This window comes from Andrographis paniculata, unplaced genomic scaffold (assembly GCF_009805555.1).
Source record: "Andrographis paniculata isolate CXL003 unplaced genomic scaffold, ASM980555v1 Contig79END, whole genome shotgun sequence".
NCBI classification, from domain to species: Eukaryota; Viridiplantae; Streptophyta; class Magnoliopsida; order Lamiales; family Acanthaceae; genus Andrographis; species Andrographis paniculata.
In genome coordinates this window covers 4,597,999-4,742,177 of record NW_026137616.1, presented here as the reverse complement: position 1 = coordinate 4,742,177, position 144,179 = coordinate 4,597,999, and the positions used below count along the sequence as shown (strand labels likewise).

Genomic DNA, 144,179 nt, shown 5'->3' with positions numbered 1-144,179 from the left:
ACCATTATAAAATATTCACAAAATTTTGTTGCAGCTTCTGTTACTATATAAAGTCATGGACATGTCATGGTATTATTCTATAACTTATTGTCACAGAAATATCACAATTTAAAAGAAGTCACCAGCAAAATTCCACGGAAATGGTTCCGTATATTTTTCCGTGACTTTTTGGTAAAAAATCACCAATTTGTATTAAAACCGTGACTTTTTTTACCGCAACTATAGCCTAATTTTCTGGTAGTGCATTCTCCTTCACTCCAAGTCGCAAACGCCCTCGTGCGACGCCACTTGAGTGCACCGACGTTGTTTCTTGCACACTCGGCATGCCTCCGGGCGTCACTCCGTTGACCCTTTTGCAGCACCACTTTTTGTGCTCACCAAGCGCCAACGAAGTTTTCCATAGCCGACCCACAATTTGCCCGCTCCGCCGGTCGTCTCTGCACACAATCCGGGACACCCATGTTGCAGCTTTTGCATTTTTCGCCCAATGATCGTCCTTAACGTGGTTCCTTCCTCACGAACAAAGCTCGCCCACCTTGGCGCACCGGCATGGTCGAGCATAATCCCTCCCTTGAGGAGCATCCCTCTTTGGAATGTCCAGCCTCGCTCGGACATGCTCTTTTTGTCGTGGCATTAGCATGCTCTCCCTCATAGAACTGCTCATCCATCCGCTTTGTTCGTCACCAACGTCAAGGTCCACTCTGATACTAGTTGTTGTGAAAATTCCAAAAAATCAAGAAGAGACAAACAAGAATACAATAACACAAAAATTTGTTTACCCAATTCAATCAAAATGATCATGTCTGGGACGCTGCCAAGCCAGGAATTTTACTACATAATAGAATACGCAGACTACAAGTTAAAGTGAGAATGCATGATATTTATAGTCTCTGCCTATGCCAATAATATCCAAATCATATCTCTAAATCTAGAATGTAATATTCAAATCATATCTAAATCATATGCCTAAATTTTATGATATAATCAAGCTTACGTATCCTAACAATTCTTGCATTGGATTTTACAAATTTCCTATTTGACTCACTCCAATTTTTGGGGTCTAAATGAGCAGCTAAGCTCCATGGTTTTTCTCAGATTCGAGCTATGACTTTGTAAAATATAACATCTGTTTCACAAAGTTGCATCCATACATCCCAAATGCTCCATAAGGAGATACCAGTTACATTATAAAAAGGATTCTGAACAAAGCCTTTTGCCTGCATCCAAAGTACATATATTCAAAATATAGGGGTGAACTTGTGACCGTGAGATCATGGGTTCCAACCCCGACGCCTCCAAGTCCACCTGCCACTCATGGTTCGCCTAGTATAACTTGCCTTCTCGGACATAGTTTGTAGTGTATTAGGTTCGGCCGGGAGTTTACCGAATGCACACTTCCGAGTAGCGGCTGCGGGTTCCTATGTTATCAAAAAATAAAAAAATATATAGGGGTGAACTTGTGACCGTGAGGCCATGGATTCGAACCCCCGATGCTTCCAAGTCACCTGCCACACATAGTTCGTCTAGTGTGATTTGCCTTGTCGGACCTAGTTTGCAAGATACTAGGTTCGACTGGAGTTTATCCAATGCACCTTCGGGTAGCACTTTGGGATAGCTACAGTGGATTCTCACCTCATAAAAAAGAAAAAAAATAATAGTAATAATGTTATCAAAATATCTAATAATTATAAATGAAAAGAGGTACGGATGGCTACTTGGTAATACTTTTTTACCCCTCGACGTTTTTAAAATTCTGTTCCTATCCCACTTTCTTCCCAAAACCCTAGCCTCATTCATTGTGCGTCCTCCAGAAGCCGTCGCTGCCTCCATCTACACAACTCTTCGTCCCCTGTTCTTCGATTTCAGGAGTATCTGCTGTCTCTACGTGTAAGTGCTGTATTTTGCTTAAATATGCACAAGCTTATATATTGATCCATAGATTAGATACATACTTTGTTGCCGGTGAAATGGCTGTTGTTAAAATGTCGATGTATTCTCTCCACATCTATATGTTGAACTATCAGACCATATGCATGTTGTTGTTGTTGTTATGGCCAAGGATAATATTGGAAAAATTGATCACAATATGAAAAAGAAAAAAAAAAAAAAAAAAAAAATTGAACGGAGACAAACCATATTGCCACGGTGTGAGAATCTCTCTTTTTTACGGAAAGAATCTTTAGAAAATACTTCTTACATTTGGTGTGTTCTAACTATTTTTAGTTATGAAAGATAATCTTTTTATTCAAAGCATTAATTTTTTTTTTTTAATTTTTGCAAAGATATATTTTTTTTGAACTTAGAGGAATTCTTCTTTAGATTAAAAAAAAAAAAAAATTGTTTGAATATTAATTTGACTTTGGCCTTTTATTTGTTGAAAGTTAAAAATACATATAATTATGAATTACCAAGAATTCTCATAAAATATACATCAAATTTATTTATAATATAAGTACACCGCACCGCGTAGCACGCTTTCTGAGTTCGAGTATTTATATATATATATATATAAATTGAGAAAATTACTTAGTAGCTCGTATAACTTTTCGCTTTTCTAATGTTCATATAACTGCGCATAAAACTAAAACATAAATTATGGACCTTCCAAGTTTTACCTTTCATATATGAATGTTTGAGTATCACAATGAATAAAATAAAAATCTTATAACAACAACAACTAATATTATTTGCTTGAAAAAACAATTTTGGCCTGAAGATTATGAGTGAAAGTATAAATCATGGGTCTTCAGAAAAGTCTTTAGACTAAGGTGTAAAAAGAGATTGAAATTATTGTGTTGTTACAACCTGATGAACATCTAAGGTAGTATAAGGTAACTTTTCTTTTTGTATTCATTATCCATGAAAATTCATTGTTAAGATTTTAATACTTGTGTTGAGAAAAGTAAAAAATGAAACGTTTCTATATTGGGATATAAGATACGACGAGAAATTATTTAATGACTTCTCGAGCCGTCAAATATTGATTGAAAATGTTTTAAGAATATTTAATGTCCTCGTTTACTCTGCCCCAATGTGAGACTTAGTTTTCCCTAGGCCAAACGCTTGAAGAAGATTTGAATTTCTATTATATGTTCTCCCCCTATTCATGTTCTTTAATCCCTTAGATGCCATAACCTTCATTCTATCCTCTAAAGTAATAAACTCGGAAATGCTTAAAAAGGGTTGCGATGGATTGTTAGGCACTTGGAATTCCTGGGAATCATCTCCTGCATTGGTTTTCTAATTTTCATTCTTCCAGTAGGGTCATCTCTCCACAGTACTGCAGTGTAAGTATTCAATTTGTGGTTAAAATGTCCTCTGAAATCTGAATGAATAATGCGACATTAACATCTACTCCTCGAATCACGATAGGACAAACACCCGTAGGATGTTCCAAACATGCACAGATTCCATAGGCGTTTCTTGTGAATTTCGTACAGCCAATTGTCTAAAAAATGAAGTTAGTGCACTTATATGTTGTTGTATGGCACTTAGGTCACTTGCTTATTTAACAAGCACGACCTTTTTTTGCAATAAACTGTTGTGATTTCATAGCCATGTCGTTGAACAATCTCCACGTCTCTCCAAGAGTACTTTTGTTCGTCAATGTGTCTCCACTTGCAACATCTATGATTGATCTCCTTTCAATACAAGTCAAACCTTAATAAAAATATTGAAGCAATAGTTGCTCACGACTTTGATGTTGAGGACATCTCAAAATTAGAACATGAAATCGGTCCAAATATATGAATAAAGATTTTGATGTGTGTTGTTTGATTCCACATAATTATTTCATAGAGGAAATACTTTTCCAAATTCATTTTCTTCGTGAAGGTCCATGTAGTAACACTCTTAGACCATCTCCAATTCATAACTCCATTTTTGCAGGGTCTACAATACATTTCTCCATTTTTGAGTAACCCATCTCCAACTATACCCTCTATTTTTGCAGGGTCTCTTCTCCAACCATACCCTCCATTTTTGCAGGGTTAAAAAATATTCTATTTATATTTTATTTTACATAATTTTTAAAATTACAAATAAAATTTAATATTTTATTATTTTTATACATTTAAGTTATAATAATATTTTTAATTAATATTTTAAATATTATACCGAAAAATTATATTTATTAATATTGTACGCATAATTTTATATTGTATTCTTAAGTTTATTTTTTATTTAATGTTATGATATTTTTTATAATTAATGTTATTTTTTATTTATAAATATTATAATATTTTAAATTTAATATATATAATTTATAATTATTTTACCATAATCAATTAATTATAAATTTTAATAAATATTAAATAAATAAATAATTTACTATAAATATTAATTACAAAATTATAATAAAAAATAATAAAATTAAAAGTAACAAAAATAAAATATATAAAATATAAGCTTAAAACAAAATAAAAAAAAAGAATAAAATAAATAAAATATAAAAATATAAACAAAATAAAAAAATTAATACAATTTTTTATTTTGTTGATGATATTTAAAAAATTAAAAATTAAATAAATATAAAAAAATAGATAACTATATAAATAAATAGATAATATTAAAAAAAGTAAATAATTATATAAATAAATAGATAATTATATTAAAATAAAAAAGAAAATTGCACCCTGCTGTAATCAGCAGGTGAATTCTGCAAAAATACAGGGTGGGTTGGAACAGGTTTTTTCTCCCCCACCTTACAAAAATAGAGGAAAATCTCTTCAGTTGGAGATGGTCTTAGGAGGCAGATTAAATATTGAATCTTTGATAGCTCTCTTAAGCAGAAAGTAAAAAATGTGAATCTTGATTTGATCGTTGGTTCTTACCTGTGTAGACAAAATAAAATTCTTGAAGATGCTTGCGTGGTTTTTCACCTGACAGAAACAAATGGATTAGTCCTTATTATAATTTAAAAGTAGTGCTATCATCTACTATCCTGAATGTAATGCATTAACGTTGCTGAGTTAGGTTAGGACCTGCTAAATTTCTTAGGGCTGTTTGGTTGATGAATTTTTTTTTTTTGGAATTGAGATTTCAACGGTAGGATTTATATGTGATGAAATTTATTTTATTTAGGATTTGAATTCTATCTTATGTTTGATTGTTAAAATAATGTGGGATTTATATTTCATATGAGTTGAATGATTTGGATTTTTCATATTTTAAATGACATAATTGTCCTTCTATGAATTTTATTTATTTTGATAAATTAAAACTCTAATTCATTATTAATATAAATTGAAAAGATAGGATGACAATAGATTCGCGTAAACTCGAGACCCGACCGGACCCAACCTATTTATTTGAAGTTGAGTTCAATTATTTGAGTATTAGGTCTGGATCCGGGTCATGTTCGGGATAATATAATAATAATATCTCAACTATACATATGAAAAAATAATTTCGAACAATATAATTATATTAAAAATATTTTTTTGATATTAACTTATTCATTATTTTATTATAATATTTTCTAATAAAATATATAAATTTTAATATATGTTTGTGCAATTTTAAATTAAAATTTAAGAATGGTAAAAAAAATGGATTTATCGGATCCAATTTTTCGGTAGGATATGCTATAATCGGATCCAATTTGAGTATCGGATCTAACAATATATATTGGGAACGAATATTAGTTCCGATTGAACCCTACTCATTGTCATTTTTATAATTTATAATAAATAATAATTTTAAACAATTAATTTATTTTAAAAAATATTGTATCGTAAAAAATTAATATAAATTTAATTAAATACATAATTCAAATAATAATTAATTTTAAAATAATTTAATTTTATAAATATAATATTATTTTTTTATAAAAGGATATAAAAGTAAAAGTAAATATTTGAAGAATGTGATTTAAAAGTAACAGAGTACCTAGTTAACAAAATAAAAAATAAAAATCATTTATTTGTAGAATGTTGGACCATTTTTTAAATCACACCATTTTAAATTTCATTCTCTATTTTTTAACCAAACATGAATTTTATGCTATTTTAAAATCCAAATCTCATGAAATTCCATTAAATCTTTGAACCAAAGAGAGTAATTTATCCATGGTTTCTTCTACCTTGATCTTTTCATCACAAAAGTTGCTACACGTATGGGCTAATTCGCACTCTGATTCACATTTGACAATTTTGATCCAACTTCTTCCAAGCTACGCTCCCTAGTTTCGTTTTTGAATCAATGGACAACCTTCTCAATTACAAAATTATACATTATTAGCCCATTATTAGAACAAAAACGTAGCAAGAGTAGAATAGTCTCCTCACCAATTTTAAAATGTTTGATCTTTGGATGGTTAATATACAAATACATAAAAGGGGACTCAATAAAAATAAAATAAAGATAAAAAACAAATAAAAAGACAAAATCCTATCAAGAATGTTTAAATTCACAAATAAAAGGCATCTAGAATTGCGATAAAAGATCAACTTGGATAGTGAAATTTGATAATCTATAAACATTAAATTTTGTCTGTTTGAAAATAATTTCTATGATCATATATGATGATTTGTGACTAGATTTGTACTTAACTATGCCAAAATACTCGTGTGAATATGAGATAACCCCTTTTTGTATTTTCTGGATTAGGCGGTTGAGAATTACTTCATCAGCTGACAATCTATAAATGCCAACCTTTTAGAAGCTCTACTACCGTCCATGAATAGTGGTTGATTTGAATCATTTGGAAGTCTACGCAATTCTCTATCTAAAAAGCTAAAAAAACAAAAAAAAAAACAAAAAGACCATGTCATCAAGCTCAGACATGCAGTGAGTAGCTTGCACACAAGAACAATTCACATGCATGGGGCGGTTCGCGCACAGGAATTGACAAACACAATGGTGATGTGCGAACATATGCTTATATTGTCAAGATGTTAGACAATGAGCCTAGGTTAGCAGCCCTCCAGGATGACAAGCTGTCTGAATACAGTCTCGATATTTAGGCGATTTTACTGTCCAAAAATTCAATCAGAACTCTGCATGAAAAAAGAAAAAAAAAAAAGAAAAAAACTGTATTTGGGCCTCCAAAAATAGACCCGAAATTTTTTCGGGCCGTGCCCTAGCCCATAACCGTCCCTGGCCCAACTTGATTCATTAATATTAATTTTTTTTAAATAAATATATTTATATGTATATTAACTAATGAAATAATAATAGAATTAAGCTATAACTTGATTGTAAAATTATATTCTCATTAATATTTGTTAAGTTCTGAAGCATAACTCATGGTAAGCATTGTCAGTTCATCTTGTGCTGAAACAAAGATGCATTATTGACAAAGCTAGTTGAACAAACAATAAAACATACATGTATCAATTACTATGGTTCACCAGTCGAATCAGTTATGTCCTTCCCGGGACAGGGAGAAGGTTGAATGTAGGTGTTACGGTGCATGACATCCACGTCTTCAAATCCTCTGCGCCAAAATCCTCTATTCCCCTGTTCCCTCCACTAAAAAGCTGACATGTGTTACAAAGTGGCATAGAGAAAAATATATAAATATTAATTATGATTCAATATTTTATATAAGAATAATAATATATTTAGGTTGAGAACGGTGCAGAATAAATAGTAGTAATTTCAAATTAAAATTTTCATAAATAAACTCATAAAAAAAACAAATTTCATTTTTCTAAAATTATATATATGTAGTTTTTTGTTCTACTATTTTATAAATTTTATAAAAATATTATTCCACAAAATATCACATTCAATTATTAATTATTAGTTTAATAAAAAATAAATATAAATATAAATATTAATAAAATAAATATTAAAAGTAGTATAATTTAAAACATTATAGTATAAAAAGTTAGTTTTAAATATATAATAATATTTATTTTTTATTTTAATTTTGAATGTAATATTTTATAAAAAATTATAAAATAATGTAATAAAAAATTAAATAAATTAATATTTAAATCATAATTAATATTTACATATTATATATATATTATTTTATTTTTGCAACTTTAAAACTCTAACGATAGAATATTTAAATCATAATTAATATTTACATATTTCTCTCTCTTCCACAAAGGATTTGAAGCTTATGGCCCGTGACTCTATCCTATGTTGACAATTCATTTATCATTTGCATTGGGATGGAAAATATTTTATAGAGACCATGCTCTTGAGGACGGATGTTGCTTGGTATTTAACGAGGCACATCTCTATTCAAATATATGATCCAAGTGGTTGTGAAAGAACTTGTTTCACCTATCCAGTGCAACATGTTGGGGTTGAGGGGATTTCTGTTCATATAGATGAAACTTTCTTGTTTAACAGGCATGAGTTCAGCCTTCACTCGGATTACAGGTCTAGAGGCATCCATTCTCTCTTTGGAGATACCTCCCATCGGCTTGCTAAATCCTAAAACATTGAGATCAATTATTAAATTAAAGAAATATTGAAAACCATATGACATGCAATTTACATTGATATTTCTTAGTGTAGTCAAAATTAATAAAGAAAATAGTAAAGTATCCAGACTCTGTGTCAACTCTGTTCAGTCATAAATGCAAGAATTTAGAAAATAGTAAAATAGAGAAAGCAAACACTATACCAGCAGGCCGGCTTACAGGGTTCTCTTGTTTTAGAGGCACAAGTTCTGTCTCCGTTGGAATTGCCACGTGTCACAGGTCAACTTCATTCTATTGAAGTTACCGTGTGGCCCCTTAGCAACTCACTCCGTCAGCTACTAAGCAAGCTTCCCGGCTCCGCCAAGCAGCACAAATGTCAAAAGCTTTTAGAGAAAAACAACTAGAGAGAAAGTGTAGAGAAAAACTTATAAACACTTGATTGCCAATGCTTGCGTGAATACAAATGAGAGGGGTGGAGACCCTTTTATAGGCCAAGGACTCTACAAGCCTATTATAGAATGTACAACTATCACAACGATATATACGACGATTATATATCACCTTCCATAATGGTTCTTGAATATGCTAGAGAATATTCCCCTTCCAATATGGTCAGAATATGCCAGGGAATATTCTCAATTATCATAATATGTACAACGATTCTATAACACCTTCCAAAATGGTTTCTGAATATGCTAGAGAATATTATGCTTCCAAAATGTCAGAATATGCAATATTCCCAATCTAGAACCTTCTGCCACGTTTAAGTGAATTTCTTTACACAACCAAAAGTTCTAAGTACGAAAAAACCACGGTACCACCCGGGGCGGAAGCATGTTGGGGCAAGGGTAGGCTCAGCCCCCTTGCTCCACCCTGATTTTTTTTTTTTTACTTATTTAGAAAAAAGAAAGAAGAACAGATACATATATTTAATATTAAAATTTTGAAGGAACAAAATATATACTAAAAATCTAGAGTTGAATTTTGTTTGTATTAAAAAAATATATTATTGATTAATTATAAAAATACAAAATAAATATTTACAATTATAAGATATGCTTATTTGTAAAATTTTGTACATGGTTTTATTATGATAATTTTTTTCTTCCAAAAAATATCAAACAAAATACCTATTTTGTTATTATATATACTATACTAAAATTTAATTTTACATTAAAAATATCACACAAATGCATATTAATATAGTATCAAACTATTATTTCAGTTCAAAATTACTCTCCCTACTGTTGTTGCTCCCTAGTTTGTAATATTTGAATTTAGAGTTTACATCTTTAGTGATATCTAAACGATATTTAAGGTTTTTTGATATAGCTAACGGAACATGCATGCATATAAATCATATTTTGAATTTATGATATACCTAAGCACTATCAACATTATTTTGTCGGACAATAAGTAGATATATGCTATTTTATATGTATAATTAAATAAAATGTAGTATTTCATACATTCGAAAAATCAGCCCACTTTTTAATTCAATTCTAGTTCCGCCTCTGGGTACCACGACCACCTCAAAGCCCGAATATGACAATATTGCCCCACCTAAGCCTTGACGTCCTAGCTTGGTACACCTCGATGTGGGACTTAAATTGGAAGCTTCATCAGCACCATCATAGAGGAGTGAGTAGGGTTAGGGATCAAAGATGAATTTGTGTAAGTGACCGAATTTGTGAGGAAGAGAAGGACCCTCCTCAATCCAAACTTGGGCGGAGGAGGGTTATGGAGGAGGCCGTGCAGTTTCTGATCATGTTGGAAATTGAAATCCCAAATGTTGGCGGGAAAGCTTCCTAAATCGAAATCTTGGCTGCAATTGCTGTGCAACTATGGTGTCTGTGAATCTGAATCAAACCAACTGGAAATCGGAATCGGAATTGGAATTAGCATGATCGATTGGATGAATCTGCCCCCATTCCAATTTCCAGTCGTCATATCATATCATAATCAAAGCTGCTGCGTTGAAGTAATGAGCATAAAATCAAACTCTGATGAAATTCAGCGATCAATTGAGACGTTTGTTTTCCAAATGATATTAGACTATATATTTAATTTATTCAAATAAATTTTATGGCATTTTATAGTTATTATTTTATATATATAATCAAGCAGTAATGATTTTTTGCAATAATTTCTTTTTTCAATTATGTATTTATTATATAAAAATAGTTATATTATAAACTAGCATATTCCTGTGCGTTGCATGATTTATTTAAGTTTTAAAAAATTATATAATTTAAATAATTTTTGAAAAAAATTAATTTTGTTCTCAATATAATTAAAGTTTATCAATTTTGATCCCAATATAAAAAACATCAATTTTAGTGATGACTTCATTACTCTTATTTATTTCCTCTATTTTTTCTATTGCTATAGAAGTTTATTTAATTTTGAATTCTCTCTTAGTTTTTTAAATCAAATGACAATATTTGACCATGGACATGTTTTAGAACTACACACTACCGTTTTGACACTTCAATTTTCACATAAATTCTCCCGGATGTCCTTGTTTTGTGTCTCTCTTTCTTATGTTACAACACTAGCTGATACTACCAATTCCGATTTCAGCAAAAGTGAAAAACCTATTTTACTAGCTATGTTGTTTTATCGTGGTTATTGTGTGTCTAATATAATATTAGACTTTAAAGTAGGCCTAAAGGTTCTGTATGTTGTCGTGTAATTTTATATCCTTCATATTCTTAGTTAGTCTACAATGTTCTAAATGTAGAAAAAAATGATGTCCGCTCTATAGTGCAACCACACTGGCCATACTCTATAGTCTTAATAAAGCTAATTGCATAGCTCCCTATTGCAAAGTTTCTACGATTGAGGATGACTTCACCTCTACATTTTGCTTCTTGGTTATACTCATGTATTGATTATTAATTACGAGATAATTAAAGTCAACAGTACCGGTTAAATAAATGAATAAAAATAGCATAAATAGAGAGAAAATTGGGGCCATAAATTGTGTAGGTATTTCCTGTAGTCAGGAGATATGGCCTGTGAGGATTTATGTGGGCAGATATGGCCCGTGACTCAATCCTAAGTTGACAATGCATTATCATTCGCATTGGGATGTGAAATATTTAATAGGGACCACGCTCTTGAGGGGATGTTCCTTGGTATTTAACTATGTAGGAGAGAGGCACATCTCTGTCCAAATATGTGATCCAAATTGCTGTGAAAGAACTTGCTTCACCTATCCAGTGCGACAGCTGAACAATCATAACTGCAATCATGTTCGGGTTGAGGAGATTTCTGAAATGGGATCGGCTTCTGATAGAGAACAAGAAGTGAATGGGCAAGGTCTGCAAGAAGACAACGAGCTGGGTCTGCAAAGAGGAGAACTCCATCGTTTGCTGGTGTAACGCCGACACCAACGAACTTAATTTAGGAGCTGAATAATCATGAAACCTTAATTGCTCTCTTATTTACCCTTAGAGAGATTTAGGGGCTTAAATAAGTTTAAGGAATCAATAAGCATTGATGAAGAGATAATTAGGGCAGTAGATTATGAATAACGTTGATGAAAGAGGATTAGAAAGGGAAGATATTGTTGGTTATTTTGTTGCTATTGGATTTATTCAAAGATAAGGAATATTGTATTGAGCTATCTTTGGGGAAAATTATGGTACATATTGTTTGAAAATTATTATGTTCAAATGAGGAATTATTTAATTCCTGCATACAACCTTATAAATTCAAATTTAAATTTGAATTGATAACTTTAAATTGAATCTTTTCAATTTGAAATTAAAATTGCATATTTTCATGAAAAGATTGTGTCTTTCGAATTTAAAATTCAAATTCAAATCTTTTCGAAAACGACACTTCTAAATATATTAATATATTATTTTGTTCATAGAATTGAGAGAAAAAACAAAGAGAGAAGAAAGAATGAGGGAGAGACAGACAGTGACACAGAATAAATACTCTCAGGTCTCTCATTTCTCCAGGATTCTGAAAATTATATTATTCATACGCAAATAATCTTCCAATTGTTTACTTGGGCGAAAATTTCGAGTGTTGCTTTGTTTTATCCTCGTACGAATTTCGTGTAACCTGGGGCGTTAATAGGGTCGAAATATCGTATAAGGAAAGCGAATCTATGCGATTCAAAGTATATCCAAGATCATGTATACCCGCCGGAATTCAATTTCTTTTTATTTTCTTTCAATCCAAATTATTTCTCCAATAATCTTATAAGATATTTTCGGACGGTTATGGATGTGATACTTTGGCGGATATGAAAATGAAATTTGGAAAGAAGTCCAAATTTGAGGATATTGGAATTTATTATTTTAACAGTCAATTTGTTAGAATTGATTTTGAGAATAAATTCCTCTGCACTCAAGATTTTTATTTTATAGAATAAAAATTTACATGTCGAAAAAAAGTGCAGACAATCTTTTATTTGGTTGGGGCAGGACAGTCGGCAATGAATTTCCGGCTTGTCTGCAGTGCAATTTATAAACGATCTTCCAATGATTGAAAATTTGGTGCAGCCCCTGGCGGGGCTGATTGGAAGCAATAAAATAGCGGCATAGACATATCTATTCCAGAAATTCATGTATGAAATTGGGAGACAACGTTGTATTTGATTGCGATGATTTGTGAAATAACACCATGGAAGGGAATATGATTGAAAGATTTCTTTCCTCCAAGTTTTTGTATGAAGGATATGGGAGAGGTGGATATAATTCTTAAATTAAAATTTACATGAGAATTATTGATCAATATTGGCAAAAGGATGTAATAATCCTTTGAGTATGGAATTAATATTCCAATGGTTCAATATTATACATATATAGATGTATGTATGAATATTATAAATGAAACCTATATTGGTTTTACCATATTGGCATGTAGTTAATTTGACTAAATTAATTGATGTGTTTGAAAAACACATGGTATGACAATTTTGGTGTCATTAAAATTAATTTTGTATAAATTAATTTGTGTAGGGTTGGTTCGCAATTCTTTTACGAGAATTGGACATTAGTGATTATTTGATATTCACTTGGGCACACTTTAAGAATCGTCAAATATATTTTGGTTGCACTTAAATGTGGAGTGCGTCAAATGCTTTGACCACCACAAAGTTGGGATTAATATTTGATGGCTCATGAGGATGGCAAATCATAGTTAGGCGTGAGGTTTTCGTTTATTATTTATAAAATGTTAGCGCTGTTTGAATTATCATGAAGCCGAAGCTTTGTATGTTGAATTGTATAGAGTGGAATCACTCAGATCCATTGGCCAAGATACTGACATACAATATGTAATCGGGATAGTTAAAGTCCATTAAATTGTCTTAGCATGAGACACCCAATTCCCTCCTAGTGATGCTGGGAGCTGAATTCAATATGGAAAGCTCACGTTTAGAGGACTGGAACACACGTGGTTTATTCATCCCAAAGAGTGTGTACAGACTTGCAAGAAAGTTAGGTTGAGGTTTAGCCTCTTAATAATTTCTTTGAAAAATCGTCGTGCAGGGGCGAGATTAAAGGAATTACCTATACGAACATGAAGTTTTGCCGCTTCAAGAAATGCTACGGACTTGGCTTTTGATATGTTCGCGAATTGTTTGGTACACATGGCTTGTAAAGTATCAATTGTAAATTGTTAGGAAAATGAAGCTTTTGTATATATTATCTTCATGTATTCAGTATGAGTTGATAGGTTCAATCCTTGGGATACCTAAATTCTCGAATGCTTGGAATGTGTAATGTACTAAGATGAAAATTCAAATGTTATGATATTTTCATTTATGCATTAGCTTGTTGTGTATGTTGAAAAGTTTGAGAATAAATCATGGATGACGACAAAATAGGGGAGGATTGTTGGTTATTTTGTTGTTATTGGATTTATTCGAAGATAAGGAATACCGTATTGAGCTATCGTCGGGAAGGGTCGCGTGGGGTGCGCGCTCGAGGATGCCTATACGATATCGAACAAAGTGTGAAATAATATGATGAAGGAGAAAATTATGGTACATATTGTTTGAAAATTATTATTTTCAAATGAGGAATTATTTAATTCCTCCATAAAACCTTATAAATTCAAATTTAAATTTGAATTGATAACTTTAATGAATAAATTGAATCTTTTCAATTTGAAATTAAAGTTGCATATTTTCATGAAAAGATTGTGTCTTTTGAATTTAAAATTCAAGTTCAAATCTTTTGGGAAAAGACACTTCAAATGTATTAATATATTATTGTCTTCACAGAATTGAGAGAGAAAACAAAGGTAGAAGAAAGAACGAGGGAGAGACAGACAGTGACAGAAAGTCATATAATATATACTATCAGGTCTCTCCTTTCTCCAGGATTCTGGAAATTATATTATTCATATGCAGATAATCTTCCAACCGTTTACTTGCTCCAATTTTTCACCTAAAATTCGAGTGTTGCTTTATTTTATTCTCGTACAAATTTTGTGTAACCCGGGGCGTTAGTAGGGTCGAAATATTGTATAAGGAAAGCCAATCTACGCGACTCAAAGTATATCTAAGATCGTGTATACCCTGCGAAATTTGATTTCTTTTCATTTTCATTCAATCCGGAATAAAATTCAAACAAATATGATATCAATATATATATATATTAAGATAGAGGAGAAATGGGGGATTGAGATAAGATTTGAGCCATAGGTTGGAATAAAGCATTAACTTTCAGATTCCTTAAAAATTAATCTACCAATTTGGTCCGACCTGCCGGATCCCATACAGTAGTCGCCATCACCGTGACCCGATCCAAAATCGATCAACAAATGGAGAAATTAGAGCTTGATCAGGCTGATCTAAGATATTGAAAGCTACGAATGTGAAATTGGATTACATTACTGCGACACTGGATAAATTGGCGCATTCAATGTTAGCGGCTCATCCACCACCATCGAAATCTCCAGAGAAGACTATGGAAGAAGGGGAAAATTCGAATAGACCTCTTGTGGTGGATCAACCAGATCACCATCAAGTTACGCCGACCCTAGCATTGCCAGGTTTTGAAGGGACTGCTCCGATAGGTTGGTTAGCCCGAGCCAACCAACAGTTTGAAATTCATCAAACCCGACCTGACTTGGAGGAGCCGTCGGATTTTGTAGCTATGGAGGGCGCTGCCTTGTATTGGTTCTCTTGGATGCGTTGTTGAAAGCCTAAAATTACATGGGAGGAATTGTCATAAGCTCTTACGGGTCGCTTTGACACGAGGTTTAAAGGGAGTCCTTACGAGCGGCTTGCTGATGTAAAACAAATAGGGAGTATCGAAGAGTATGTCACGCTTTTTGTCCAACTAGGGAATCAAGTTCTTGGACTCAGCAATGCCCACTACTTGGGAAATTTCATGGAAGGATTGCGAGACACCATTCATAGTTCCCAGCGACTTCTGTGCCCTATTGATTTGGAGACTGCCATGGAACTAGCACGGGATATCGAAGAAAATTTAATTGTGCAAGCCGGGGGGTGAGTTGAACGTGGTGGAAATAACATATTGGGCCGCCCCAACACCTACTGCAGTCTAGGTGGGACTGCAAGAGTTTCTATGCGAGGAGTTACTAGAAGTCAGAGTTATGTAGGAAGCAGTGCTCATGCTCGACCATTCGATCGTTCAGGAGCGCCTCGATCTACGGGAACAGGACAATCCGTGAATCAAGCTCGATTCGCTCGCCTCTTCCACAAGAATTTTCTGATCTCAGAGCTAAAGGTTTATTCTTTCGTTGCAAAAAACCTTATACGCCGGGCCATGATTATCCACTCAAACAACTGTGAGTGATGATGATAGAAGAGGACGAAGTGCTCCATGTTAATTTATTGGAATCCACAGCCCCACCCAAGGATGCAAAACATCAGGAAGAACAGAGTGAAGAAGTAACCTTGCCATTTTATTCCATGACAGGATTCCCGAGTCCGCGCACTATGCGGCTTCAAGGAACTGCTATGGGTCATACAGTAACGGTTCTAATCGATAGTGGGGCAAGCCACAACTTTATTTTAGCAGCCTTGATGTCAACCCTTGGCTTAATTCCGGAAGCAACATGCAGGTTTGGGGTTCAATTGGGTGTTGGGAGGCATCAAGAATCAGAGGGACTGTGTAGAGGTCTATTAATTTCGCTGGAGGCATGCGAGGTAAAAACTGACTTTTTATGTCTTTCCCTTGGGTGGTGTCGACATCATCTTAGAAGTAGCATGGCTAGCCACGTTAGGCGAGGTTTAAACGAATTGGGAGGCGATGACTATGTCGTTCAAGTGGAAAGATAATCAGGTGATCCTGCAGGGAGACCTGGCATTGAGTAGGGCGCCGGTTGGCCTACGTACATTAATTATATCGCACCCAGGATGGGGAATTTTGGGCAATGATGTTGGAGGAGGAATGCCCCCGGCTACAAAGATCAGTGGATGGGGAAGTCCAGCAGGTGCTACGAAAATTCGATGAGCTATTTGGAGAGCCTGAGGGCCTACCGTCTCGGCGCCATACAGACCATCGCATCAAATTGACATCCGGAACAAGCCCTGTGCCGGTCTGCCCTTACCGGTACGGTCATGCGCATAAGGATGGAATCGAAAGACTAGTGGTAGATATGCTACTAGCTGAAATTATTCGGCCAAGTTCAAGCCCATTCTCTAGCCCCGTGCTGCTAGTGAAAAAAGAAAGATCAAAGTTGGTGATTTTGCGTGGATTATAGAGAATTGAATATGGTTACAATTCCAATAGATATCCGATTCCAATCATTCAAGAGATGCTCAGTGAACTTGCGGGGGCTGAAATTTTCTCCAAAATTGACTTGCGACCTGGTTATCATCAAATCTAGGTAGTGGAAGAAGATGTAGCCAAGACAGCCTTTCGAACCCATAGTGGTCATTACGAGTTCTTAGTCATGCCCTTCGGGCTTACAAACGCCCCGACAACTTTTCAATCTACTATGAATGACTTTTGGCCCCTCCTATGCAGGTTGGTTCTTGTGTTCTTTAATGATATTCTAATCTATAGCCGAAACTTAACAGAACATCAGGGGTATCTGGAACAAGTCCTAAGGGCATTGCAACAAAATCATTTCAAGGCTAACAAAAAGAAGTGTTCCTTTGGCTGCCTTTGAGGTCGAATATCTGGGTCATGTCATATCAGCAGCGTGAAGATGGATCCAGCAAAAGTTAATGTAGTGGTGGAGTGGCCTCGGCCGAGGTCTATGCGGGTGGTGCGTGGGTTCTTGGGCTTGTCAGTCTATTACCGGCGATTCATCAAGAATTACAGTATAATTGCAAAACCACTCACCAATTTTCTAAAGAAGGAAGCAGCCACGGTATTTGAATGGACGAATGAGGCGGAGGCTGCCTTTCCTTCCCTCAAGAGGGCCCTCACAGAAGTGCCGGTACTTGGCATGCCAAATTGGCGGAGCCACTTTGTTATTGAATGTGATGCATCAGGCACCGGAGTGGGTGAAATCTTAATGCAAGAAGATCGTCCTATTGCTTATTACAGTAAATCCTTGGCTTATCAAACCCTTACCAAGTCTTCTTACGAGCGTGAATTGATGGGATTGCTTCTTGCAGTACAATGTTGGAGACCTTATCTGATGGGCCGTCGCTTTACAGTCCGCAACGATAACAACAGCCTTAAACATGTTCTGTCACAGAAGATTGTAACCCCTTCACAGCAGATTTGGGTAGCAAAGTTGATGGGGTATGACTTCACAATTGAATATAAGCCTGGACGCACCAATTTGGCTGCTGATGCCTTATCGAGACGTGGGAGCGATGGTATGTTGGCGGCTATTGACACGACGCCACTTACACTATACTACTAACGCCAATTCACATATAAGTAAACGATAAACATGCTATAATCCCTCTTAATTACTTACATATATAACAACCTTTTAACCTACTATAAATTTTTTTCTCAGCAAAACATAACATAACTCAACGGTAGCTTGTTAACATTCACCAAAAGGATCTCAAACCATATAAAAAACTACACAATCGACATGCTATTTATAACAACACCATAAAACTTCTAAAATAGACATAATATAGAACAACGGAAGCAAAACAAGCCACAGTCCTGCCCACAGGTCGTCATCTATTTACACAGTAACTCAAAATGCTTCTAAGAGCGCCACAGCTACTCCAGTCTGACCATTAAGTCATATATCATCAGAATTACCTACAATGCATAAACTGAGTGAGATTTATAAATCTCCGTAAGTATTATGCATGATATGAAGTTTATCTAAAAATTCTTAATATGCAGAATGTGCTCTCGTTAGCAATCACCAATTTATTTATGAAATACTCTCCAAGGCCCCTAGACGCACTGCTATACACCGGAAAGAGCTCAATATCCATATATTCAAATCAAACGGTGGCCTACACCAAGTAGCCTACACCGGGTTTCCTCGCAAGGTTTCCCCGGGTCGCTTCTTCCCACGTTGCCTCTTCCGAATGCATTGTATGTAAAGTCACAATAGACGGTGGTCTACACCAGGTTTCCCCAGGTCGCTTCTTCCCAGGTCGCCTCTTCCGCCATCGGTGTATAATCAGCGGTCTAACATAGTAAAACCATTTTATTTCATTTCAATGCATGATATGTATGCTTAATGAAAATGCAATGCAATATATTTGACAATATACAGATATTATTGAACTCATTGGTTCAAACCACATCAATTTTGAAGCTCACAGACTCCTTCAACATCAAATATAGAGTTCACAGGCTCAACCATATCACATACAGAGCTCACAGGCTGGAACCAATTTATATACGGAGCTCGTAGGCTCAAACCACATAATCACATAATATTAATCACATATTACAGTTTTCTGATATTCACATATTATCAATCAAACATAAATAACTCACAAAATAATATATTTATGCATTGTAGTTGTAAATGAATTTCTACTTAGCTGAAATTCGCCAAAAACGTCAATAACTCTAACTCTTACAACCCTTTTCACAATTCCCGTATCGTATCTAACAACAATTAATTACAAATATTACCTCAATTTACTAAATAATTATTTCTACTCAAAACTTCCTCTACTTAGTAAAAATAACAATAATTGTTAAATACAAAAATATACTTGAACTAGGCTTATAACGAATTCGGCGTAAAAAGTTTTTTTTTTCTTCTTCACGTTGCCTTTCTCCCTTGGTCCTTCTACAATTGATAGATATGGATAAGGTGGGGGTGGGGATTATTACCCCGCCCCACCTCTTTAAAATATGTTTTTTTTTTTTTAATTTTATTTAATTTACTTTTATTATTATTATTATTTATTTATTTAATTATTCAATTTATTTTACCTTTTATTTACTTAGTACAATTTATTTTCAAGAATTCTATATTTAACTTACACCACTAATATCCAAATAATTTACCCAATCTATTTGTATCTTACTAGAATCTCAGATAAATTATGATAATATTTTCTTATTAATAAACAGGTAAAGCATATATCAAATTATAAACAATTTAATATTCAATAGTAAAATAAATAACCTAACATCAACAATGACATATAAATAATATAAAGTGCACTCAAGGTATGAATCATACTCAACTAATTATAAATTAACACATAATTTAAATACAACATATAATTAAACAATTAATACTCAAGTAAACTAATGTATGCAACTCATGAAGTATATTTAAACTACCACAAATTAACATATAAGTAATTTACGAGCACCTAAACTATGAAATATATATTGGCCAATGAGTACTGAGAAAATCGGGTATCACATCCTCCCTTCCTTATAAAAATTTCGTCCTCGAAATTTAACTTAACTGAAGAGTTCTGGGTACTTAGATCTCATTTCATCCTCTCTTTCCCAAGTAGCTTCTTCTACTGACTGATTTCTCCATAGTACTTTGACTAATGAAATCTCTTTATTTCTAAGTTGTTTCACTTCTCTCATGAGAATTTCTACTGGAACTTCTTCATAACTCATATCTGATTTTAGCCCTGTAGGTTCACTTTTCAAAACATGTGATGGATCTGCTATGTACTTCCTTAATGCTGATACATGAAACACATTGTGTATTTGAGACATAGATGTAGGCAATTCAAGTCTGTAGGCCACTTCACCAATCCATTCAATAATGGAGAATGGACCCACGTATCTTAGACTAAACTTTCCTTTCTTTTTGAACCGCATTACCCCTTTCATTGGAGAAACTTTTAGAAATACTTGATCACCCAATTCAAACTCTAGCTTTCTTCTTCTTTTATCAGCATAACTCTTTTGTCGGCTTTGAGCAGCTTTCATTCTTTCCCGAATTTGCACTACAATTTCACTCATTTCTCAAATCAAATTGGAACCAAAAGTTTTCGTTCCCCAACTTCATCCCAATGTACTGGAGATCGAAACTTTCTAACATACAGTGCTTCATATGGTGCCATTGCGATAGTAGACTGATAACTGTTTTGTAAGAAAACTCAATCAAAGGCAAGAATTTAATCCATTGACCTTGGAAATCTAATACACAAGCTCTGAGCATATCTTCTAGAATTTGTATCGTTCTCTCTGACTGTCCATCTGTTTGTGGATGGTACGCAGTGTTGAAAGATAACTGAGTCTCTAATGCTTTATGCAAACTCCTCCAGAAATTAGATAAAAATCTGGAGTCTCTGTCTGAAATGATAGTGCGGGGTACACCGTGAAGTCTAACAATTTCTTGTATATATATTTGAGCATAACGGTCCATAGAATATGTAGTGCAGATCGGTAGAAAATGAGCTGATTTAGTCAATCTATCAACAATTACCCAGACAACATCATAACCCTTGACTGTCTTGAGAAACCCTGTAACAAAATCCATTGTAATACTCTCTCACTTCCACTCTGGAACAAACAAGGGTTGTAAAGTTCCTGCTAGTCTCTGATGTTCTGATTTGATCTACTGACAAGTCAAACATTGTTCTACATATCGAGCAATGTCCCTTTTCATACCTGGCCACCAATAATGCAATTTCAAGTCCCTATACATTTTAGTGGCTCTTGGATGTACAGAATAAGGTGTCAAATGTGCTTAAGCCATCACATCTTCACGAATTTTATCAGTATTTGGGACATATAACCGGTTCTTGTATCGGAGTACATCATTCTATGTCAACTGGAAATCAGAGGGTTCACCTAAAGTGATATCCTTCTTCACCTTAGCAGAATACTCGTCATGTTGTTGCCCTGTGTGAATTCGATCTAGCAATGTCGGTCTGAGTGTTAAAGCTGCAAGTTTTGCTGTTACAAGTCCAGGTTCAATAAGTTCGATGTTCATCCTCTGTAGGTAAAGGAGTTTAGGTTTCTGAATTAAAGTCATAGCTGCCATTCTTTTTATTGATTTTCGACTCAATGCGTCTGCCACAACATTAGCTTTACTAGGATGATAGTTGATCACACAGTCATAGTCTTTCACAAGTTCTAACCATCTTCGTTGTCTCATATTCAATTCTTTCTGAGTGAAGAAATATTTTCAGACTCTTGTGATCGGTATAGATCTAGCAAAGTTCACCGTACAAGTGATGTCTCCAGATTTTGAGTGCAAACACCACGGCTGCTAATTCCAGATTATGTGTAGGGTAGTTCTTTTCGTACTCTTTCAACTGTCGAGAGGCATAAGCGATCACTTTATCGTTCTGCATCAATACACACCCGAGACCATTCTTCGAAGCATCATTGTAAACTTTAAAACCTCCAGTCCCGGTTGGGATTGCTAAGATAGGAGCTGATGTCAATCGTCTATTCAATTCTTGAAATCTTTGTTCACATGATTCTCTCCATTTATACACCACATTCTTCCTGGTCAATTGTGTCAAAGGAGAAGCAATTTTAGAGAAGCCTTCCACAAATCTACGGTAATATCCTGCCAATCCGAGAAAACTACGCACTTCCGATGGATTTGTAGGTTGTGGCCAGTTATTAATGGCTTCAACTTTGCTTGGATCAACTGAAATTCCTGCTCCCGATATCACATGTCCCAAGAATACAACTCGATCTAGCCAGAATGCACATTTCTTGAACTCTGCATACAACTGTTTCTCTTTCAGAACTTCTAACACATTCCTCAGATGCATCGCATGCTCTTCTTCAGTCTTGGAATAAATCAAAATATCGTCAATAAATACAATAACAAACTTGTCTAGAAAGTCTTTCAACACCCGATTCATCAGATCCATAAACGCTACTGGGGCTTTTTTCAGTCCAAATGGCATTACTAGAAATTCATAGTGCCTGTATCTCATACTGAATGTTGTTTTGGGAATGTCTTCTGCCTTTATCTTCATTTGATGATACCTAGATCGCAGATCAATCTTCGAAAAGATAGTCGCACCTTGTAGCTGATCGAACAAATCATCGATTTGGGGTAAAGGATATTTATTCCTGATCGTGATTTTATTCAATTCTCGGTAATCGATACACATCCTCAACGTTCCGTCTTTCTTTCAAACAAACAAGACTGGTGCTCCCCAAGGTGAGAAACTAGAACGAATGAAACCTTTATCTAGTAGTTCTTGCAGTTGTACTTTCAGTTCTTTCAATTCATTCAGCGCCATTCGATATAGTGATTTAGAAATATAACACTCCAGGTTGTAGCTCAATCACAAATTCAATTTCGCGATCTGGTGGTAGCCTTGGAAGATCATCTGGAAATACTTCAGGATATTCTCGCACTACTGGCACATCATCAACAGTATGACACTTTTTTCCCTCGACACCCATCACACTTATCAAATAGCCTTCATAAGCACTTTCCAGTAATCTTTGTGCCTTAACAGCTGATATTATAGGAAATTTGAAACACTTCTTCATCCTGATAAAAGAAAATGGTTCTTCACCGTCACACTGATATACAATACTCTTTTTCTGACAGTCGATTGTAGCACCATATTTCGATAACCAATCCATACCCAATATCACATCATAATCATTCATGTCCAGCATGATCAAATCAGCATATAATTCTCTACCTTCTATAGGAATTACACATCCTCGCAGGATCTGATTCGTTTGTTTTGTATCACTGGAAGGAATCATCACATCGAATTTAGCCTCGGTTAAGTTAGGTGTTCTACCCAGTTTTCTCACATACTCAGTGGATGCAAAAGAATGTGTAGCCCCAAAATCAAATAACACATAAGTCAAAGTACCGAAGATAGAAAGCTTACCGGTGACAACTGGATTTTTTTTTTGCATCTTTCATTGTCATCGTAAAAACTCGTGCTGGTACTCTCCCTTGGTCCTTTTGTGCTCTCGGACACATACTAGTCATATGTCCCCTTTGTCCGCAAGAAGAACAAGTTTTTGGTTTGTTACGACAAATCCCAAAATGTGGTTTACCACACTTTCGACACAGAGGTCGTGGTAGTGGTGGCGGTGGTAGTGGTACTCCTCTTTGCTCCACTTTGGGACGTTTATCTAGTCCTCCTTGTTCAGTTCTCTGTCCTTGTTGGGGTTGGAATGGTAGTGATGATTGAGGTTGCCATGCCCTTTTTCTATTATTTCCGCCCCATTGTGGTGCTTGCTGCTACTGAAACTGACGTCTCATCTCTTGTGCATGTTTTATTCGTATCTCAGCTTGTTCAGAAGTTTGTGCCCTCTCTGCAACTTGTGCATAAGTCATTCCTTGAGTTCCCACCATACTCACATCTATATAAAGCTCAGGCCTTAAGCCTTCAAGGAATCTCTCAACTTTTAATGCTTTAGTACTGACCATGTGTTCCGCAAACCTAGATAACTGCTCAAATTTACAAAGGTAGTCTGTAATAGTCATGGTTCCCTGTTTCAACTGTATGAATTCATTCATCTTCATGATTTTGACTGGAGCAGTGAAGTATTTATTTCTGACATTCTCCTTGAACCTCTCCCAAGTCATTACAGCTGCATCTTCGATACTTTTGACTGTGTCCCACCAGTGTCCCGCACTACCACGTAACATGAATGAAACACACAAAAGCTTCTATGTATCTGGAATTCTGCTATATTGGAACATATTGTTTAAAGTTCTCAACCAATCTTCAGCAGCCAAAGGATCGGTAGCATCTTCAAAGATTGGTGGATTCAGTTTACGGAATCGCTCGCACCTCAACTCAACAGGCTCTGTTCGCGGTTGTTGTTGATTCACATCAGTATGTTGGTTGTCCGCATTTCTTTGTTCAATAAGTTGTTGAATCTGTTGCGCCTGGCATTCAACTAAGTCTGTCAGCCGAGCTATAACAGCATCCCGATCAATACCAGCAATTGGTGTTGTCTGCTTAGGCATTCTTTCCATACCACTACTTTCACCATGTTCTCTCACCATATCTATTCAACAATACCACTCATCCTTCACTACATGACCAATATAATTCATAGTACATATAATGTAGGAACAGGGAATAACTTGACTCTAGACTACTAAACATGTACCCGATTCATTTCACATTCGTATTATTCACAATATACTATATATAAGATAAATAAAATTGCTTCTATCGAAACTTTAAACACATACCTAAACTCACAAGTACCATGACTACCACACATGTACTGTACCTCAATACACATGCACGATCACACATGCTCACGAGCACACACTGCTGCAGTCAGCGGCTCAATGGCGGCGATCAAACAATAGCATTTTAGTAACAGTAGCATTATGTAGAAGTACGGTAGTAGGAATCATTTTACCACATATCATCTCCATTAATTTTGAAACACAGAAGAGCACATAATATGGAAACCAATCGCCATTCATTATAAAATCATTTAATAACCAACAATTCATTATCAAGTAATGTCTAAATTCAATATAATTCATGATACACAAATATAAACAAAATTTAAATAAACACTTACTGGGTGTAGCCGGGCTCTCTCTCAGGATCTGAGCTCGTGTACATAGATAGTCTACAGGAAGCTAATCATGCTCTGATACCACTCTGACACGACCCCACTTACACTATACTACTTACGCCAATTCACATATAAGTAAACGATAAACATGCTATAATCACTCTTAATTACTTACATATATAACAACCTGTTAACCTGCTATAAATTTTTTTCTCAGCAAAACATAACATAACTCAACAGTAGTCTGTTAACATTCACCAAAAGGATCTCAAACTATATAAAAAACTACACAATCGACATGCTATTTATAACAACACCATACAACTTCTAAAATAGACATAATATAGAACAACATAAGCAAAACAAGCCACGGTCCTGCCCACAGGTCGTCATCTATGTACACGGTAACTCAAAATGCCTGTAAAAGCGCCACGGCTACTCTAGTTTGACCATCAAGTTATATATCATCAGGATTACCTACAATGCATAAACTGAGTGATATTTATAAATCTCTGTAAGTAGAAATTATGGATGATGTGAAGTTGATCTCAAAATTCTCAATATTCAGAATGTGCTCTCGTTTGAAATCACCAATTTATTTATGAAATACTCTCAAGGGCCCCTACACACACTGCTACACACCGGAAAGAACTCAATATCCACATATTCAAATCAAACGGTGGCCTACATCAAGTAGCCTACACCAGGTCGCAAGGTTTCCCCAGGTCGCTTCTTCCCAGGTCACCTCTTCCGAATGCATTGTATGTAAAGTCACAATAGACGGTGGCCTACACTAGGTAGCCTACACCAGGTTTCCCCAGGTCGCTTCTTCCTAGGTCGCCTCTCCCGCCCTCGGTGTATAATCAGCAGTCTAACATAGTAAAACAATCTTACTTCATTTCAATGCATGATATGTATGCTTAATGAAAATGCAATGCAACATATTTCACAATATACAGATATTATTGAACTCACTGTTTCAAACCACATCAATTTTGGAGCTCACAGACTCCTTCAACATCAAATATAGAGTTCACAGGTTCAACTATATCATATATAGAGCTCACAGGTTGGAACCAATTTATATACGGAGCTTGTAGGCTCAAACCACATAATCACAGAATATTAATCACATATTACAGTTTTCTGATATTCACATATTATCAATCAAACATAAATAACTCACAAAATAATATATTTATGCATTGTAGTTGCAAATGAATTTCTACTTACCTGATATTCGCCAAAAACGTCAATAACTCTAACTCTTACAGCCCTTTTCACGATTCCAGTATCGTATCTAACAACAATTAATTACAAATTTTATCTCAATTTACTAAATAATTGTTTATACTAAAAAATTCCTCTACTTAGTAAAAATAGCAATAATTCGTAAACACGAAAAAATACTTGAACTAGGCTTTTAACGAATTCGGCGTAATTTTTTTATTTTTTTTTATTTTCGCGTTGCCTTTCTTCCTTGGTCCTTCTGCAATTGATAGATATGGATAAGGTGGGGGGTGGGGATTATTACCCCGCCCCACCGCCTTAAAATATGTTTTTTTTTTTTTTTAAATTTTATTTAATTTTATTATTATATATTATTTATTTATTTATTTATTTAATTTTATTATTATATATTATTATTTAATTATTTATTTAATTATTCAATTTATTTTACTTTTTATTTTCTTACTACAATTCATTTTCAAGTGATCTATATTTAACTTACACCACTAATATCCAAATAATTTACCGAATCTATTTGTATCCTACTAGAATCTCAGATAAATTATAATAATATTTTCTTATTATTAAACATGTAAAGCATATACCAAATTATAAACAATTTAATATTCAATAGTGAAATAAATAACCTAACATCACCAGTGACATATAAATAATATAAAGTGCACTCAAGGTATGAATTATACTCAACTAATTATAAATTAACACATAAATAATATAAACAGAACATATAATTAAACAATTCATACTCAAGTAAACTAATGTATGCAACTCATGAAGTACATTTAAACTACCACAAATTAACATATAAGTAATTTACCAGTACCTAAAATATGAAATATATATTGGCCAATGAGTAATGAGAAACTCGGGTATGACAGCTATTAGCGGACCAGTGTGGGCTGAAATACATGATGATTTGGAAGAGCAGAGCGGCGACAAATACATTCAGAACATTGTAAAAGAGTTACAGGATGACCCAAACAACCGTAAGGGATTTGAACTACGGGAAGGACGGCTATTTTTTAAAGGCATGTTAGTATTGGCATCTAATTCAGGGTGGATTACAAAGCTATTGCATGAGTTTCACGACACACCAGGCGGCCACTCGGGAGCCCTTCGAACCTATCTCCGTCTAGCCTACAATGTGTATTGGAAAGGGATGTTCCGACGAGTGCGAGAATATGTGGCTAAATGCTTTGTCTGCCAAAAATCGAAATATGAAGCCATGTCACCTGCGGGGCTGTTGCAGCCCCTATCCATTCCCAACCTAGCGTGGGAAGACGTTGCGATGGATTTTATTACTTGTTTGCCCAAGTCGATAGATAGGTTATCAAAATATGGGCATTTTGTGGCGCTGAAACCACCGATTACTGCACGCGTAGTGGCTGAAGCATTTGTTCGCGACATTGTCCGACTTCATGGTAATGATCGGGATCCAATATTTGTTAGTTCCTTTTGGAGAGAATTGTTCAAGCTGTCCGGAACTCAGCTGAAATATAGCTCCGCTTATCATCCTGAAACTAATGGGCAAACGGAGGTGCTGAACAGGGTGTTAGAGACATACATGCATTGTTTCAACTAAAAAAGTGGCTGCATTGGGTGCCTTGGGCAGAGTACTGGTATAACACTTCTTATCAGACAACGGCTAGAATGTCACCTTTTGAGGTAGTGTATGGACGCCCTCTACCTTCCATACAACGAACATTACCAGTGGAATGCCAGGTGGTAGCAGTGTCAGAAACTTTGCAAAGTCACGATGAATTAGCCGGTTGAAGGGGAATCTGAGAGAGGCGCAAGCACAAGTGGTAAAATATGCTAATCATTCTCGATGCGATGTGAGTTTGAGATAGAGGATCGGGTGTTCCTTAAAGTACGCCCATATAAGCAAACTTCCTTAGCACTAAAGTAAAATTCATCAACATTATTTTGAAAATGATATGAATAACACTAAAGTTGAAATGTTGATTATATATAACTATTTAATGAAGACATTTATCATTATTCTTTAATATGTACCGCAATATTAAAATTAAAAATATATATAATTAATTACAATACCAAGAAAAATTGGTCATAGAGATTGTCACAATCTATTAATTTTTTTTAATTAAAAATAGACAATAGATGTGTTTGTAATATAAAGTATACATTACTTACGAGTAAATTTATTTTTTTTAATTAAATTTAGACTACAAGACACTTCAAATATGCGTATTCTAAAATTATTTTACTGATGACAAAGTTAATTTATATGTATTTCTATTTGCATCAAAATTGCTTTATATATTTAATTTAATTTCAATAAACTTTATTAAAAAATTATAGTTTTTTACATAAATTAATTTGATAAACATAAAATAATTATACATAATTTATAAATTGAACTATTATAATAATATCATAATTTAAATTTAATTTATATTAAATTATATGTATCTAAACATTGATAAGCTTTATATTATGAAAATATTTTTAAGAGTATTAAATATATTTATAAAATTGAATAAAGCTGTTAAAAATGATTTCTTTTGAATAAAATATATCACATAATTCTTGTTTAATAAACAAAAATAATAAATAATAAAGAGATTACTATATCTTTTACGTGTTGCATAATATTCACTGCCTAGAATACTTGTTCTTTCAAAATTAATTACAACTAAAAATTATAGCATGAGTTTTCAATGTTTATTTTTATATGGTGTTTTCAATATAATATGGTGTTTACAATATTCACTGTGTTATCGGAAAACCGAAAACTCCGCATAGCACTCCATACAAAATTTCTCCGTATGATCAAGTTTTGCACAGTGTAACAGAAGTACTTCTGAAGACGTTGGTACTAGATCTATTCTCAGATAGAGTTCGGGTCCTGAGTTCGTCTGGTCCTGAGTTCGTCTGGATTTTCACAACTCTGGAAAGTGGCCTTCTTACATCTAAGTTCACATGAACATGCAAGGCTAACTCTATTCCCGTTCTTGGCAAAACATTCACAAATCAGCCGATTTTATTACCCACCAACTTTGCCATACCAATTGTCATAAAGGTCCAAGATTCGGATAGTGAAAGGACATTCGACAATTTCAATACCTGAGGGGTTTGTGTCCAGCGGCACTTTAACTAGGCCTTTCTCCTTCCGAATTTAATGTCCTCTACTTCCGACCTCTCTTCAAAAAGTGGCCAAACTTGGAAAGGGAAGAGAAGCGTCCATCTCCTATCAAAGTCGGGATCCCTCTGGAATGCAATTTGGAAGCTCGACACCAGGACTCGCCTGAAAATTTTCCTTTGGAAAATCGGAAATGGCATCCTACCAACAGCAAGTCTCTGTGCCAAAAGGAAAATCTGTCCTAGTCCAGAATGTTTGATTTGCCGCTTCTTTGTGGAAGATGAGGTGCAACTCTTTCCTCCTTGGTGAAGCCATTCAAATTATTGTTTTCCTTTTCTTTCCTCTCACTTGCGAGTAATTTTCCTTTCTTTTGTATCAGATCAATATATCCCCAAAACCAACTTCTATTAGCTCAAAAATAAATGAAGAAATATCCTCGCAACCATCCATAGTTCAGTGCAGTAATCTATTCCTAATCTCCAGTTAGATCTGTTGCATCTTCATCTATCTCATCTCATACCTACAACCAAAACATATAAAAAAAAATTAAAAACAACTGCCAAATCGGAACCAACAAGGCTCAGTATAATAATATGTGCAAAATGAAAGAAGAAAGAAATGCGATTTAAATCTTTAAAACAAATAGAAATACAATTTCTCGTAAACCTTATCAACTTTCTTGTCAAATTCAACCTGGTTTATGCTATCATACACGAGTTTAAGGAGATGTTGAAATATTTTACATATTGAGTTGAGGTTTAAATTTGGTATTATCCTACATTTTTTGGGTTGTTTTGTGTTGTTTAGGTTGTTTAGATTTGAGTTATCGAATCTGTTTTATAATATTTCTACTCAATGATTAGTATAATGCAATGAATTATTTTTAGTCCAAAATTCCTCCATTTTAAGTACTATGCTATATTGTGTTCTTATCCCAGGAGATGTTTGTATTTCTTTAGTCTCAGTGCTTGTTGTTATTACTTTTTTACTACAGTATTTTATATTGCTAGCTACTATTGATCTATGAATGTTTAATATAGATTTTATTAGAAAAACAAAAGTACATGTGCCAAAATCAAACAAATAATTTTTTTTACCGTAATGTGAAATTAATTTTTAATTGAAAATAGTCAAATATATATCATTAGCTCCATATATAATATAAATATATACAATATTTCAATATATACAATTTTTTATTAGAATATTATATTATAACACTTTTTCCACGTATATATACCATCTCCTCTACTGTAGGAATTCACTACATCAATTGTTTTTCATAGAGTTATCTATAAATACAAATTTTTTTCTACTCTTCAAACATTTTTCCAATCTCTGGCCGATGCAACCATGACCTGCATACATGTTCTACTGGTCAACCATGACTCCGAGCACCTTACTCATTCGATTAATAAGATGCTTCAAGCATGTCATAATAGAAGTAACGCCCTGTCGATATTGAAATTATATAGATTTTCACTGATAAACACTTTTGTATTTTGCTCCGGCTTGTTTAGCTCCGGGGAGTTTGAATTTGTATGTTTTCATGTTGTGATTTTATGTTTTAAGTTGATCCATCGTGTAAATTTCGTGCGTGCGCGCCCGCGTGTAGTATAGAGATGGATATGAAGATCAAATCATGAGTTTTCTTCAGCGTAGTCTTGCTCCAAAGCTTGATTTCCCGATGCAGTGCAAATAAAACACCGCTTTACAACATTTACAAATTGAGGGTTTATTTTAGTTGACTTGGCCAAATTCTTGAATTTAGGTTTTGTACAGCATGTAAAAATTTTATTGCAGAATGTCACAAGCTTTTCATTCAAATTCTCCACAAAAGTTCAGTTTTTCTATAAACCATAGTAATAACAATAGATTTGCTTTTCTTGAAATGTCTTTTGAATATTATTTATTTTAAATAATGAAATAAAATGTATACAAAATTAATTAGTCAATTGTATTTACTAGGGAAGATCAGAATGCATGGATGAGAATGAAATTATATTCTAAATTATTTAATATTAAACTTCTCTCACTTATCCAAGTAGTTATATTTTCATTTCTTTTTAATGAAGTTTTTTTTTTTAATTAATTAATCTTCATTATTTGCTAAAGATCATAGTGATGTCTTAATTCTTACTAGTGACTCTCGTTGAATTGCCGTCTGCGGCCATGACCATGCTGCAGAACGGGAAGACCAAATACGACATGGACATTGCTAACATGAACTCCCCAAACCTCCACGTATTCAAGCTACTACAACTTAGCGGTTTCCATGTCCATAGCTATCTTATGTCCAACTACCTGTGCGTGAAGAAGCCTCCGGGCATGGAGTTGCGGGTGGCAAAGCATGGCCGAGCGGCCGCACCGGAGGTGATTGAAGAAGGAAACCCTAATGAGGGAGTGGTGGTGGTTGTGTCGGAGCAGTGCTGGAGAGCTCCGACAATGAGGCTTGCTGCAGCTGGTGGCAAGGATTCCGCTGATAACCGCCGCCTCTCTGGCGGTACTCATTTCAGGAATAAGATGTGCACAGATTGGACGTTGCACGGCAGCTTCTGGACGCCGTCGAACAGCTTAGCGAAGGACGTAAGAACATCATTGCCTTCGTATTCATATGTATACATATATATATATATGTATATTATATATATATTTGTTATTAAATGCATGTTCTCCATTGATAATCTGTAGACTGCTTCCCCGAAGACATCCTGGACTAATGAACATTCCAGCGCTGACGAGGATGGAAGTAGCCAGCCAGCCAGCCATCTTCAGGTTTAATTAATTAACATTTTTTAATTTATCAAATATTCAAATTAATTCCACTGGTATTACAAAACAAACTATTGCTGCCACGCCTCGTTCCTCCGCCGTTCAATTATCAGTCTGCGTTGCCTAGTCCCACCGTCATGCAGTCTGCCTTGCCTAACCCAGCCGTTGTGCGATGCTCGCTGCCGTCGTGCAATTTGGTGAGCCTCGTCCCACCGTGATGGGATTCTACTTCCCAACCTCCCAAACTGAGTTCCGCCGGAGGAGGTACCGATCAGGCCCCATCTCCGCCCCAATCCCGCAGCCCCCCGCCCCCGCCTGTTGAGCAAAATCCCCGACCTGCAGAGTATGATTTCCTCAAAAACTTTCCCAGTGAACATCGCCATGTCGTTCAGAACCCTAGCTGTGCCCTCAAATTGACCTCAAACCCTTCTTCCGTTTCAGGTACCATACACACATATATATAATTATATATATCTATTCAATAAAGTATCCGAAAATTTAATTGCAATTGCAGAGCTATGGAGAGCCAAGCAAGAGCCCATGGAGTTCCGAAATGGTATCGTCCACTTACTCTTCCAGCTCCGGACCCCAAAACCACAACTAATATGCATGAATGCATCGAACCTTCCTATATATATGCATTAGTTTGAATGAACTTATACATATCTTTTGGATTGACATTGGACTGATTATTAACAATGTTTTCACTCAAATTTTGTTTGAGTTGATGGCTTTTCGGATCAGCTACCGGGTGCTGTTGTTGGTGTTGTGTTTGTGGTAGTATCAAACAGGATGGATCCGAAACCAAAACGGGCTCTTTTGCAGGACTTTCAAATGAGAAGATGACAACCTAATTTGCTACAGACGTGATCTAAGACCCAATATAATTAAATATTTTAGGCCTCAAAACACGATCCAATAAAATTGTTTTCTTTGGGTATGATAACCAACGGGTAACATTCGATTTAAAACCTAATATAATTAGATTTTCTCTCTCATACTCTTGTTCTGACACTTAATTTTCTGATCCACAAGATATAAAATATAACTTTAAATAATTATCAAATTATAGGTTTTAGTTTACTCGAGTAGGCCGAAGCTTTGAATTTAGGCCCTGCGTACCACATGGAAACTTTGTTGCGGTATTTCCCATGCCTTTCTTTCAAATCCATCATGGACATTACAACTTTTCTATAAACGATAGAAAAACTAATTTTACAATTCTCGAAACATCTTTTGAATATTTGGTTTTTTAAAATAAAAACCTTAAAAATTAATGAGTGAATTTCATTGATGATGGATGAGGAAGGATACCGATGAAATTATATTTTGAAGTATTTAATATTATATTCACACAAATAATTCTCCATTTATGGTTCCAAATAATTAAACTTTAATTTGTATCTCCCTTTCATTTATCTTGCACTATATTTTTGTCTCCTTGTAATGACATTTTCTTACAATTAGTTAACGTTCAGGATTTGTTAATCATATCCATCATGCCTTGATTCTTACTAGTGACTTTCGTTGAATTAGCATCTGCAGAAATAATCGTCCTGTATGGGAAAGCCAAATATGACAAGGTGTAATACTTCCGGAATTGGGTCGGTGCTAGGCCAATTTCTATGGATGAGTCGGTGTCAGGTCATCCGAGATTGAATAGTAATTAAAATGGATTGAATATACTAGTCATGTCAACAATATGCACATTCCTTTTCGAGAACCCTACTTAAAGAACTTTAGAGTTAAGCGTGTTTGCCCTATAGTAAAATGAGGATGAGTGATCCCCTAGGAATCTCCTATGGTGTGCGTGAGTGAGGAGAGAAGTGTGACACACCCGATCTTGCATGGCTTGTGGGCTGGGGTGTCACAGTTTCTATCAGAGCTGACCTACGACAGCCCACCGTCGTTGACCGAACTATTGCCATGTGATACCTCCGGAGTTGGGCCTTCCCTTGGCCAACTCCTGTATGTGGATGAGCCAGTATTAGACCATCCAAAGTTGATTAGTAATTAAATGGATTGAATAGACTACTCATGTCAACAATGTGCACATTCCTTTTCGAAAGCCCTATTGAAAGAACTCTAGAGTTAAGCGTGCTTGCCCTAGAGTAATTTGAGAACGGACAACCCCGTGGGAAATCTCCCAAGGTGCACGTGAGTGAGGATAGAAGCGCGCCGGAAGGACTCGTGTTGACCTGTGGGGCCAATCTACGATCCCGACAAGCACGGCTTCGTATGGCAGGGTGCATAGTTGGTATCAGAGCCGACCTGCGACAGCCCACAGTCGTTGACCTGACTGTTGAGGGGCCTAGCAATTGACGATCATGAGTGAGGATAGAAGCATGCTGGAATGACTCGTGTTGACCTATTGGGCCAGTCTACGATCCCGACATGCTCGCCTTCATATGACTTGCGGGTCGGGGTGTCCCAGTTGGTATCAGAGCCGACCTGGGACAACCCACAGTCATTGACCTAACTATTCAGGGGCCTAGCAATTGACGATCGTGAGTGAGGACAAAAGCGCGCTGGAAGGACTCGCGTTGAGTTATGGCGCAAGTCTACAATCCTAACATGCTCGGCTTCGCGTGCCTTGCGGGTCGGGGTGTCACAGTTGGTATGAGAGCCGACCTGCGACAACCCACAGTCGTTGACCTGACTATTGAGGGGCCTAGCAGTTGACGATCCTTAGAGTGCAACATGAATGTTGCATTCTAAAGTAGCGGAGGATGTGATACCATTGGAGTTGAGCCGTTGCTTGGCTAACTCCCGTGTGTGGATAAACTGATATCAGGCCATCCAAAGTTGATTAGCAATTAAAGAGATTGAATAAACTACTCATGTCAACAATGTGCAAATTTTAATTCACATTAATAAAATAAATAAATAAATTAGGTTGTGTTCATTTTATGGATAATTTACGTCAATTTAGGATGTCTTCAAATTAATATAGTTAATCCAGCCATACTTCTTTATGCCTTCAAATAAATCCAACAATATCCAACAAATGAGAAATAATACACAACAAAACCAACAAATGAGAAGTAGCATGCCTCAATTCCAACAAATGGAAAACAATAAAACTCAGGACTCAAATTTAATTACAACATAACCCAATGGCCAGAAAAGCAAAATAGATCAATTTCAGCAATTCATAACCCATATAAACAAACACACATTTGATCAAATACAACAATAATCACTCAGATCTTTTGAGAAAAAAATGCACAGAAACCCTACTTTTAAGCACATAGCTGATATTAAAATCCAGGTGGTTGGGAGGGGACCGATTTACAATTGAATAGATCCATAGAGCTCCTATTTGAAATGGACGGTATCCGTTCTCCGGATAAAAATAAAACGATAACCCACAAAATATGAGTTTATGTTGGTTTCTGGCGATGGTAGACCTTAAAAAACCGACGCCGTTGCACCACAACATTCATTCCATCCTCCAAGAAGCTTTCTTGTTTAACAGGAACGAGTTCGGCCTCTGTTACAGGTCTGGAGACATCCATTCTCTCCTCGGAGATACCTCTCATCGGTTTGCTAAATCTTAAACCATTGAGATAGAAATATTAAACTAAAGAAACGTTGAAAACCATATGACATGAAATTTATATTGATTTTTCTCGAATGTAGTCAAAACCAATAAAGATAAAATGACGGAGAGAAAATAGTAATAAACACATCCAAACAGTGTGTCAACTCCGTTCAGTCATAAATGCAATAATTTAGAATATTATAAAAAAGTGAATATAAAGAAAATAGTAAAATAAAGAAAGCAATCACTTATACCAGGCGGCGGGCTTATACGGTCTTTTGACGGGTAGCTAGCACTAGCATATGAAGCGGGATGCATTCCCCCTTCCAAGCAACTTTCTTGTTTCACTGGCACAAATGGGATTACGAGTCTGGAGGCATCCATTCTTTCCATGGAGATACCTCCCATTGGCTTGGTAAATCCTAAACTATTAAAATGGAAAGTTAAACTAAAGAAATATTGAAAACTATATCACGTGTAATTTACATTGATTTTTCTTGAATGTAGTCAAAACTAATAAAAATAGCAAGAAGGAAAGCAAGTAGTAATAAAAATATCTAGATAATAAGTCAACTCCCTTCCGTTACAAATGCAAGAATTTAGAATGTTTTAAAATATCATATGTAAAGAAAATAATGAAATAAAGAAAACAAATATTGTACCAGGCGGTGGGCTTATACGGTCCTTTGATGGAACGCTGGCACTAGCGGATGGGGTTGCATTAATTCCCTCTTGTAGGCAACTTTCTCATTTAACGGACACAAACTCTACCTTTGTTGGGATTACAAGTCCGGAGGCATCCATTCTCTCTTTCGAGATACCTCCCACCAGCTTGCTAAATCCTAAACAATATTTAAAATCATACAACGTGTAATTTATATAATTTTTTCTCGAATGTAGTTAATACCAATAAGATAATAAGACGGATAGAAAATAGGAATAAAGATACCTAGACAATGTATCAACTCTGTTCAATTACAAATGCAAGAATTTAGAATGTTTCAAAAGATTGGATGTAATAAATAGTGAATAAAGAAAGCAAATACAACACCAAGCAGGGGGCTAATAGGGTCCTTTGATGAGTGGCTAGCATATGCATGCGGGGTTGCATCCATTTCCTCTTCCAAATAATTTTCTTGTTTTAGATGGACAAGTTCTACCGTCGTTAGGATTACTTGTCCGGAGACATCAAGTCTCTCCTTGGCAATACCTCCCATCGGCTTGCCAAACCCTAAACTATTGGGATGGAATATTAAACTAAAGAAATATTGAAAGCCATATGATATGCAATTTATATTATTTCTCTCAAATGTAGTTAAAACTAATAACATAGCAAATAGTAGTAAAAATATCTAGAAAGTGTGTCAACTCCGTTCATTTACAAATGCAAGAATTTAAAATTCTATCAAAGATCAAATATACAGGAAACAAATAAAGCAAAAAGTATACCAGGTGGTGCCATCATTGGGATAGTAGGCATCCGTTTCCTTCCTATGATTAAAGGGCTCTTTCTTTCTCTTTTCCTTTTCCATATCCTTTCTAGTTTACTGTATCTAACAAATTATAACATTAATATAAAATTGGCTTTGATTGATGCCATGGCATAAAATAAACTCCATATGCAACTTCATAAGGTATAATTTGCAAAACTATAATTGTTAAGGAAAATAATATACATGCAAATAGCTATAATATTCATGTTTCAAGACCAAACTCTTAATAGATTGTTTGCACATTCATATTTTAGAGACCAACCAATACTACTCATGAGAACACACGAAAATAAACACTAGCCTATTCACTAAAGCAACTAAACAAATGTAATAAATAGGACAATATTTACGAAAATAAAATACCATTAAATCTATTGTCAATGTTAGGAAACCAGAGGAAATAAGTAGGAAGGTAGAAGTTATCTCACCATTATGGATATCGGAAATAGAGACTCTTTTTCTTTGAGGCATCCCCATGGCTGCAGTTTGAGGAGCTGATCCAATTTCAGAAACCTCCTCAACCCCAACATTATAGCAATTGTGATTGTTCAGCTATCGGACAAGAAGTTCTTTCACAGCCACTTGGATCACATATTTGGACAGAGATTGCCTCTCTCCTACATAGTTAAATATCAAGGAACACCCCGCTTCAAGACACTACTAGAATATGACCTATTTATAGCAGGTTTGTCATACGTAACAATAGCTCCGAAACAGCTAATGATTTTTGTAACGAAATATGTCGTGACAAAAGATTTTTTACTTGTGATCAATGTTTTATTTTTTTGTTACGATAATTTATTCGTAACAAATACAAAAATATTACAATATGGTGTTCTATATGTGTTTGGTGCGTTTGTCATTCGAAAAAAAAGTTCAAAGAAAATATTTTTAATAAAAATATAAAAAATTAATATAAAAATATTCTTCCTATTAAAAAAATATCCCAAATTAGAAATAAAAAAAATATATCAAAAAATATATTAAAATGTAAAAATAGACTCTAAATTTATGTATGTATATATATTTAAAACAAAATCAAATTTGTAAAGCATTAAATAATCACCATTTCATCTTTTATTCCAATATTATAATTATAAAAAAAATTTATATTAAAATTAAACTGAAAAAGCGTTACAGGCTTTTCACACATATATATATATTATATTATATTATATTATATAGATTATAGCCCTCTCCCTCAGTCAGCCTCTAGTTCCAACACTTCGTCGATTTCGGGTTCATCTCTGCCCGCTCCGATCTTCCCTGCGACCCACCATGAATCTCCGTCTCTGAGCCGCCCGATGCCAAGGGAACTCTGGCAGACAGAAGAAGAACAGCAACATCATGCGCTGGCTAAAGAAAAGTGAAGGTATTTTAACAATTTATAGCTATGTTAAATTGATTTAGGTTACTTGAAATGCGTATTTTCTACCGTACTCCGAGTCAAATTGGAACTTCTTGTCATCGGTTTTGGGTGATTGCAGTGTAGTGAGGATTACAAACTCGATTTTCATTGGTGGAATTGCACTCTATTCTGTTCGTCTTTCTATTCTCTCATCTGTTACGGTTTGGATCCCCGACTTGTTTTGTGTGATAGTTTAATATTTTTTGCATTTATTTGTGTTTTTTCATTGTGCAATGGAACGTCGTTTTTATGAAGCAATGATTCTAGGTTGAGCAAAAATGCAATAATAGATTTTAGGTTGAGAAATTTTTCAGATTTAGATATGTATATTTTTTTATAAGTAGGTAGACTTAAATCAATTGCCTTGTTCTATAGATTGATCCCATACTAAGAGAGCCGGCCTTGGTTTGGCATAGCATGCACCATCATTTTGATATTGTGAATTTAAAGTGCAATCATATGCTAAAGTAAAGTTCATTTACGAGATTAATTAGTTTTATCACACTAAATTCTTTTTTGTTACAATGTGCATACATATATATATGACTATAAAAGAAATTATAGTATCTTTGATTTCACAAGTTGTCTCTATATATATTAATCCTCTAAAATTTTCATGCACGTGTTTCAAAATGGCTCCAAGAATTTCCAAGAAACTATGTTTCCACCTCTCCCTCGTGATTTACTTGAAGTGCTATCACTGTGTCTTCTTGATATAGCTGAAGCTTTTTTTAAAGTTCCTATCCATTATAGTAAATTTAAAATGATGTTGTAGTATTCTTTATCTGACTGGTGTGTTGATATAATCAAAATCAATACCTACGGTATTGCCCTTGGGAATTCAGAGGCTTGACTTACATGGCAAATCTTTTTTTATTAAGTTGATGGTATAATTAAGATTGTGGCACTCAGGGAGTCAGTAACGGATTCTTGGAGAACTTGCTCAACTCATTTATTGTTAGCTGGTTACGAAAGTTATTTGCTGCCAACATGACCCATATTTTCAAAATGACATTCATGATATTTCTATTTTTGTTTGTTTATGCTTATCTATTGAATTAATTCATTTTCCACTGGCAATATCTATTTGCTTATATAACCTCTAAAGTACACCTACTTTCTATGCTTATTAATTGTTTGTAATGCAAGCAATGGCGCAACCAATATTATGGTATTTTAATGGTTCTTATATAACCTCTAAAGTACACCTACTTTCTATGTTTATTAATTTCTTGTAATGCAAGCAATGGTGCAACCAATATTATGGTATTTTAATGATTCACACATAATGATTTTTTTGTCTATAGATTTTTGGCACGTCCAGTGGGACAACTCTACCTTTCATCTCTCTTTCCGTTGAATTCTCAACGACCAATGGCTTTCTACAGGATCAAGACTTTCAACGTTGTGTCGAAAGTTGATGCTCTAGCCGCCGCCAAAGGAGTCGCTGCTACTACATTAAGAACCTCAAGTGCTTCAACGAATGCTGGAGTGATGACACGAAGTATGGATAAAAGAGTACTGTTATTTTCCGAGGACACACATCCAAAAATCACAGAGCAAAACCCACTCTATGAGGATGACGAAAGCTTCAAGAGTACCTCGCACCGGTCACCCCTCAAGAAGTTGCAACTCGTTCAACTGCATCAAGTTATGCCCCGGTGATGACCACGAACGCTTCAAATATAGAAGACCAACTCGTTGCACTGGCCAAAGTCGTTGAAGGGATATCTCAACATATGCTACAACAAGACAATGTCATCGCAAAGCTCCTTGCAAAACTAGACAAGCCAAAACCAACCAGCCATAATGCTCCAGAGGCCCAAGACGAAGCAGAAGCATCCACGGATCAACGTCATGGTAAAGAAAAAATGGTGGGACCAATGCCATTTCAAACATCATCCGACTCCTTCATCCATCTATCCCAACTTGACGAGTATATTAAAGGAGCTCTCAAAAGGGAGTTTGAAGGAAGTTCAAAGCCAAAAAATATTTATGCCAAGCCTTATACTTCAAGGATCGACACCCTCAAGATGCCGTTGGGATATCAACCGCCGAAGTTCCAACAATTTGATGGCAAAGGCAAACCAAAGCAGCATGTGGCACACTTCATGGAAACATGCAACAACGGTGGGACATATGGCGATCTCTTGGTGAATCAGTTCGTACGGTCATTAAAAGGCAACGGCTTCGACTGGTACATCAAGTTGGAGGTTGGTTCCATCGACAGTTGGGAGCAGTTGGAGTACGAGTTCTTGAACCGGTTCTACAGCACGAAAAGAACCGTCAGTATGACAGAACTCACCAATACTCGTCAATGGAAAGATGAACCAACAATCGACTACATAAACCGCTGGAGAAGTCTTAGCTTGAACTGCAAAAACCGGTTGTCCGAGGCCTCCGGTATAGAGATGTGCGTCCAAGGAATGCAATGGGGGTTGAAATGTATCCTGCAAGGGATCCGAACCCGCACTTTCGAAGAACTTGCTACCCGCGCTAATGACTTGGAGTTAAGTATAGCTTCAAGTGGGATGTACGGACCACCAGTTCAAGAATCTTCAAAAGCAAAAAGATACGAAAGATATGATGCCGCAAAGAAGGGGAACAACGCCCCTATAAAGTCTTTCGGAAAAGAAGCCTTGGCCATAAAAGCGAACGACCAAAGCACCAGTGAAGATCCAAAGTAGAGAAAAGGAAGTTGTAAGGAAAAGACAGTCAACTCAGATAGACAGACCTCCAAGGCCCACCCTTAAAGAGTTGCAATCCAAAACTTATCCTTTCTTGGATTCTGACGTCTCGGGCATCTTTGACGATCTACTCATAGAAAACCTCATTGAACTTCGAAATTCAAAAAGACCGGAGGAAGCTGGAAAGGTTGATGACCCAAAATACTGCAAATACCATCGTGTCGTAGGACATCCCATCCATAACTACTTCATCTTTAAAGACAAAGTCATGGAGTTGGTTCATTAAGGAAAACTCACCCTTGAAGACGATTCTGCTGCTGTTAATGTCACTTCAATCATGTTCGGGTCTCTCGAAGTTGAGATAAAAGACGAAGAATCATATTGCCTCACTACCGAGAAAGAAGGTGAGGCGACCAGAGACAAATCAAGTGAAGAATGTGCCACGATAACTTTCACTGATGAAGATTTGATGTTAGGATCCAAACCCCATAATCGTCCATTACTGGTCGTGGGTTATATCCATGAGTAAAGGATTAGCTGGATATTCTTAGACGGAGGAGCCGCAGTCAACGTCCTTCCTCTATACACATTGCAAAAATTGGGAATACCAGTAGATCAATTGTTCGAGAGTCGTATGACAATACATAGATACAATCAAGAGGGGCAAAGAGCACTTGGCACCATAAGATTGAGACTGTTAATCGATGAAATGAAACTAACCCTTTGTTCTACATCATAGATGCAAAGAATCTTTCAATGTTCTTTTGGGAAGACCATGGATACATGAGAATGGTGTAGTTCCACCAACGTGGCACCAATGCTTCAAATACACTCAAAATGGAGTGACAAAGAAAGTTCTCGGAGACACAAAGCCATATACAGAAGCCGAGTCACACTTTACGGATGCCAAATATTTCTCTACAGAAGCAAAAGAATCCAAAGTACATGAAGATGTCAAATCACCACAACCAAACTTGGGGGCAAAGTCAAGAGATAAAAAAAAACACCCACCTCAAGTTCTGCAGACTCATTAATTGAACCTCTGAAAGATTTAACTCTTCCAAAGACCCCACTAAACCCAATCTTCCCCTCACAGACAAAGAACGGAAAAGAAGAAAAAATAGAGGCTATGTGGTTGCAAAAGGACAAAAGCTTTGGCCCAAAAGCCTACAAACTTCTCATAAAAGCTGGATATAATCCAAATGATGAGTCACTGCTGGGAAAGTTACCACCACAGACAACCCAAGGTTCGAGGGCTGGTCTTGGATACATGCTACAAACTCCCGTACGCATCGCTATCAAAAGGGCCACAAACCATGATATCACCGAGAGCGAGAGCTTGTCTTTCAATTCACCTGAAAAGGGTAAGAATACAAGAGTATCGGTCTTCAAGAGGCTAAAACTTTCTGTCTTCACAAGGTTAGGACCAAAGATCAATAAACAGAATAACAAGACAAATTCCACAACAGCGAAATATGTGGAGATGGATGAAGAAATCAAAAGCCATTTTCCATCCCGCATGACGCACCAAACAAAAATGACGATACATTACGGTAAAGTTTTAAAGGCTAAATGGCAAACCATTGTCTTCACCAAACCCAAAGAAGATAATGAAGAAAGTGTTGCATCATCCTACTACATCACTGAAGGGGGTTAAGAGACAATGATTGAAGAAGATGCAGGAAATGCACCCGCCACGCTTGAAGAAGGGGTCAAAGCTGCAGTGGATGAGTTAGAAGAAATCAACTTGGGAATTGAAGATCACCCAAGACCCATCTATGTCAACAAAGAGCTGGGTGAGGATGATATGAATGCCTACACACGACTTCTTAACGAGTTCCAAGATGTCTTCGCTTGGTCATATAAAGAAATGCCTGGTTTAGACCCAAAAGTTGTGGTCCATCATCTAGGTGTGAGGAAGGGAGCTCGCTCTATGAAGCAAGCGCATCGAAGATTCCGTCATGAACTTATCCCTCAAATTGAAAATGAAGTCAATAAACTCATTGAAGTGGGATTCATCCGTGAAGTCAAATACCCCCAATGGATTTCTAACATTGTGCCTATAAAGAAGAAGAACGGACAAATCCAGTTTTGTGTGGATTTCCGGGACCTAAATGAAGCATGCCCAGAAGATGATTTCCTTTACCCATAACTGAATTGATGATTGATGCAATGACAGGACATGAAGCGCTTTCTTTCATGGCCCCTGAAGACGATGAGTTAACCGCCTTTCGTACACCGAAAGGTATCTACTGTTACAAAGTTATGCCTTTCGGATTGAAAAATGCGGGGGCAACCTACCAAAGAGCAATGCAAAAGATCTTTGATGACATGCTACACAAAAATGTAGAACACTATGTCGATAACTTGGTTGTCAAGACCAAGAGAAAAGAGAATCACCTGTAGGGCTTAAGAAAGGTTTTTGAAAGGTTGAGGCGCTACCAACTAAAAATGAATCCTCTCAAGTGCGCTTTTAGAGTAACCTTCGGCAAATTCCTCGGATTCATTGTCCATAGTCGTGGAATTGAGATTGAACAGGCAAAGATAGACGCAATCACAAAAATTCCTGAGCCTCGCAACATCCACGAGCTAAAAATCTTACAAGGAAAATTAGCATATATAAGAAGATTCATCTCTAACCTCGCTGGACGATGTCAACCTTTCAGCCGAATCATGAAGAAATGAGTGCCTTTCCATTGGGATGAAGCATGCAAGAAGGCATTCCAAAGTATCAAAGACTACTTGACGAAACCACCAGTGTTGACAACGCCAATTCCTGGACATCCGTTGACACTTTACATTGCTGCACAAGAACGTTCAGTCGGAGCCTTGTTAGCACAGGAAGCCAATAAAGGGAAAGAAAATGCCCTCTACTACCTCACTAGAATGATGACACCAAATGAACTAAATTATTCACCGGTGAAAAAGATATGCTTGGCGCTCATCTTTGCCATAAAAAAGTTGAAGCATTACTTCCAAGCGCACACTATCCGGCTGGTGTCCAAAGCAAATCCCTTAAAATATGTCATGTCAAAACCTGTCCTTTCTGATCGACTCGCAAGATGGTACCTGCAGTTGCAACAATTTGAAATCATTTATGTACCACAGAAAGCTGTAAAATGACAAATATTGGTTGACTTCCTTGCTGATCATCCCATCCCCACTGAGTGGGAGTTGTCTGACGACTTCCCTGACGAAGATGCATTTTTTGTCAAAATCACCCCACCGTAGAAAATGTATTTTGACTGCTCATCACACAAAAATGGAGTTGGAGCCGTAGTAATTTTTGTCACATCACAAGGAGAAGTCCTTCCATACTCTTTTGCCTTAAAAGAAAAGTGTTCAAATAATGTGGTTGAGTATCAAGCACTCATCCTCGGCCTAAAAATGGCGCTAGACATCAAGCAACGCCAATTTCAAGTATACGGGGACTCCAAGCTGGTTGTAAATAAAATCATTGGAGAGTTTGAAGTGAAGAAACCAGAACTGATGCCTTACTTAAAGTATGCTAAGACACTCATTGAGTTGCTCGGGGATGTCTCTATTGAATATGTCCCGAGGAAAAGGAACGGGCAAGCTGACGCTCTGGCTAAACTGGCATCGACTCTATCCATCCCGGATCAACAAGTGTATATTCCGATACGCAAAGTTTGAGTTGATTCCTGCAAGTATGAAGAAGAAGAATGTTTTGATAAAAAAGTAAATCACCTCATCGAGGTGTTTGAAATTGAAGAAGAAGAAAAAGAATGGCGGCAACCAATATTAGATTTCTTAAAATATGACAAGCTCCCGAGTGACCCGCGCAGAAGAACAGATATCCGAAGAAGAGCTGCACGCTATGCCTACTTCAACGACATACTCTATCATTGGTCGTTCGACAACATGTTCCTTCGATGCCTTGGCAATCATCAAGCCAAACAAGCTATGGAGGAAACTCATGCCGGAATCTATGGAGCTCATCAAGTTGGCCCAAAGTTACACTTCCGAATAAAAAGGATGGGGTATTATTGCCCAACCATGTTTAAAGACTGTATAGAGTTTGCACGGAGATGCCAACCGTATCAATTTCATGCTAACTTTATCAATCAACCACCGGAACCATTGCACCCAACTATTGCTTCATGGTCATTCGATACCTGGGGCATAGACGTCGTAGGACCACTCACAAAGTCGTCCGTTGGACATCTCTATATTTTGGCCGCAACAGACTACTTCTCCAAATGGGCAGAAGCAGTTCCTTTGAAAGAAGTCAAAAAGGAGACGGTAGTTGACTTCATACGAGTCAGCATCATTTACCGTTATGGGGTTCCTCGGTGTATCATCACTGATAATGGAAGATCTTTCTCCAATACTTACATCGACGAAATTTGCGAAAAGTTTGGTTTCGAAAAAAGAAGTCCTCGATGTATTATGCACCGGAAAATGAACTCGCAGAGGCATTCAACAAAACACTTTGTAACTTGCTGAAAAAGGTTGTCTCCAAATCAAAAAGAGATTGGCATGAACGCATTGGTGAAGCTTTGTGGGCCTATCGTAATACATTCCGCACTCCAACACAAGCGACACCATACTCACTTGTATGTGGGGTCGAAGCTGTCTTTCCATTGGAAAGACAAATTCCTTCACTAAGGATTGCTCTTCAGGAAGAATTGACGACCAAAGAAAATGTCATATTAAGACTCGAAGAGCCAGAGGCTCTCGACAAGAAAATACTACAAGCTCAACAAGACTGGAGTGTTATCAAGCACGATTGTCTCGAGCTTACAATAAAAAAGTCAAATCACGATCCTTTCAAATCGGGGACTTGGTTCTTGCTGTGAGAAGGCCCATTGTGATCAACTTTCGTTCGGGAAATAAATTTTTATCCAAGTGGGATGGACCCTATGTCGTCACTCAGGTCTACACAAATGGTGCATACAAGTTGACATCTCAAGACGGACTCCGGATAGGGCCAATCAACGGGAGGTTCCTCAAAAGATATTATGCGTGAGACCTTCAAATCAAATCAAAACTCCTTAGCATGAGAATAAACTGCAAAATAATAATAAAAGAAAATTCAAGTTGCTTTGAACTACGTTATGACTTGATCCCTTTACCGGGTACGTAGGCAGCTTGAGATATACCTTCAAGTTCAGTCAAATAAATAAAATAATAATAATAATAATAAAGGATTTGGGTAAAAAAAAAAGGAATGCCCGAGAAGAAAAATAAAAAATAATAAAAAAAAGAAGATAGAATTTAAATTTATTGATTGGCAATCAAAATGAAGAATACAAATTGATCTTAAACATTAAGATTATACAACTCTTCTTTGCTAATATCCAACAACTCTTCTAAGCTTTTTCAGTATTCTTCGTCTTGCGTGGGGACATTCTCTACGGCGGTGAGTTCATCCTTGACTTCAGCAATTTGAATGATGATATTCTCATTAACTCCTTGACGTCGCTTAATAAGGGAAACATTCTCTCTTTTTTGCTCTTGTAAAAAGTGAAGCTTCACGTCAATATTCTCCACACACCCCTCTAACTCCTTGATAGCTTTTCACTCCTCAATATGCCTCGTCTCAAGGTGCGACAAGCGATCTTTGATCTCGGAAATCTGTTGGTCACTGGCCACCAAGGATACGGCATCAATCGAGTCAGAACATGCCTCGTCAAAAGATGCAGCGTTATCAAAAAGGGCCTTGACTCGGTCTTCAATATAAGAAATGTCAGAGTACTTAAATTTTTTCATTGATTGGAGCACTACATCAACCTCGTCCTTAATCGAGGAAAGCAAACGAGCTGGTGTCCTCAAAAGCTTGCCCCGAAGATCCGACCATACTTTTCCTATATATTCACGCTAGATCGCCTTCACAAAATCCGCGCCACAAAATTCTGAAACCGCGGGCACAACGGACTGAACAACCACGGGCTTGGTTGGAGCATCTTTTACTTGCTCATTGCAAACACCTCTGTTTTCTCCAATCACCTCAACAGTGGAATCTCGGCTCGCCATCTTTTCATCCATACTCGGGATTCTTTGCTCCAACTGAAAAGGGGATAAAAAAACAAATCGTGTCAAAAAAAAAGAAAAAAAAAAAGAAAAAGAAGTTACCTCTCTCGCGAAATCGCTCGAAGAATGGTGTCGGCTCGAACGAGGACTTGACGGGTTGATGATATGGGGATCTCTACGAGCTCGCTTCCAATGAACATCATGCTCACTACTACTTCGTTCAGAGACAGAAGGTATCGCCCGCTTTGAAGAACCGACATTGGGAGTACTTGAATTTTCATTGTTCTTCTTAGGAACACCCAGAATAAGTAGTGGAATCTTTCAAGCTTTATCCAATGGCTTGGTCTGATCGGTGGCCTTTTGTATCGGCGGGATATACTCATCCAAGAAAGACCTGCAAACTTGAGTCCACCACTTCTTGTAGACGTTGGAAGAAAATCCCTTCCGAATCGCAGAATGCGTGGAAGAATAACTTCGGCTGAAGATTTCAAGTAAGTGCTTTGGTGCCAATGTTGATAGCCTTCCTCAAAAGCGTAGCAACGGACGTCTTTCAAAAGAACTCCGGGAATCTCTTGGAAAAAACCGAATTGACGGCAAAAATGGTGGGGACTATACGGCTCCAAGAAGCATCGAAATCCATCCCGCAAAGTCAGAAAACAAGTGCGAATGGAGATGAAGTATTCTTGCTCGTAGTCTTCGCGCTTCCCGTCATCAACGAACCGTATGTTGAAGTCTTTCGTGATCATGGTGCAAGTCCAACGAAAGTAGTCACTGCGCAAGATTTTCCAGCATGAAACATCTGCTCTATACGCACGAGCACTGACAACCCCGGAGTGCTTCACCATCCCCCGACCACGGATTCCCTTCCATACGCCATAGTGGGTCTGAAAATAGTCAGCGATCCATCCGGTCAAAAAGTGGAGAGGAATTGTCGACCGAACTTTCCCAGGACAGGATGAATCCGTGATCTGGTTCAGCCCTCTATAAATACTAGTCAAGACTGGAATGGCCAAGTTTACTGAAAATCCTGACGCTAGGACACTTGTCATCTTGAAAGTTGAAGGACGTATCAAACCAACATCGTCGAGCGGAAGCACAAAGATGCAAAGCCAACAAGAAAGGAACGCTGCGAGAAAAGTCTCCTCGAGGTGCTCCCGTCCAACTTTGAGTTTGGCAAAAGATGACTCTTGCATCTTCGACCATGGCTCGTGGGAACCAATCTCTCCGGAAGGATTGTAAGTCGCATCAGGCCGAGAAGACCGAGTAGACTCCTTGCCGCGACGGATTTGAGGACGCTCATATTTGACAGTCTTCTTGCACCAAAAGGAAATCCAATCGGTTGCACTAACGCCACGTCGACCTTTGTCACGACTGCGGAGAAGGTGGTAGGCCTGCAACAGTACCGGCATGAACGGGGAACCAGCTTCCTATCCTCTTTATTGCCATATAGCTCATTTGCGCTTGGTACCACCTCGTTGTAAAAGAAGCCAAGTATGGGGAGGCCCGCAAAGGACGCCAAGTCACGGAGAGAGATCGACAATTCACCAGCGGCAGTCAAAAGGGTGTTGGTTCTGGGACACCACACCTTGCAAACGGCCTTGAGGATCTCCGAAGAATAGTCGTAGGAGAACAAGGAAGCATAGACCATATCGTAAATGCGTCATCTCTTTAGTGGAATCTCGCATTGATCCAACACATCCTCTGCCCATTTCCAATAGCCGGCCACGTACGAAAAGTTGCCATCAAATTAAGGAAGACCATTCCAAACGCACGCTCCCTCCGTGATATGCCGCCCCAAGGTTGGAAGTGGAAGAACATCGTTTGGCATGTGTTGATGAAGTGAGGATTGCAAGGTATGCTTTCCGTCAGCGACATTTCGAGACCACGTCTTTGGGGAAATTTGGGACCTCCAAGCGAGGGCGAGCAGCTCCGCGTCCTACGAGTGGTGGATGCACCAATAGATGAGTCGTTTTGTCCAATGGTTGACCTTCAAACTCGCAAATCACCAACTCGGCGTTTCCAGAGGGGGAGGAGACATCCTTGAAGTAAGCCATCTCGCCTAAAAAAACAAAAAAAAAACAAGCAAAGATCAAAAGATGAAAAAAAACAGAAAAAAAAAAGAGAACAACACAAGAGAAAGAAGCCTACGCTAGAATGAGAAAAATCAAAGTTGTGAGAAGTTGAGAATGACAAGTTCTCTCATGGTGAGGGGTTTATATAGTGTCTAAAAATTGAGACGTGGAAAGACATATATAAGGGAAGGAAGAAGATAAGGAAATAAAGAGAAAAGGAAATAAAAAAAAAAAAAAAAGGAAGGAAGATAAAAATAAAAATAAAGAACAAGGAAAGAATATATATATATATATATATGATATTTGTGTATATATTAAAAATAAAAAATGGCAAAAACACCAATTTTAAAATTAAAAAAAAAAATAAGAAAGAATTTGCAGAAAAAACGATTGCAAAAAAAAAAAAAATTGGAAAAAAAAAACGCCATTTTTGCAAAAAAAAAAATGAAAAAAAAATTGGCAAAAACAAAAGCCATTAAAAAAAATGCCTTGAAAAAAAAAACGAAAAAGAAATTTTTTTTTTTTTATGTTTCGAGACTCGTTCACCATGAAACGCTTTGCGTCGGCTTAAACAAGTCTCGATGGGGCATTTTGTAGGCATTAAAAATTAAATGTCTAAATTAAATTAAATATCATGTATTTTAGAAAAAAATAAAATTCCAATGATATAAATATATGGCATTTAATTATGCACATATATTAATTTTTGTACAATAAATATCAACCATTAATGCAAAAATCTGCTTAAAATGAAAGATATCGTACAAATATTATGTGCATAAATAGAGTCAAAATAAATTTGACAACAAAATAAATTAATCTTGTCAATAAAGGAAGTATATAAATTAGTATCTTTCAAACAAGACAATGATATAAAGATCTTGTCAATAAGGAAAGTATATAAATTAATATCTTCCAAAAAAGACAATGATATAAAGATTTTGGCGAGAAAGGAATGGGCACAATCAAATCCGTCAAGAATGGAAGACGGCATCTGATGGAAAATGAAAGATTATAAAATCTTTCTATTGGTCAATCAGGACGCGCCAGGTGGCACCATCCGAAAAGGAAGCCAATGCCACCCTCTCCTATAAATAGGAGCCTTGGCCAATTCATTACAGACCGAAGTTACATCGAGGATTCAAGTAAAGAGGTAAGTTTCTAGACTCTCTCTGTATTGTTCTTCGTGTCCTTCGAAGCGTTCTTCGTCGAAAGTCACTAATTTGGACAAATGATCCAATATTGGTTGACGAATCGATGAAGTTAATGTTTTTCGTCGTATGTCCAAGCCGGAGAAAGGATCAAAGCTCCCAAAGCCATCGAGGAATCCATCAAAGCCAAGAAAGAGCCTCCGAAGTCGCTCCCCAAGCTTCAAGATGTTCATCGCGTTCTTCATCAAAGGCGCAAACTCGGCCCTCTTCGATCCAAAATTCAAAGGGACACGCCGCCAAAAGCGTTATGGAGCACCAAATTTACCCCTTAAAAGACCAAATTCCGTCAGATCATCCAAATGAGGCATCAATCCAAAATCGACGATCAAAATCGCCAACACGGATACCAAAGCCCTCCAAAAGCCGGCAAAGCGAAATCGAAGACCAAAATCCTTTCGGATCAAAGAAGCCACCCAAATTCAAGTTGGAAAAATGGATCGACTCGGAAGATAATCAAAGGATCCGAATAGAGAATAGGACCCGCATATATTTAAATTAAATGTAATTTGTACGATTTTGTGTTTATTAAAAATATAACACAATTTTTTTGTCTACAATATGTATAATATTTTTGTGTGCCGAGTAAAAACAAAAATAATTATGATAAAATAGAACAATGTTTTGTTTTTCAATGTGTTGTAAGGGCAGTTATATATAATACAAATTTTAAGTGGTCGGTAAAAACAATTGTGATTATACATGTTATATTTTTATTGTGTGCTAAATAAAATTTGTGGGCATACGCCGTTTAACATTTTATTGTTTGAGTGTGTTTGTAAGCAATTTCACATTATACTACTTTTAAGCAAAAAAAGTATGATTGGTAAAAAGAATTGAATGATAGTATATACACATTTTATTTTTCTATTTTTTCAATAAAAACATAAATAGTCTGTGGGTGGGTGATTAGCATTTGATTATTTAGTAGCACATGATACATATGTAAGTGAAAAAGTGTAGTCGGTGACAAATGACTAGGATGCTAGTTTACTCGCTTTATTGTTCAGTGTGTAGGATACAAAATTAAACATTAGGATAATAATACGTAGGCAACGTAATTTAACAGTATATTATTGTTGGATCCTGTGATTCGGAATTCCAAAATAGCTCGTCGATTTCGTTGGTGTGGTTTCCGGAAGTACTCCAAAGAGCCAATCCGTTGTCGGGCAATGCTGATTTCAGAGATTGATCGAACTAAACTACGATTAACTACGGAAAGCGAGTAAATAAATTGCAGAAAGCATCTAAACGGAATTAAATTGCATAAACGAAAATAAAACAGGAAAAAAAAAATGAAATAGACGAATTGTTCTGTTATGCGTGTGTGTTGTGTTTTTTTTTCCTAATTGTAGTTCTAGGCTAGAATAACCACTTCTCCCACTAACAGGGGTGGTTACAATTATTTCCACTTCTTTCTACTTCTCTTAACTATCAAATAACCTCCTTTCATCAGTTCCCAGCGGCTTCCATTGCTCCTGGACCGGGTTCCATTCGTCTTGAGCATCTTCCCTCGTTCCTGGACCAAGTTCCATTCGCTTTTGATCTCTTCCATTGCCTTCAGATCAGACCTGCAGCCTACTCTGATTCGTTTCCATCATACTCCCAACCGGTCTATGGGAATATGTTCCCAACAGCCTTGAGTTACATGGAACCCTCACTCCTCATGGTCTTCCATTAACGTCATGGGGTTGCCGATTCAGAGTTGATGGAGCTTGTCGTCCGAAGGTCTATGGAAGTCATATCTTCTTGTTCCATGGAAGCTGCGCAGTTTGATGAAAGTCCTTATTTTCGACATTTAAGTCCTTTTGGACTTGGGATCCAACAATTATATAGCGTGCTTGTAAGCCATTTCATGTAACAAAGTCCAGAAGTATAAAATTGTGGTTTGTATAAACAACTATGATAATAATATGTTTATATGTTGGCAGTTTAGGATTTAATTTTCCAATGTGCCTGTACACAGTTTCATATATTATAATTTGTAGGTGAAAAACTATGATGATATTTTATATGAATTTAGGGTTTGTTTGGTTGCAGTTTGAAATTGATTGAAATAAATGTTTTATGTGTTGGATATTATGATAGTAGTTTAACATTTTATCTTCCGGTTCTAAGCGATTTCACATAATAAAATATGGTGGATTAATTTAGTATTTCAAATATAATTTTAAAGTGTTATGTGTGCTCAATAAAAGAATATATATACAATATAAATTTTTAAAATTTAATAGTATAATATATCATTGTTAAATAATTTTAAAATTAAAAAATTTCTATCATTAAGATTTGTCTTTTTAAAAGGAAAAAATTGTAATATTCACCCGACAAAAATTTTCAATATAATTTTTTGATTAATATTATTAAAAAATATAATCAATATATTCTGTATACTCAATAATTCAATATGAAATATTATCTTTTATATAAAAAATATCTTAAATTAAAACCGCTTAACAAACAAATTCTAATATATAAAGAGAAATAAAAAATAAAGTAAAAATAATATGTAAACGAAAATGTATGCAAATAAATTCAATAATTCAATAGATTTGCAATATAAACAAACAGTAAGAAAAAGTATCTAATTAGCTACAGTATATTTAACTACAATTTTTATTTAGTTAAAACGGGTTATTTAGCAACAAAAATTAATTTCATCGCAGAAATAAATTATGTACTACAAAATTAATTTTGTAGCTAAAATTTTTTTAGTAGAAAATTCCATCTTCGTAGTAAAAAAGTTTTAGCTACAAAATTATTTTTTATAGCTAAAAATCATTTGGCTAAAAACGTCATAATATTTTGTTATTAAAATTCTTTTGTTATGAATTTTAATTTTATAGCGAAAGAGCTTTAACTACGAAATCATATCTTCGTAGCTATATTTCTAAACTTATTTTTTTTTTTACAAAAATCATATTTGTTGCCAAAGATCTTTAGTAATGTAGTATAGATGACAAATTGCAAAAAAAATTTGCTATAAATTATTACCTTTTGCTACAAATTTTTTTTTTAGCTAAATTTCAACCTTTTTTTTAGTGAATTATTTAATGTTGTGTTAATATGTTTTATAATAAAATAAATAATTTTTTATACTTTCAATTAAATTAGTATGTGATCCTTGCAACATATTGAAAAATTGTTTTTTACCAAGTTATTCCAATTTAGCTCAGCTGTACCACTTGTTAGTCCAACAATTATGAAACTTATGCTAAATCAAAGCTAATGTTTCCAAATTTTTATTTCAAAGACCAAGAATTTGAATAATCATTTGAATCATACCCCAAATATCACTTCAACTCACACATTCTTTCATAATTCAGTAAACAAAGCGATTTTATTGTAAAAATTACTAAATATCTTTTTTACACTCAAATAAAGCAAATTTGACCTCCAATTAAAGTTAAACGATATTTCGAACATCTCAAATTAAACAACAAGAAGAAAACAAGCTCTAAGGAGAGCAAAAAAATTTTCGAACACACTACACAGTTCTTCGCCAAAATATAGAGCTTATAACTTTAAAATATTATATAAATTCCATTTTTACACTCAAACGAAGCAGGTCTCTAATTGAAGTTCACACATATATTCACATCTAAAAATATATCTACATATTTAAACATTTCAAATTAAACAAAAAGACGAATACACGTTCCAAGGTGGATAGAAAATTGTCTTTACACAGTATACAATTTTTTGGCCAAAATATAAAGCGGTCGAGCTCCCCAGCGATCTGTTATTTGAACAGCACCTCAATCATATCATTGAACTTCCATTGCATCCGCATCAGCATCAGCATCTGCTTCAGATGGAAGTGTAACTCAGCTAGATTCTTCGACATCAGCATCCTTCCTCTTCAGATTCCTCCTTGGCCTTCTGCGCTTCATACTGCTGCAGACAACATACCCCCTCGTGAATACATAGTTTGATATAGAGTAAATGTTTGACAAAAACAAACCGAAATATTGATGACAAGTGATGAAGATTTCTTTCGAATTCAGTAATTCATCGATAAAAGAATAATCTTGAAAATGCAGCCACTTGGTGTATTTTGAACCAGTAAGGAGTAACACGGGAAATATATCTTTATTGAAATTAAAGGCTGTGTTTGTCTCTATTTACTGTTAGATTCATTTTCACCTAAAGAGCCACAATATCCAACAACTATTTTTCTATCAAAACATAACATACCAATCAATTTAACATTGAAAACTTATTTCTCACTTGCATATCCAGCACCCCCAAAGCTTTCAAAGCACAAACTCACCCTAATTTTATTTTTTTCATATTGAAGAAGAATAGAAGCTTGATGGAGATGGGACATAGCTTGCATAAGCAATGTGCTTTTCGACGACTTCTTTCCCTTCATCATCAATGCTAAACCATTTCTCGTCCAAGGTAAGGGAATCCCCATTTCCAATATCTGTTGGGAGTAATAGTTGTCAAAAATAAGCTTTAGGTATAAGCATTAGGTGATAAAAATTACAAAACATAGATTACACGACTTACTTTGATGCAGTACTTCCGAATACTCCTAACATTTCAATTTCCAGTACACATGGCCACCAGAGCCAACCAGTATTGGCTTTGTTCTTACAGCATCTGAATTTTTAGTTTCTACAAAATTTTAGTGTAAAATAAATGTTTTAAATAACATAAAGTTACAACGAACAAAAAGTAGGAATGTGATTAAATGGCAATGTGCAAACAAAAATAGTATGAACATACAAAGGGACTATAATATACTTACTCTTTGAAAGCATGCCCTTTCACTTGAGGACCTCAGCCCGAGCCTGCTCCATCTCACATTTGGTACCAGAAACAACGGCTTCATGCTCCGAAATGGAAAGCGGGGCACCCTCTTTGACAGAAATTGCTTGGGCAATATCATCTTTCATTTTCTGCTTCAACTGCTTCTCCTACATAAAGTTCAAGTATCCGAGAATGAAAAATCTGAGAAGCAGAAGTCAAGGTTAGAAAATTATTTACCAATATTTATTACCTTATCCATTCCCGCATTAATTTTTTGTTTAGCTTCCTTGACCTTGCTGGAAAGTTTTGCATTATCTTCTTCCATCAAACTCCTCATTTTTCTATCAAGTGAAAAAAAAAAAAAAATGTAGATTGTAGACATGTGAACTTAAAAATTTATCACAATGAAAAATGAAATATAAGGGAAACAATACTTACTCGGTTGCAAGGGCTTCATCGCAGAGAATGTTTATAAGCCTAAGCTTTTCCGAAGCAGTGAAAGTATCATAATTATCTGTGGTCTCCAGAGAATCAACTCTCTGTGCTTTAAGAACACTTTGGGATGGAGACAAGCATTTCTTGAGCACATTAAACCATGAGTTCTCCCTATCTGATGTGCTGAGCTCCACAGACCTATTCAAGAATAAAAAAGCAACCAATTGTCAAGTCATTGAGGTAAATGAAATACAGGAAAATTTTGTGGAGCGGCAACACATACTCTTCCCCTTGATGCTCCAGTAAATGGGAGAGGAGGTTAACATGAAACAGGACATTAGAAGAAATATTTCCTTTGCGTCCAGTTCTGACATTATAAATATCTTGAAGAATAAGTTTTGCTTGCTTCTCTTTAATATCCAACACCTGTCCACCCGAAACCAAAAGAAACAATGAGAAAAGAAAAGCAAATACAAATATAGTATCAATAGGCAAACATGATTAACTTTCTATTAACCAATGTGATTAACCATCACTATCATATTAGCTCAATAAAATGAAAGATAAATGTTGGTTATCATGTAAATATCATAAATGTTATTGATATGTTTTAGGTGACCAAAGGACAAGGCAATAATATACACATGGTGTCAGAACTAAGTAAAATGAACATTATTAACACATAAATAGCACATAAGGATACTTGCCTCGCCAATAGAAGCACAAAATTCCATCAACTGAATGGCATTCCCAGCATCTTCTGTGGGTAAGTCAACTCCACCCACACTGCTCACCGTTTCTCCCTCTGGCAGGGGAAGACCACATGAACCATTCCCTTCAGGATCATGTTTTGTACCACAATCTGGCTTTCTTTTCTGACGAGTATAAGGATCAATTGACTTCTTCTCGCCAGAGGTAGAACCCTCTCCTCGGACAAACGGGCCTACAAATCTCAAAGGGAGAGCATATTATCAATCTGGCAACCAAAAATCAGATTCCGAAGCTACCTTTTCAGTAGCTCTCTCTTGGGGCGTCATTTTAACTAGCATTTCAGCGACTGAGGAAAATCCCCTAGCTTTTGCTTTCTTTGCGGCAACACCAGTGGGATTATCATTTCTTTTTCTCCTCTCAATGCATAATTACGCCATCAGAAAAATGCTGCAAATTAGTCATTCAAAAATAATTCAGAAGACTCACATGCAAAAGCTGCAGTTGCAAATGCCCCTGCATTTGGGGCAAGTCCACTGCTCCAAACTCACTACTTCTTCAGCCCTCTCGCCGTATCTAACTTGGAAAAAATCATCAAAATAACTTTAGATTATACAAATATACAATAAAGTGTTGAATTTAAAATTATCATAATGAAAAGGTGATTCAAATAAACCTGTTCAGAGACACTTGTGACAATACATAATCGGGCATCGTTTGGTAATCCTCTGAAACTTGCATGCTACCACAAGATCCAGGGTCTTCTGCCAACACTTCCAAACGTCAAGCATAAAAATTCGAGAAAATGAAAACAATTTAGAGAACTTGTTTCACAGAAGATAAGTCATAAAAGCTTCACCAAGCATATTAAAGCCACAGGAAAAGAAGCAAGAAATTAATAACCGACTAAATGTGGTGACTTGCCACACTAGATAATTTATTTTTCCACACTAGTTGTCTCAATCTATGAATGATCTGCGCATAATCTTCTCCTCTCACTCACAATATGCTTTCTTGTATGCCAGGATTTAAAGCTATCACAACAGGTAAACTATTCAAGATTCAGTAAATGTACTCCTACATTCCGTAAACTACTCCACTTCTAATTTAATGCATAACGACAAATAAGAGCCCAACCGATAACCTCCATGTTCACTATTTGCCTGAATCTTTCAAGACAGGCTTACAACATGCTTCAAGATCAACGAAAGGTAATGTAAATCTTTAAACTGTCCAAATCAAGAAAATCAGGTTACTTCACCATTTGATCTCTATATTTAATTTCACATTAATTGCATTACGATCCAAATTAACAAGTAGAAAATGTTATTTACCTACAAGCTCCTTGCAGCACATCAATCTCACAATCAATCAAGCTTACTTGCATCAGTGCATGCACCACAATTACCACACAAATTAGAACACATCAAAAGTCCACAAATCAAACAAACAAATTCAGCCCCAATTTTACCCTAAACCCTCACTCCAACTAAACAGCAACTGAATGCAAATGAATGAATAATACCTGATGGCAAGTCTTCCGATTGACGGGATCATAAATCCAACTCTCCACCTTCCTAACCCCGGGTGCAGTGTTGCGCTTCCTAGGTGGTGGAACAACACTGCCCTGTCCGCCGTCATTGAGGTCGCCATTTTTTCCGACTGAGAGACACTTGGAGGAGTGAGAGGATGATGGTCGATCCAAACATGATATTGTTGGTCTGTATATGTTATATATATATATATATATATAAGAAAATAAAAGATAATGTTGTTACATGTATAAATTTAACGTAATACAAACATATATTATTCGTGTAATATCCTTTATGCAATTTAACATATTATTTCAAAATTTGAAATTACTATTTTGGTGTAATTGGCAAATACAATGTTTTTTGTTCTCTGTATAGATTAAAAATAGAAATATATTATTTTAAATTTCAAATTATTATTTTGGTGTAAGTGGTAAGCACATTTGGATACAATTTAAATTTATTTTTTTGATGTAATTGGTAAATACAACTTGATAAGCATTTTATTTTCTCTATATCGAGTAAAAATTGAAATAATTAGTGGATAGTAATAAAATTTATTACTATGTATAAATAGTATATGTTAGTTATTTTGTTGTTATTGGATTTATTCAAAGATAAAGAATGCGCGTAGGGTTGCGCTCGAGAATGCCTATACGATTTTGAACAAAAAAATTAATAGAGAACACACAAGCAACCGATGTGGTTGGCAAAACAGCCGAGTTGGATCCGGGTCGGGCTCCTTGTTCCGATTCTGTTACAAGAAACACAATAGAAAGGCCAAAAAAGGGAAAGAAGAAGATGATGAGAGTGAGGATCCAAGAGAGGAAGGAGGAGAGGAAGATGGGAAATTGGGAACTAGGTTTAAGGTTACTGGGTTTGGGGTTAGGGTTATTGACATTTTGGCTTGGACTTAAAAATGAGGTTAAATTTGGGGTATTTTCTTTACTACACGATCCATAATTGATCTATTTTATATCTCTTGTGTTTTTTATTAAAATTTTATCAAATATATAATATTTATCAATTTTTAAAAAGACAAATCAAATTAAAATTATTTATTTTTTATATATAACATAACATCAATATTTATTTATATTATATTAGACAATTATTAAAATTTCAAACACAAATTCAAATCCTCAAACAAACACACCCTTAATATATACTATATAATTTAAGTATAATATAAAACATAAAAACATATACTTCGTCCAACTCTAAAAATCTTATTTTTTTTTAAAAAACATAAGTACATTTGTAAAAAAAATAAAATTATAGAAATATAAATATATTAGTTGAATCACGGGAATATAGACACATCAAACAACAAACAAACTTGACTGAGCTCTCTCTATTTGTGTTCAATCCCCCCTTTTTACTCTACTTTTGTCAAATTGTCATGCATTTTATTGCTTATTTATACACTTTGTTCATATATATATATATATACTTCAAGTTTAATTTGATTAATGTGTCATTTTTTGGTCGGATTAACACGATTGAAATCATTTTTCTCATCAAATGCGTTCAGTATGAAATATCTATCCTAAAGACTTTTTAAATTACCTAAAAGTCTCTTACCCCATTCTTTCGGCCAAACCTCATCATAGGTTGTCCGAAGAGAAAATTTGAATTCCAAATACTAATATAAAAAAAAATAAAAATAAAATCAACATGTAAAAAAAAGTAAATAAATACTTTCTTTCGAAATGGATGAATTATAAAATTCTATTTGAATATATATATATATTGATATTTGACCGGTATATTCTAATGATTCATTGATGAATCTATAACAATCTAGATCGATCCATGACCACGATTTGTCATGGCAAACCGGCTTGGGCGGGTAAGGGCAGCAGTAAAAAATAAAAATAAAAATAAATACTTATTATAAAAAGTCAAAATGTTATTACAGAAAATAAAAAGTCAAAGTCTCTAAAACAATACTCTATTTATATATTTTTTTACATAATTTTTCATACTACGTACCAAATATTATTTCATCTAAGTACTTTGTGAACAGACTCCATATGTATGTAAGGTGGTTCAACATTTTAATTTCTAATATGCTAAGTAATTTTACGAAATACATGTGGATCGTAAAAACAATTGCAGTGACAATTTATATCCATGTTATTTTTGGATCAAATAAAAACAATTAATATAACGACTTGTGGACGGGCAATTTAACGTTTTATTTTTTAGTGTGCTTGTAAATAGTTATTCAACTGACAATCTATGCGAGTTCTATATTTTTATATATTGGATAAAAAAAAATAATTAGGATAACAATCCTTGTGTGAACTAATTAATATTTTACTTTTTGATGTGGTTGAATAAAACAAATACAACGGTCTCACATAATATAATTTATTAACGATTTTACTCTTTTTATTTATATATTTATTTTGTGTGTATTGTGCCTTTTATAATTTCATTCAAACTTTTCTATGTGATAGATTAGTAAAAATAGTTGGAATAATAGTTAATACATATTTTATTTTCCAATAAATATATATATATATTTTTTAGATCAGCCTTTTATGAATGGCTGGTGGTTTGGCGGATGTTCATCAGACATGCAAACAAAAAGAACAATCTTGAGAATGCAACCACTAGGGTGTCTTTGATTAGAGGATTTTTTAAAATTTTCACTATTCAATAATTTTTTTTTCCAAAAACAAAAACATCAATCAATACTTACTTTTTATTTTTTATATTATACTAAAAATCATTTAAGATTCAAACTATTCAAATTCAAATACATATTTTTCATTTTTTATATCACATCATACAAACTATTCAAATTCAAAATTTTTACTATTCAAATCTAACTCAAATTCAAACCTCCAAACAGCCACATCAATGTATTTTGAGAGTAACAAGGGAAATATATGTGTATCAAAAGGTTGTGTTTTTGTCTCAATTCTAGTTATTATTATCATACTGTTAAAAATTTTTCACAACTGAAAAGCCACAACATCAACAACTCTTTCTTAATAAAACATAACATCCAAACTGTTTCACATTCAAAATATTAAGCGACTTACTTTGATGCAGCACTTCAGAATCTCGCAAACAGTTTGATTTACAGTACACATGGCCACCAGATCCGACCACTAATGGCTCTGTTCTTACAGCAGCTGAATTCTTAGTTTCTACAAAACATCATCCAAATTCCAAAACCTATTTCATATAATAAAAGGAATATAACTGATTCCATTTCTGCTACTGGGGTGCCGGGAAGGAATGCGGAGTGTTGATCTCAGAGAAGCCATGCCAATCAACGGAGAACACGAGGGTTGCTGACGGAAGGTCAATGAAGGATGCGCGGCGCCGCCGGATACTTCGTATGGCTAGGCTTTCAGGGTCTCGGTATGTGTGATTTATAAATGAGTTTACCCTTTTGGACATATAAATACCCTGATAATGGTGAAAAAAGCAAAAGGGGTAAATCCTTATTTCAAAGTTTAAAATCGCGCTTTAAGAAGGCATGCGTTTTTGAAGGACTATGCCACGTCATTAACAAGAGAAATAACTTTTAGCGCACGTGGCAGTCCATGTGAAAAATAGGAAATCATGCATGCAATTCGAAGAAGCTACCTTTCTTTGCAGCAAATTTGCTTGCAGGGCGTCGTTCTAAGTAGCATTTCAGATACAGAGGAAATCTTCTAGCTTTTGCTTCATTGGTGAGAATACCAGCGGGTTAGGGTTAGTGACATTTTGGTTTGGACTTAAAAAAAGAGGTTAGATTTGGGCTGAAACTCGGTTGGATTTTAAGTTTTCTATTTTTTTTATTTTATTTATAAAATGTGTTATGATACATTATTTTAATATCAAATTGAATTTTCACATCTATTTTTGAATAATAAAATTTTATAATTGAAATAATTGTATTATGTAATTAATATATTTTTTACTGTGTGTGTTTTTATAGAAAATTTTATCAAATTTATAATATTTATCTATTTTTATATTATAGTATTAATTTTATATTTAAAACATCGTATCAATATCTATTTATATTAACATTAACATCATGCATCTGTTCAAATTTAAAATTTTATTATTTTAAATTTTAAACACAAATTCAAATCCTCAACCAAGTACAACATAAAAACATATATTTAATTTAATATTTTTAGAAACAAAAATTTAGTTGAATAATAAAAAGGAATAAAAAGTTGGAAGGAAATTGATCACAGAAGTACAGACACATCAAACAACACACAAACTTGATTGAGGTCTCTCTATTTTTGTTCAATCCTCTTTTACTCTATTTTTGTCAAATTGTCATTTATTTTATTGCTTATTTTCAATATTATTTTTAAATTGCGATTCTTAAAAAATAATAATAAACATATATAAAATATTTTATACAAAAATCAGAAAGTAAAAGAAAAAAATTTAATATTAATAATAAAAAATCAAAAAGTCATTACAAAAAATCAAAAAGTCAAACATTCAACTTAAAATAATATTATATTTATATATTTTTTTACATAGTTTCTCGTACCGCATATAAAAAATTATTTCATATGTAAATGATGTGTGAACGGACTCAATATGTATGTAAGGTGGTTCAAGATTTTATTTTCTAATGTACTAAGTAGTTTTACAAAATACATGTGATTGGTAAAATAATTGCATTGACAATTTATATCCATTTTATTTTTTATGTATTGGATCAAATAAAAAATAATTAGGATAGCAACTTGTAGATGGACAATTTAACATTTTATTTTTTAGTGTGCTTGTAAATGGTTTCTCAACTGACAAACTATACGAGTTTTATATTTTTATGTGTTGGATAAACAAAATAATTTGTATAACAATCCGTGCGTGGGGCTGTTTAATAGTCGAATAAAACAAATACAACGGTCTCATATAGTACATTTTATTAAGGATTTTACTCTTTTTATTTATTTATTTATTCTTTGTATGTATTGTGCCTTCTATAATTTCATTCAAAATTTTCTATGTGATAGATTAGTAAAAAATAGTTGGAACAATAGTTTATACACATTTTATTTTCCAATAAAAAAATATATATTTTTTTAGAATCAGCCTCCGATAAATGACCCGTTTTGTCTAATCTCATTGCTCCAATTAAAGCAACCAAAATAAACAAATTAAACTCAATTAAATATAAAAAAAAAAGTTAAAATCATCTGAGGATGAAAAAATTCAACCAAAACAAACAAACAAATTAAAATCAATTACATATAAAAAAATTAAAATAATTTGAAGATAGAAAAACTCAAAATAAATCAACCTCAAAAGCCACGTACCATAGAATCAGAATCAGAATTAATCAAAGAAACCCTAATCACAAAATAAACCATAATCAAAGCCTGAATATATATCTTTTCCTACTTCGTAAGCACCCACAAAAGTAGAAACTTGCAAAACGCTTAGATGATACAAATGAGAGGGACTCTACCGTGTTGTGCAATATTTTAGAAAGATTCTTTTATAGGGAGGGAGGTTCTTTTATAGACGAATCTAGAATGTTCCGATTCGTTATTCTACTATCTTCCAAAAAGATTCTAAAATATTCCTAGATACTTTAGTTAAGTTTGAATGAACGTTTATCGCTATTGTTCATATTTTTTAGAGGGTTAAAGAGATAGTTCTACAATATATATAATTTTTATTTATTTATTTATATTGTAAATTTATTCTAAACTATTTATTATTATTATTATTATCTAATATCTTTAACTACTATCCTATGATTTACTATATTTATATTATTAAATACATTTCTTTATGTATTTTTTAATTACTCTATTAATTGTATTTTATATGTTTTATTTTATTAATATTAATTATATATATTACTTTAATAATTTTATAATTATTGTATTTTAATTGTGCTTGATTTTTAATTTAAATATAAAACCACGCCACAACCCACAGTTCTAATAAAAATATATTCTTTTCCTTGTTTTATTTCTTTTCTTCAATTGCATTTATTGATTTTAAATTCTTTTTGCTATATTTTAGTTTGCTTAAAACTTAGTACATAGTTTGTTTTCTATCATATATCCGATCCAGTCAAGAGCAGCAATTCAATTTATTTGCTTTCCTTCCATGCACAATCTCATTGCCTTCTTTGTTTTTTTACTTGAATATCGTTACCAAATTCATGCATATTTTCTTTTATCGAATCCAATTCAGTCTTATTCGTACATCTATTTTCTTTTTCATTCACAATCCAGTAAATTAATTTTTACGTATTTACATCTATTGCGAGACTAACCAGGATACTTTCTTGAGTAGGCCGAGAACCCAAATTCTTGTCGATTTCGACCGACCTAAATTTTTTGGGCCGTCATCGACCAAATTTCAGCACAACAATAGTATATTAATGTGATATTTAAAATTGATTTGTGTTTAAAATAAAAAATATACAAACTTTTATTTAATATAAAATACTTTTATTTTGAATCATAAAAGGGAAAATATATATATATATATTGTGAATATAATATAATATTACAATACTTTTATAGTATATGTGTTTGTTTAAGGGTTTTGGACTCTGGGTTTGGGATTTAAATTGATTTTTTTTTTAATTTAAATAGTTATATGATGAATATAAATAACATGTAAAATTACTTTTTAGTGTAATATAAAAAATAAAAAAATAAATCAAGAATTTGATATTTTGGGGCAAAAATTTTATGAATAGTGAAAGTTTGGCAAAATATTTCAAGAGAACAAAATCTAAAAATATACTATTTTCTCTCACTAAACATCACTACAAAATACTATTTAAACAAAAATTCAAATCAATTTCAACCCATAATAAAACAAACCCAACGAACATAATGAAAACATGCTAAAGAATGGACTCCCCTTGGTTATTTTACATTAACGTCAATTCCAACTCTTGGATTATTATTTTTAAGAATATGTCGCAACTTTTTTTTAAAAAAAACAAAACATATGATACAAGAATAATAAATCATTGTGGACCATATATATAACAAGATAGGAAAATGATTGTGCAACATAGTAATTATCAATAAATCAATGTCACTTCACTGAAAGTACAAAAAAATGTTTGTCGTTGTTGATCCAGATGCACCATCACATTTTGGGAGAAGAAAATAAAATGTATATATACAAATATATGTTTGGATGCAGAAAGGAACATGATCTTAAATTTTAAAAATAATAATAGATAGAATAATTAAAATATGGGAAAAAAAAGACCAAAAAAATTAGAAGGTTTAATGTTAAATTAAAAAAAAAAACACTTGTCACCATTTAATTGATATGGCGGGAGGGGCTAAATTGCACTGAGGCTAAGGATTTCCATCCCACATTCTATAGACTCATTTTTTTCTTCTAAAACTTTACATAAAAGAAAATTATTATACTATGATATCAATTCTAATGTAAAAAAATTATATAATGCAAATGAGAGTTTGAAGGAGCTTAAAGTTACATTGGAATATAAGATAGAGTTTTTTGAAATACTCAATCATTAACATTGCTGCATATACATTGCTTTAGAACCTGTGCTGCATTGGCCTCGCCACCACCGCCATGCTTTACGAAACATCTCATGGCAAACACACATTGTTATGAGATTGTAACTGCTCCGATAACCATGGACAAAACCAAGAAGAGGCTTGGAAGGGCACTTGACCCCCAAGCCTAAAAACAATATAAATTTTAATATAAAAGGTAAAATTTTTAAGTTTAATATATGAATTTTGCCCCCTCCCCCCTTCCCGTTTTCTCTTTTATTTTATTTTTTATTTTATTATTTTAAATTTATAACAATCTATAATATTTTTAATTATAAATATATTATATAAGAATACATGTTTTGTTCATCTAAATAATATTTCTTTTGGTTCAATTTTAAAGGTATATAATATAAATTATATTTTCTCATAAAAATTAAATTTTTTATCTAAAATATTAACCTTGTACCATCTTCTTTTCAATCAGTTTTTTTTTTTTTTTTTTTTTTCTCCACTATGTTGTCAAAGGATATCAACGATGTTAAGATGACATCAAATCGATGGAAGTGAACCAAGTTCTTACAAATTTTTTTTTTATAGTTCAAATAAGGAACGGCGGTAGAAAATGCACTAACGAGAAAACTTTGCCTCCGGAGTTTTGAACCTAGTTTCGTCAGTGCCGGTAACTCTACAAGATTCCTTAGATATTGGGGCAGTTGGGCCATATCCTCTGGTAGCGACAGACATAGGGAATGTCGAATACTGGCTGCCTCTAGCTGCCATCCTCACTTGGTTTGTTACCAGCAATCTCGACTACATGCAATTGAACAAGAGAAATCATTACCACTTGCCTTCTATCCCATGTTAGAGTCGAACACAGAACCTCAGAGTATGATAAGAATCCAAGTCGTGACTTTTTAGCAATTGACTTCTATCCTATGCGCGGCCCGATTTTGGATTAGTTTAGCAATTGCGTGCCAATCGAACTTTTGTATCCATAATTGTGCACTTGTTTGATAAAGTGGTGAATAGGTTGACAAGCTTATTCTAAGAATCGCATGATCAAATAATTTCATCTTTTCGTAGTTGATTGAATATTTGAATTGGGTTTTCTCATGCTATTTTCAATTGGATAAATTAATTTATGGTCGTACATAGATTATTTTTTTGATTAGGGATGCGGTCAATCGGTCTACCATTGCCGCGAACATAGTAAGGAAAAATTGAGTGTTATGATCGTATCAAATGCCTATAACCAATTTATCAATTCAATAACAAGGCTATTAAAACCCGAAAATTCAATCTTCAATCCAGTTTCTTATTCACTCATTCGGCTAGAAATCTAATATCTTTGGAAGCTAATTTTTATATCTCGTCACTTATTTTAATTACCTTGGTTGAATTTTCTAATTTAGCCACTCAATACGAAAGTGTGACAAAAATAAGAATTAAACTTCACAGTCCATGTGGATCGACCTCGGCAGCGCTTGCTACATGGCGATTGTGGTGTTAGAGATTTTTTATTGGAAGCACCGAGGCTACCACAACCTCAACTAGTGGAAAAGACTAATTATTTTGTATGATCAATGAGGTAAAGAAATTAAATATATATATATACACACAAACATGCCAAAAAATGAGGTTGTCAAATGGGTGGCTATGAGCACCAGCATGAATTTCAAAGTTTCCAACTACGTTCATCCAATTCTTCAGGTAGATGCCCCGAGAGCCGCAAAGAGATGTGCTAGTGTTGACTCCAAATCTTAAGGCGTTCTTAATTTTATTGTACCAGTTTAGGAGTAGAAAAAACATTAACAACATATGCTAATTTTAGTCACAGAAATAGTCGGATCCAAATAGATATTTTCCAATGCTGCCTTGTTCGAATGAAGGAAAATTATATAAAATAAAAGGATAATAATAAAATATATGGGGATAATCAAGAAATATTCACTCAAAAAAAAAATATATCAATTTACTTACACATTATATATATATATAAACAATTCAAACTACTACCATAAATATATTTATTACCCTCATTAACTTCTAATTCAAAATTCAAATTCAATTTAATAATATTTAATTAACCAATTCAATTATCATGTAATTAAAGTTCAATTTAATTTTCTATCAAATGCCTCCCTTAAATTGAATTTGCTCTTGACTCCCAAAGCAACAACATTTCTTGAGAAAACGGGTCCACCAAACGGTTTTGTGAAGATATCAGCCAACTGCTCTTCACTTGGGCAATATGTAATGGCAATGTCACCTTCATTAACAAGATCCCTTAAGAAGTGAAAGCGAAGAAGGATGTGTTTTGATCTTCCATGAAAGACCGGATCTTTGGAAACAGAGATAGTCGATTTATTGTCACAGAACAATGTCGTAGGAGCATGCTCCTTGAAGCTCAAACTCTCAAGGATTCCTCTAAGCCACACAATTTGACTCCCAGCCAAAGATGCCGCTATGTACTCTGATTCGATGGTGGAAAGTGCCACAATTGGTTGTTTTTTCGAACTCCATGAAATAACTCCACCTCCAAGATTAAACACATAGCCAAATGTACTTCGAGAATCATCACAGCTTCCTCCCAAGTCACTATCCGTATAGCCAACAAGTTTGATGGGAACGTTAGCTTCATAATATATGCCATAATCCAATGTCCCTTTCACGTACCTTAAAATTCTTTTGGCAGCCTCCCAATGATTCGAGAATGGCTTCTCCATGAATCTGCTAACCAAGCTCACAGCGAACATGATGTCAGGCCGAGTGGCTGTAAGGTACATCAAGTTTCCGATTAGGCTGCGAAACATTGTTGTGTCAACCATCTTCCCTTCTCCATTTTTGCTCGAATTCAAACCTGTTATGCAAGGGGTTGTTACTGGATTGGCATGCTCCATATTGAATTTTTTTAGAACCTCAATTGCATATTTTTCTTGAGAAATGAAAATTCTATATTTTGATTGTTCAACCTTGATCCCAAGAAAATGATGCAATTCTCCCAAATCACTCATCTCAAATTCCTTCATTATTGCCGCTTTAAAATTCTCAAGCGTCTTCAAATCATTTCCAGTGAAGATAAGATCGTCAACATAAAGGCTCACAATCATAACACCGCCATTGCAACATTTTTTGACATAGAGAGTATGCTCGAGTGGGCATCTCTCAAAGCCAAACTTCAAAAAAGATTCATTAATCCTTCCGTACCATGCTCGAGGCGACTGCTTCAACCCATAAAGAGCTTTTATGAGTTTATAAACTTTGTGTTCCTCGTCTTTTCGAACAAATCCAGGAGGTTACTCCAAGTAAATTTCTTCTTGAATAAATCCATTCAAGAATGCGGATTTCACATCCATTTGGAATAATTTCCAACCATTTTGAGCTGCAAGTGAAAGAATCAATCGAATCGTATCAAGCCTAGAAACGGGAGCAAATACTTCATTAAAGTCTTCTCCTTCTTTTTGCTTGTAGCCCTTCGCAACCAATCTTGCCTTATATTTGTTGACTGATCCATCAAGATTTGTTTTTGTCTTAAACACCCATTTTACACCAATTGGAGATTTATGTGGAGGCAAATTTGTAAGCTCCCAAGTGCCATTCTTCTCGATGGAATTAATCTCCTCTTTCATGGCTTGCACCCATTTCTTCTCCTACGCTGCTTCTTCATACGAGATTGGATCTACCCCTGCAAAGAAAGCAAAGTACACTTGGTTTGGCCCATCAATCTCTTCACTTTCATCGTAAAGTTCTCTGCAGAATTTTCAGCAGGTTCTTCTTCACCAATGTTTTGCTGCATTTGTTGAGTATCAACATCTTCAAAATTAAGAACCTGCCAATGTGAGAATTATGATGATAAATCTGAAAAATCATAGGAAGAATTCTCATCAAATCGTACATCCCTGCTGATCACAATTTTCTTTGATTTTGGGTTATACAACTTGTAAGCTTTTGTTCTCACACTATACCCAATGAATATGCATTTTTCAGATTTATCATCAAGCTTACTCCTCAAAGAATTTAGGATGTGTGCATAGGCAACGCTACCAAATGTTTTCAAGTGGCTAACATTCGCTTTCTTCCCATACCACACCTCATTCGGAGTATAATTCTCCAAACTCTTTGTCTGCGATCGATTGATCAAATAGACAGCACATGAGACTGCCTCTCCCCAAATTCAGCTGGCATATTTTTCCTTTTCAGCATGCATCCATGATGGTTCTAATTTTTTCGTTCGGCAATGCCATTTTATTGTGGTGAATATCGGGCTATCAATTCATGTCGAATCCCATGGTTCCGACAGAATTCCTCAAACATTTTGGACATGTATTCCCCTCCACGATCACTTCGCAGGATTTTTATGTGAGAACTACTAAATTTCTCAACCTGAGCTTTAAATTCTTTGAAACAAGGAAGTGCATCAGATTTTTCTTTCACCAAATAAACCCAAACTTTCCTTGTGAAGTCATCAATAAACAACAAGAAATATGGGTTACCTCCAAGCGATGGAACTTTAATTGGCCCGCATAAATCTGTGTGAACCAGTTCCAAAGGCATTTTTGATTTCCAATCAAATTTTGATGGGAAAGACTCTCGATGTTGCTTTCCCAATTGACACTCTTCACAAACTTCTTGTACTCCTCCGATTTTGGGCAGTCCATATACAATCGATTTATTCGACAACTCCTGCAACCTCCAAAAATTAAGGTGCCCAAACCTGTCATGCCACAGCTTGGAGATTTGCTCATTAACAGCAAGATTTCCAGCATTATTTAAGATATCAAGCTTCAAAGCAAACAAATTGTTTGCTCCCAAACCAATATTTGCTATGATTTGATTTTTCTTCTCCATAGTGCAAAAGTTGTCAACAAAATGAATATCAATCCCCTTTTTCATTAAGTGGCCAACACTTAACAAATTGCTTTGTAATCCAGGAACATAAAATACCTCAGACATTTTCTCAAGTCTCCCATTTTTCGCCTTGAATGAGATTTCTCCAACGCCTTCGATCTTATATGCCTTGGCATCTCCAATAGTAACCTGCCCATGATTAGCTTCGACAAGAGTGGAAAACAGATTTTTATTTCCAGTCATGTGTTTGCTTGCCCCGCTGTCCAAATACCAAATATCCCCAATATTTCCATTTGAAGCAATCAACAATGTTTCTGTATTTTCGACTCCTTTCTCATTCACAAAACCATTTTCACGCCTCTTTTCTGGATATTTTTCCCAACAATCAGAAATTTTATGTCCAGGTTTGTGACAATAATAGCACTCTACATAAGGTTTTGTACTTTTATAGTTACCACGCCCTCTTCTTCGTTGGGTGAAAGATCGTAATTTCTCATCTTCACGCCGCTCTTTATTTTCTGTAGGTGGTTGGCCACCCCTTCCTCGTCCTCAGCTTTGATTTCGTGCTCGCCCGTGTCCACGAAAAAAACCACGCCCTCCCGTAAATTGGGACTTCAAAGCGTGATCTTGAGAAATGGAACTTTGAGAATTCCTTTGAAGTATTCTTACTTCATGGGCCTCTATCTTCCTTGCAAATTTTCTAACGCCATCGACGAGAGATCTTGCGACTCCTCTATTGCTACCACAACATGGTCGAATTTACTTGGTAGGCTACGCAAGATTTTCTCGACTATCCGTTGGGTTTCAACAACTTCTCCATTTGATGCCATTTGATTCACAAGAGAATTCGCTCTCGTAAAATAATCTCCAATTTTTTCGTTATCTTTCATATCCATTTTTTCAAATTCAGCCCTTAATGATTGCAAGCGAGCTTTTTTTACTTGATCTTGCCCAGAGTATGTTGTTTGTAGGATGTTCCATGCTTCTTGTGCACTTCCAGCCTTGGATAGTCTTTCATAGACTGGAATCTCAATCGCTTGATATATTTTAAAGAGAGCTTTTCTGTCTTGTTGCCTTCTGTTCCTCAGAGAATTTCTTTCGGTAGCAGTGAATCGGGATTCGTCCTCTGGAGCACCTACACCAACTTCCACAACACTCCATAAGTCTTAGATTCAAGACATAATTTTATGAGATTGCTCCAGTAATCAAACTTTTCGCCATTGAATCGAGGAACGAGAGAAACTAGATTGTTGGACATAGCCTAAGCTCTGATACCAATTTGAAGGCAAATTATATAAAATAAAAGGAGAATAATAAAATATATGTAGATAATCAAGGAATATTCACTCAAAAAAATATATATATATATCAATTTACTTACACATCATATATATATATATATAAACAATTTAAACTACTACCATAAATATATTTATTACCCTCGTTAACTTCTAATTCAAAATTCAAATTCAATTTAATAATATTTAATTAACCAATTCAATTATAATGTAATTAAAATTCAATTTAATTTTCCATCGTCGAAGTTGTCCAAATATAATAAACAGCTGCTGAAAAGCCGATTGGTCATGAAATGGTTGCTCCGGAATTAGGATTTTTTGTTTCATCTGATGGATTGGGGCTTTTTTTTTATTTAAAAAAAAAATTTTGTTGTTAGTTACCATTGTTCTTTCTTTGAGAGTGTCAAGAAGATTAGTTGTCGATAAGAAGCCGTTGGTGCAGGGTGTATTTGGAGTCAGTTGGCTTAGAAAGTTAGACATATAGATCGTTGCCTATCACAAATTCCTTTCATTAGGTGGCCCACAAAATTTTGGGCTTCTTTAGGAGCTTATTTTATTTTAAATATATTTATTTATAAGATTAAATTTCTAAATATATGTATAATATTAATATATATATTAAAATTTATTTGGTTGCATCTAAATTTGAATTTTTATTTAAATATATTTTAGTACGATATTTTTATAAAATAAATAGTATATTTTTATTGATAACAATATTTGACAAATTAAAAAAAATAATAATAATGAAATAAATAATTTAAAATATTAATTTTATATAAAAAAAGTTAATAAGAATTCGTTGTTTATTCTTATTTGGAGCCCATCAAAATTTAGGAAGGACCCTGTTTTCCATAAAAAGTTAGATATATATACTTGAAGTTATATTTTAACTAGTTGGTTTTGAAGATTTCCATGAACTTTGTAGCTACATACTTATTATATAGAATATTTTTAAGTATTATTAGTGTTGCTTATTTGTTTTATTACAATTATCTCTACTTTGTTGCCAACATAATTTTCTTGTGGGTGACACGTAAAATATTTAAAAAGCAAGGCTTATTTGTGCCTTTGATTCTTATTATTGTGAAATTATATTATGATACAATTTTTTGCTTTTCAAATATTACATATGGGTGTTTTTACTATTTCAATTTTTTTTTCACCTGAAAAGATATCAAATCAAAAATCTATTTTTATTTATTATACGACACCAAAATTAAATTTTATATTCAAAATATCACATCAATATATATTTATATCGCATCAAACAACTATTTCAATTCAAAATTTTATTATTCAAAACCAAAATCCCACGTGGTGTATATATATTTCAATATAAAATCTCATAAATAATATATATATATGACATGGTGTGTATGAATATAATATATTAATTTAAAATTTTTAAAAATAACAATTTATTTATTTATTTATAAAAAAAATTTATTGTAGCAAAGTCCACAAAAAATTTAAAATATAAATAAATAAAATATGTATGTGCATATATATACAATCCGCTACTGTAAAAATCGGTGAGCAAAAGGAAAAAAATGAGTGTGTATCCTAAAAAACACCATTTAAAAAGTTTGTAGAAAATTTTTAAAATAAATTAAAAATATCATCAAATAAATAAAAATATATAGAACCCTTATAGAAAAATCCGCTTAATAATATAAAAGTCTTCCATTTTCTCGGATTAGGCTTATTCTATACTTTCTTCTACCAAGGGATTAGGGTTTTTTAAGAGGTTCAGATTCTAGTGACTTTTAGTTTTTTCATTTCCAGCTTATCTGATTGTTGTTTATTTGTTTTGGCCTCTTCAGTTGGAGAAATGAGAAAGGCAATACGAGATCTTGGCACCACAATCCAGAACAAAAGAAAGCGAGAAGATCTGGCTGTTGGGAGGTACCGGAAGAAGAACAAAATGCAAATCAAAATCAGATTCGATGTAATCCTTAAGTGTGGTCACATCTAAGCAACGTGTTCAAACTATTACAGCTCAATCAATTCTCCTTTGTGCCAAAGTACGATGAATGATAACCACCAATAAACAAAGGTAATAATAAGAGGAGACACCAAAACCTTTAACGTGGAGGAGGCAAACCCAACAATTCTCCCCTTTCCGACTATGTGGAGGAGGCAACCAACCCTGCAGCCATCCTGCAGAACTCGAATTTGTCTCTTGGAAGACTTTTAGTGCACATATCTGCACCATTTTCATCCGTGTGGATTTTATCAACTTCAATCAACTTAGAATCCAAAACCTCTCGAATCCAATGATACCTTGTATCAATATGTTTCGATCTCCCATGAAATGTTGGATTCTTGCTAAGATGGATTGCACTTTGATTGTCGCAATACAAAAAATACTTTTGTTGAGCGAAACCAATTTCACTTACAAAAGTCTTCAACCATAATAACTTCTTGCAAGCTTCGGTAGCAGCAATAAACTCCACCTCGGTGGAAGAGAGTGCAACACATTTATGCAATCAGGACTGCCATGAAATAGCTCCCCCTGTATTATTATCAAGTATCTAGAAGTAGACTTCCTATTATCAATATCTCCAGCCATATCAGAATCTGTATAACCAACAAGCTCCGGCTTATCAGTACCAAAGCACAACCTCATACTCGAAGTTCCCAAAATATATTTCAGAATCCACTTCACTGCACTCCAATGCTCTTTGCCACGATTCGACATGAATCGACTGACAAAACCAATTGCGTGAACTATGTCCGGCCGAGTACACACCATGGCATACATCAAACTTCCAACTACTGAGGCATAAGGAACCCACTGCATATCTTTCTTTTCTTTCTCAGTAGGACACTGTTTCACACTCAATTTAAACGAAGCAACAAACGGGTTAGAAGTAGCTTTGGCCTTGTCCGTGTTGAACCGCTGCAATACTTTTTCGATATATTTTTCTTGGGATAACCATAATTTTTTATCTTCCCTATTCCGAGAAATATACATCCCAAGAATACTTCTAGCTGGCCCCAAATCCTTCATCGCAAAATGATATATGCGATATTAGACAAATATTTTGCTATATTTTAGACGATTTTTGGATGCGAATTTTGTATATATGCTCCTAATGATGTGTTTTTGAACTTTCTACTAGACGTTGAGGAGTTGGCAAATTTTGGGCATATTGGAGAGAAAAGCAGAACGCAGGAAGTCCTTAAGCGTGATCACGAAGCAGAAAAAAATGAAAATTGCAAAAAGGTCCTTCGGGGTTAATTAGAAATTTTACTATTGTTTGGTTTAAAATGCAAAGGGGATCTTAAGTGGACTTGAAGAGACACGATTTTCAATTTAAGAGGAGAAGAGAGGGGACTACCACGTTACTTACCACGATCTCACTTACAACCCATTTTCTGAAGGAGAAGAGAAGGAAGGAAGAACACTACGGAACGGGACCTTTCGAGAGCAACGGAGAAGAACTTCCGGGCACCTTTTTCTTCAATTTCTAGAATTGGTTTGTTGTCGATTTCTTTAAACTTGAAGGCATGATGAACTCTTTGATTTATTTTGTGTTTTTAATTGCTATGGATTGCAAGTAATTTCATTTCTAGTGTAGGTATGAATTGATTTTCGGGATTGAAATTGTGAGACTTGGTTTCGATTAAATTGGTGTTCATCGATGTTGGGTATTTTTAATTCTTCTAATTGATGAGTTTAGAAATGTTGAATTGATTATTGCGCACGTATCAATTTAGGATTTCATAGCTATATTGGGGATTGGCATACGTAATTGTGTAATTTTCCGATTGGCGTAGCAACCTAGAGAAGAACACTCTAGGGAAGAATTAAAATCAATTTTAAACAAATCCTCGTAGGAGCTTGTTAAATTGAATTGGGCCTTTCTAGTTTTTACTGCTGTCGAGTTAGAAAACTACGGTCGTACCTAGGATTCTTTCCCGATTAGAGAAATAACTAACGGTCGTACCTTAGCTATTGAAAAAGTAAGGAAAGGTTGGTTGTGAACGCGTGTAGATCAACTATAACCAATTTATCCAATTAGTCGATGAATTTGAATTTTAGTCGATGATCAAATTTCATATCCCGAATGAAAAATTCAAGCCTATGCTAGTGTTTAATTATATTTGGTAAACCGCTAATCTTGCATTTTATTTTATTTAGTTGAGCAAATTTATTTTCTCCTTAAATTAGTGTGATAAATCAAAAACCCCCCATTAGATATATATATTAGTATAATTCTATTCAACCGAGTGTTTGAATTATTACTGTTCCCTGTTGAGACGACCCTATTCACCAGCATTACTTCATTTTGTATTCTCTGTGGTGTAGGAATTGATACTTTATTTTGCAGCTTTGACGAGGCTAGCACAAAATGCTTGCTCAACTCCTTCCTCAAACTTTTTATTTTCGAGGCTGAAGAACCTACTATGAGCATATCATCTACATAAAGAAGTAAGATGCTAACATCAGTACCTAAGAACCACTGCACGAAAACACAAGGGTCGGCATCAGTCTTCTTGTACCCTTGTTGAATCATAACATATTTGAATTTCTTGTACCACTGCCTCGGAGCCTGTTTAAGCTCATACAAGCTCTTTTTCAATCGACATATATGTTTCTTTTTCCCTTTCACCACAAAACCTCTAGGCTGCTCCATATAAATTTCTTCTTCGAGTTCACCGCGAAGAAACGCTGTCTTGACATCCATTTGCTCCACTTCTAAGTCAAGACAAGCAGCCAAACCCAAGATTACACGAATAGAAGTCATCTTGACAACCAGTGAAAAAATCTCCTCAAAATCAACACCATGTTTTTTACTAAAGCCCTTCACAACAAGTTTGGCTTTGTATCGAGGAGGGGATTAGTGTTCTTCATGCTTCACCTTGTAGATCCACCTATTTTTCAAGGCATTTCATCTTTCATAGCAATAATCCACTTTTCTTTTTTAGGACTCTGAACGGCTTCTTCATAATCCTCAGGCTCTCCATTCTCGGTCAAGAGCACGTACTCCGTAGATGAATACCTAGTGGAGGGTTGTCTATCTCAGGTAGACCTTCTCAGTGAAGATTCTGGCATATCCCTCGAATTCTCAGAGTAATCCGGACCAACATCAACACCATCAACAACATCATCGCCGATAGACTGATTTTCATCACCACCCAATTTTGGTGTAAGAACTTGATCCAAATAAATCAAGTCTTTATTTTGAACATTTGGCTATTGGTTCGTCTCAATGTCCTCAATCGTTTGATCCTCCATGAATACAACATCACGGCTTCTGACAAGCTTTTTCTTAATAGGATCGTTACCTATAGCCAAATTCATCATCACCATAACCAATAAAAATGCACTATCGAGTCTTAGCATCTAACTTGGAGCGCTCATCCTTAGGCACATGAATAAAACACTTACATCCGAAAACTTTGAGGTGATCATAATATACTTTTTTTCCGTACCAAACTCTGTTAGGTACATCTGTCTGCAATGCCACTGTAGGAGTTAGATTAATAATGCGAACAACTGCATATAAAGCCTCACCCAAGAAATCTTGAGGCAATTTAGCATTTGAAAGCACGCATCTGACTCTCTCAATCAACGTTCTATTCATTCTTTGTGCCAAGCCATTTAGTTGTGGAGTTTTAATAGGTGTCTTCTGATGCCGAATACCATGCTTTCGACAATAAGCATCAAACGGTCCACGATATTCACCTCTATTATCGGTCCTGATGCACTTCAATTTCTTACATGTTTCTCTCTCAACAGAAACATAAAACTCAACAAAAGCATCAAGAACCTGATCCTTCGATTTCAACACTCGAACCCATAATTTTCTTGAGTGATAATCAATGAAGGTAAAAAAATAAATTGCACCTTCAAAAGACTTTACCTTCAAAGGACCGCACACATCCGAATGGATCAATTCAAAAGTATCTCTTTTTTCCTCATAGGACGGTAATGAACAAAAGAAACCCGTCTTTGCTTTCCCACAAGGCAATGTGAACACTTATCATGCTGAGCACGTCTAACACCAGGGAGTAGATTCTTTCTCGCCAAAGTATCGAGTCCTTTCTCACTAATGTGACTCAATCTCCTATGCTATAAGCTCAAAGAACTCCCATTCTGAAATGCATTAACACCATTCACAAAGATAATAGCATTAAACCAATATAAACTGGACTTTTTCTTACCCTGAGCAATTACCATAGAACCTTTGGTAATATTCCATTTTCCATCACCGAAATGGCAGGAATATCCATCATCATCCAACCTACGAGTGGAGACTAGATTCAATCAAACATTGGGAGCATGCCTCACATCCTTCAGCACTAGTGTGTATACACTACTGGTATCTAAACACACTGTTCCTGTGCCTACTACTTTCGCCAAGCCATTATTTCCTATCTTCAAGACTCCAAAGTCTCCCGAAGTATATGATGTGAAGAAATCTCTATTGGCAGTCACATGGAATGCAGCTCCACTATCCACAACCCAACTAGTCTCATTTTGGTGATGAATTCCCTCTTCCTCATACACAAAGACGAGATCCTCTAGCATTTTCGTATTCACACGATCATTGCTCCTATCATCATCTTTATGCTCGTACTTGTTGTCCTTGCCTTTCTGCTCTTTTTTCAACTTGAAACAATATCTTTTGATATGTCCCTGTTTGCCACAATAATGACACTCAAGGTCTTTGTATTTTGTCTTTGACTTACTTCTTCCTCGACTCTTTTCTCGATTCCCATGATCTCGGCCTATATTCCAACTTCTCCCCTTATTATTCGTAACTAGGATCTCCGGATGAGAAGATGAAATGCCAAGAGTCTTCATCGTCACCTCTTCATTCAAAATGACACTTTTGATAAATTCCAAAGTGACTATCCCATCGGGCGCAGAATTAGGCAAAGAGACTCTGAAACCTTCCCATGAATCTGGAAGAGTATTAAGTAGCCACAAACCAAGTACCTTATTATCAAACTTCACTCCCATGCCTGATAGCTGATTGAAACATCCTTGAAACTCATTTATGTGATCGGAAATGGATTTTCTCTCATGATAACTCAATCGCATAGCCTGTTTGAGTAGAAACAACTTATTGTTGCCAGTCTTCGAAGCATATAAGCTTTCCAGCTTGTCCCACAATGTTTTTTCATTGGTCCCATTCACAATTTGATTCAAAACATTGTCCTCTACCTATTGCCTTATGAAACCACATACTTGTTAATGCTCCAATTCCCAATTTGCATCACTAGTTTCAACATCAGACTTTGTTGCATAAAACACTGGCCCGTGTAACTTCTTCACATATAGAAGATCAGTTATCATCCATTTCCAAACATGATAGTTTGTTCCATCTAAGAAAAATCATTCTTCCCAAGTTCACATCCATCCTTCAATAATAAATAGCACTCCCAAACAACATTGCTCTGATACCACTTTATGTTGGGAGAATACCGGAAGAAGAACAAAATGCAAACCAAAATCAGATTTGATGTACTCCTTAAGCATGGTCACGCCTAAGCAGGGTGTTCAAACTGTTCCACCAAAACCTTTCCCTTCAATCAATTCTCCTTTGTGCCAAAGAACGATGAATTATAACCGCCAATAAACAACAGAAATAATAAGAGAAGATACCAAAACTTTTAATGTGGAAAACTCCTTCAAAGTGAAGGATAAAAACCACGAGGCCTATCACCCGACGCAAGGTAAAATATACTATATCAAAAGGTTCATACAATCAAAGATAACCACAACCAAAAGGGCTATCAAACTCCACACCCAATTACAAGAATCGAACCCCAATCACAAGAGATCTGCCAACTACTAACAACCCATTCCAATTCCCAACCAATAAGATTTAAAATCAAATCCAAACAAATAGTGAGAAATCAAAGATACCAACAAAGAACATCTGAAGATGACGAGACCGTTGATCGGAACCGAGTTGAAGAAATACTCTTTTGCTTGCCGATTCTCTAGTGTGCATGAAAAAGATTGTCTCTCTCAAACCCTGCACACAAATGACCCTTCTCCCAACTATGACGGCTAGGGCAACAATTGGCAAGAGTGGGCTCTTAACTCTTTTGCGCTAGCTTGAATTGTTGGGCCTTCTACACATAGAAGGAACCCAAACCCTGCTGAGGATTGGGAATCGATTGATGGACGATTGATGCAATGGTGGAGAGATAGGTGTTGTTTTTTGGGATGATGAATCAAATACTACTCTGAGGTAGGCTTTTTAAAATTGATTATGGATTTAAAAAGCAAGTACCCTTATTGTGAAGAAAAACTATGATGTATCTATCATTCATACAGTAGTCAATGGATCCCGTGCTTATCAAACTCCACCATTACCAAAGAGACCTTTGTCAATTGTAGGGATAAGTCGGACCCGAGACTTGAGGTAGGAGCAAGTGTGGATGCATGGTAGGAAGATGTTGGTGAGCATTTATATTGATCTTTGGATTCATTGACACATGCAAGTTAAAGGTAATTTGGTATTAATGACATATTTAAATGGTTTCTAACTTCAAAGATTTTCTCACAAGAAAAATGTTATATGTATTCTCCGTGCAAATGAGACATCCTAAATTTTTTATTTACTTTTGTGTGTGTTGATCAAGCACAATGGTACAATATCAAGGTTGGATTTGTTTATTTTTTTAACATCTTATGTAGCTAATGAGACTTATTCATAGTCTTTATTTTGCCTCCATAGTTTGTTGAGGTGGTTGATCCTCATTTAAGAGAAAACAATGAATCACCCACCACAACATCTCAGGAGGATACTGAAAAGAAATCATATGCATCAAATCTTAGTTCCCAAACGAAGAAAGGACCCACCAAAATGTATCTTTCTTCGGGCATGGCAAGAGTACCTGCTACAAACACTAAGATTGAGAGTGCAATTTTCCTAGATAATAAAATCATAAGATCGACACACAGATTAAATCCCCTACCATCTTTCTTCTTCACATGCTCTCATCTAGTCTCTTGCTGCTGCACAATTGCCTTTGCTTCGCGATTATGGTTTTCTGTCTTGATCAATGCACTAGATTCGAGTACTTTGACGCTCAGGAAGAAGAGTAAGGGGATTCAACTGGGGATTGTGTATACACTAGTAAGGGTGGCTAGCATATTTCTTCATTAATTAGAGTGAACATATGTTGGCTTTAGGGATGAATCAACATATATATACATAGTTCAGTAAATTGTTTCTTGATATGAATCATATCTTGTACTACTTTGTTATTTAATTAGTTTATTATGTTTATAGTATGTATTTAAATTTTATGTATATAGGGTTTACTTTGCAAGCGGTAATTTTGTGTGGATATAAGAAGGCTGTAGCAAAATGTCTTAGTTATGTTTGACTGTGTGATTTTATCTGTCTATAATTTTTATCAGCGTAAAATTTATTATTTGTGTTTTGATTTAAGTAGTAATTCGAGTGATATTTTGTAAAAATAAATAATATATTTTTTTATTGCAAAGTGCACACTAAATTTGAAAGTTTTCATTTGAAAATAAAAAAAAACAAGTAGAAATAAAGTATATTAATTATAAAAAATTAAAGTAATATAAAAATATTTATAGAAATAAAAATATATACAACAAACTAATAAAGTAATTAATAACATATAAAGAAATGTCTTTCTTAATATATGTATATAAAAAAAAAATAAAGAAGAATATAAAATAAATTTGTAATATAAATAAGAAATATAACATTGGAGAACCATCGGTCTAATATTATAAAATTTCTTGAAATGACAAGGCTAAAAACCTAGTAGAGTATTTTTATTTTTAAATTTGCTTTGTTTTTAAGAGACACCAAAAAATGACTTTGACAAAATATGTTAGTTATGTTTGTATATGTCATTTGATCCCACTATAGTACTATTTATGTGATTACGATAGAACTATCGAAATTGAATTTTTTTTTTTTTTTTGAGTTATGATTTAAATAATATTTGGTGTGATGTTTTATAAGAGTAAATAAGATAAATTATTATTATTATTATTATGAGCATGAGTGTTGAATCGTAAAATTTTGATTTAATATAAAAATAGAAACAAAAATGTATTAATTATAAAAAAAATAAAGTAATATATATAAAATGAATATAAAAATATTTATAAAAATAAATTATGTAAAATAAACTTCATAAATTAATTAATAAAATACATAAAAAAAATGTATTTATAAGTATATAATATATTTATTCAATTATAAAAGATTAACTCATTCACATAATATAAAAAAATTGTAGAAAAATCTAAAATAAAATTAAAATATAAATAAATAATATATACATGGTGAACAAAAGGAAAACAAGTGTGTGGTGGCGGCCCACCAAAAAATTCTATTTAAAATGTTTTAAAAAACTCTAGAATAAAATAAAAATATAATTAAATATATAAAAATATATTGAATCCCTTCACGAAGGATCCAACTGAATATTATATAAATATTCTAGTGTGGTACTAAGGTTATTGTATTATTTCATTGGGGGCGACACTATTGTTCATGTTCAGATTAGGGTTTATAATGTGATAAGTATTTTTTTCTGATTCGTGTGAAGTTAATAGCTATTTTTTATTCTGATTGTTTTTTTTTTTTTGTTTTTTTAGTTGATTTGCTATTTTTGTTTATTTGTTTTGGTTGCTTCAATGGAAGATACTAGAGATAAGATGAGAAAGAAAAAATGAGATCTTTTCACCACAATCCGGAACATAAGACAAGTGAGAAGATCTGGCTAAGGTTTGGGAATCGATTGTTGGACAATGGATGCAATGGTGGTGAGATAGGTGCTGGTTTTGCATATGATGAATCAAATACTAATCTGAGGTAGATTTTGTAAAAGTGATTAAGGATTTAACCCATTATCTTTACTGTGAAGAAAAACTATGATGCATCTATCAATCGTGCAGTACTCAATGGATCCTGTGCTTATCAAACTCCACCATCAACAAGAAAACCTATGCCAACTATAGGGATTCTGCGAATAAACTTCAGCTCTACTTCCCCGGTACATTAATCGAACACATACAATAATTTGGGCTTTTCAGATCCGCTAATTTTTATCAACTGATTCATGAATCTAACTTCTCCACAGGTGAGAAAAAGTCTATGTTGGTAGAAAGGAAAGACATCAAGATTTTCCAAGATTGGATAGACAACAGCTGTGTGAGCATCGGACCAGTGCCTCACATTCTAGCCTTCCCGACCTCGGCGATGAGCCCTGAGCAGCTTCTGGAGCTCCCAACACACCCCAAACTCAGTCACAGCTTCTCGATAATGCTTTAGATGAGGTACCTTTGATGCCCTTATATATCTCAAAAAGCCCGTTTTTTCATCTATTACTCGATCATGATCATATGTATTTTTTAATCAGGTTTGCAATGGAGCAACATATGTGAGCATTGATGTGCTTGAGAACAGTACTAATAGCCACAAAATGGTGGCAGTTCAAGGTGTGTGTATATATGAATATGTGTTTAAATTTTGTCATTGCATAGTAGCTTGATGTGATGATTGTGAGAGGGGGTATAGTGTATTTTTCTTGGAGAGTTTCTGGATTGCATACTATAGAGTTTGAAAAAAAAAATTTGCTTGATGAACTGAGAATATTTTTTGGTTGAACATTTTTTGCGAGTAGAACCTTAGAGTAGTCTTGATGATGTTGTTCCTTAATATGTTTGATCTAGCTGTGTAACAATAAACAACTTAAGTTTCTTCGTAGAACTTGTCGCTCTAATTCGATTTTATTTTGCGCATATACGTAGATAATGGTTGCAGAGTGACTCCCGATAGGATGCGCCAATGCATGTCTCTGGGCTATTCGGCAAAGAGCAAGATGGCAAACACAATCGGGCAATGTAGGGTCTGTGATTTATTTATTGCCGTAAATTGTGCTTTTCCATATGTTTTATTTTAGGATATTGTTAGTAATTTATTTTATGTGTTTGAACCAGATGGTAATGGGGTTTTCCGATGCAGAGCACATCAATTATGCAAGAGGGCATATATATTGTTCTTCGGATTAATCGACACATGCAAGTTAAGGGTAATTTGCTATTAATTACATATTTGATTATTTCTAAATTCAAATATATTCTCATGAGAAAAATGATTCATGAGCTCTTTGTGCAAATTAGACATCCTCATTTTTTTATTTACTTCCGTGTGTGTTGATCAAGCACAGTGGCACAAGCTGAATTGGATTTGTTTATCCTTTTAACATCTTATGTGGCTGATGAACTTATTCATAGTCTTCATTTTGCTTCCAGAGTTTGCTAAGGTGGTTGATCCTCCCCAATCTGACTTTAATATGCAACTCCTCAAGTGAAGAATACTGAGAAGAAAGAAAATAACCCCATTTAAGTGAAAACCATGGTGCAACAACAGAAGAAGAATCAGCCACCCAACATCTCAGGAGGATACCCAAAAGAAATCGTATGCATCAATTCTTAGTCACCAAAATGTATGTTTCTACCGGCAAGCAAGAGAGGCACTAATCTTTAAGAGTACCTGCGACAAGGACTGAGATTGAGAGTGCAGTTTTGCTAGCTAATAAAATCATAAGATGAGCGGGTAAATTATATAACACCCCTTGTGTTTTCGTAAAAATACACAAACACCCTGTGTGTTTTATTTACTGTGTGAAACCCCTTGTGTTAAATATAAAATTTACACGAAACACCCTCCTTGTCCAACATATTCTTCATTCATCTTAGTTATATTTGAGTGTGTGAGTTTATTGGTCTATAATACTATTCAGGTGATTATGATAAAATTATTAAACTTGAGTTTTGTATGTCAATATCTTTTTGGGAGAGAGTAAGTATATTTCGTGGTGGTCAAAGCAGCACTAAAGACAGTAAAGAGGGTGTCTCAGAAGATGCCAAATCTGGACTCCCCCAAATTAAATGCAACTCTTGTAGGAAGGTACATATAGCTGAGGCAATATTTCACCAACTGGGATCGGTGTTGAAGGTACATATTTTTTTTTTATTGGACAGTTTCCACATATATATATATATATATATATACACAAACATGCCAAAAAGTGAGGCTGTCAAGTGGGTTTGGGTAATTTTATCTTGAGAACAGTAAGACATTAGCCACCACGCACGACGCCAGGTCCGTCCGCCCACTCGGCAGCTTCCGGATGTACGGCTGCTGCACATCCGCGGCATCCTTGCTGCTGCTGCTCGCCATTACTACTGTCTGGACTGTGGATCGAACCAAATTGAATCGGAGGTGGAGAAAGAGGATTTTGCTAAGCTAGGATTTCGGTGATATACTACAATTGGGATTCAAATCAATGCAGTACAGCACGTACCACTTTCGATTCCAGTTCCCTTCGGAATTAGAGATAAGAAAAATCATTAAGAGGGAGGGAGACATAATGGGTGGGGTTGGGTTTGTTTCAAACAGTGGGTTTGGGTTTGTTTCGAACGGCGGCAACAGGGCGAACAATGGCATCGAACAGAAGCTGGGGAGAAGAAGGCAACGTCGGATCTGGCGTTGGATCTGGGAGAAGTGAATTCTCAATTGGGTGTAATTGTTTTACTCCTCTTCCAATTTTTTCTAAGGAATTCCCAATAGGGTGTAATTGTTTTACCCCTCTTCCAAATTTTACAACTGGAGGCAAAACAGTCTACTTAAATAAAATATTAACACCATCAGTGCAATTTCATAAGGGGTGAGTACGCAATATTTTTAAAATTGCAAGTAGGTAAAACAAAATTTTATAACCACGAGAAATTTTTAGGCGGATTACGAAAATCACATGGAAATTTTATACTATTTTGCCTTTTTTTTATTACAATTATTTCTACTTTGTTGCCAACATCATTTTGATGCAGGTGACATGTGCTTTGATTCCTATTATGGTGACATTATTTTTGGAGGGGTATTCGTAATTTATGTCCCTATATTTGACCGTCCTTTCAATTTATATCCGTGTAAGATTAATTTCTTAAAAAATGTTCCTTTTTTTAGCACAAAAAATCCACTCTAAACACTAATTAATTAGACAAAAATTAAGGATAATTAAGAATGTCGTTGACGGAGTAAAAATCGGTGAATTGATGAGACGGAAAAGTGTTAGTGTAAGAGATTGAGCTGCAAGTATTTCTAGCATTTTTTTTTTTTTATGTGTTTGAAAATATGTTTCCTTTCAAAGAGAACCGGAAAAACAACTTTTCATTTTAAAAAACCTTTTATTTAAAATTCCTATTTTCTATTTTTGTCTTTTCATCTCTATAGCTTTATTGTATACTTTTCTGCACAGAGTTTAGAGTAAACTATTTCTTGTAGGGTACATAGTACTACTTTGCAACGTTTAATTTTATGTTGATATAGGAAGGAAGGCTGTGGAAAAATATGTTATTTATATTTGACTGTGTGATTTAATCCTTGTATGGCACTATTAATGTGACTATGATAGAATTTTTTAAATTGAATTTTTTTATTTGAATTTTGATTTAAATAGTATTTGGTTTGATATTCTATGAGAGTAAACAATATGTCTTTTTATTGTTGAATAGCAAATTTTTTATTTAAAAAAAGAAGCAAAACAAAATATATTTATTATAAAAAATAAAGTAACATATAAAAATTAAATATAATTTTTTTTATATAAATACAATATACAAAATAAACTTAATAGGGTAACTAAAAAAATTCATAAAGAAATGTATTTTATAAATAAATATATAGTAAGTATATTAAATTGTAAAAGATTAACCTTTATATAAAAAAATTATAGAAAAACCTAAAATAAATTTAAAATATAAATAAATAATATTTATCTATATATATATATAAATACAACCCTGCTGGAACAATCCACTTAATAATATCAAAATGGTGAGCACAAAGGAAAAAAATGTGAGTGCGCCATACCGAAAAACTCTATTTAAAAAATTGTAGAAAAATTAAAATAATTTAAAATATAATTAAATAAGAAGATATATATATACAACCCTTCTAGAACCATCCATTAGTAGTATAAAAATCCTACATTTTCAGATTAGGGTTATTGTATACTTTCTCACTCGGCGGCTGGGCTATCGTTCTTGTTCAAATTAGGGTTTATTATGTGATAAAGACTTTTTCTAAGGTTCAGATTCGAATGCATTTAAATATTGTGTTGATTTTGAGTTTCCTCATTTTTAGTTGATTTGCTTGTTTGTTTTAGTTGGACTATGGATGCAATGGTGGCGAAATAGGTGTTTATTTGTTTGATTGTTTGTTTTGGCTTTTTCAGTCTCAGCGATGAGAAGATAAGGAAGCGTCATGAGATCAGGATATTGAGAGGATTCGGGCTATCAAATTTCTTCATTCATCTGAGTGGAAAGACAAATCGATGTTGGTTTTTGGGAACAAACATCTTTCTTGTTCGGACTTGTGTTGTTTGTCCCATAGAAGCATACAAATTAGATCAAAGTAAAATTTAATTGGTTGATGGTGACTGATTTATGGGTCCACTCATCCGATTAAGAAAAAAAAAAAAAGCATAACATGCCAGGAGAGACGGGTGGACTTTTGCAAGTGTTTTTGTATGGATATGTATATGAAGAAAGGTTTTGGTTAAATGCCTTATGTATGTTTTGGTGTGTGGTTTGATCTGCCAATACTATTCAATCCTATGATTCTTATAAATTATTGACCCTCTTTAGAGCAGCAATAGAGTGTTCCTGTCTTTAAAATGGATACCTTAGATTTCTTAAATCGTAATATATGTTGAGTGGATGTGTGTACATTATAATTAGCTGTTTGAATTTGGATAACAAATTCTTTTTCCAGAACTTCATTATGCATACGATTCCATTATAAATGATTGGCTACATTATATAGATTAGATAGTTTCCTCATTTTGTCGTCTCATGCTCTTAATTAAATTCTTTTCCCCTCGTGGGGATTAATATTGTTGATTATTTCCTTCAATGGCGTGCATTGAATGACGCATGTTGTCGTCATTCAATACCATGCTCTAGCTGACATCAACATTGAGTAGTTGTTTACATATATTATCTCTAGGATGTTGGTGAGTTAAACTACAGTTTAACTTAGTAATTGATAAATGCAAATCAACAGATATAGCAATAGTTCAACAGTCGGAAAGAAGCATTTCACTTAGATATGATGAAAAAAACATATCCAGAAAATTGTACTGCTTTCATACAAAGTAGCATGGCAACTGCAGCTAGAAATACAAGTACCCGATAAAAAATGATAGCTTCGACAGTGGTGGAAACTTCATTGGTGGTCAAAACAGCACCAAAGACAATCAACAAGGAAGGGATCTGGGAAGACGCAATATCTGGCCTCGCCCAAAATTAAATGTCTCTCTCATAGGAAGGTACATATAGTTGAGGCAACATTCCAACAATTTGGTTTTGTATTGATGGGTTGGGACTGCGGAACTTTTATTTAAACAAAATTGTTGGATATCTTTTTTTTTTTTTTTTGATTCGACAAATCAAAGGGTATATTAATACTGAAAAAATAAATAACAAATACACCAGGCATACCCGGGATGATCACAATAATGTTTTTATGAACTAACTATATCAGATCATTACTGTATAGGGTAAATGGATCTCCAACGCAAGGTGAAATTTCTTTTTTATTTCTTGGAACAGCAAAGTTCAGCACATACTTAGCCTCTGCTTCATATAATGGGAAACAAGGTAAATAAATTGTTCATAAGATTCTCTAATACTCTTAACTTGTTCTCTGGAGTAACCAAAATGTTCTGTTTCTTCAGTGGTGTGGAATCTGAAGAAACAAAAACCAGAGCAGTGAATCATTCCTCCGTCTTCGGTCGCCGCATCCAGTTCCGCCTTCCCCACAACGCGACGAGGGCTGCTTCCTGTCCTTTCCTTCGCGTGCCTTGGTGAAGCTAGTTGTTTCTCTTTCGCTTTTTATTCTCGGCCATCTGCTCTGCTCCGCGTATCCGGCATCAGCCTCTTAAGGATTCAACTGCATGATTTATTTGGGGTTTTTGTTATTTATTTGTCAGATATGCTTTGATTTTAGTTTGGGGACGTCAATGTTTGTGTTATTTGTCTGGGTTTTTATTCTATGCTCGAATGGGTTTTGATTAACTCCTTTTGGAGACTTTAATTAATATACAGTATAAGACATTAGTCAATATTTTCTTTGTGAAGATGCTATTTTTTTTTTCTTATTTTGACGGATATTGACTGGCCTAACGATTTGTAAGGTTATAGTTACACACTGCTTCAGATACCAAGAGGCCATGAACGAGTAATGAAATCCATTCATGTAGCTATAGAGATAGGATATAATCCCTTCAAAGTATGACTCAACTCTCCACTTTTTTTGCCTTAGATTTTAAGCTATATATGTATATATATTTTCAGTTAGTTTTGAATATATACTCCATAAGAAAGAGGTCTTGTTTTATATGTTGTTTGTGTCAGATAAATTGTGTTGTGATGCAAGGATTCAATGATGATGAAACATGTGATTTTGTTGATCTGACTCGGGAGAAGCCAATTAATGTACGGTTTATGAGTGCATGCCATTCGATGGAAATGTCTGGAATGTGAAGAAACTCATGCCTTAATTATGCTGAAATGTTGGATATTATGGTAAGGTAGAACTCGGCAGTCCCATAGATTCATATCTTCTGTGTATCATATTAACACTTGAAAGCCTAAATATTTGGAACAGGCTAAAAACTTTACAGGACTTGAAAGAATTCAGGACCACCCTACTGAGACAGCTAAGAATTTCAGAGTAGATGGACATCAGAGTACTGTTTCATTCATCACAGCAATGACTAAGAATTTTTGCGCTGGCTATAATAGACTAGGCTTCTGGCTGATGGAAACTTTAAAGTTTGTCTCTTTGGCCCCTTCGAGGAGAAGCTTCTAATTCTTTTTTTTTTTTTTTTTTATTTCTTGATCTATATTTTCCAATTTTTTGTGGGATGAACTCTTAATGTATAGATAGATAGACATTATGAAACTATATGACACCTTTTCAGGTTGTGCGATCCTCTGCATAATGGTGTTGATGATAATAAACTCAAGGAGATCATTCAAGCCGCTGTATGTGTACACTGAAATAGAAGCCTGAGTGCTTGAAAATCATAGTTGATATTTTGTTGATAATCATCTGTTGCAACGTCAGGTCAAAAGGAAGAAAGAAGCTCATGCTGGGATGTTTGACATGGCAAAGACGCCAAACTGGCCGATGATTCTGTTGGCGGCTAGCAAGAGACCAGGTCCCATCACTCATTGTATATCAATATACTGCAGGTCCTTTGAGATTCCACCCCTACTACATTTTCACCATATCGATTTGGTATTGATTTGAGTGTGATGTCCTAATATCTCAATTATCTAATTCATTTATGTTCACGCCTGTCAATTTTTTGCGCCGTTGCCGGAGACTGGTTTGATCATTGTTACTTTTGTTGATCTATTTAATATTTTATTATTATCCTAGTCTCTTTATATTTTATTCTGCTTTATGCCTCGATCTTCTCGTACATGAAATTTGATATACGATTCAAAGATCGAAAATTTAGAAAGGAAGTTAAGGAAAGAAGCTAAAAAGAAACTAGAATCCAACAGGAGCTCCAACGCACAGTCAAGTAGTTTCTACTCTTCTGAGGAGGACAACGATACTATCATGGCTAGAGAAGAACTTCGGACACTCAGGGAGTGGCAGCTCCGAATTTCATTTGACAACCTCTCTGCATTACCTTTCGTGCCATTGATGATACTATTATATTTGAACTAAAATCTGGATTGATTCACTTACCGCCGTCTTTTCATGGTCTTGCACTTGAGGAGCCTCATAAGCATCTACGTGAATTTGATGTTTCTGCTCGAGTATGAAACCAGCAGGAGTCACTGAGGAACAAATCAAGTTGAGAGTGTTCTTTTTTTTTTCCTTAAAGATGCAGCGCAAGACTGGTTGTACTATCTCTCTCCAGGAAGCATAACTTTGTGGGCTAACATGCAAAGAAATTTTTTGGAGAAGTACTTCCTGGCGTCTCGAGCTGCAACATTCAAGAAGGAAATCTGTGGGATTAAGCAACAACCAGGCGAGACATTACATGAGTACTGGAGCGATTCAACCGCCTGTGCGCAAGGTGTCCTCAACATCAGATAAAAGAGCAACTTTTTATCCAATACTTCTACAAAGGCCTTAATTGGACGGATCGAAGCAACATTGATGCTGCGAGTCAAGGTGGATTAGCTGAAAAAACTCCTAGGGATGCTTGGGATCTGATCTTTCGAATGGCAACAAATACACAACAGTTTGGTACTCGAGATAGTGGAGTAGCTGATAGCTCTACCTCCGATCCTGTTCGACAATAGTTGTCTGAGCTAAGTACGATTGACACACAACAGTTTGGTACTCGAGATAGTGGAGTAGCTGATAGCTCTACCTCTGATCCTGTTCGACAGCAGTTTTCTGAGCTAAGTACGTTTGTGCACCATTTGGTGGTTGGTCAGACTCAGCAAGTAAGAGCATGTGGCATCTGCACGAGTATAGAAGACCCGACTGATTCCTGCCCTAAGCTTCAAGAAGGCAGCCCTGCAAAACTGAATGTAGCCGCCTTTGCGCAAGCGCCCTACAGGCAGTACAACCCGTTATTCCATACATATAGTCCTGGGTGGAAAGATCATCCCAATTTGCGGTATGAGAATCAGCTGGAAGGATTCCAAGCACATGCGCTAGTGCAACAGATATATCGCCCACCACCCCACGACACCAACCTGCTGCATCATCAGGTATATCTTTAGAGGATATGGTTAAGGCCATGGTTGCTAACACTTTGCAATTTCAACAGGATATGAAGGCTAACATACAAAATCTGGATGCGAAAGTGGAGCAACTAGCCACTGAGGTACGTCAGTTGAATGAGCGAGTACAAGGAAAATGGCCATCCCAAGTTGAAAAGAATCCAAAGAATGTGAGCGCGATGACTCTTCAAACTGGTATGGTAGTGGAGAGTCCACAACGAGTGGTTCCAAAGGACAAAGATGAAGAAACCATTGAGAAGGAGATTGAACAAGAAGACATAAAAGCTAACGAGGTACATTCTGAACCCTTTTTTAATACAAAGTCTAACGAAGCACTTTTTCCTTCCAGGTTGGTGAAACCAAAGAAACCAAGTAAGGATAAAGAATTTTTGGAGGTTTTCAGAAAGGTGGAGCTTAGCATACCATTGTTAGATGCAGTTCGCCAAATCCCAAAATATGCAAATTTTTTGAAGGATTTGTGCACTAACAAGAGAAGGATGAAGGGAGACGAGTGTATTATCACCAATGAAAACATTTTTGCGGTCTTACAAAGAAAACTTCTGCTGAAGTGTGATGATCGTGGTATTCTTTCAATTTCTTGCAAGATAGGAAATTTAGAAAGAAGAAGAGCTATGCAAGATTTAAGGGCTGCGATAAATGTGATGCCTAAATCACTCTATAACTCCTTGAACCTAGCACCTCTAAAGAAAATAGGAATTGTGATTCAGTTGGCTAGTAGGACTAATACATACCCTGAAGGACTTATAGAAGATGTTCTAGTTCAAGTCAATGAATTAATTTTCCTGTCGACTTCTATGTGTTGGATATGAAAGATGAGAATTCACCTAATCCTTCACCCATCCTCTTAGGAAGACTTTTTATGTGTACAACTAATGTTAAAATTAATGTGAAGCAAAGAACTTTCACGATGGAGTTTGATGGAGAAACTATTAAATTTAACATTTTTTATGCCATGAAATATCCTACAGAGACTCACTCGTTGTTTTCTATAGATATTATTAAGACTAACGTACAAGATAGTCTTGAGATGAGAGCCTCCGATGCGTTGGAAGTGGTGATAGTGAATCATGTAGGTTTTCATGAGGCTTCTGACCTCATGATAGATGCTAAATTGCAGAGGATGATGCATGCTTTAGGAGCCGTTCTCCTGACTCCACAAAGGTATGAGCTCACTCCATTATTTTTACCTAAAATTGATCAGTGTTTGTTACTATCTATTGTGCAGGCACCAAAGTTGAAATTGTAATAATTTCCGGATCACTTGAAGTATGCCTACTTGGGAGAGAAAGAGACTTTTCCGGTGATCATATCATCAAATCTTACATCCGACCAAGAGCTCAGCTTGATCCATGTTCTGAAGAATCACAAGGAGGCTTTTAGGGTGGATGATTGCAGACATCAAAGGTATAAGTTCATTGTTTTGTACTCACAAGATTACTCTTGATGAAGGAGCAATACTAGTCCGACAAGCACAAAGGAAGCTCAATCCAATAATGACTGAAGTGGTTAAGAAGAAAGTCATAAAGCTTTGGGACTGGCATAATCTATCCAATTTCTGATAGCCAGTGGGGAGTCCTATCCAAGTGGTACCGAAGAAGGCAGGGATAACCATGAAGGAAAATCAAGATGGTGAGATGGTTCCAGTTTGCAACCAAATAAGATGGCGGCAATGTGTTGATTATCATAGGCTTAATGTTGTAGCCAAAAAAGATTATTTTTCTCTTCCTTTTATTGACCAGATGACCGAAAGGTTAGCTGGCCGTGCTTACTATTATTTTTTAGATGGATTTTAAGGATACTTCCAAATAGCAGTAGCACCAGAGGATCAAGAGAAAACGACATTCACATGCCCCTTTGGTATTTTTGCATATAAGAGAATGTCGTTCGGATTATACAATGCCCTTACAAATTTCCAGAGATGTGTGTTGAGTATTTTCTTTGAGTATATTGAGAAAATCATTGAGTTATTTATGGATGACTTTAGTGTTTATGGTGATAGTTTTGAAAATTGTCTTGATAACCTGGCTTTGATCTTAAAAAGATGTTGTGAGGTTAATTTGGTGTTAAACTTGGAGAAGTGTCAAATTATGGTTAATCAAGGTGTGGTTTTAGGTCCCGTTGTTTCTTCTAGGAGCATAGGCGTAAATAAAGCAAAGGTTGATCTTATTTCTACTCTTCATTACCCCACTTTTGTTCGAGAAGTGCGCTCATTTTTGGGTCATGCAGGTTTTTACAGGAGGTTCATAAAGGATTTCTCAAAGATTGCATCACCATTGTTCAAGTTGCTTCAGGAAAGAGTTTTATTTGAATTCAGTGAGTCTTGTAAGAAAGCCTTTGATCAGTTGAAAAGGTGTTTGATCACCCCGCCAGTCGTGCAACCTCCAAATTGGAATTTCCTGTTTGAAGTGATGTGCGACGCAAGCGATATGGCAGTGGGAGCTATTTTGGGTCAACGATTTGGAAAGACACCTTATGTTGTTTACTATGCATCAAAGGCTTTGAATTGAGCTCAGTTGAATTATACTATGATTAAGAAAGAATTTCTTGCTGTAGTATTTGCTTTAAAAAAGTTTTGGTCTTATCTCTTAGGTTCTAAAGTTATTGTCTTTTCTGATCATGCAACATTACGGTACTTGATGACCAAGAAGGAAGCTAAATCGAGATTGATACGATGGCTTCTACTCATTCAGGAGTTCGATCTGGAAATCCGAGACAAAAAAGAATATGAGAACTTGGTAGCAGACCACTTAAGTTGACTCCCAATCACCGTGGAAAACGACTTGCCATTGAAGGAGATCTCTCCTAATGAATTACTTTCTTTAAGTGTTTCTATTCCTTGGTATGCTGATTTAGTGAACTATCTTTTTACTAATCGATTCCCTGTAGGCTGACCTAAAGCGAATAAGGACAAGTTGAAGAGTGATGCAAAATACTACATGCGTGATGATCTCTATCTTTGGATACGATGTGCATATCAAGTCATAAGACGATGTGTTAAGGAAGGTGAGTTCCACTCGATCTTTACATTCTACCTTACACTCGCATGTGGAGGATGTTTTGGAGCTCAAAAGAACTGCAAGAAAGGTGTTGGATGGTAGATTCTACTGGCCTACGTTGTTTAAAGAAGTCCATTCATTTTGTAAGTCATGTGATAAATGCCAGCATGTGGGTAATGTATCGTCTCAAGCAGAAATGCCCCAGGTACCGATTATTTTTGTCGAGATATTTGATGTGTGGGCTATTGATTTTATAGGTCCCTTTTCATTTTTTCATGAATTTTTATATATTATACTTGTTGTTGTTATGTCTCGAAGTGGGTGGAAGCAAAAGCCGCCCGGACTAATAACTCAAAAATGGTTGCAGATTTCATGAAGAGTAACATTTTTGCTCGTTTTGGAATGCCGAGAGCCACTGTGAGTGACAGAGGCACCCAGTTTTGCAATAAGATGATAGCGGAATTGTTTAAGAAGTATGGGTATTACACAAAGTGCCTACATTCTACCATCCATAAACGAAATGTCAAGCTGAGGCGTTCAATAGGGAGATCAAATCAATTTTGGAAAAGACTATTCGACCTGATAGGAAGGATTGAAGTCTAAGACTACCAGATGCATTATGGGCCTACTGTACTGCCTACAAGACACTCATTGGTATGTCTCCATACAGGTTAGTTTTTAGTAAGACCTGTCATTTACCTGTTGCATTCGAGCATCGAGCATTTTGGGTTGTCAAGCATGCAATATGAATTTTGATGAGGCCGGAGTCCATAGAAAGCTGCAGTTGCAAGAATTTGAAGAAATTCGGAATGAAGAATATGAAAGCTCGATGATATACAAGAAAAAGACAAAGGCTTTTCATGATCGTCATATCTCCAGGAAAAGTTTTGAAGTTGGTCAGAAAGTTCTTGTCTTTCATTCGAAGCTTAAACTCTTTCTAGGTAATTTGTGTTTTCGTTGTATTGGTCTATTCGTTGTTTTTAATGTTTTTCCCTTTGGTGCAGTGGAAATCCAAAATTTGAAATTAGATAAAAAATTCACGGTCAATGACCATCGCTTGAAGCTGTATTGGGATGGATTTCAACCCGAGGTGGTTGCGTGGATTGTCCTTAACAATCAATGTGCCAATTGAAAGTTTCATGCAAATAATGTATAGCCAAAGATGTTAAAAGAAAGATTTTTTTTTTTTTTTTTTTTTTTTTTGGAGGAACCCAAATTTCCTGCTTTGTTATTATTATTATTATTTTAGTATTAGTTATTTATTTTTATTATTTTTATTTTATTTCGCTTGTTTTTGGTGTCCAATAATTTTATTTTTCTTGATTTAAGAAGATATTGATTTGAGCATGTCCGGAGTAATTTTGGATGTAATTAATAAAAAAATTCCATAAATTAGCCTTAACTTAAGCATGGGCATGCTAAATTTCAGAAATTACCATTAAATTAGGCATGCCCATGCTTGTTTTTAGGCCTAGAAGGGTCAGTTTGAATTTTCAATGACTTTTGAGGTGAAAAGCAATTTATTTGTTTTAAACCCTAATAAATTTAAATAATTTCTTGTCCACTTTTCTTACCCCGTGCAGCCTTCCACCCCTCTCACTCTGGATTCATCTCAACCGGATTGCGCTGTTCGGCTTCGGGCTGAGGCAGGCAATTCGCAGGCAGCGCAGCCGGCGGTTCGATCTGGCGGACAGCGGCACAGAGGAGGACGGGGCGGCGGCTGTGCAGGCGGCGACCAGTCAGTCAGATCAGGGCGGCGGCCGGTCAGTCGGATCAGGGCGGCCACGGCTGGTGGCTGTGCAGAGAATTGCGGCGCGGTTCGGATCGAATTTCTGTTCTCTCCATTCTTGATAGGTTATATTCTTGATTAAGAACTAATTTCTTGAATTTTCTTTCTTCAGGATGACTAAGAACAAGGGGAAATCTCTGGCTCCGACTTCGAAGAAACCTTCACACACTCCCACTCATCGAATTCCGGTAGCGAGTGCACCAGCAAAAGGTGATATTTCATCTCGTACTGGAAAAGGTAAAATTGGTGTCTTGGTGCCGGATAATCATTGCGGAGGTAATCTTAGCTTTACTAATTCTTGTGATAAGGATCGATACTCCCGTGCTTCCAGTTGTCTAACCTCCGGAAAAGAACTATTCAACCCGGTTGTCATCTATTCAAGTGCAAATACAATTACGGATATCCTACTTGAATTGACTTTACATTATCAGACCAATTTAAATATTGGTACCAAAATATCCAATCAATCTAACAATCACAAACATTATTTGCAGAATTAGACAAATATTGATAATTTAAAAGAACTTATAAAGAAAGTCAATGAATCTCAAAAACATAAGAACCAACACATTATCATCCCCAAATCAGAAAAGTATCTACTCCATAATCAAATAACAAAGAACAATATAGAAATATAAAGTCATAGTGAGAGAGGAAATCTTCTCTGTCGATTTGCTCCTGCGCGATCTATGATTTTGTCAGTCTCCTGCTCTTTTCCATATCTGCTCTGGCCGTTCTCCTCTTGAGTCTACGTGTGATCCTCCATTTCTATTTGATTTTTGCCCTAATTATTTTGTAGTTGGCTTTTGGGCTTTTAAATAAATTTCTCATTTCATGAGGGTATAGTTAGTCATGACTAACTAGGTGTTGCAAATCTGAATTTTTCTTTACTTTTTTTTGCCAATTACGCCAAATTTGATATTTTCCTCTGCACACAACAAATAAACAATACACATATAAATTAGGTAGAATTCAATCAAAATCAATCAAATATCGCATATCATATGAATATAAGATGCATGCGATTTCTAACTATCAGCTCCCGTGGGGTCACTCATGGGATGTCCAAACTTAATTTGATTCCCCCTTATTTAAATCAATCAAATCCAATCTCTCTATGCCCTGCTTCAGTTCAGATTCATCATCACTCGAATTTTGACTTCTTACCTCAGACAATTCATTGCGGAAGTTCACATTAACGGACTCCATTCCAATGTTCTGCATGGAGAGAGCAACTAGACATGCTTCTTGATTCACCTTAGGTCTCCACACTAGTCTCACCACAATTATGTTGTTAAGTTGTTTTGATGGCCAAAATACTTTTCTGCCCAGCCATAAATCGTGTCTGATTCAATCATAGACCAACTCTTGGTGTCCAGATTATTTGCAATACCTGCAGTTTGATAGTTGTTTGCCCGACCACTGGATTTCCAGAGAGTTCCGAAATAGTAGTCAGTTTGCCATCTTCCTTTCTACCAGCTGATTCAGAGAGCAATCCACTATTGACAAATGCTGTTTGAGAAGTTCCAGCCCCATGCGTGTAACCAATGCCATTATGATCACCATATGGCTTCCCACTATTCAATACTTCATCAAGTTTTTGTTTTCCTTTCATCAATCGTCTATTCTCACTCAAAAGCTTCTTGTTCTCCATCTCCAACCTTTTGATTTTCTTTAGCTGTTCACTTGAGATTTGAGACAACTTTTCATGTCCCGCTGTAAATTTATCATTCATTGTGGTAAGCTTTTCGTTGACTTCAGTAGTATTTTGTTCTTTTTTTCCAAAAGACCAATGCATGCTCTAAGTTTCTCATTTTAACTAGCATTTCAGCGACTGAGGAAAATCCCCTAGCTTTTGCTTTCTTTGCGGAAACACCAGTGGGATTATCATTTCTTTTTCTCCTATGAATGCATAATTACGCCATCAGAAAAATGCTGCAAATTAGTCATTTGAAAATAATTCAGAAGACTCACATGCAAAAGCTGCAGTTGCAAATGCCCCTGCATTTGGGGCAAGTCCACTACTCCAAACTCGCTACTTCTTTAGCCCTCTCGCCGTATCTAACTTGGAAAAAATAATGAAAATAACTTTAGATTATACAAATATACAATAAAGTGTTGAATTTAAAATTATCATAATGAAAAGATGATCCAAATAACCTGTTCCAGTGACACTTGTGACAATACATAATCAAGCATCGTTTGGTAATCCTCTGAAACTTGCATGCTACCACAAGATCTAGGGTCTTTTGCCAACACTTCCAAACGTCAAGCATAAAAATTCGAGAAAATGAAAACAATTTAGAGAACTTATTTCATAGAAGATAAGTCATAAAAGCTTCACCAAGCATATTAAAGCCACATGAAAAGAAGCAAAAAATTAATAACCGACTAAATGCCATGAGTTGCCACACTAGATAATTTATTTTTCCACACTAGTTGTCTCAATCTATAAATGATCTGCGCATAATCTTCTCCACTCACAATATGCTTTCTTGTATGCAAGGATTTAAAGCTATCACAACAGGTAAACTATTCAATATTCAGTAAATGTACTCCTACATTCAGTAAACTACTCAACTTTTAATTTAATGCATAACGACAAATAAGAGCCCAACCGATAACCTCCATGTTCGCTATTTGCCTGAATCTTTCAAGTCAGGCTTACAACATGCTTCAAGATCAACAAAAGGTAATGTAAATCTTTAAACTGTCCAAACCAAGAAAATCAGGTTACTTCACCATTTGATCTCTATATTTAATTTCACATTAATTGCATTACGATCCAAATTAACAAATAGAAAATGTTATTTACCTCCAAGCTCCCTGCAACACATAAATATCACAATCAATCAAGCTTACTTGCATCAGTGCATGCACCACAATTACCACACAAATTAGAACACATCAAAAGTCCACAAATCAAACAAACAAATTCAGCCCCAATTTTACCCTAAACCCTCACTCTAACTAAACAACAACTGAATGCAAATGAATGAATAATACCTGATGGCAAGTCTTCCCATTGACGGGATCATAAATCCAACTCCCCACCTTCCTAATCCCGGGTGCAGTGTTGCCCTTCCTAGGTGGTGGAACAACATTGCCCTGTCCGCCGTCATTGAGGTCGCCATTTTTTCCGACTGAGAGACACTTGGAGGAGTTTGATATGAGAGGATGATGGTCGATCCAAACATCATGTTGTTGGTCTGTATATGTTCTCTCTATATATATAAGAAAATAAAAAATAATGTTGTTACATGTATAAATTTAACGTAATACAAACATATATAATTCGTGTTGTTGGGATTCTCGATCTTCCTGAACGTTGGGTGATCTGCACAGATTCTCAACCAAAATAATTAGTGCGGATAAAACTTGATGATTAAGAATGTAAAACAGAAATATGTATTAAGAATTGAAAAGAAAATAGATCAATCGGTAAAGTAGGCTCAGATCGCAGCCACTCCTTCACCAACTCCAAGTCGTCCTACGAGGTAACCCACAAAGGTATCGATTGCGGTGGTTCCTAACACGAAGTAACTCAATTCTATAGGGCATATATTAATCACATAGAAATAATACATGCTATCAATGAAGAGCACACACGGTTCTAATCCAATGTATCAAAATTTAACATATTTAAACATGATTGAAGCTTGGAAACAGGCAGACATTTGGTTGCCATATCAGCAGGGTTAAATTGAGAAGGTATTTTTTCTAGCTTAACTGACCTTTTTGCAACTATGTCCCTTATAGAATGAAACCTAACATCTATGTGTTTGGTTCTATCATGAAAAAATAGGATTCTTGCATAATTGGATTCCAGACTGACTATCAGAATAGACTATCACATTGTCACGCAATATTTCAATTTCAGAAAGCAAACCTTTTAGCCACAGCGCTTCCTTTAGAGCATCAGTTATTGCAACATATTCTGATTCAGTAGTAGATACAACAATAATATGTTGGAGTTGTGATTTCCAACTTATGCATGAGCCACACAAAGTAAACACATAGGATGTTGTAGATTTTCTATTGTCTCTATCGTTCGTATAATTAGAGTCCACATAACCTTTCAATTTTACTCCTTCAACACATTTTCCAAATTTTAGCCCTAGGTTACTAGAACCACACAAATATCTAAATAACCACTTGACTGCATTTCAATGTTAAGTTCCAGGATTACACATGAAACGACTCAAACAACTTACAGAATATGCAATATCAGGTCTAGTGCAAATCATTAAGTACATCACAGAGCCTATAGCATTCGAATATGGCACATCTTTCATGTAATTCATATCAGATTCAGACTTAGGACATTGATTTTTACTTAGCACAAAGTGAGAAGCTAGAGGCACATTAGTTGACTTTGCATTAGACATACAGAATCGTTTCAGGACTTTCTCAGTATACGCAGATTGATTTAACATAAGTGTAAAAGCAGCCCTGTCTCTAATAATGTTCATACCAGGAATATTCTTTGCATCACCCAGATATTTCATGTCAAACTTATTGCTCAAACAATCATTAACATGCTTGATAGTATTCACACAAGGACTAATCAATAACATGTTATCTACATAAATAAGTAAGAAAACAGGAACATTATTTGATCTCATAAAATACAAGCAATGGTCAAAATTACTTCTTGTGAATTTTAAAGATCTCATGCACTCATCGAATTTAATGTTCCACTGTCTAGGTGATTGTTTCAAACCATACAAAGATTTCTTCAGTAGACACACATGATCAAGCTTAGTTTCATCTACAAAACCATCGGGTTGTTTCATGTAAATTTTCTCACTTAGATCACCATGTAAGAAAGCAGTTTTAACATCAATTTGTTTTAGTTCCCAATTAAAGTGAGCAACTAAGGCAAGCATAATCCTAACAATAGTATATTTAACCACATGTGAGAAAATTTCAGTATAATCATTCCCTTCTTTTTGAGTGAATCCTTTTGCTACCAACCTAGCTTTAAATCTAACATTATCATTTTCATTTTTTACTTTGAAAATCCATTTGCAGTCAACAATAGAACAATTAGTTGGCCTAGGAACAAGAATCCACGTATTGTTAACATGCAAGGAATTCATTTCATCATGCATTGCATTTAACCATTTTTCAGCATGTTTAGATTTAAAAGCTTCTTTATAGGACTTAGGTTCATTTCCATTTAATCTCTCGAACACACTAAAAGCATAAGAAGTCAAGTCGTATTCATCAAATTTAGATGGTTGCTTAGCGGTTCTCTTAGTCCTATCTCTCGTAAGTTGGTAGTTTTCTATGTTCTCATATTCTTATTCAAAATTTTCAGCATTTGGAAAGTCATTTTCAAGCAATTTATTATGAGAATCAGATTTGTCATGCAACTTTTCAGAAATTTCCAATTTATTTGACTCTACCTCATTAGAAGTCAAATCTATTTCAGTATTTGGCACATTCAGACAGGGCATCTCATTTTCATAAAAGGTGACGTCTCTACTAATTAGTACTTTGAAACCTGGTTCATCTTTTAACCATAGCCTATATCCTTTTACTCCTAAAGGATAACCTAAGAAAACGCATTTCACAGCTCTAGGTTCAAGTTTATCACCTTTATATAAAGCATATGTTGTACACCCAAATACTTTCAAATTGGAAAGATCAAGTTTCTTACCCGTCCATACAGATTCAGGACACTTACCCCTAAGTGGCACAGAGAGAGACCTATTAATCAAATATGCAGCCGTAGTAACAACTTCCCCCAAAAAACTCTTTGGAAGGCCCGAGGAGTTTAACATGCTCCTCACCCTTTCAATAAGAGTTCGATTCATTCGTTCTGCCACCCCATTTTGCTGAGGTGTATAGGGAACTGTCTTATGTCTACTTATACCTGATTTAACATATAATGAATCAAGCAACTTATTGCAAAACTCAAGACCATTATCTGTTCTCAAATATTTAATGCGCTTACTTGTTTGATTTTCTATTAACTTTTTCCATGCTTGAAAAATTTCAAAAATATCTGATTTTTGTTCTAATAGAAAAATCCAAACATTTAGTGAAAATTCATCAATTACCGACAGAAAATAACGACTCCCACCTTGAGTAGGAACAGGAGCTGGACCCCATACATCAGTATGCAAATATTCAAGTACATCGTTACATTTAGGCACTTTAGGATCATGGGACAAATCAAATTTTAGCCTATGTTGCTTACCAAAAACGCACGAGTCACAAAAAGGCACAACAATAATCTTATCATTTTCAAGAAGACCATTTTTCTTTAAGATTTCAAGACCTTTATCACTGAGATGACCTAATCGTCTATGCCACAATTCAGTTTTATCATTAACGATAGAATTCACATTTGGCATGCAATTTAGTTCAATATAAGCAATGTACAAATTGTTTTGTCTAACTGCCTTAAACGCAACAAATGAACCCTTTAACACTTTCATAACGCCATTTCCCCATTTTCCTATTAATCCACTTTCATCTAGTGCAGCACATGAAATCAAGTTATTGCACAAATCAGGAACATGCCTAACATTCCTTAAGGTTAACACATAGCCAGAGTCGAACTTTAGACAAATATCACCTATACCAACAACTTTACAAAGTTTTTCATTTGCCATTGAAACACTAGCATGCGAAATAGACCTATAGTTTGAAAACAAGTTTCTCAAAGGAGATAAGTGAAAGGTACACGCAAAATCAAGCAACCACTCGTTAGCACATATAGTATTAACAGCAACACAACTTCCTTTAACCATAAAAACATTTCCTACGTATTCATTTCCTATAGTCATATTAGCATGCTCATTTTGTTGGTTTCTAAAGTTCTTAGGATGCGGACATTGCTTAGCATAATGGTTGGGTTCCCCACAGTTGTAACACTTTCTGTTCTTAGGCCTAGACTAGACCTAGATCTCTCATTGCTCTTTCCCCTATTCTTTTGGTTTTCTATGTTTTTTCTAACTTGTGACCTACCCCTAGCAAACATCACTTCATCACTGGCATGTTTATTACTTTTATTTGCGTGCAAGTCAAGTTCTTTACTTTTTAATCAATTCATGACAGTTTCAAGATTTATACTCTCTGCCATATTTGATAGCAGACTTAACATCTGAATAAGAGTCAGGAATTGCATTCAAAAGAACAATAGGGGTATATTCATCAATATTCTTATCGTCTGTTTGTTTTATATCTTGAACTAACTTTGTAAAAACATCTAAATTTTCATCAATGTTTCGATTCAAATCAAGTTTAAAAAGGAAAAAATTTTCATGTAAAAACTGTTTGTTTGACAAAGATTTTTCCATGTAAAGCTCTTCTAATCTTTCACATAATTCTTTTGTAGAATCAAGTTTTCCTACCTTTCTAATCACAGAATCAGATAAGTTCAAGATAATAAGAGAATAAGCACATTTATCAATTTCTGTTTGCACCTAGGATTGCAAATTCAACCCGCATGCAGCTTTTAACCTCGCTCTGATACCAATGTTGGGATTCTCGATCTTCCTGAACGTTGGGTGATCTGCACAGATTCTCAACCAAAATAATTAGTGCGGATAAAACTTGATGAGTAAGAATGTAAAACATAAATATGTATTAAGAATTAAAAAGAAAATAGATCAATCGGTAAAGTAGGCTCAGATCGCAGCCACTCATTCGCCAACTCCAAGTCGTCCTACGAGGTAACCCACAAAGGTGTCGATTGCGGTGGTTCCTAACACAAAGTAACCCAAGAACCCTATAGTGATCCTCACACACGCAGTATCAGGACGGAAAAGTAATGAGAGAAGTCGATAGGCTAAGGCAGTAGGTTCGACGCTCACATAATAGAACAATGATAGCGAACTTTTCACCCCCTCTCCCAAAATCCCAAACCATGAATTGATGATGTACACATTCAATCCCTCATACAACACTCTGCTTCTCCGATCCTAGGATGACGACCCACACTCAACTATAACCTCCATATTCTTCTACTTCATAGCATCGTGAATGACGGAACCGATGAGAGAAAGATTCAAAAGATCAAAGAGAATGGGGGAGAGATCGGTTCTGATTTAGGGAGATAAAAACAAACCGGGTGGGTTCTGGTTCGGGTTGGACCGGGTCAGGTCGGATCTGGGTTTGGGTGTGGGTCGACGCTGAAACACACCAACACGTGTAATATTCTTTATGCAATTTAACATATTATTTCAAATTTTAAAATTACTATTTTGGTGTAATTGGCAAATACAATGTTTTGGTTTCTCTATATTGATTAAAAATAGAAATATATTATTTCAAACTTCAAATTATTATTTTGGTGTAAGTGGTAAGCACATCTGAATACAATTTAAATTTATTTTTTTTTTTGATGTAATTGGTAAATACAACTTGATACACATTTTACTTTTCTCTATATTGGGTAAAAATTATTATAATTACAGGATAGTAATAAAATTTATTACTATGTATAAATATTATCTGTTGGTTATTTTGTTATTATTGGATTTATTTGAAGATAAAGAATGTCGCGTGGGGTGGGCGCTCGAGAATGCCTATACGATTTTAAACAAAAAAATTAATAGAGAACACACAAGCAACCGATGTGGTTGGCAAAACGGCCGAGTTGGATCCGGGTCGGGCTCCTTGTTCCGATTCCGTTACAAGAAACACAATAGAAAGGCCAAAAAAGGAGAAGAAGAAGATGACGAGGAGTGAGGGTCCAAGAGAGGAAGGAAGAGAGGAAGATGGGGAATTGGGAATTAGGCTTAAGGTTACTGGGTTTGGGGTTAGAGTTATTGACATTTTGGCTTGAACATAAAAATGAGGTTAAATTTGGGATATTTTCTTTACCACACGGTCCACAATTGATCTATTTTATACCTCGTGTGTTTTTATATAAAATTTTATCAAATTTATAATATTTATCATTTTTTTAAAAAACAAATCAAATTAAAATTATTTATTTTTTATATTAAACATAACATCAATATTTATTTATATTATATTAGACAACTATTAAAATTTCAAACACAAATTCAAATCCTCAAACAAACACACCCTTAATATATACACTATATAATTTAAGTATAATATAAAACATAAAAACATATACTTCCTCCAACTCTAAATATCTTATTTCTTTTTAAAAACATAAGAACATTTGTAAAAAAAATAAAATTATAGAAATATAAATATATTAGTTGAATCACGGGAATATAGACACATCAAACAACAAACAAACTTGATTGAGCTCTCTCTGTTTTTGTTCAATCCCCTTTTTACCCTATTTTTGTCAAATTGTCATGCATTTTATTGCTTATTTATGCACTTTGTTCATATATATATATATATATATACTTCAAGTTTAATTTGATTAATGTGTCATTTTTTGGTCGGATTAACACGATTGAATTCATTTTTCTCATCAAAGGCGTTCAGTATGAAATATCTATCCTAAACACTTTTTAAATTACCTAAAAGTGTCTTACCCCATTCTTTTGGCCAAACCTCATCATAGGTTGTCCGAAGAGAAAATTTGAATTCGAAACTATTTCACATTCAAAATATTCAGCGACTTACTTTGATGCAGGACTTCAGAATCTCGCAAACAGTTTGATTTCCAGTACACATGGCCACCAGATCCAACCACTAATGGCTCTGTTCTTACAGCACCTGAATTCTTAGTTCTACAAAACATCATCCAAATTCCAAAACCTATTTCATATAATAAAAAGAATATAACTGATTCAATTTCTGCTACTGGGGTGCCTGGAAGGAATGCGGAGTGTTGATCTCAGAGAAGCCAAAGCCAATCAACAGAGAACACGAGGGTTGCTGACGGAAGGTCAATGAAGGATGCGCGGCGCCGCCGGATACTTCGTATGGCTAGTGTTTCAGGGTCTCCGTATGTGTGATTTATAAATGAGTTTACCTTTTTGGACATATAAATACCCTGATAATGGTGAAAAAAGCGAAAGGGGTAATCCTTATTTCAAAGTTTAAAATCGTGCTTTAAGAAGGCATGCGTTTTTGAAGGACTATGCCACGTCATTAACAAGAGAAATAACTTTTAGCGCACGTGGCAGTTCATGTGAAAAATAGGAAATCATGCATGCAATTTGAAGAAGCTACCTTTCTTTGCAGCAAATTTGGTTGCAGGGCGTCGTTCTAAGTAGCATTTCAGATACAGAGGAAAATCTTCTAGCTTTTGCTTCATTGGTGAGAATACCAGCGGGTTTGTCACCTCCTTTTTCCTATCAATGCATAATTACGCCATCAGAAAAATGCTGCAAAGTCATTCAGTAATAATTCAGAAGACTCACATGCAAAAGCTGCCCCTGCATTCGGGCCAAGTCCATTGCTCCAAACTAGCTACTTCTTCAGCCGTCTCGCAATATCTAACTTGGATGAAATCGTCACGATAAAATTAGATTGTCCAAGTATTCAATGACGTGTTGAATTCAAAATCATCATAACAAAAAGATGATAAAGATAACCTGTTCAAGAGACACTTCTGACAATACATAATAGGGCATGGTTTGTTAATACTCTGAAACTTGCATGCTGCCACAAGATCCCGGGTCATTTGCCGCATGCATGACACTTCCAAACGTCAAGCATAAATATTGAGCAAACAAAGAGAATTTAGAGAAATTGTTTCACAAATAAAACTGAATAAGTAATAAAAGCTTCACCAAGCATATTAAAGTCATAGCACAGAAGCAAGATATCAATAACCGACTAAATGTCGTGACTTGCCACACTAGGTAGTTTATGTTTCCACACTAGGTGGCTACTTATCATCTTAGATTCAACCAGTAATCTATAGGAATACTACCGCACAAGAACCTTTATTGAAAATCATATGGCTTTGGCTTCACACAAGATTTTGTAATATATTATCCATTGGATTTTTATGCGGAGAAAATGAACTCGCTAACATAAAAGTTGCAATCACAAATGTTGCAATCGAAATTCTCCAAATCATTCCCGCCACCGTCATGTCTTAATCAATGATTGATCTACGTGTAACCTTCATCACTCGCAAGTAACAATATACTTTATGGTATGCCAACATTTAAGAATATAGCAATGGAAAACTAATCAAGATTAACTTGAAAATGACCTTTCTGATTCTCGAAGAATTCAGTCCAAATATACTCCTAGATACCGACTCAATTTCTGCAACTCTACAAATTAGAGTAAAAAAATAACCTACAGGTTCAAGTCACACTCACAACATGCTTCAAGACAAACAAAAGGCAATGCCGTCGCACACACAGTCCAACCAAATCTTGAGACTGTTCAAATCAATAAATTTCAGGTTACTTCACCATTTCTAGGTTGCATTTTACCGATTGCTCCGTTTCTCACACATGCCAAACAAAGTATCACATCAATCTATCGCATTACGATTCAAACATGTACAGGTATTATTATCCATCTGACGAGAATACAACACAAAACACGATCAATCAAGGTTAATTCACAGACAAAAAAATAAATAAAAATCTTTACTTGCATCATGTAGCTCAGTCACCAAAGCCGCATAAAGAACACACAAGCAACCGATGTTGTTGGCAAAACAGCCGAGTTGGATCCGGGTCGGGCTCCTCATTCCGATTCCGTTACAAGAAACACAATATAAAGGGAAAGAGGGGGAAGAAGAAGATGAGGAGTGAGGGGTCCAAAAGAGGAAGGAGGAGAGGAAGATGGGAAATTGGGAATTAGGTTTTAGGTTACTGGGTTTGGGGTTAGGGTTACTGGTATTTTGTTGGTGGTTTAATATATTATTTCAAAATTTAAAATTATTATTTTTGTATAATTGGTAAATACAGTTGAAATTTTTTTTTTTCTTGTGTATTGAGTGAAAATAGAAATATATTATTTCAAATTTAAAATTATTATTTGTGTATAATTGGTAAGTATAACTTAATACATGAGTTGGATAAAAATGTAAATATATTATTTCAAATACAATTTTATTTTATTTTTTTAATTTAATTGGTAAATACAACTGGATACACATTTTATTTTTTTTATGTGCAACATAAAAATTGATATAATTAGGATAGTCATCAAATTTACTACTATGTATAAATATTATGTAATACAAACAAATATTATGTTTGTAATATTTTGAAGGCGGTTAAATATATTATTTCAAATTTTCAAACCATTATTTTGATGCAATTGGTAAATACAATTAAATATTTGTTTTTTATTTTTATATTTTTGTGTATTTAGTGAAAAAATATATTATCCAAACATAAAATTATTATTTGGATATAATTGGTAAGTACAACAAGATATATGAATTAGGTAAAAAAATATAAATATATTACTTCAAATACAATTTAAAAAATTTAATTTTTGATGTAATTGGTAAATATAACTGGATAAATATTATGTAATAGTGTTGTTTGTTTAGTGAAATAGTTTGAAAATATATATTTTTTTATCGTGAAGTATATGAAATTTCGTAAGTAATATAAAAATAATATGTATGTGTACTATTTTTCACACTTATTTTAATCATATTTTGTTAGCGGTTTAATATATTATTTCAAAATTTAAAATTATTATTTTGATGTAATTGGTAAATACAATTAGAAACTTGTTTTGTTTTTTTTTGTTTTTTTTTGTTTTTTTTTGTTTTGTCAATTAAGTGAAAATAGAAATATATTATTTCAAATATAAAATTATTATATTGGTATAATTGGTAAGTACAATTGGATACAAGAGTTAAGTAAAGATATAAATATATTATTTGAAGTGATGCATTAGATCGCATAAAAAGAATATTACAAATAATATATGTTTGTGTTACATAAAATTTATACATGGTAACAACATTATTTTTATTTTCCTATATAAATAGAACTTATTCAGACCAGCAGCATCATCGTTTTGATCAACCATCATTGTCTCATCTCATACTTCTCTAAATCTCCCTCAGTCGGAAAAAATTGCGACCTCAATGGCGGCGGGAGAGGGCAGTGTTGTTCCACCACCTAGGCAGCACCCAAGGTTAGGAAGGCGAGGAGTCGGATTTATGATCCTGTCAATGGGAAGAATTGCTATAAGGTTTTCTTCATTCATTTGCATTCAGTTGGTGTTTACTTTTAGGGTTTAGAGTTTAGGATTTAATTTTATGAACAATTGTCACCTAAGTTTTATAGTGAGCATGTTGCTCGTTTGAGAGTGAAACCATATTTCGATATTAGTGAGAGCTAATTAGTAGTGTTCAAATACTATTAAAGTTATTTTATTTTATACTACAATATTCGGTATGCATTGTTCAGTACGTAGTTTTAATTCAGTATTCAGTTAATTAAAGTTAAATGGATAAGTTAGAAATAGGCATGTTAAGATCACATTATATGACATTTTCATGTTGTGCATCCACACTTGATCAAATCTTAGAATTAAAGTTATCAAATCTTATGTTATACTAGTGTTGTGACCACTGATCGGTCCTATTGCAATAAATGGAGTGATACCACTTCGATCCGCATTGATGTGATTTACATATAAGGTTGGCAAAATATGTTAAAAAGATATGATAGCTAACTTTTCATGAGCTCATAAGGTTATTCAATATACATTTACCCAAGTGAGAGATTGTTGGACTAAAAATCCGCTTGTGGGTTAAATTTTAACTATTTGGACTAGCCTATATTAATTGATCTATTAAATTTATTGGGCTTAAATATATTTAGTAAGAACGGGCCTCCTATTTGCAGAAACTCGGTAACTTATTAATTGTGTGATGAAGCCGAATAATAATAATTGATATATATTAGGGTTGTGATCCCAGGTCTAGCGCAACATCCGTCACTTTTCATACCTCAAGTAACGACAAAAACCCTAGGGGTTTTCCCAAGAGGAGTTGCGCCATAGGCTTGAAGAACACAAAACCCTCTATTAATTTGTAGATTCGAATCCGACAGCACTAATGGAATTGGGTTAGACAGGACGAATCTTTTAATTTCTGATAAGTTCCAACAATATCACCCGTAATTCTACAAACAAACAAATCTCGTTGTTTTTCTAGATGCATCGTCACATTTTGGAAAAATAAAATAAAATGTATAGATAGACATATATGTTCGGATGCATAAAGGAACAAGCTACTATAAATTAATAATAGATAAAGAATAGTTAAATATAAAAAAAGAAAAAAAAAAATTATAAGTTTTAACTAAATCTATATAGGCAGACTAAATCTAAGTAACTATGAATAAAACCAATTTAAATCTAAATCTACTAAATGTATTTAATTGATATGGCTGGAGGGGCTGAATTACACCAGGGCTGAGGATCTCATCTCATATACTATAAACCTATTTTTCTGTCTTCTAAAACTTTACTTAAAAATAATAATAATAAAAGATTATTGTACTATAACACAAATTATTTTTAATTCCACTGCACAAAAGTTATATAATGAAATAAAAGTTTGAAGGAGCTTAAATTGAGTTTTGAATATAAGATAGAGTTTTTTTAACGAATTACTCAATTATGAACATTGCTATACATTGCTTCAGAAGCTGCGCGACCTCGCCACCGCCGCCGTGCTTCACGAAACATCCCATGGCAGACGCACATAATCATGAGATCGTTCCTGTTCCGGTACCTGTACAAGATTCCCTAGATCATGGGGCAGTTGGGCCTGTATCCTCTGGTATCGACAGACATAGGGCACATCGAATACTGGCTGCCTCTCGTTGCCGTCCTGACTCGGTCTGCAAACAGCAATCTCTACTGCAGACAATGGAAGCAGAGAAATCATAACCAGTTGCCTTCTAATCTACATTAGAGTCAAACACAACAACTCACAGTATGATAAAAATCGAAGTCATAACTATTTATTATTGTCATTAACCATTCGATTATCAAACTATCTCTGATTAGCAGGTTTCATTGGAAATTACTCTTCCGGATATCTTTTATCACACTACCAAGGCAAAGACTTATTTCAAAATGATGAGCTTTTGCAAGGGTGTATTGAATTATGAATACCAAATGTGTTAAAATATGATATTAACAAACCAACACCAAAGACATAACAATTGTTATCGACTACGGTATGTTGACATCAACCAGGGCCATCAAGACACAGTGCTGATGCGTTTTCTGTCTTACTGCTCTCTGAAAACACTGCTAACATTTAAAGGAATGATACTCTCCACACACATGGAATAATATTGCGTTAAGAATAAACTAGCATGACGATTAAATTAACTAATGCAGCCATTCTTTTATAATGCATCCGCATTATGCCTATATGTCTTGGTTCCGGAAAAACGCAAGCACGTATCATACCAAAGTTTGAAAACATGAATTAGTTATAACAATTTGAAAAGGTCAATTGGCAAAACATGGAAGGCAACTAATGCAGCCACATTATGGGTGTGTTTACTTGTAAGCTTTTGGTTTTGGATTTTGGTTTTTAATAGTAATACTTTAATTTAAATAGTTGTTTGAAGTGATATAAATATGTATTAATGTGAAGTTTTGAATATAAAATTTAATTTTAGTGTAATATAATAAATAAAAAATATGTGTGTGATTTTATGTTTTAGATAAAAAAAAAGTTAGTAAAATCAGAATTTGAAACAACTTATTGGAAAAACTAACTAACTAATTCAGCAACATTATGTTTTTTCAACTCCAACAAAACACGAGCATGTGTCGTTTGAATGAGAATATTAAAAATTTCAGATTTTTTTTGTTCTATATATCACACAACAAAGGCAAAGACTAATTTTCAACTTTTAAGCTATATATATTGTCGTATATCCTGATATGCATGTACATATTACACCCGATAAACACAATTAATTTACCTCACCAACATCCTACAAATAATAAATGATAGTGAGTGCTAAATATGCCAACTACACTACTTGCATCATTCATGGCATCCCATTGAAAGAAAAAATAAACAAATTCGCACAAAAGGGAGAAGGATTTTATAAAGACAGAAAAACGAGGGGAAAAGGAAAGATGAGAAGGAAGGTTTAAGAGCTCAGATCTCAATTGAATTTTCAATTTAGCAGAATTCTTGAAATTCCACAAAGCCAAAACATAACCCTTGTAGCTGTAAAAAAGGGGTGGGAGTTTAAATTAGTATTAATAGATGCTAAGCAAATACGAACAACACAGTATGAATATGTTGTGTGGTTCGGCCAACCTTGTTATTTCTAACTTGAATCCCATTTGCCTTAATAGGTTCAAATTTCTTGAACACATCTTCAAGCTGAGCAACTGTTGCATTTAGAGGCAAGCTCCGGATGTATACGGAGTGACCCTCACTTGTAATACTTCAGAGGAATTTTAGACACTGACTTTATATCTGGAGACAACTGCCCAAATCCTTTCATTGTTGATAGCCTTCGCTGCTGCTTCGACCACCACTCACTACCAAAAAAATGTCTTTTTAATAGAGTGTAGTCCTTTTTGTTTTTGACGACTTTTTGGAAATCCTCCCACATTTTTGGAGTTTTTGGCTGAATTATAGAGTTGGGAAGCAATAACTACGTAGTAGATGTAGGATACTCCAATATCCTAAACCAAACTGCTGGTACATTCATATTATTTGGTTATGTTGTTATACTGTCAATCATTTTTATTGCCACTACAAGGTCGTTATAATGGATGTTCCTCCATATACATTCTTTATGTGTTTTTTTTGTTTTTCCATTTTAATTACGCATTATAGATTCACTTGTATGGACATTCGTTGCTTATAAATGTATATACCATCTTTGACTTCAGGTAATGGCAAAAACCACTCAAGGAAAAGCAAATGCATCTCATGATCTTGTCAACTCACCATTGCGCCGTGTCACTAGGTCACTTGCACGTGCCACTCCATCACCCTCGGCGAAGGCTGTTCCAAGTGAACCTTCTTCGCCAACAGTGGTTCCAACCAAGAAGAATACGAGTAAGCGGCCAAGGGCACACGTATCACCTCTTCTGGACCGATTATGTAGGATTACTGAAGAGTGGGAGAAAGAGCGTGGTTCCAGGTCGCCATCAGCTGCAGCTCCATCTACAGTCCGACGGAGTCTTCTTCAGAAGAGGTGCACCCTTGTTCTCTTTTCTATTTCGTAAAGTACTATTATTTAAATTGTTAACTTTATTGTCACAGCTGGATGGGGATGACTCAGAAGATGATGAAACGATTGGTCCGACTGAAGATCAGGTCCCGACTATTTGCAATCTCAATGACGAAAGTGGAGCACATGAAGCAGAGGCTGAGGAACTCCAGGAGACATTGGGCAATGACATTCGCGAAGAGGATACACCAATGCAGGATGATGGTACAGCTTGTTCTTATGTTGTGTTGCTTTGTTTATAGAGGTATTTTCATATGAATATATAACTACATACAACTGTTTCGGCCCTCACGCACTTTTTGTAGGCCCTCTTTCGAAAAAGAAAACTGGAAGAGGTGCCGCAAAGATGCCCCGTGGGTGGGGTGGTGACAAATTCCTTCATGTGTTTGTGTCCGATGATGGCAAGCGGATAATAGGTACTGATGTTCTTGGATATAAGAGTGCTCTCGGGGTGATTGCGAGAAACGGACTACGTTTTCCTTTCCACTATCCGACATTTCAGCAGATCCTAGAGACAACCAAGAAGGAGATCTGGGCTAAGATACAGGTATGTTGTGGACAATGAAAGTTATATTCGCTGCGCGTAAATTTGCATCACTCCAATATCTTTGAGTCTTAAGTGGATTTTAAATATTTGACGGGGTCGATTTTTTTTAGCAAAACTGCGGTCTACCTGATTATGCTGAGAAATTAGTGTTGTCTGACCTTAAAGACGCCTGGCGCCACTAGAAATACAATGTGAATGCATCACATTTCACACCAATAGAGGATGATGAAGAGGCCCTGAAGATAGCTCCGAAACAGCGTGTTGTTGCAGAACAGTGGCCATTGCTAGTGCAGTATTGGAAGGACAAAAAAGTAAAGGTATGTGCCCGACAAAGTGCACTTTTTCTTAGGGCTTGTCACCGGACCAATCAAGTGCTTAGGTATATGGTATTTGTAGGATATTGCTAGCAGAAATGCCGCCAATGCAGTGAAAAGAAGTTTTCCACATAGAACAGGCAGAAAGTCATTTGACGCCTTGGCTGAGGAAGTCTGTCTCTGCTTTATTTTCCAACTTATCATTACAAATCTTATTGCATGTATATGTTGTTGCTTCTCTTTTTTTCTTTGGATGACCACTTTTAGTAAGGTCAAGATAAATGCTTGCAGATAAACGCCAAAGGCAAAGAACCCGATAGCCTGGAAATATGGATGGCATCCCGCACAAAGGAACAACACGCGGATAATGAAGAGACTGATGATATTTTGGTAACAACAATTATTTGTTAAGAGCAACACAGTTTTTTGTGTTTTCACCCTCATGTAACGTTATTACATTTGTCTTCAAACTTATTGTATTATGCAGGAATATCTCAATTTTGAACTCAACAAAATCCCAAGAGATCAGAGAACACCAGCCATCCGTGAATCTTTATACCGACGAGCGCTTGCAGGGAAAAGAAAACGGCAAACGGCGGTTGATGTCGCAGCAACCTCTGCCCAAACCAAGACTCAATCTGCCAGCCATGTCGACAGTGAAGCCATGCAATCACAAATGAAGGAATTTTGCAATGGTATTGCTGAGATGAAGGTTGTCTTGTCTGAAATTAAAACTATTAGAGATGAAGTGACTATGTACAAGGCAGAAATTTCTTCGTGGACACCTCCTTCCATTGGACCATCTCCAGAAGCCCCGGTAAGTATGCTTTATATGTAACATGGGGGGAAAATATCGACTCTACTAGTTGATGTGAATCCAATGTCTATTATGAAGGAAACTACCCGGTTGGCTGGAAGGAGGGGCGAGTCAGCTGGAACTAGTTCACTTGAATTGATGACGGTTTATGTTGTTAATATGATTAATGTCTACAATAATGTTGTATATTGGTTTTACGGTAAATTTTAATTTGTTTCATGCTTTTAACACAAAGGAATGTTGATAATAGTAAGAAATGTTCTGGCATAGATTGGGACACGTGTTCGTTTGCTCTCTCGAGGACTGGAGAAACGTGTGGTCGGCGAAGGAGTGATGCTAAGCCTCCCTACACCAGGTTCGTTTGCACTTGATAAGTTGCCTTTTGATTGTGTAGTTGTGAAGCGTGAAATGGACATAAAATGGATCATGTGCAAGATTGTTATATCTAGCATCTTGTTATATTGTTGTAGGGCATGTCTGTTTGGGTTTAAGGTAGTTGTATGGTTGAACGTTATTTGTAGGGCTTGATTGGTGGTTACTTGGTTGCTATTGGAGAGCTGTGTTCGTTTTTTTTTTAACTGAAGGACTGCCCATCTATGATCGTGGTGATTTCTTATTATTAGTGTATGTGTAAGGGGAGTTGGGCCCTATGGTCTATGTTCTGTTATTTATTTTCATAATGTTCAGGGGCAGCCTATTTTATTAGTGCTTTTCGAGTTTATTTGTTATTATACTTGTATTTAAGTTAGGGTCCCTAGATCAAGCTAAAGCGTAAGTTTTATTTTATTATATTCATCCTCGTAACTAGCGGTCGTTTAACCTATTTATAGGTGATACCCTAGCCATTGTTAAGGTGTATGTTACAGCTGTAATGGTCCCGGAGACCGCACTTATCCTCCCAACTAATGCTGGAGAGAAAATTCTCGGTGATGTACTCGACGGAGATAATATCGAGTGGATTTACCAGGATGTAGGCAATTTTTTATTTACTTTATTCTTTTGGAAATTAAATTACTTCAATTTCTATAATAAATGCTTATATATTATTAAAAACACCTTGCAGTTGGTTTGCCGCCCGTGATTGCAGCCTCGGTTGATTTGGCGTATCGTTATTTAGTAGGTTGTTATGTTGGTGTACGGATTGATGTTTTGTTGGGATGTTTTGTTAGCACCATTGACGACTAATATTTTATTTTTGGCTGGACTATGAACATCATTATATTGATGACAATGTGTAGTATTTTGATGGATTTAGAAACAATTATGATAAGATTAAGTTTTAAATTATTTGTGTCGCAGATTAATAATACAGACAAATGGAATTTATTTATGGCGACAAAACTACTATGCCACACAGGGACGTCTTTCTTTTGTAGCGTATTTTTAGTTACGGACAGTGACCGGTACAAATGGCAATGAATTAATGGTTGTCTGACTTTTGTCATTACTTTTTGTTGCGGAGTAATTTCGTAACAAATAACTTATTTTTTAGGGGGCAATCCTTTCGTAATGTATTGTTGTTATGGACAAATCTTGTAACAAGAAATTTTCTGACAATATTAGACATTTGTAACGCATTTGTTGATTCGGACATATGTCGTAACAAATATTTTTCTAACAGTATTCAACTTTTGTTCGGCAGTATTTGTGTCGGATATTTGTCGATTCAAAAACATGATTGATGTTTTTGTTACATACCAAAAAACGTAACAAATATAATTAACACGTGCTTATTTTGAGAGTTGACTACCTAATATTTGTTATGAATTTTGTTGCAACACGAACTTTTTGTACCGCGATTTTTCGTAGCGGTCATAATCCGTAACAATGTCGACACACAAGGCTATTTTGCACGAAAAATGGGTTTTAGTTACAAATATTAGCCCTTTACAAAAAGACCTTTTTTTTTGTAGTGACTGACGTTTCCTCGGCCCCTGAAGCTATTACTTTGAAGATATGTTTTGTGGCTGATGCGGTAGTTTTCTTGATTGTGCAGGAACATGTCATAAATTGAAAAGGAAAACCATATGGTTTATTATCTGATGCCACTTAATATTGTTCCATGTATTGAATATATAGTAGCATAAGAGAACAGAACTTCAAAGACTCTTGCAGTAGGCTTTCAAATTTATTTCCAAGATTTCTAAGGCTGGCTTGTTAGAACATAATACCTTAACTTGTTGAATCATTTACTCCATTTTTACATTACATGTAAATATACTGGTGCACACTAAACAAAACTAGTGATGAAGTCTGGCATTGGAAAAGAACAATGTACTAATCACCTACTTCAGATATTGAAACGGGATTGAACATACATGAGAAACTTAGGCTTCTGTATCCAATAGAAATATTCCAAATAGATGAAATGGATATTTCTTTCTATAAATGGAAAAATAACGTCCCAAACTCTTTCAATCTCCAGTCTCCAATCATGACTGTAGAAGCTTAGCCTAAAGATTAAATTTGTATCCCTGCACAATAATGGAGAGCTGTAAAAATTATTATGGAGTAATAACTAACATAAAAGTCAACTGAAAAATTAATTTTTGATGAAGCATTTTAATTGAAATTGATTCGATGGTTTTAAAGAAAAGATCGGTAAATATTACTATACTAGGTCAAGGCTCTCGTCTCTGCACTGTCTAGACCATGTTTCAAGAAATCAAGCACCTACCGACCATCCTGTACAGCCCTTCTGTAGCCGAAGAATGAATTGAAATCCAAAAAACCTTGAAAGGAATGGAAAATACAATACAACTGTATACAAGAATCAAGTGGGCCGATGAAGGTGATCTCCTATTATATGTTTTCATGTTGGGATAAAGATTTCTATGCAGCTACTAGAGATAAGACAATTATATGTCACTAGGTTCTAAGCACAGACTACTACTGCAAACAAACAGAGGCAAAGACTTATGAATGATGGCAACACAAATTTCTGAATATTTTTCTTTCACACAACCAAGGCAAAGGCTTATTTTCAACTTTTGAGCTATTGTTGTGTATGATGACAATACAAAATAAATTTAACTCACCAAAATCCTAGACATAATAAATGCTAGTGACAGCTTAATATTGTCGTCAGCTAGAGTGTTGTATTGTATACCGAAAACACTGCTTGGGTCATTCACGGCATGCCATCGAAGGAAACAATAAAAAATTCACACAAAATGGAAAAAAGCTTTCGGTTAAGAGTAGAACCGACAAAATAGGGAAACTATCTAATGAAGCCAATTATTTATAACGGAGTCAAATTATATGGATATTAAAGAGATCCATTAATTTAAGAATAATCATATGAATGAGCTAGTACTATCGGTTGATCAAACATAAATAACATATTTAGCCAAATTAAATGCTTCCTTCCTGTATATCTCCCACACACACAAAAGCATCGCAAAGTGGACCCATAAATGCATAAAATTTAAAACCGCACTGTAAGCATGATTTACATAATAATTAAATAAGAACACAGAGAAAGAGATAATTCTTTATATGTACTCATAGCCACATTCATCCACCAATGGGTTGCAATTTGGCAGATGAGTTTTGTAGAATTTACTTATTATACATTGAACAAAATAGAAAAATTGCGATTCTTAGCTCAAAAATATTACTAGGCAATGTTCATAGATCATACATTTTGGGTCAACTGGGGAAAGTTTGAACACAAAGGCTAAAGTATTGAATGCCACGAATTTCCACCCGGGAGGCGTTTGGGGAATGTTGGGCTTGTCGATAATCGACTGTGATCTTGCTTTATGTATATATCTGGTTTCCAATCTTGACATGCTTCATAGGGGAATGCCACAATGTGCTCTCGGATCTCCTTTTACTTTTTCTTCATATCATAGATCTCCACTCAGATGAATGAAGAAATATGTATATGTTCTGTGCGAGACAGGGTTTAAACACACTAGGGTTTCCGGTGTCTGCAACATATGGAGAGCTATTGTAGCCACTGTCCAGAATTTGGGCAAGCTGCTGCTGCGTTGCATCTTTGGCTACATATAAGTTTGCTGATTTTCTTTGAGTCGATTACATAGATATAGTTGTTGTTTTTCAAGACAGTCTGCTTAAATTGATATTAAATTAAATATAATATATCACACAATGTTACCTATCAATTCCACCTCAACTTACCTCTCTTTCCTTTTGTTCCCAAATATGCTGCCTTGATCTTATATGACTTCTATGTTGCATTTTACTGATTCCTCCGTTTCTCACACATGCCAAAGACAATCAATCAAACGAAAAAATCAATCAATCAAACACAATCAAGGTTAATTCACAGGCAAAAAATAAAAATAAAAAATCTTTACTTGCAATATGCGGCTCAGTCACCGGACGCCACATAAAGAACACATAATAGAAAGGCCAAAAAAGGGGAAGAAAAGATGATGAGGAGTGAGGGTCCAAGAGAGGAAGGAGGAGAGGAAGATGGGAAATTGGGAATTAGGTTTAAGGTTACTGGGTTTGGGGTTAGGGTTATTGACATTTTGGCTTGAACTTAAAAAGGGAGTTAAATTTGGAGTATTTTTTTTACCACATCCGATTTTTACTATTTGGATTTTAAACTTTAATTTATTTTCTTTATAAATATCGCAATATATATTATTTTAATATCAAATTAGGTATGATTTTGAGATTGGATTTTAAATTTTATTTTTAATAATAAATTTTGCAATTGAATAATTGTACTATTAATTGATGTGTTTTATACGGTGTGTGTTTTTATATAAAATTTTATGAAATTTATAATATTTATCATTTTTAAAAAAAACAAATCAAATGAAAATTATTTATTTTTTATATTAAACATAACATCAATATTTATTTATATTATATTAGACAACTATTCAAATTTCAAACACTAATTCAAATCCTCAAACAAACATACCCTTAATATATAGTATATAATTTAAATATAATATAAAACATAAAAACATATACTTCGTCCAACTCTAAAATCTATTTAGTTTTTAGAATTGATATTTGAATATTAATTATTATATCATAATAGAAGAATATTTGTAAAAAAAATAAAAAATTATAGAAATATAAATATATTAGTTGAATCATGGGAATATAGACACATCAAACAATAAACAAACTTGATTGAGCTCTCTCTATTTTTGTTCAATCCCCTTTTTACTCGAATTGTCATGCATTTTTTATTGCTTATTTATACACTTTGTTCATATATATATAATTCAAGTTTAATTTGATTAATGTTATTTTTTGGTCAGATTAACACGATTGAATTTATTTTTCTCATCAAATGTGTTCAGTATGAAACATCTATCCTAAAGACTTTTTAAATTACCTAAAAGTCTCTTACCCCATTCTTTTGGCCAAACCTCATCATAGGTTGTCCGAAGAGAATATTTGAATTCCAAATACTAATATAAAAAAAAAAAATCAACATATAAAAAGAAGTAAATAAGTACTTTCTTTCGAAATGGATGAACTATAAAATTCTCTATGTATATATATATATATGTGTATATATATATATTGATACATTACAAGAAAAAATTATTTTTGTAACAAAATTTGTTTGTCTCTAAATCTACTTTTTCCGTTACTAATGACATTAGAGACGGAATTAGTAATGGAAATTACGTTAGCTACGTGAACTTTAGGGACGAAATTTCATTACAAATATATTATTTTTTTGTAGTGATATTTGACTGGTATATTCTAGTGATTCATTGATAAATCTATAATGATCTAGATCGATCCACAACCACGATTTGTAATGGCAAATCGGCTTGGGCAGGTAAGTGTAGTAGCAATTGGTATATACAATTGCTTGCTCATTTTATTCTTTTGTGTGCGGATAAAAATAAAAACATATAAAATAACAATTGTTCTATTATTTCAATATTATTTTTCAATTGCGATTCTTCAAAAATAATAATAAAATAATACTATAAAATATTTTATACAAAAGTGAAAAAAGTAAAAAAAAATAAAAATAAATAAATACTTATTATAAAAGTCAAAATATTATTACAGAAAATAAAAAAGTCAAATAGTCTCTAAAATAACTCCCTCCGTCCCAAACACCCTGAAACATTTCGTTTTTGGTATGTCCAAACACCCTGCAACATTTCCAAAATAGAAAATAATTAATTATACTTAATCTCTACCTCACACTTTATCCCCTCGTATCATCCAAATATAAAAATAACATATATATTTCTCTCTCCATCACATCACCTCATTTCTACATTATCCTACTTAATACTACCCACCTAAAAATCCGTGCAAAAAAGCAAATGTTGCACCTTGTGTGGGACGGAGGGAGTACTATATTTATATATTTTTTTACATAATTTTTCATACCACGTACCAAATATTATTTCATCTAAGTGCTTTGTGAACGGACTCAAAATGTATGTAAGGTGGTTCAACATTTTATTTTCTAATATGCTAAGTAGTTTTACAAAATATATGTGGACGGTAAAAACAATTGCAGTGACAATTTATATCAATTTTATTTTTGGATCAAATAAAAACAATTAATATAAGGACTTGTGGAGAGGCAATTTAAAGTTTTATTTTTTAGTGTGCTTGTAAATAGTTTCTCAACTGACAATCCATGGAGTTCTATATTTTGGATAAAAAAAATAATTAGGATAACAATCCTTGTGTGAACTAATTAATATTTTACTTTTTGATGTGGTTGAATAAAACAAATACAATGGTCTCACATAATATAATTTATTAACGATTTTACTCTTTTTATTTATATATTTATTTTGTGTGTGTATTGTGCCTTTTATAATTTCATTCAAACTTTTCTATGTGATAGATTAGTAAAAATAGTTGGAATAATAGTTTATACATATTTTATTTTCCAATAAATATATATATATATATATTTTAGATCAGCCTTTTATGAATGGCTGGTGGTTTGGCGGATGTTCATCAGACATGCAAACAAAAAAGAACAATCTTGAGAATGCAACCACTAGGGTGTCTTTGATTAGAGGATTTTTTAAAATTTTCACTATTCAATAATTTTTTTTTTTCAAAAACATCAAACAATACTTACTTTTTATTTTTTATATTATACTAAAAATCAATTTAAGATTCAAACTATTCAAATTCAAATACATATTTTTCATTTTTTATATCACATCCTACAAACTATTCAAATTCAAAATTTTTACTATTCAAATCTAACTCAAAATCCAAACCTCCAAACAACCACATCAATGTATTTTGAGAGTAACAAGGGAAATAGATGTGTATCAAAAGATTGTGTTTTTGTCTCAATTCTAGTTATTATTATCATACTGTTAAAATATTTTTCACAACTGAAAAGCCACAACATCAACAACTCTTTCTTAATAAAAACATAACATCCAAACTGTTTCACATTCAAAATATTAAGCGACTTACTTTGATGCAGCACTTCAGAATCTCGCAAACAGTTTGATTTACAGTACACATGGCCACCAGATCCGACCACTAATGGCTCTGTTCTTACAGCAGCTGAATTCTTAGTTTCTACAAAACATCATCCAAATTCCAAAACCTATTTCATATAATAAAAAGAATATAACTGATTCCATTTCTGCTACTGGGGTGCCTGGAACGAATGCGGAGATTTGATCTCAGAGAAGCCAAAGCCAATCAACAGAGAACACGAGGGTTGCTGACGGAAGGTCAATGAAGGATGCGCGGCGCCGCCGGATACTTCGTATGGCTAGTGTTTCAGGGTCTCCGTATGTGTGGTTTATAAATGAGTTTACCCTTTTGGAAATATAAATACCCTGATAATGGTGAAAAAAGCGAAAGGAGTAAATCCTTATTTCAAAGTTTAAAATCGCGCCTTAAGAAGGCATGCGTTTTTTAAGGACTATGCCATGTCATTAACAAGAGAAATAACTTTTAGCGCACGTGGCAGTCCATGTGAAAAATAGGAATTCATGCATGCAATTCGAAGAAGCTACCTTTCTTTGCAGCAAATTTGCTTGCAGGGCGTCGTTCTAAGTAGCATTTCAGATACAGAGGAAATCTTCTAGCTTTTGCTTCATTGGTGAGAATACCAGCGGGTTTGTCACCTCCTTTTTCCTATCAATGCATAATTACGCCATCAGAAAAATGCTGCAAAGTCATTCAGTAATAATTCAGAAGACTCAAATGAAAAAGCTGCCCCTGCATTCGGGGCAAGTCCATTGCTCCAAACTAGCTACTTCTTCAGCCGTCTCGCAATATCTAACTTGGATGAAATCGTCACAATAAAATTAGATTGTCCAAGTATTCAATGACGTGTTGAATTCAAAATCATCATAACGAAAAGATGATAAAGATAACCTGTTCAAGAGACACTTCTGACAATACATAATAGGGCATGGTTTGTTAATACTCTGAAACTTGCATGCTGCCACAAGATCCCCGGTCATTTGCCGCATGCATGACACTTCCAAATGTCAAGCATAAATATTAAGCAAACAAAGAGAATTTAGAGAAATTGTTTCACAAATAAAATTGAATAAGTAATAAAAGCTTCACCAAGCATATTAAAGTCATAGCACAGAAGCAAGATATCAATAACCGACTAAATGTCGTGACTTGCCACACTAGGTAGTTTATGTTTCCACACTAGGTGGCTACTTATCATCTTAGATTCAACCAGTAATCTATGGGAATACTACCACGCAAGAACCTTTATTGAAAATCATATGGCTTTGGCTTCACACAAGATTTTGTAATAGATTATCCATTGGATTTTTATGCGGAGAAAATGAACTCGCTAACATAAAAGTTGCAATCACAAATGTTGCAATCGAAATTCTCCAAATCATTCCCGCCACCGTCATGTCTTAATCAATGATTGATCTACGTGTAACCTTCATCACTCACAAGTAACAATATACTTTATGGTATGCCAGCATTTAAGAATATAGCAATGGAAAACTAATCAAGATTCAGTCCAAATATACTCCTAGATACCGACTCAATTTCTGCAACTCTAATGCATAACGACAAATTAGAGTTAAAAAATAACCTACAGGTTCAAGTCACACTCACAACATGCTTCAAGACAAACAAAAGGCAATGCCGTCGCACACATAGTCTAACCAAATCTTGAGACTGTTCAAATCAATAAATTTCAGGTTACTTCACCATTTCTAGGTTGCATTTTACCGATTGCTCCGTTTCTCACACGTGCCAAACAAAGTATCACATCAATCTATGGCATTACGATTCAAACATGTACAAAATATTATTATCCATCTGACGAGAATACAACACAAAACACGATTAATCAAGGTTAGCTCACAGACAAAAAAAATAAAAAATCTTTACTTGCATCATGCAGCTCAATCACCGAACGCCGCATAAAGAACACACAAGCAACTGATGTGGTTGGCAAAACGGCCGAGTTGGCTCCGGGTCGGGCTCCTCGTTCCGATTCCGTTACAAGAAACACAATAGAAACGGAAAGAGGGGGAAGAAGAAGACGAGGAGTGAGGGTCCAAGAGAGGAAGGAGGAGAGGAAGATGGGAAATTGAGAATTAGGTTTTAGGTTACTGACATTTTGTCTTTGGACTTAAAAAAAGGGGTTAGATTTGGGCTCAAATTTCGATTTCTACTATTTGGATTTTAAATTTTCTATTTTTATTTTTTATAAAAATGTGTTATGATACATTATTTTAATATCAAATTTAAATGGATGTAATGTGAAATTTAATTTTAAATTTTATTTTTGAATAATAAAATTTTGTAATTGAAATAATTGTACTATATAATTGATGTGTTTTATACGGTGTGTCTTTTTATAGAAAATTTTATTAGATTTATAATATTTATTTATTTTTATATTATAGTATTAATTTTACATTTAAAACATCGTATCCGTATCTATTTATATTAACATCATGCACCTATTAAATTTAAAATTTTATTATTTCAAATTTTAAACACAAATTCAAATCCTCAAACAAGTACACCCTTAATGACTTAATGTATACATAATTTAAGTATAATATAAAACATAAAAACATATATTTAATTTAATATTTTTAGAAACAAAAATTTAGTTGAATAATAAAAAGTTGGAAGGAAATTGATCACGGAAATAGAAATATAAATATATTAGTTGAATCATGGGAATATAGACACATCAAACAACACACAAACTTGATTGAGGTCTCTCTATTTTTGTTCAATCCCCTCTTTACTCTATTTTTGTCAAATTGTCATGTATTTTATTGCTTATTTATACACTTTGTTCATATATATATATATATATATAATTCAAGTTTAATTTGATTATCTGTCTGTTTTCCGTCGTTTCAATATTATTTTTAAATTGCGATTCTTAAAAAATAATATAAAAATATATAAAATATTTTATATAAAAATCAGAAAGTAAAAAAAAAATTAATTAAATATTTATTATAAAAAAATCAAAAAGTCATTACAAAAAAATAAAAAAGTCAAACATTCAACTTAAAATAATACTCCCTATGTCCCATATGGCGTGTCTGCTACACTGAAAACACGGTATTTTAGGAGGGGTGTAATTAATAGATAATTAATAATGTATTTAGTAAAAATAATTATCTTATAATATAAATAATTCTAAATTAAGATTAAGATAACTAATTAGTTAAATTAAAATTAAAAAAAATTAATTAAAAAATTTAAAATGAAATTAAAGTGCATAATCATTAACCAAAAAATAAAGTGATATGGAACGTGGGACAGACAGAAATGGCAACATGGACATGATACGTGGGACGGAGGGAGTACTATATTTTATATATTTTTTTACATAGTTTCTCGTTAGGCATACCAAAAATTATTTCATATGTAAATAATGTGTGAACGGACTCAATATGTATGTAAGGTGGTTGAAGATTTTATTTTCTAATGTACTAAGTAGTTTTACAAAATACATGTGGTTGGTAAAAATAATTGCAGTGACAATTTATATTCATTTTATTTTTTATGTATTGGATCAAATAAAAAACAAATAGGATAACAACTTATGAATGAACAATTTAAAGTTTTATTTTTTAGTGTGCTTGTAAATGGTTTCTCAACTGATAAACTATATGAGTTTTATATTTTTATGTGTTGGATAAACAATATAATTAGTATAACATTCCGTAGGTGGGGCTGTTTAATAGTCGAATAAAACAAATACAACGGTCTCACATAGTACATTTTATTAAGGATTTTACTCTTTTTATTTATTTATTTATTCTCTGTGTGTATTGTGCTTTCTATAATTTCATTCAAAATTTTCTATGTGATAAACTAGTAAAAATAGTTGGAATAAGAGTTTATACACATTTTATTTTCCAAGAAAACAAATATATATATTTTAGATCAGCGTCCGATGAATGACCTGTCTTGTCTAATCTCATTGCTCCAATTAAAGCAACCAAAACAAACAAATTAAAATCAATTAAATATAAAAAAAGTTAAATCCTCTGAAGATGGAAAAATTCAACCAAAACAAACAAACAAATTAAAATCAATTACATATAAAAAAATTAAAATAATTTGAAGATGGAAAAACTCAAAATCAAACAATATCAAAAGCCACATACCATATAAATGTTCCGGTTCATTATTCTACAATCTTCCAGAAAGATTATAGAATATTACTAGATACTTTAGCTAAGTTTGAGTGAACATTTTTTTAGACCGCTTCGAAACGCTCTATCGCTATTATTCACAGTTTTTAAAGGGTTAAAAGAGATAGTTCTACAATATATATAATTTTTATTTATATATTTATATTGTAAATTTATTCTAAACTATTTATTATTATATGTTTTATTTTATTAATATTAATTATATTACTTTAATTATTTTATAATTATTGTATTTTAATTGTGCTTGATTTTTAATTTAAATAAAAAACTACGCCACAACCCACAATTCCAATAAAAATATATTATTTCCTTTTTTTTATTTCTTTCCTTCAATTGCATTTATTGATTTTAAATTCTTTTTGCTATATTTTAGTTTGTTTAAAACTCTGGTACATAGTTTGTTTTCTATCATATATCCGATCCAGTCAAGAGCAGCAATTCAATTTATTTGCTTTCCTTCCATGCACAATCTCATTGCCTTCTTTGTTTTTTTACTTGAATATCGTTACCAAATTCATGCATATTTTCTTTTATCGAATCCAATTCAGTCTTGTTCGTACATCTATTTTCTTTTTCATTCACAATCCAGTAAATTAATTTTTACGCATTTACATCTATTGGGAGACTAGCCAGGATACTTTCTTGACTAGGGCGAGAACCCAAATTTTTGTCGATTTCGACCGACCTAAACTTTTTGGGCCGTCATCGACCAAATTTCAGTACAAAAATAGTATATTAATGTGATATTTAATATTGATTTGTGTTTAAAATAAAAAAATACACAAACTTTTATTTAATATAAAATACTTATATTTTGAATGATAAAAGGGAAAATATATATATTGTGAATATAATATAATATTACAATACTTTTATAGTATATGTGTTTGTTTAAGGCTTTGGATTTTGGGTTTGGATTTAAATTGAAATTTTTTTTAAATTTAAATAGTTGTATTATGAATATAAATAGCATGTAAAATTACTTTTTTAGTGTAATATAAAAAATAAAAAATAAATAAAGAATTTGATATTTTGGGGGAAGAAATTATGAATAGTGAAAGTTTGGCAAAATATTTCAAGAGAACAAAATCTAAAAATATACTATGTTTTCTCACTAAACATCACTACAAAATACTATTTAAATAAAAACTCAAATCAATTTCAAACCATAATCAAACAAACCCAACGAACATAACGAAAACATGCTAAAGAAGGGACTCCTCTTGGTTATTTTACATTAACGTCAATTCCAACTCTTGGATTATTAGTTTTAAGAATATGTCGCAACTTTTTTAAAAAAAAAAAAAAAAAACAAAAAATCCATATCATTGCTATCATTATTTTCAGTACCAACAACTACAGTATGATACAAGAATAATAAACCATTGTGGACCATATATATAACAAGATAGGAAAATGATTGTGCAACATATCAATGGAATTAAAGGTAATTATCAATAAATCAATGTCACTTCACTGAAAGAACAAAAAAATGTCGATGTTGTTGATCCAGATGCACCATCACATTTTGGGAGAAGAAAATAAAATGTATATATACAAATATATGTTCGGATGCAGAAAGGAACATGACCTTAAATTTAAAAATAATAATAGATAGAATAATTAAAATATGGAAAAAAAAAGGACCAAAAAAATTGTAAGGTTTAATGTTAAATTAAAAAAAAATAACACTTGTCACCATTTAATTGATATGGCGGGAGGGGCTGAATTGCACCGAGGCTGAGGATTTCATCCCACATTCTATAGACTCATTTTTTTTTCTTCTAAAACTTTACATAAAAGAAAATTATCATACTATAACGTATATTGATATCAATTCTAATGTAAAATAGTTATATAACACAAATGAGAGTTTAAAGGAGCTTGAAATTACATTGGAATATAGGATAAGAGTTTTTCTAAGGAATTACTCAATTATTAACATTCTACATATACATTGCTTTAGAAGCTGTGCTGCATTAGCCTCGGTGCCCCCCCCCCCCCCTCCCTTTGTCTCTTCTTAATTCATGTTTAAATAAATTAATTATAAATATATAATATAAGAATATAGGTTTTGTTTATCTAAATAATATTTTTATTGGTTCAATTTTAAAGGTATATAATTTATATTTTCTCATAAAAATTAAACTTTTTTATCTAAAATATTAATCTTGTACCATCTTTTTTTTTCAGTTCTTTTTTTTTTTTTATCACCCTACTATGTTGTCAAAGGGTATCAAAGATGTTAAAGATGACATCGAATCGATGGAAGTGAACCAAGTTCTTACAATATTTTTCAAACAAATTTTTTTTTAGTTCAAATAAGGAATGACAGTAGAAAATGCGCTAACGAGAAAACTTTGGCCCCCGGAGTTTTGAACCTAGTTCCGTCACTACCGGTAACTCTACAATATTCCTTAGATATTGGGGCAGTTGGGCCGTATCCTCTGGTAGCGACAGACATAGGGAATGTCGAATATTGGCTGCCTCTAGCTGCCGTCCTCACTTGGTCTGTTACCAGCAATCTCGACTACATGCAATTGAACAAGAGAAATCATTACCACTTGCCTTCTATCCTATGTTAGAGTCGAACACAGAACCTCAGAGTATGATAAGAATTCACGTCGTGACTTTTTATTGTTGACATTAACCATTTGTTTGTCAAACTATCTTTAATTAGCAGATTTCATTGGGACATTACGCTTCCAGTGATATTTCATCACACTACCAAATGTGTTAAAATATGATATCAACTAACCAACATCCTAGACATAGTAAATGTTAGCGACTACAATATGCTGATGTCAACCAAAGCCATCAAGACACAATGTTGATGCATTTTGGTCATACCGCAAGCATTTAAAGGAATGACAGACTCTCCGCACCATATTGAAAAAAACTTTGAATTAAGAATAAACTAGCATTAACTAATGCATCCACATCATGTTCTTATGTTTTGGTTCCGGAAAAATGCAAGCACGTGGCATTGTCAAAAGCATGGTTTGAAAACAATAATTTGTTATCAGAATTTGAAAAGGCTAATTCCCAAAACATGGAAACTAACGCAGCCACATTATGCTTTCTTGTCAAAAACTTGGAACTTTAAAGACATGTATTGGTTATTGTTGAATAAATGCTTCAAATATTTTTAAATAATTTACAATATTAATATTATAAATATCTTAAGTAATTATCTAAATAAAGTATCTAAATAAATAGGCCTAAAAATTTTCGGGCCGTACCTGGCCAGACATGCTAATGAACCATGCCGTGCTTAGGCTCATGAAGGTCGAGCCGTGCTTGGCCCGCCCGGATTTTAAATTAAATTATAAATTTTAATAAATTTATATCTATAATTTTGAAATAAAGACAAAAATTAAAACATGATGGTAAAGTTCATGGCTGGTATGTGTTTGGTTGTGGGTTCAATTTCCCACTTTGATAAATTACGATGATATTGCAATGCCATGAAACCCAATTATTTCCCTATATCGTTTAGTGATTTATCATTTACTTATAACTTGGAACCCCCAACCGCTACCCTTCAATCCATCGCACCTCTAACACGGTAACACCTGCTCCACTTTTGGAAGCCCTTGGGTTATATCACCAGATCTTGATTTTTGGGTGCGATCCCGGTAAACTCCGGCCGAACCTAATAACCGGTAATAAGACTTGGAGGCGTCAAGATTTAAACCAATGACTTCACTATCACGAGTTTATCCCCATACGCGACAATGATAATAAAGTTGTTGGTGCTGAGAATAATTATACTAGTTATAGATTTTTTTTTTCATTTTTTTATCTCATAAAATACCTAAATTAATTAATTATAGTTGTAATATAAATATTATATTACAATAATAGATATATATTTCTTTTCTTTTATCATTCAAAATAAAAATATTTCATACTAAATAAAAGTTTGATTGATTTATTTTTTTTTTAAATTACAAATCAATATTAAATATAATATCAATATACTATTTAAACAAAAATTAAATTAAAAATTTTATTTTCAAATCGAAACCAAACAAATTCTAAAATTTCCCCTTTTACCATTCAAATCTAAACGTAGTTAAAAAATACATAAAGAAATATATTTAATAAGAGAGTAACTAAAGACATTTAAAAAGGACAACAAAAAAAAAATTAATAATATAAATATAATAACAATGAAAAAAAATCAAAGAATAGTCTAGACTAAAAAAAAATCAAAGAATAGTTTTTAACCCTCTAAAAAGATAGAACTTTTAGAAGTGATCTAAAAAAACGGTCATTCAAACTTGGCAAAAGATTTTAGTAATATTCCGTAATCTTTCTGAAAGATTGTAGACTACGATGGAACCTTTGGGAACACACGGAACATTATAGGTTTGCCTATAAAAGAATCTCCACCCTATAAAAGAATATTTTCAAAAGGTTGCAGAACAAGATGGACCTTTTGTGGGTGTTTAGCGAGAAGGGAAAGATTCCCAGGAATACATCCACGCTTTGATTAGGGTTTATTTTGTGATTAGGGCTCTTTGATTGATTTTGATTATGTGGTAGGTGACTTTTGAGCTTGACTCATTTTGAGTTTTTCCATCTTCAAATTATTTTATATTTTTGGTTGAATTTTTCCATATTTAGATTATTTTAATTTTTTTTATATTTAATTGATTTCAATTTGTTTGTTTTGGTTGTTTAAGTTTGGAGCAATGAGATATGAGATCAAAGCAACAGATTTAGGAACAAAAGAAGAGAGAGGTAAGCATGGGATTGATATGTGACATTAGTTAATCTATGTGATATGATATATTTAATTTAATATCTATGTGATCGGCTTAAAGAAAATTAGCAAACTCATATGTCTCCCAAGATGCAAACGCAGCAGCAGCGGTGGCTTGCCCAAATTCTGGACAGTGGCTGCAGCAGCTCTCCATCTGTTGCTGACACCGGAAACCCAAGTAGTGTGTTTAAACCCTGTCTTGCAGGGAATATAAACATATTTCTTCATTCGTCTGAGTAGAGATCTATGATGTGAAGGAAAAGTAAGAGGAGATCCGAGAGCACATTGTGTCATTCTCCTGGGAAGTGAGTCAGGACTGGAAACCATATATATACATAAAGCAATATCATAGTCGGTTTCGAGAAATCGACAAGCCCAACATTCCCCGAGCCCTTCCTGGGTGGCAACGGGTGGCATTCAATACTTTAGTCTTTGTGTTCAAACTTTCTCCAATTGACCCAAAATGTATGCTCCATGAATATTGGGTGTAAATAGTTTTGAGCTAAGAGTCTAATCCTTTCAGTTAAGATCAATCTCAGCAAACCACTCGTGCATTTTATCTATTTTGTTTGATGTATATCAGGTAAATTCTACAAATTGCAAACCGTTGGTGGATGAATGTGGCTATATATATATAAAGAATCATCTCTTTTTCTACTTTCTTACATAATTATTATGTAAGTCATGCTTACCGTGCGTATTTAAATTTTATGTAATTATGGATCATGGATCAATTTTGAGAATGCTTTTGTGTGTGTGGATATACATAGGAAGGAAGCCTTTAATTTGGGTAAATGTGTTATGTATGTTTGAATGGTGGTTTGATCAACCTATAATAATCATATGATTATGCTAAAATTATTGAATCTCTTAATTAAAAGCCTTTTCCATTTTGTGTCGATTTTTTATCGTTTCCTTCAATAGCATGCGTGAATGACCCAATCAGTATTTTCGGCATACAATACAATGCTGAGTTACATTTATTGTATATAACGCATGTAATATGTATATGCATATCATCATATAAAACAATAGCCCAAATGTTGAAAATAAGCCTTTGCCTCTGCCTATGTTTGTTTGTGTTTGTTTGCAGTAGTAGGGAAAGGAAGATTGATACATATAATAAGAGATCATCTTCATCTCGTTGGCGATTGGCACCCCCATGGTGCTCTACCCCTTGATTCTTATATATGTTTGTATTGTATTTTCTTTTCTTTCCAAGGTTTTGGGATTCCCATTCATTCTTGGGCTACAGAAGGGCTGCACAGGATGGTTGGTTGGTGCTTGATTCAGACGAGAGCCTTGACCTAGTCTAGCAATATGTATCAATCTTTTCTATAAAACCAATGAATCAATTTCATTTAATATGTTTCATCCAAAATTAATTTTTCATGTGACTTTTATATTAGTTATCAGTGCAGAATAATTTTGACAGCTCTACATTCTCGTGCAGATATACAAATTTAATCTTCAGGCTAGGCTTCTACAATCATCATTGGAGATTGGAAATTAAAAGAACCACTACTCGAGGTGAGTTTGGGACGTCCTTTTTTTTCATTTGTAGAAAGAAATATCTGTTTCATCTATTTGGGATCATTCCATTCGGTACACTAGCCTAAGTTTCTCATGTTTGTCCAATCCGGTTTCACTTTCTGGAGTAGGCGATTAGAATGCTGGTCTTTTCTGATGTCAGGCTTCATCTTAATTTGTTTAGCGTGCACCGGTATATTTACATTTAACGTAAAAATGGAGTAAATGATTCAACACGTTAAGGTATTAAGTTCTAACAACCCATCCTTAGAAATCTTGGAAATAAATTTGAAAGCCTAGTGCAAGATGCTTTGGAGTTCTGTTCTCTTATTATACTATATATTCTATATATGAAACAATATTAAGCGAGACCTTTTGAACAATTATATGGTATGATTATCATTTTCAATTTATGAGTCGAGAAAAACTTCAACTTCCCATGGAAAATGTAATGTATTTCTAGCATGTTATGGTTAAAAAAAATCGGCTAAAGGTTTTGAACCGATCTTGCAATGCATGCAATGGCATAATTATCAGAGTTTTTGCTGCTCCTTCTTTTGTTGCCTTTAGAAATTGGTTTCTTCTTTCAATTAGTAAATGGGCACATTTCGAGCTTTCCCACATTCTTATGCTTGGACGAATGTGAGGCATTCTTGGGCCATTCTTACCACCCAAGGCACTCACAATTCTGTTGAATGATTAGAGTAAATGTAGCTGGGGGTTCTTTGTAGCTTCAGATAATACACAAAGAACAAAGTTCATAACCATGTCTTCAATTATCGGTATCAGTCCCATAGATTTAACTCCCATTCCTCCTACTCATCATATCAGCGGAGATGGGGAAGATCATGCTAAGTATATCACAAGAGTTGCATGAGAAGGTCAGTAGAGAAATTGTGAAACACAATGAGAAGTATCAAAAAATGGCGAACAATCATAGAAAGAAATTTGGTTTTAGAGAAGGCGATTTCGTTTTGATTCATTGGAGGAAGGAAAGTTTTCCTAGAGGTCGGCATGGAAAGTTACAACCTAGAGCTGATGGCCCTTTTCGAACTTTGAAGAAGATTGGTGATAATGCATTTAAGGTGGAGTTTGCCTGGAAATTATGGTGTCTTAGCTACTTTCAATGTTGCTGATCTATCATCATATGTTGGTGATAAAGAAGATCCATATTCAAGGACGAATCTTTTTCAACCAGCGAAGAATGACGCAGGAGCGGGAGAACAAACTGAAAAGTTGGCAGCATTAACGCAACAAAAGATCACCAACAGTCATTCAACTTTGATAATTAAACTGCTTTGATTGGGAAGAATTTATGGTGCATATCCTATATGGTTGGAAAGCTCTTTGAGTCTAGTTTTAACAAAAATTACGGATCTAAAACATAATAATCCTACTGAATGTTACGACCGTTTCACTGAAGCATGGCAGGCTGCAAAGAGTCACCGAATCAACTTTTATGATGCTGATTTTGATGATTCATCTCGTCATTATGAATCTTGGTTTCTTCATATTCACAGTATTTATCCATCTTTATTTAAGTTTACATTTATTTCGAGTTTAAGTTGATGCCTATATTATGAGTATTTTTTGTAAGTTTGGAGGAAAACTTGGAAATGAAAATTTTACCTTAAGCTATTAAACTTGTTAGAAGATATTGTCTTCTTATATTTTGTTCTAAACTCTTTTGGTGGATTCCTAGAGTGGTGAGTGGCGAGTCTTCTCTTTTGGGACCTCCTACCTTTCTAATTTCCAGGCATCATTACATCTATATATATCAATAATTTACATGACAATAATGGACTTAATCTGCAATTCAGGCTAGGCTTCTCACATCGTGATTGGGGATTGTTAAGCTCATTTGGAGATTAATTAAATGAACCACTACTCGAGGTGAGTCTCAGATGTGCAATTTTCATTGGGTAGAAGAAATATCTGCCTCATCTCTTTGGAATATTTCCATGTGGTACATTATCCTAATTAAGTTTCTTGGAGATGAGAAGTTTGGTTTCAGCTTTGAGTCTGTGAGGTAGAGGATTAATATGTTGGTCATTTCATGTTACTGACATTGAAAATACATGTGAAAGTCGAGCTTCATCACTATTTTTGTTAAGTGTGCAGCTGTACATTAATTTACAAACACCGGAAGAGGAGGTATTGGTTTCTGCACATAAGTGAACCAGCCTCCTGTTAGTGACCCAGAATATAATGATAATCAGGATGAAGGTATGGATTTCTGTTGCTTACATAGGGGAAAAAAAATGGAAATGATTCAAGTATCTCCAAGATGTAAAGTTAGTGTCTAAAATTCTTCTTGTGTATTATTACATGAATCTTACTTTCTCTTATGGGCATTGTTGCTTACAGCCGAGGGTCACTCCATATACATCCGGAGCTTGCCTCTAAATGCAATAGTTGCTCAGCTTGAAGATGTGTTCAAGAAATTTGGACCAATTCAGGAAAATGGGATTCAAGTTAGATATTACAAGGTTGGCCAAACCACACAACATATTTATGTATTTGCTTAACATCTGTTAATACTAATTTTAACTTCAATCAATTTTTACAGCTCCAAGGGTTATGTTTTGGTTTTGTGGAATTTCAAGAATTCAGTTCCATTAAAAAACCACGGGTTTTACAAGCCATGTACATTTTTGGAGTCGAAAAAACATACTGTAGCTGCATTAGTTAGTTTCCACGTTTCACAAATTGGTTGTTTCAAATTCTGATAACGGATTCCTTTTTTCAAAATCCCCGGTTTTGACAATGCCACTTTCTTGCATTTTTTTGTAGTAAAAAAAACATAATGTGGCTGAATTAGTTGCTTTCCATGTTTCGCCAATTGGATATTGTTTCGTATTCTTATAACGAATATTGTTGGGGAAAGTTTTGTAAAGTCAATCGATATTTCACAGGCTACAAAGAAGAAGAAGAACTAATTTGTATATTATTCTCTCAATCCAAAAAGTTCAACAATGAAACAAAGGATAGTGATATTAATATTGATTACATCAAATAAATCCAAATATGGAAAAATAATAATCATTCTTTATTTAGATAATTACTTAATATATTTATAATATTAATATCATCAATTATTTAAACTATTTGAAGTATTTATTCAACACTCCCCTGTGCTTCAAATCTGCAAACTCCAAGTCGCCTTTTGGAAATACTTAAGCTTCTCCCAAGAAAGTTCCATGGTAAAAACATTTCCAACTTGATCATTTGTAGAAACGTAAACCAATTGAATCTCACCATTTGGCGCCCAAATTGCGAATGAAATGAAATTGAGTATCGATATGCTTTGTCCTCTTGTGAAACGTTGGATTCTTTGTCATTGCAATATTGGCTTTTTTGTCACAATAAATTGTTGTTGCATTCTTTTGTCCTTGGTGCATATCAGCTAGTAGTCTTCTCAACCACACAACTTGACATGCTGCAGCAGTCACATCAACATACGCCGCTTCGGATGAGGACAATGTAACAAAATCCTACTTCCTCGAACTCCAAGAAATACCCCCGGAACCTAAGTTGAAGCTTTGACCAGAAACACTCTTCCTGTCGTCTATGCAAGCAGCCCAATCGCTGTCACTAAATCCCTGCAACTGAAATTCAGCATCTTTCGAATATCAAATTCCCCAATCAGAGGTTCCAGCTATGTATCGAAGCACTCTTTTTTCTACTCCCAGATGTTGCACGGTAGGATTATGCATGTACCTAGATAGTAAACTCACAGAATACATGATATCATGATGAGTATGTGTAAGATAGTTTATTCCACCTATTAGCCTTCGAAAATAGCTCGGATCAGCTGCAACTTCTCATTAGTATTCATCGGTGTGGTTGCTGCTTTGCAATTGTGCATGCCAAACTTGAGTAAAAGATCATTAGCATATGTATTTTGTGAGAGAAATATGCCATCATCAGCTTCCTTTACTTCAAGTCCGAGAAAATAACTAAGCATCCCCAAGTCCAACATTTCAAACTCCATCATCATACACCACTTGAAATCAGCAACTAAGACTTCACTTGATCCCAAATATATCATGTCATCCACATAAATGCAAACAAGTAGAAACTCACCTTTGTCATTTTTCTTTGCAACACTCCTCATAAATCCATTCTTTAGAAGGTATCAGTCAATTCTTTCATACCACGCCCGTGGTGCTTGTTGAAGCCCATATAATGCCTTTTTTAGCTTAAAAACTTTGTGTTCTTTGCCCTGAACCACAAAGCCCTCAGTTTGCGAGACATACACCTTTTTTTCTAAATCTCCATTTAGAACTGCAGATTTAACATCGAATTGAAAAATCGAAAGCTGTAAATATGCAGCAAGACAAAGAAGAGTTCTTACAGTCTCAAAGCAAGCCACATGTGAGAATGTTTCGTCAAAATCAACACCTTTGTGATGCGCCTTTTGCAACCAGCCTCGCTTTGTACTTATTCATAGTACCGTCAGCATAATACATGACTTTGAATACCCAGTTGAGACCTATTGGAGTTTTTACTTCAGGAGGTTCAACCAAGTCCCACGTCTGATTGCGCTCAATCGCCTTCATTTCTTCTACCATTGTAGCTTGCCATTCTTCCTTTCCAGCAGCATCTTCTAAACATGTAGGTTTCGATATGTACAATGCAAAGCTGCAGCTTCCATAAACTTCTGCCACTTATCTGAATTTTTCGGAGTGTGCTCATAAGTAGAACGAGGAGGATTTCCATTGCTACTTCGACTTGAATCTGAGGAATCTAACAAACAATCTGCAGAACCTCCTAAATTTTCACGTTCATCATGTATCGTAGTCTCATGAGAGTGAGTAAACATTTCAACTACTTGCATTGTTGCTCCAGCATCTTCACTTTCTTTCCAAGTCCAACCTTCATTTTCATTGAATTGGACATCCCGACTTATAATCACCTTTCCACTTATTGGGTTATATAGTTTGTATGCCTTGGATTGAACACTATAACCCAACAAGACACACTTTTCTAACTTTTCATCAAGCATTGATCGAGATTTGGTCAGAGCATATGTTGTGCAACCAAAGGTTCGTAAGTGGCTTACCTTCGGCTTGTGATCATTCCATGCCTCATATGGGGTCTGATTATAAACAGCTTTCGTTGGAGAAATATTCAAAATGTAGATGGCCGTAGCTACTGCTTCAGCCTAGAAATTTTTTGGAACATCCTTTGCGACCATCATGCTTCTGCCCATTTCAGCAATGGTGCGAATTTTACGTGTAGCTATGCCATTTTGCTGTGGCGTGTAAGGTGCAGTCAGCTCTCTATGGATTCCATTCTCTTCACAAAACTCATTGAACTCACGTGAAACAAATTCACCACCTCGATCAGTCTGAAGAATTTTAATTTGGCACCCACTTTGTTTCTCCGCCAACTCCTTGAATTTTCTGTAATTTTGGAATGCCGCTGATTTATTTTTCAAGAAATAGACATAAAACATCCGAGTGAAGTCAACCACAAATAGCGAAGAATATCGACTCCCTCCAAGAGACTCCACAGACATAGGTCCGCATAAATCTGAATGAATGAGCTCAATACAAGATGATGCTCTCCATGCTTTTCCCACCGGAAATGAAGGGCTGATCTGTTCTCCATAAACGCACCCTTCACATAAATTAAGAAGATCAAGTTTAGGCAGCCCAAGAACCATCCCTTTCTTCTCAAGCAGCTGCAGCCCTTTAATATTCAAGTGACCACATCTGTTATGCCAAAGTTTAGCTTCTACTTCTCATTAGCGACTAAGGCACAACCAAGCTTCACATCAAGAGGGAACATTATGTTCGATGTCATCTTAACACTGAAAAGCATTCTATTGGTTTTGTTCTCCATGATGTCACAAGATTCATCATTAAATAGAACCGAATAACCACTCTTCAATAGTTGTCCAACACTTAGTAAATTATGAGCAAGTGATGGAACATATTGTACCTCATGAATCAATTTTGTATTGCCTTACGTTGTTCTAATCGCAACCATACTTCTACCCTCAACCTTGATTGGCTTGTCATTACCAAGACGAACTTCTGATTTTCTGCCTCGTCCAAATCTTTAAACAATGCACTTATGCCACACATATGATTAGAACACCCACTATCCATAAATCAAATATCATTGGTTACATTATTCGTAGTGAAGTGAGTCATAAATAGATTACTCTCTCCCTCATGTTTTGTGGTGAAGTTTGCACGCTTCTGGTCATCCTTTTGTTTAAACCAGCAATCAATCTCCTTATGCCCATATTTCTTGCAATAATGGCATTCTCCGGAAAACATAAAATAAAATAAAAAAATAATTATTGTGTCCTCTGCCTCGACCATGACCTCGGCCACGATAACCACCTCTTCCTTGGCCTCTACTTGTGTGTTATCCGGCCTATTCCAAGAAGTAGAATCTACCTTCCCCTTAGATTGAAGCTCCCCCTTCACTTGGAAAGCCTTTTCTTTGGTTTTCTCAGTAGATCTATTCAATGGATCCTCACGACTCAATAAGGTACCATCAGCTCATCAAAACTGTAAATAGATAGGTTCTTCGTCTCTTCAATAACCACAGCAACATGATAAAATTTTGAGGTTAAACTTTTCAAAACTTTGCTGAACACAGTAATAATATTTATTTCAACACCATATGACTTCATAAGATTAACAAGCACAGAAACCCTTGAGAGATAATCCTGCACAGATTATTTTTCTCTCATTGATAACAACTCAAAATCACGGCGCAGGGTTTGCAATTCTACCGTAATAATCTTCTCATCTCCCAAATACTCCTGCTTGAGGATATCTCATGCTTGCTTTGACATATCTGCCGCTGTAATTTTGGAGAAAATACTATCATCAAGAGCTTGTTGAATAAGGAATAACGCCTTGGCATCCTTCTTTCGATTTTCCCTTACGTACTCGTGGGCGGTTCAAATGACGAACCCTGTTTCTACCATATCCCAAAGTTCTTGAGATTTAAACAAGGTTTTCATTTTTAAACTCCAAAAATGATAATATTCCCCTTTAAACATCGGAATTGAAACCTGAGAACTCGAATTGTTGGCCATGAATGCGATTCAGCAATTCTTTCTCGATCACTTTACCGAATCCCCTGCTCCAAAGGACTGCTGGCGTCCTTCTCCAATCTGCGCCTCTCGCCAAGCACAAATTATGTGGCTCTAATACCATAAATTTGTTGAGGAAAGCTTTGTAAAGTCAATCGATTTCAGAGGCAGCAAGGAATAATAACTAATTCTTATATTATTCTCTCAATCCAAAAAGTTCAACTATGAAATAGAGTATAGTGATATTAAAAATTGATTACATCAAATCAATCCAAATATGGAAAATAATAATCATTCTTTGAGGCCCAAGCACCGTATTTGCGTGCGGTGCTTGGACCGGACTTTTGGGCCTTGCTTATTATTGTAGTGGGCAAAAAATTGTGTTATTTTTAATAAACACAATTTGTACAAATTATATTTAATTTGGATTTCAAGTGGGTCATATTCTCTAAATAGGTCCTTTGATTCTCTTTCCGAGTCGATTTGTTTTCCAACTTGGTTTTCGATGGCTTCTTTGTACCGAAGAGATTTGGTCTTCGGTTTGACTTTGCCGGAATTTGAAGAGCTTTGGTCTCCGTGCGAGCGATTTGATCGTCAGCTTTGGATTTGATGTCCTCTTTGGACGATCCGAGACTTTGACCTTTGATTTGGCTTTGCCGCGTTTTGGAAAGCTTTGGTCTCCGTGTAGACAATTTGATCATTAGCTTTGGATTTGATGTCTTCTTTAAACTGTCCGCGATTTTGATCTTTGATTTGGCTTTGCCGCCTTTTGGAGGATTTTAGTCTCCGTGTGGGCGATTTGATCGTTGGCTTTGGCTTTGATGTTTTCTTTGGACGATCCGAGGCTTTGATCTTTGCTTTGGCTTTTTCACTTTTGGAGGACTTCGGTCTCCGTGTGGACGATTCGATCATCGGCTTTGGATTTGGTGTCTTATTTGGATGACCCGCAGTTTTGATCTTTGGTTTGGTTTTGCCGCCTTTCGAGGGCTTTGTTCCCCGCATGGCCGATTTGATTGTTGGCTTTGGATTTGATGTCTTCTTTGGACGATCTGCAGCTTTGATCTTCATCGCCTTTTGGAGGACTTTGGAGGCTCTTTCTTGGCTTTGACGAATTCCTCAACGCCTTTGGGAGCTTTGATCCTTCCTCCGACTCGAACATACGATGAAGAACGTTAACTTCATCGATTTGTCAACCAATATTAGATCATTTGTCCAAATCAGTGACTTTCGACGAAGAACGCTTCGAAGGACACGAAGAACATGAAGAACAATACAAACAGGGTCTAGAGACTTACCCCTTTCCTTGAATCCTCGATGCAACTTCGGTGTCTCAAATGAACTGACCATGGCTCCTATTTATAGGGGAGGGGTGGCCTCGACTTTCTTTTTTAACGGTGCCATATGGCGCGTTCTGATTGGCCAATAAGAAGATTTTATAATCTTTCATTTTACATCAGATGTTGTTTTTCATTCTTGACGGATTTGATTTGTGCACTTTCCTTTCTCGAGAAGATCTTTGTATCATTGCCTTTTTTCGGAATATATTAATTTATATACCTCCTTTATTGACAAGATTAATTGTTGCCAAATTTATTATGGTTTTATTTATGCACGTAATATTTGTACAATATCTTCTATTTTAAACAGATTTTTATATTAATGGTTGATATTTATTGTAAAAAATTAACATATGTGCATTATTAAATACCATATATTTATTTTATTGAAATTTTATTTTCTTTTAAAATACATGGTATTTAATTTAATTTAGGCATTTAACTAATGCCTACAATTGCCACCCCTATTTTTGTCTACCGTATATATGGGCATCATAAAAAACTTAACATGACCCATAATTCTACAAACAAACAAATGTGGTCGTTGATCTAAATGCACCTTCACATTTTGGAAGAAAAGTTAAAATATTTATATATACAGATATGTTCTGGATGCAGAAAGAAAGAAGACCTTAATTTTAAAAATAATAATATATAGATAAAGAATAATTAAAATATGGAAAAAGAATAACCAAATACTATAAGTTTTCAGTTTAAATTAAAACAAATAACACTTATCACTATTTAATTGATACGAGGGAGGGGCTGAATTCCACCGGGGGCGAGGATATCACCCATATTCTATAAACCTATTTTGTGTCTTCTACAACTTTGCATAAAAACATCATACCATAACACATGTTGTTATTTATTCCACTTGCAAAAAAGTTTTATAATGCAAAAGTAAGATTTGAAGGAGTTTAAAATTGGCTTTGGAATATAAGATAGTTTTCGTAGTGAATTACTCAATCTGTAACATTGCAAAACATTGCTTCAGAAGCCGCGCAGCATCGACCTCACCACCGCCTCCATGCTTCACGAAACATCCCGTGACAGATGCACATAATCCTCAGATCATTCCTGCTCCGGTACCTGTACAAGATTCCTTACATCTTGGGGTAGTTGTGCCCATATCCTCTGGTAGCGACAGACATAGGACATGTCGAACACTGGCTGCCTCTCGTTGCCTTCCTGACATGGGCTGTTACCGGCAATCTCGACTGCAGGCAATTGAAGCAGAGAAATCATTACCACTTGTCTTCTAACCTACTTTAGAGTCGAACACAGCACCTCACAGTACGATAAGAATCGAAGCCGTGACTTTTTCTACTATTGAAATTAACCATATGTTAGCGGGTGTCATTGGAATATTACCCTTTTGGATATCTTTCATAGCACTACCAAGGCAAAGACTTATTGCCAACTGCTGAGCAATTGAAACTGTGATTTTAATTATGAATACCAAATGTGTTAAAATATGATATTAACTAACCAACATCCTAGATATAATAAATGTTAAGCGACTACAATATGTTGACGTCAACCAGGGCCATCAAGCCACAATGCTAATGCATTTTTTTTCATATTGTACTATAAAAACACTGCAAGCCATTGAAAGGAATGACAGACTCTCCACACCACATGAAAAAATTATTGAATTAAGCATAAACTATCGTAACTACAAAAAGTAACTAATGCAGCCAATCACTTATAATGCATGCATCCACATTATGTTTTTATGTTTTGGTTACGTCATAACGCAAGCACGTGGCATTGACAAAAACATGGTTTGAAAACAGATATTAGTTATCAGAATTTTAAAAGGGCAATTGGCGGAACACGGAAACAAGATAACACAGCCATCCACATTATGCTTTTTTGTCAAAACTCGGATTTTTAAAGATAGGTATTCGTTATATATATAAGAATATGAAACAATAGCCAATTGGCGAAACATGGAAACCAACTATTGCAGCCACATTACATTTTTTTCTTTTTACTAGGACAAAATGCAGGAATGTGGCGTTGTCAACACCAGGGATTTTGAAAACAGGAATTTGATATCATAATTTCAAACACAACCAATTGGCAAAACATGGAAACTAACTAAGTAATGCAGCCGCGTTATGTTTTTTTCAGCTCCAACAAAACACAAGCATGTGGTGTTTGAATGAGAACATTACAAATTTCTGAATATTTTTTTATCACACAACAAAAGCAAAGGCTAATTTTCAAGTTTTAATCTATATATTGTTGTATATGCAGATCTGCACGTACATATTACACCCGTAATTCCTAACCTGAATCCCATTTGGCTTAATAATTGCAAATTTCTTGAACATAGCTTGTATCTCGGAGATATTCAACTCCTTCTGTTTTCCTTTTCTTTTTTCTTTTTTCTGTTTTCCTTTATATAAATTATGTAAAGAACAAAAGTCTATACCTTCATCCTGATCATCATTAATTCCTGGTCACTAACAGAAGGTTGGTTCACTAATATGTCAGAAACCAGAGCCTTTTGATCAGGTGGATTATTGGACTGTTTCTTAGTCTTTGAGCAGGTACTCTTGCCATGCTTGTCTGAACATACTTTTCGGTG

General features: G+C 34.5%; 3 protein-coding genes and 2 long non-coding RNA genes across 15 annotated transcripts; 3 read left to right on the top strand and 2 right to left on the bottom strand.

The window, feature by feature from the left end:
• Window positions 1-7,341: 7,341 nt before the first annotated feature.
• On the bottom strand, window positions 7,342-8,811 carry LOC127240682 (uncharacterized). The gene is made up of 3 exons (XR_007836350.1): window positions 8,588-8,811; window positions 8,242-8,394; window positions 7,342-7,473 (listed from the first exon to the last, which is right to left on the bottom strand). It is a non-coding gene; the product is annotated as an uncharacterized LOC127240682 (long non-coding RNA).
• A 29,816-nt stretch (window positions 8,812-38,627) lies between these two features.
• Window positions 38,628-42,489, top strand: LOC127240108 (uncharacterized). The gene is made up of 2 exons (XM_051258577.1): window positions 38,628-38,778; window positions 40,203-42,489. Exon 2 carries the CDS (start codon window positions 40,479-40,481, stop codon window positions 41,499-41,501), a length of 1,023 nt encoding a protein of 340 aa, XP_051114534.1. The 5' UTR covers window positions 38,628-38,778; window positions 40,203-40,478; the 3' UTR covers window positions 41,502-42,489.
• Window positions 42,490-55,531: 13,042 nt separating this feature from the next.
• Window positions 55,532-122,852, bottom strand: LOC127240602 (uncharacterized). Of its 11 annotated transcripts, none has more exons than XM_051259355.1 (9): window positions 61,268-61,588; window positions 58,202-58,397; window positions 58,011-58,056; window positions 57,353-57,449; window positions 56,676-57,252; window positions 56,252-56,394; window positions 55,972-56,166; window positions 55,784-55,874; window positions 55,532-55,700 (listed from the first exon to the last, which is right to left on the bottom strand). In XM_051259355.1, the coding sequence occupies exons 5-9, from the start codon at window positions 56,700-56,702 to the stop codon at window positions 55,551-55,553; spliced, it is 606 nt and encodes a 201-aa protein (XP_051115312.1). In that variant the 5' UTR covers window positions 56,703-57,252; window positions 57,353-57,449; window positions 58,011-58,056; window positions 58,202-58,397; window positions 61,268-61,588; the 3' UTR covers window positions 55,532-55,550. The 11 variants fall into 11 exon arrangements, with proteins under 11 accessions (XP_051115312.1, XP_051115311.1, XP_051115315.1 ...); XM_051259354.1 differs by having other exon boundaries at window positions 57,353-57,440; XM_051259358.1 differs by having other exon boundaries at window positions 57,353-57,437.
• Window positions 95,408-95,794, top strand: LOC127240538 (uncharacterized). Its single transcript, XM_051259261.1, has 2 exons — window positions 95,408-95,603; window positions 95,667-95,794. The coding sequence occupies exons 1-2, from the start codon at window positions 95,408-95,410 to the stop codon at window positions 95,792-95,794; spliced, it is 324 nt and encodes a 107-aa protein (XP_051115218.1).
• LOC127240603 (uncharacterized) lies at window positions 95,908-96,825 on the top strand. The gene is made up of 2 exons (XR_007836344.1): window positions 95,908-96,479; window positions 96,564-96,825. It is a non-coding gene; the product is annotated as an uncharacterized LOC127240603 (long non-coding RNA).
• Window positions 122,853-144,179: the final 21,327 nt, after the last annotated feature.

What these genes read in the sequence shown, in the direction of transcription:
- LOC127240108 (XM_051258577.1), top strand. Translation starts at nt 40,479, where the DNA reads ATGACCACGAACGCTTCAAATATAGAAGACCAACTCGTTGCACTGGCC.
- LOC127240602 (XM_051259351.1), bottom strand. Translation starts at nt 56,702, where the DNA reads ATGGAATTTTGTGCTTCTATTGGCGAG. An exon ending in TTTGTGCTTCTATTGGCGAG is followed by an intron (nt 56,395 to 56,675) that starts GCAAGTATCCTT and finishes TCGGGTGGACAG; the next exon opens with GTGTTGGATATTAAAGAGAA. An exon ending in GATGAAGCCCTTGCAACCGA is followed by an intron (nt 55,875 to 55,971) that starts GTAAGTATTGTT and finishes TTCACTTGATAG; the next exon opens with AAAAATGAGGAGTTTGATGG.
- LOC127240538 (XM_051259261.1), top strand. Translation starts at nt 95,408, where the DNA reads ATGAATTTTGATGAGGCCGGAGTCCATAGAAAGCTGCAGTTGCAAGAA. An exon ending in GAAGCTTAAACTCTTTCTAG is followed by an intron (nt 95,604 to 95,666) that starts GTAATTTGTGTT and finishes CCTTTGGTGCAG; the next exon opens with TGGAAATCCAAAATTTGAAA.